At 35.1% G+C, this 144179-nt stretch overlaps 8 protein-coding genes, 1 long non-coding RNA gene, 1 other non-coding gene and 1 pseudogene across 16 annotated transcripts in view; 2 read left to right on the top strand and 9 right to left on the bottom strand.

Annotated features, from left to right (window-relative positions):
• Nucleotides 1-2586: 2586 nt before the first annotated feature.
• LOC115453089 (solute carrier family 46 member 3-like) lies at nucleotides 2587-34644 on the bottom strand. 3 transcript variants are annotated; one of them, XM_037443263.1, is made up of 9 exons: nucleotides 32802-34644; nucleotides 32397-32486; nucleotides 31845-31952; nucleotides 15602-15761; nucleotides 13796-13897; nucleotides 11621-11758; nucleotides 8954-9043; nucleotides 5991-6147; nucleotides 2587-4899 (listed from the first exon to the last, which is right to left on the bottom strand). In XM_037443263.1, exons 4-9 carry the CDS (start codon nucleotides 15618-15620, stop codon nucleotides 4848-4850), a joined length of 558 nt encoding a protein of 185 aa, XP_037299160.1. In that variant the 5' UTR covers nucleotides 15621-15761; nucleotides 31845-31952; nucleotides 32397-32486; nucleotides 32802-34644; the 3' UTR covers nucleotides 2587-4847. The 3 variants fall into 3 exon arrangements, with proteins under 3 accessions (XP_037299160.1, XP_037299162.1, XP_037299159.1); XM_037443265.1 differs by lacking the exon at nucleotides 32397-32486 and having other exon boundaries at nucleotides 33252-34644; XM_037443262.1 differs by lacking the exons at nucleotides 31845-31952; nucleotides 32397-32486; nucleotides 32802-34644 and adding an exon at nucleotides 16034-17551.
• LOC115452094 lies at nucleotides 18650-22577 on the bottom strand. The gene is made up of 2 exons (XM_030180549.2): nucleotides 21558-22577; nucleotides 18650-18737 (listed from the first exon to the last, which is right to left on the bottom strand). Exons 1-2 carry the CDS (start codon nucleotides 22327-22329, stop codon nucleotides 18724-18726), a joined length of 786 nt encoding a protein of 261 aa, XP_030036409.2. The 5' UTR covers nucleotides 22330-22577; the 3' UTR covers nucleotides 18650-18723.
• LOC115452096 lies at nucleotides 24062-25285 on the top strand (annotated as a pseudogene).
• A 243-nt stretch (nucleotides 34645-34887) lies between the features above and the next one.
• Nucleotides 34888-65548, bottom strand: LOC115453088. Of its 3 annotated transcripts, none has more exons than XM_037443261.1 (7): nucleotides 65323-65548; nucleotides 45445-45604; nucleotides 43840-43941; nucleotides 39887-40024; nucleotides 39175-39264; nucleotides 38390-38546; nucleotides 34888-36232 (listed from the first exon to the last, which is right to left on the bottom strand). In XM_037443261.1, exons 2-7 carry the CDS (start codon nucleotides 45539-45541, stop codon nucleotides 36181-36183), a joined length of 636 nt encoding a protein of 211 aa, XP_037299158.1. In that variant the 5' UTR covers nucleotides 45542-45604; nucleotides 65323-65548; the 3' UTR covers nucleotides 34888-36180. The 3 variants fall into 3 exon arrangements, with proteins under 3 accessions (XP_037299158.1, XP_037299157.1, XP_037299156.1); XM_037443260.1 differs by lacking the exon at nucleotides 65323-65548 and adding an exon at nucleotides 64502-64711; XM_037443259.1 differs by lacking the exon at nucleotides 65323-65548 and adding an exon at nucleotides 45874-47420.
• A 6019-nt stretch (nucleotides 65549-71567) lies between these two features.
• On the bottom strand, nucleotides 71568-82902 carry LOC115452097 (solute carrier family 46 member 3). Its single transcript, XM_037442973.1, has 7 exons — nucleotides 82123-82902; nucleotides 81797-81956; nucleotides 79382-79483; nucleotides 77217-77354; nucleotides 76038-76127; nucleotides 75556-75712; nucleotides 71568-71899 (listed from the first exon to the last, which is right to left on the bottom strand). The coding sequence occupies exons 1-7, from the start codon at nucleotides 82879-82881 to the stop codon at nucleotides 71845-71847; spliced, it is 1461 nt and encodes a 486-aa protein (XP_037298870.1). The 5' UTR covers nucleotides 82882-82902; the 3' UTR covers nucleotides 71568-71844.
• Trnar-ccu lies at nucleotides 78647-78719 on the bottom strand. The gene has a single exon. It is a non-coding gene; the product is annotated as a tRNA-Arg (tRNA).
• Nucleotides 82903-85187: 2285 nt separating the features above from the next.
• On the bottom strand, nucleotides 85188-101620 carry LOC115451724 (proton-coupled folate transporter-like). Of its 2 annotated transcripts, none has more exons than XM_037443646.1 (7): nucleotides 100714-101620; nucleotides 95549-95708; nucleotides 91657-91758; nucleotides 90799-90936; nucleotides 87896-87979; nucleotides 87175-87331; nucleotides 85188-86873 (listed from the first exon to the last, which is right to left on the bottom strand). In XM_037443646.1, the coding sequence occupies exons 1-7, from the start codon at nucleotides 101509-101511 to the stop codon at nucleotides 86801-86803; spliced, it is 1512 nt and encodes a 503-aa protein (XP_037299543.1). In that variant the 5' UTR covers nucleotides 101512-101620; the 3' UTR covers nucleotides 85188-86800. The 2 variants fall into 2 exon arrangements, with proteins under 2 accessions (XP_037299543.1, XP_037299542.1); XM_037443645.1 differs by lacking the exon at nucleotides 100714-101620 and adding an exon at nucleotides 96116-97053.
• A 1460-nt stretch (nucleotides 101621-103080) lies between these two features.
• LOC115450188 (proton-coupled folate transporter) lies at nucleotides 103081-129553 on the bottom strand. The gene is made up of 8 exons (XM_030178177.2): nucleotides 129416-129553; nucleotides 123002-124159; nucleotides 116703-116856; nucleotides 115888-115989; nucleotides 107941-108078; nucleotides 107003-107086; nucleotides 106144-106300; nucleotides 103081-105515 (listed from the first exon to the last, which is right to left on the bottom strand). Exons 2-8 carry the CDS (start codon nucleotides 123827-123829, stop codon nucleotides 105347-105349), a joined length of 1632 nt encoding a protein of 543 aa, XP_030034037.1. The 5' UTR covers nucleotides 123830-124159; nucleotides 129416-129553; the 3' UTR covers nucleotides 103081-105346.
• Nucleotides 110854-111574, top strand: LOC115450190. The gene is made up of 3 exons (XR_003939261.1): nucleotides 110854-110957; nucleotides 111097-111201; nucleotides 111455-111574. It is a non-coding gene; the product is annotated as an uncharacterized LOC115450190 (long non-coding RNA).
• Nucleotides 129554-131282: 1729 nt separating the features above from the next.
• On the bottom strand, nucleotides 131283-137583 carry LOC115450189 (proton-coupled folate transporter). The gene is made up of 7 exons (XM_030178178.2): nucleotides 136739-137583; nucleotides 136346-136487; nucleotides 135546-135647; nucleotides 134917-135054; nucleotides 134341-134424; nucleotides 133165-133321; nucleotides 131283-131444 (listed from the first exon to the last, which is right to left on the bottom strand). The coding sequence occupies exons 1-7, from the start codon at nucleotides 137540-137542 to the stop codon at nucleotides 131339-131341; spliced, it is 1533 nt and encodes a 510-aa protein (XP_030034038.1). The 5' UTR covers nucleotides 137543-137583; the 3' UTR covers nucleotides 131283-131338.
• Nucleotides 137584-142117: 4534 nt separating this feature from the next.
• The window catches only part of LOC115450192 (proton-coupled folate transporter), a 7357-nt gene continuing 5295 nt past the window's right edge, over nucleotides 142118-144179 (bottom strand). Inside the window, exons 6-7 of one of the 2 annotated variants that reach the window (XM_030178181.2) lie at nucleotides 144153-144179; nucleotides 142118-142310 (exon numbers count right to left, since the gene is read on the bottom strand). The exon at nucleotides 144153-144179 is cut by the window's right edge and continues 130 nt beyond it. In XM_030178181.2, coding sequence (XP_030034041.1) covers nucleotides 142127-142310; nucleotides 144153-144179 — 211 coding nt within the window. In that variant the 3' untranslated portion in view covers nucleotides 142118-142126. The remainder of the gene's footprint in view (nucleotides 142311-144152) is intronic. The other variant, XM_037443570.1, reaches the window with a different exon arrangement.

Raw genomic sequence — 144179 nt, forward strand, 5'->3', positions numbered from 1 at the left:
CCTCCGCCGCGTGAAATGATGAAATTTGGTTCCAAAATAAATACCAAATAATTCAAGGTTGGATGGTGTTTCTACTTTTTAGGGGCGGTCGTATCGCTTATCATGAGGTGAACGGCAAGCTCGAAACGTCATTCAACGTAAAAAAAAATGCGACAATCTTACATTAAATCACATGCTTTTCAAGTAAAAAAAAAATCGCAAACACTCACCCCTTTATCCCGGTAAGTAGAGCCGCGACTGGTTCACCCACAATGCGCCGTGTGTATGTCGTCCCATGATTTGATAGAGGACGAGCTTATCGCCATATTGTTCAGGAATTCCAGATTCCGGTCTGATACTGCACGGCATCGGTGGTGTAGTTATATTACCGTATTACAGCAGTGTTGAGGTCTCGGGTTCGACCCTGGGCAGTGATATTGGGATTTCTTAAAAAAACGTAAATTGAGTTTTTATGTTATTTTTACAAATTGTTCCAGCTTATTCATTAACAAAACTGCATGAACTAATACCACACATTACAGTTACCTACCCACTAATCCGACCTCTACCAAAATAAAAAACCCAAAGTGTGTAGGATAGATTTAATATGATAAAACAGTATTATTAGTTAGTGGTATTAATTCATATTTATATTAGAGATGTTTGGTTTGTCTAAGAAAGAGGATTCACTCGAATATCTAGAAAAGGATATCGAACAAGGCTTTATCAAATAAATATAAATTGGACAAGCTATGATAACTGTTAAACTACAATTCATTATAAAGAAATCAGTAAGTTATAAAGATACAAAAATAATCTAAAGTAATATTATGAAAAGGAAATATTTGATTTTTTTTTGTGTTTCCCATTTTTTTAATCATAATTAAGACTACGATATAGTTACAAACATAAATATTGTACTTACCTAGTTCATACGGACTCATCAGTTTTGTGAAAATTTGTCCGACGGCCAATAACGCTAACATCGCGACGCTTAATATATCGACGAGAGAAGCTGAAAAATATTAAATAATATCATAAAAAAACGATGCGCCTATTCAAAAAAGTTGAGCATAAAAGATGCTTGAAGTATCGAAAATACAACATTTTTTCGACAAAATTTTACGAATTTTGTAACATTAATTATATTAATAAAAATTTAAATAACAAAAAATCAACACCGTCTCCCAGATCTAAAAAAAAAACAAGTTAATGTAAATAATAAAAGCGAAATCATAAATAAAGAATATTCATATATGTATCTATTTAATAATCTGTTAGATCTCTAAAGGCATTAGCGACAGGTCTACATCTACTGAGAATGAGGTTATCAATTATCACCTGTGGTATAAGGCTCCATATTCAGGAAAGATGCGAAAAAAGTGCTTCTCCCGTGTTTAAATTTTGGGGAAAATTACTAAAAACTGTTCTCTCAAGCAAATCCCACGCATGCCTAATAGGATTTTTTTTGGATACAGACCCCGCTATCAATACCGGATGAAAACAGCGAATGGGGTACTAGATTCCTCCGGCTTAGCAGTGCCCGGCCTGGGCCCTGGAAGAAAGTGGGAAGGGATAGTTGGAAGTGTTGGGGAAGAATGAGCTACCATCTTAGGATGGGTGGAGGGGAAAGGGAAGGGAAATGTTCGCGAGACCCTCATAGGCCTCAATGGGTACTTACAACCATGGGGTATACACACTGCACTGTGTGCCTAGGGCCGCGACAAATGTCCCCCCATGTGCATGGGCGTGCATTCGGTGTGGAGAGAATTGCCTCGGGGGGAGCTCAATAGCTTTTTCTCAAAGCTCGGTGAGTGCACGAGCATTAGGGTGCATTAACATGAAATTTTAGCCGAGTTGCTTCCTATGAAGCAGGCACAATAAGGTGCACCATCGCGTTACGATATTGCTCCGCATTTAAATTGCCTCCTAACCAAACGAGGTCTGTTCTTCCAACTAGGCGAATTCCAGCTCACACCAGTATCGTTCTGCCTTAGTAAAGATGAACTTCCTGAAGATTCTGGAGTCGACTCTGGCGACCAGGAACTCGCCCACCACGCACTCACCTTGTTTTTATTTAAATTTCGAACATTTGATTAATGCTTTTCCTACATTTTTTAATTTTAGTGGCCAGTACTTTTTTAAGAGGGTTCTTAAATAGGTTGACATACTTGGCTCGTTGCCTAGACTTGGTTGTGAAGTGTATTATGAATGCGTAAGTTTGTGAAAATGTTTGGATGTTGGTAAGATGTAAAAGGGATGAAATTTGGCACACAGGTAGACCATGTCATGGATTAACTCATAGGCTACTTTTTATACCCATAATTTGCACCTATGAGAAATAAGATAATTTTTATTCCGCTTTTTTAAAATAGGTGGCATTAGCGTTGTGTAGTGTTTTAGCGAGTAAAGCTTGAAGTCGTGTGCAACATCTAGGTAATAAAATGAATTATTTTTCGCTGTTGTACAGTCAGCTACAAAAGTAGCTAAATAAATACGAAATTTTTATTCGTCGTTAAAATGTTGTCTCCATATCAACCATCGTTTTGTGTTCACTAAAATTAACAATAAAGGGACTACTTTATTTCAGATAAAGAAAAAATAACATTTCGATCAAAGTTATATATTAACAAGTTCAGCAACTATACGTTACACAGTAGTCTAGTGTTAGTCAATAGTAACTAGTTGACCGTCTCAGTGATGTAGTTGAATCGCGTGTGTGGTACGACTTCCACTCCAAGGTCTTGAGTTCGCATCCCAGTTCGGACAAAGTAATATTGGGATTTTCTTCTCAGTATCAGCCCAGATTTTTGAGTCGGTGGCCGTAATGGGGATAGGCACGCCATCTATCACACATTGGGACGGAACACACACGGTGAAAAGTGGTGACCTGGTTGCTCCTAACGTTTGGGGATAAAGGTGGGATGAGTGTTTATCTTGACATTGTCTACGCAACAACTTCAAATCTTTATATATTTCAGACTTTACTAAGAAACTACAATACCGGCGCACTATGATAGCTGTATTGACGTTTGTGCGCTCATCAAGATTCGTATAATTCACAACTACGTTAAGAAGCTAATTGCTGTACATTATTCTTAATGTGTCGTGCAGTAAAATTTAATATATAATTTTACAACTCAACCCGGCAATTTATGGCACTGGCTGATGCGTGAACCGCGCCTTGCCAAAGAGAGAAAAAAAAACTCGGCATGTTTCTCGAAATTCAAAAAGGATCGCTGGCCAGCTCAACTTCTACCTCCGGCAAACTCGCTTAGTAAAGTTTTGTACATTCATTTTTATTGCAATATTTTATTTATTGATATATTTATTAAACTGCCTCAAACGAGTGCTTGAGTACTTTGGACATATTGCCAGGAAGAAGAGCGACAACTTCGAGAAACTGATAGTCACTGGCAAAGTAGAGGGCAAAAAACACATGGACGCAACCCAATACGACGGTCCGATCAGATCCGCATCACACTTGATTTATCTATATACAGATGGCCAACAGTCCAGATCGATGGCTGACGGATGACGGAAGCTGGTGAGAGGTGGTCACGACCCTCAGAACTGAGGAGAATGACGCAAGTAGGAGAAGGATATGTATTAAGTAAAATATTTATTTTCGCTTAAGTAAAACTTTTTAATCAGCTACTCATGGCAATACTAGTTATAAATCTAAAAACATAAATGTGACTCGCATTGATTATATATTTTTTGATAATGAATTGAGATTTCACCTCGGTATGATTGTAATCTGTCAAAATGGTAATCATAGCGTGCCGGTAATAAAATTACAATTTATATGTTCTGTATCACAGCCAAAAAAAATCTATGATTATAAATATAGGCAGTTAGTAATATTGACTATTCCGAATACTTTAGACCTGCCTCCCCCTGAACATAAAGGCCTACCACCTATAGCCTTCAAAACGTCGGGAAAAAAGAATAATATCCTTTAAGAATAATAAACCTCGATAAAATCCGAAAAATAGTTCTATTTCAATGTCTAACATTCGTGTAAACATAAAAACTATTTTCTCATTAATCTAGTTATCATCGCACGTTGTTAAGGTTGCTTAGTAAAAGCATTCAAATGCTCGAATGATCGGTAAGGTGCCAAGAATCCAGAATTCATAGAACCAAAGTGGATACATCGAGATTGATTCTGAAAATTCCACTACAGACCGGAATAATGGATCTATATTGAACAAAACTACGAACAATGACAATCTTCGTATTTACACGTCATGTTGAACAGTACGAGTGTTTGTCTGTTATATAAAGTTGGGCGATAAAATTATCAGACGATGAATAAATAGTAGTTTATTATTCTACTGCAGAATACACAATACCATTGATGAACTTATTTCAATATGATGATCATTGTATAGATGGAAGCGCATACATTTGACCGTAATACAGATCGTCTTACATTGGGTGATCTCGATGTGTACATTTAAAATCGTATTTCGCTAATCGATTTTTTCTAGACACAGTGTGCAGTCACTCATCACCATGTGTACTGGAGTAGCTTTTTCAAGTCCGTAATTAATTATAAACATAGCTTATTTTAATAATGGTCATCCGATTCCCATCGATAACGATTCTTTTTCTCAGTTGATCCTCCAAAGATTAATCTTAATTGTTCTTTATCATCCTGTCCTTCCATCGATTATCATAAACATACCACACACTCACATACACACACGACTTTAATCTCCGAAGGGATACAGGTGTAACCAGTGCACCCACTTCTCGCGGTGTGTGTTCATCCAACGACATACTTTTAATCACAGCATGCTAATATTCATAAATATTTCTCTTTGCAGACTGCGCTTGATGTGTTGAGGTGCCGTATTCATTTACGGCATCGCCTTTTTCTTCAAACTTATTCTGTGCATGCGGAAGAGATACCTGAAACATTAATATTATTTATAAGTGGGTGAATTAATCTCTCCTAGCCGAATTTCGGCCACGGCGGCTAATCTCAAAGGAGATCGGCTGATCTTATTCAGCTAGGTACGCATCAGTTATTATAGTGCATAACTGTGTGCGCAATACACAGGTGCACTCTCTGTTCATCGCGCAGGGGCGGCTGCGGACGAAGACTTAGACACTTGCGTCAGAGTAAGCCCGCAAACGTCCCTAATGCGCCGAAGAGGGCCACCGCGGAAGTTTAGCTGGTAGGCCGTGCATAGGTTAGTTGTACATAGGGTTAGAGACTCGGCCCGGCGGTCGCCCGAAGGTCGTCAAAACTCAACGCCGGGCCGGACCGTAAGGCACGGTTACCCCAGCATAACCGCTCAGTCGCCCCCCACGAAGGCTGGGCGGTAGTAATAAGGGACTTTATCAGCGAACCAAAAAAAAAAAAAAATGTGCACTCCTTGTTCCTTCACTCTCATAGTCCGATGAGATGGCAACATGGCTTGATACTAACAACTGCTCCGGACAATTACTAATAGCAGCAACTTTAGTTAATAAAGTGCTAAGAGTAGGCTAGGGGCCGGGTGAATTTTACAAGATAGTATTACCCAGTAAGACATGCAATTATCGGAATATCCCGATAATCGATAAAAAATAAATATTACTTTTATTTTCCGATAAATATCGGTTTTTAATACAAAATAAAAAACTGATTTTTCTTTCGCTTTACTGCTGCTTTCGCTTAAAACGGCTGGAGTCATTTATACATATTTTTTATATAATCTTCAGATTAGCCGAGACGGTGACCATGTGACGTTTGGTGTCGATGGGATAAAAACTTTATTTTGCTTTTGGAAATATTGTATCATCGGCATTTGGTCATAAAGTAATGACAGCCATGTGAAGCCGGGGCGGGTTGTTAGTAACATTTATAACAATACATAACTATCATCTGCCGTATTCGGGTCTTGATAAAAAAATATCCTTAAACGGGAATTTAATGGAAAGGTGAAAAATTTAATGGATACGAGAGATTGGAATAGCTGGAGTAGGAAATAGGAATTACTAAGATTTTAACTTACATGAACGCTATTAGTCCTGGTACAGTCATGGCGGCTCCGAATAGATAAATTGCTCCTGGCAGTGTGTCCATGGTGGCAGTATAGATGGCAACATAAATCGGAACATACATCACTGGCGCCAGGTTTTCAAACAAAACAAATAGTGACGTCAATCTGCCTGAAAATTACAAAAAAAAAAAACAATATTAATTTGTTGTATTATAAATTATATTAATTTATTTACATTTAATATACAAAGCCATATATTGTATTAACGCCTTTGAAATTAATTTTAGTGAAGAATAAACGATTGTTTATACGACAAAAAAGTTAAAACGCGATTTAAAGATTTGAATTTAGTCAGCTATTTTCGTGGTTAACTGTACACCCAGTGGGTACCATCGAGGGTCGCGACAACTTTAGTTGGGCAATGGTATATCTTAATTACACTGGGTCTCTCTCGTCCTGATAGCACGTGCAGTAGTGAGTAGTGAGTACAGTCGAGTCTTCCAGAGTACTTACTTTGTCTAAATAGGATGAAGAGAGAAATATCTTTTTTAATACACAACGTAATACCAAGATGGGTAAGGCCACACATCACGCCTTTATCCGAGAAGGGCTAGACAGAGGCCAAACTAATATACCTACTTTCCAGCGTGCGTATTCCGTCCCATGATGTGAAAGAAGGCGAGCTAATCGCCACCTCGGGCACATATTCCAGACTCAAAACTGACACCGAGAAAACCATTGACGTATCGTAGTAAATATGTATCGATGGAGAAAACTCATTATCACTGTCAAACCTGGGTACTACAGAAGCAACCCTTGCAAAAAACTTTTTTCTGCCTACATCTCCAAGAGGTTCAATGTTTTTCCAACCAACAGATAAACAAGAAATAGAAAAATACATTTCATTTTTAAAAACGGATAGTTCGCCAGGATTCGATGGCTGCACTGTAACTCTCATTAAAGCAGTTAAAAACGAATTATTGGGTCCTTTAACTCATATTTTCAACCTGAGCTTATCTCAAGGTATATTCCCCTCGGTTTGGAAACTTGCAACTATTATTCCAATCTACAAAGGCGAAGATAAGTCCATTCCCAGTAACTATAGACCAATTTCCTTATTGAGTATACTCTCTAAATTGCTTGAAAAGGTAGTCAACAAACGACTGATATTTTACTTGGAGCAACATAAAATAATATCTGATAATCAGTTCGGATTTCGGCAAGGTTTTTCAACTGACGACGCAGTTAATCTTTTGACTAATAATATCGCAGAATCTCTCGATAAAGGGCTGTGTTGTTTAGGCGTATTCATGGACCTTGCCAAAGCCTTCGATACGGTTTCAATTCCGATTCTGCTACGAAAGTTGGAGTGTATAGGAATTAGGGGAACTGCTCTCGATTGGTTTAGTAGCTATCTCAACAAACGCTACCAGCGTGTTAAAATTGGCTCCGCTATGAGCCAAGTTCTGCCAATCTGTTATGGAGTTCCCCAAGGAAGTATTCTCGGACCTACACTCTTTTCTATATACATGAACGATATTCTTAGGCTTCAAATACCTGGAGCCAACGTTGTATGTTACGCCGATGATACCGTAGCAATTTTTAGTGGTCCTTCATGGGAAATTGTAAGAGACATCTCGGAAAGAGGTGTAAGACAGCTAAACGAATGGCTAAACATAAATCTTCTCACACTTAATGCAAATAAAACTAAGTTTGTCACATTTCACAAAACTAGAGTATCTAATCCGCACTCTCTACAAAATCTTAAAATTCATACTTGTGGAGCCAACGCCAACTCACTCCACCTCCAGCTATGTGCTTGTAATACAATTGATAGGGTTGACTGTATAAAATACCTCGGCATTCTCATAGATGAGAATGTTAGATTTAAAAAACACATCCTATCCCTCGTGGGGAGAACAAGGAAAATCATCTACATCATGAAAACTCTTCGTCGTCTTGTCAACAAGGATATACTACTGCTCGTGTACACGGCGCTATGTCAGTCAATTTTATATTATGGCATATCAGTCTGGGGCGGGTCTTATAAAACTAACATGATGGTTCTCGAGAGAGCCCAACGCGCGGTACTAAAAGTTATGTTATCTAAGCCATTCCGCTTCTCTACAGATGACCTTTATAATGAAAGCAAGGTTCTTAGAGTACGCCAACTTTATATTTGGAAGACTGCTGTGTACATGCACAAGAAAATTCTTAATTCTCCGCTCTATCCAGATTTACTCCAGAAAAGAGTTTACTCTGTCCCGGTGCCGGCGGTTCGCACTTCTTTCGCAAGGCGTTTGCCCCTTTACCAACATCCCAATATTTACAACAAAATCTGTCGCGACTGTAACATTAAAACAATGACTAGTAATAATGCTAAACTTAAAATCAAAATATGGTTGCGCGGCTTGGGATATGATGAAACAGAGAAAATCATCACAAACTCACACAAATAAACACAATATACACACAAACATATAATTCACACACACACACACACATACTCACACACTCACACACACACACACATAACTCACCAGATACTAGCTATGTCTCAGTTTAATTTTTTTCTTTTTAGGTAATTCTGTTATCATTTTTCTATTTTTTCTAATTTTTCTAATTTAATCACCCTAATGTACAATAGAATGAGAAAACAAAATGAACAAACTAGTCAGTCTCCACTCAATGATCTTCGCGATACAGGCCTTGAGCCTAGTGCAAAGATCGCTGGTAATGACTCAATAATGGTACAACTATGTTTATTTTACTTTAGATATACCACCTAAGTAATTATTGTACTTTGCTGGGAAATAAACTTTATTATTATTATTATTATTATTATTATTATTACTTTGCTCGACCCGAGGATCGAATCGGACTCCTCAGTACTGCAGTTGTGCCGTAATACAACTGTGCCACCAAGACAGTACACAATACAGTTTCAGAAATTAATACATATATTTAGTTCTTACCCAGTTCTTGCTGGCTTATTAGTTTTGTGTAAATCGATCTAATTGCCAATATTGGTAACATGGCACCGCTTAATATATCGACAAGAGGACCTGAAATGGAATTAAATAATATACAAAAACCATATCACGCAACAAAGTTAGATATGAAATATGACTCACGTGTGAGAAATATCAAATCAGTCAACAACACAATCTCGCGTGTATTATCTGCATCGAATTAAGCCGCATTAATTATATCGATAAAGATAAAAATAAACACATTAACTTTTATCCGAAATTTTTATCAATACAAGGTCCATTCAGCTTGTTCGGACGGTTTTTCGATGAGTAATATGGTTTTTTTATTTGTTTATTTTTCTGTTATACCGGCATTTTATACACCAAACTAGTTATAATAAAAGCTGCTTTATGTGATAATATAATCATCTTTCAATTTTCTCCGTGTAAGCTTAAAAATAGGATATATCTTTAAAGAAATTTAAAATGCTTAGGAAAGATCGAAGGTTCGCAGGATAAGTTTGACTTCGTTCTACTAACGCTTCTAAAGCTAATAAAAGGTCCACAAAAACAATTAGAAGTCCCGATCAGCGTTTAGAAGAGCGAAATCGACCTTTTTAGTTTGACTGCACACGGTACACCTGTTCTTGGTCGTAGCATCAGCTGGGGTATATAGGGCGCCGGGCGGGGCAAAAAGAAACAGCGTCTCCGCCTATGTAGCTTAAACTAAAAATTAACCGATCTTACCCGAATGTACATTACTTGGAAAAGTTATGGATGGAACGTATGTAGGTATTGTATATATACTTCAAAATTATGTTGTTTACTTAGTCTTTTGAAGTGTCGGCGAATTCTACAATCAGCGAATCTTTACATTTAAATCTTGACATATTCTAATCTTGACCAGTTCGACAATTGTATGGCAAACGCATCCGTTGACATTAGTAGCCAGTTGCATAAGGCATTTGTCCCACCGCCCGCGATGAACAAGCAGAGAGTAGAGTTAGAAACTAGATAGCGAACATCGAGAAGCGAGTGTAAAGCTCTGATAGTTTGGTCGCTGGGCTATAGCGAGTGAACGTGCGACGAACGATCACTCGAATTTTAATTATAGAATAGAATAGAATAACCGCTAAGTCTCTCGGCGAGAGTTCTGAAGCCAGTACCTCTCGAATACTTATTATGTTTGATGGCTCTGGCCGCTGCGACAACTAGTTGAGAGAGAGCTCTCTTCGGCAGTGTGCTATCAACTATATACAGGGTGGAATTTTTGAACCGTACCTCGATGGAAAGTACTCTAATTACTGGAAATAGCAAATTTTACTCAAAGGAAATACTTTATTTTTAAAAAGATGCAAAACTGCATTCATAGAATTTTGATAATACACTTGCCACACCCAGGAATTTCCCGAAAATCTGAAAAAATTACCACCTGTTCTTTTGTGTTATTAATGGATACGGTCAATCACAAAGTTCAACTCTCTCCAATAATGATAAGATTAAAATCAAAAAAGGCAACCCATGAAATCTAAATTTATTTTCATTGAGCGGGAAAAATCGAGTAAATTAACTAATTATTTGCTCACAATGTGCTTCATTTTTCCGATACATAAATTTATTCTTTTAAGGAATTAATTTCGAGTAGCTTGTAATAGTAAAATGTGGTGAATACTGAAAATTGTATTGCCATTAAGAACTGAGTTCTTAACTCGCTTACAGTAGCATAGGTGATCTCGCAGGCCATTTGATTGTGCCGTTTGTACAGAATGATGGTTATAAATATAGGTACTAGTGATTCCGTTGTTATGGGCCGGTGCACCATATTGCTTTAGACTTATACGGTTTCGCTCTTCCTCGGGTACAAAATTTAACTAACTTCTTAAGAGGTCTAGTATTTCGAAGATACTGTGTTTGTTAGAGAGTCTCGACCCCTACAATTGGCCCTATCCATTGATAGCATAAAATAACTGATTGTTATTTTTTCGGATTTAAGCCGGTTCGATTTCCGGGTGTGGCAAGCGTATTTTCAAAGATACCTAAATGCAGTTTCGCATCTTTTTAAAAATAAAGGAATGTTTACTTTGTGTAAAATTTTCTATTTCCAGTAATAAGAGTACTTTCCCTTCATGCGCGATTAAATAATTCCACCTGTATACCGGAACATTTTGACATTGCGTTTATAAATGAAATCACATACTTGTCTTTACTTCTGTTAACATTGAGCCGAAAATCATCCACCAATAGGGAATATTTTCATAAAAAATCCTGGTTTTTCTTTTCGGATTATTTGATATGCTTGCAGTTTAGTGCAAATATGGCATGTGCGTGAGTGTTTCTGACTGAAAGTACAACGTTGATGCTGCAATGAATTATCTAGCAGTTGTAGTGGCTCTAGGGCGTATAAAATGTTACTTTTTATTGATATTTATTTAATTCGAAACTTTCACTTTATTATTTTATATGAACGCAGTTTATGAGATTTCATTAAGTAACGCAATGTCAAAATGAATGTATATTATGTTCCTTTTAATCGCACGAGACTTACATCTATTTTACGTTTCTTGAACGAGAAAATAGTCGTCGATACTTAGGTACGGCTTAACCTAAGGCCCATGGACTAAAGAAATTCACTTCCACTAATACATCAGCAGTCGAGATAGCTTCACTCACCCAGATAGAAAATGCCTGAGTTCGGTGCGAAACAATACACAAACGCCGCTAGAATCTTGCTAGTAGTAGATGTTATTCCCAATACGCTGTCGTCCCACTTCAGATATTTGCTGAACAGCAACAAAGATATCAAGGTACCTGTAATGTTAAATATGATAATAGAAATAATAATAAAAAATATAATTAGCAAAATATTTGATTTCCATTCGTGTTTGAAAATTTATTTGTTTTTGAAGTGATTATTTATTTTTTATAGTAGGTAAAAATTTGAAGTAAAAGTAAAGTCGCCTTGACTCACTGCCTATATACGATGACTCACAGAATGATTCATATTTTATATATTGTATAGGGCAACAGCTTTAAAAATTTAATAGCGTAATATAAATCTTCATAGAGTGACGTAGGGATTAATACTTAGATAAGAGATTACTAAATAAATGTATGACGGTAGACAAAGCGCGTAATATAGAAATGGTATAAAGCATAACAATTTAAGATTTTTTTTAACATAACACTACGTTTGTTAGCTTGGTAAGGGTCGGTTTATACAAATACACCGGATTTTTGGGTGAGTGCTTTAGGCGCTCGCAATCCTTAAAGATTAAGTGGCCATGCTGAGGACAATCCACTAACGGGTTACGAACCTCGGCTCAGAACGGTCACGGGGAGAGGATGAGACATCAACGATTATGGATGCGCGTAGTCGTAGCGAACCTACACTCAAACAATTACCGTATTCGTAGGCACGGGGGCCGGAACTATGAGAAGGGTCGGGGGACGGGGAACGCGGCGTGGATGGAAGTGCGGTCTTGTGGAGTATAATTATTTCAAGAACTCGATTTTACGACAAATAGCCAGAGTTGTATCGCCCACGACAGTGGATCTGTTAGAACTGAACGTAGTCGTCTCAATATAATATAAGCATGAATATGTTTTCTGTCGTTGATTGAATGATTGGTGTGTATCTTTAACCGTTTACGCAGTGCACGCAACGGTAGCTCTCAAATGGAATACATTTTCACAGTTTTTGCAATTTTTTTTTGTTGATGTTTCGCTCCTATAACGTGATGTGTTACAGCCTATAGCCTTCCTAAATAAACGAGCTATGCAACGCTAAATGATTTTTTCAATTCAAACCAATAGCTCACTAGATTAGCGCGTTCAAAAAATCTCTTCCGTTTTATATACTAGTATCATCATTATCATCATCATCATCATCATCATCAGCCACATAAAGTCCACTGCTGAACATAGGCCTCCCCTAAAGATTTCTTCCAGACGGACCTGTCGAAAGCGGCCTGCACCCAGCGTGTTTCTGCGACTTTTATTAAGTCCTTTGTCCACCTTGCAAGTGGACGACCAACGCTGCGCTTGCTGGTACGTGGTTTCCACTCGAGAACTTTTTTGTCCCATCTGCCGTCAGTTCTGCGAAGTATGTGCCCTGTATACTGCCACTTTAGTTTGCTAATCCTCTGGGCTATGACGGTGACTTTCATTCTACTACGGATCTCTTCATTTCTGATTTGATCGCGTACAAAAATTCCGAGCATAAAGCAGTCACATTTTTACACAGGTTTTCCGGAAAAAAATTCAGATTGCAGGGTTTCTATTCTGTGTTTTAGGGTGAAACGTGACATTCCAAGTCATCGATTTATTCGTCAAATGTTAGCAATATTTAATAATTTTTTGGGATATTTAGGGGTTTAAACATTTAGTAGGTAGGTTTAGATATTTCTTGTTGTGGCGGTACAAGTAGTGTATACACCGCCGTTTCATCAACATCACCGGAACTGCAAGATGATCGACGCATTGACATAATTGTAGTTATAACGCATAACAATCACGCTAGATGGCGATAGATCATTCTGACCTGCGATAGAATTTCCGCGACGCGCAGCATATATACCACCTTCGAATAAGAACCGCCGGAGGGCCGCGGCCGGTCAGGCGCAACATCTGCCTTCCATAGAGGAACGCCGCTACAGTGGGTGTGTACACTAATTGTACTGCCACAGAAGTAAACACACGGACTGCTGAATAGATTCATACAGAATTTAGTCCATAGATAGGTAGATCACGGCTTAACTCTTATATTATACTACTGTGGATATTTTTATACGGGTAAAAGTCTTACACATGAATTTTATGTGAGCAGCAAAGCAAATTAAAACTTACCAATTACACTCATAAGGAAGCTGTAGGTCTGGAAGAAGCTGAACTGTACTTCATTCCAATTAAAACGATATCTAGTTACCATATATAAAGTTGCCATTTCCCCTAAAAAATAATGAGATTGAATAAACGACTAAGCAATAATTCAAGGAATTGGTTATTATTGGTTTAAGATTTTAAATTTATCGGAATAATCAAGTATTATGATGGAATTAGGGACGAATTCCGAGCGTGTAAAGATATCGGAGTGCAAGTTTAGATTTTGTGAAAATTTTTTCATTAGCATCTATCTAGAATCTAATAATCTAATCTAATGTCCATTGAAATGTTACATTTTTTAGGCCTTACCTTGCGTTTTTTAGAGGACGCAATTTTATTTTTTTGAAGTGTAGGGGGGGTCAGTGTAAAGCTAAAACCAAGTTTGTGGGGTCGCCACCCTTGTCCCACGGCCGCCATCTTGAAAATAGGGGTTGAAATGGTTTTTAAGATGTATCTCTTAAACTATTTATGTGACAAAAAAAAATTATAAACATTTTTTGTTGCAAATTCAATTCTCTACAACTTTGGTCCAGTAACTTTTTGTCGTAGAACTATAAATAAAAAAGTTATAAGCGAAAATGTTAAGAAATTTAATGTGAAGCAATGTCCATTGCAACGTCATCAGAACGTGTCTTTTTAAGGTTTATAATACTTTTTTTTGTACTGTCATTAATACCCAAATACCCAAGGGACCATTAGGGAACAAAAGAACATCTGCCTGCTATTATTATTATTATTTCTAACCTCTCTTATTGTAAGAATAGCTGATAATATTGTGTTGAAGTTATCGTTCAACTTATATCTTTTAGTTGTGCTATATATTTCTGTACGTGCGGATGTATTTTATTCTGTTTTTAATTGTGAAGACAATTTCGAATGATTTTAGACACGATTTTAACTTTAGTGAAAACTACTTTTTTCTTACTGTACATATTGCGTGTTATTGTTATTACGTGGACAATCGAATCGATAATGTTATTCGTCGTCGCAGCAGCAGCTCCAGTAGTTTATCGTCAGTTTCAGAAGTTCCAGAGCCAGGCTTTGATTTTGTAAACAATTGCTTCATCTGTGCCAAAGCGATTCAGGATCCAAGTAATTCGCGTACAAGCCGACAACCGCGGGTTTGTGTTGTACGTAATGAGAGTACAAAAAAAAGTATTATGAACCTTGTAAACACACGTTCTGATGACGTTGCAATGGACATTGCTTAACATTAAATTTCTTAACATTTTCGCTTATAACTTTTTTATTTATAGTTCTACGACAAAAAGTTACTTGACCAAAGTTGTAGAGAATTTAATTTGCAACAAAAAACGTTGATACATTTTTTTTGTCGGATAAATAGTTTAAGAGATACATCGTAAAAACCATTTCAACCCCTATTTTCAAGATGGCGGCCGTGGGACAAGGGTGGCGACCCCACAAACTTGGTTTTAGCTTTACACTGACCCCCCCTACACTTCAAAAAAATAAAATTGCGTCCTCTAAAAACGCAATCCCAAATGTAACTTTTCAATGGACTAAATAGAACGTATCTACGTTCTATTATTATTTTGCTCATAATAATTGACAGAAGTAATTAACATAAGTGGTTCTGATTGTAACCTTGCGTACATTATAATATAAGTAGATCCAAAAAAAACATCGATTAAAAGACGGTGACAGTACTAATTATAATATTAAAAATTTAGAAATACAGGCGTTGTTATTATAAGTTATGATAAGAAGTGGGAGGAAATATTTTTAATAGAGATAATTTAATCAACTTACCAATGAAAGGTCCGTACATGAAAGTAACTGTACCAATTAATATCAGCAGTGTTTTCCTTCTGTTATTTTCTGTCTTTTTCCAGACGATAGCCAAAGTTTCTTTTATAGTCCCTAGGTTGAAGAAAGTCCTCAAGAAGTGAATCACCCCTCTACCGTCGTGCTGGTGGGATAAACATTTGCATAATAAGCATGTGCATGTGACTAGTGTATATGCAATAATTATGGTATGAAAATTGATCTTTAGTATGTGTATATGACTATCCAGAAAAAATATGAATAACCAGTAAATGTTTGGTTAATGGTCAATAAAATTGTACATATGTCGTGTACATGATTGTAAAAACATATTATGTGTGTACTTGGTACTTATTTTCGGTCTACTGTCACAAATAACTGGCACTTGAAAAAAAAAAATATTGCAAAATGACTTACCTTTTTATGTTCTTCCGTTCTAGCTTGGTCAGATATGTAAAATATAAGATAAAATAAATTTATAAGGTGCAGAACTAGTGCCGGTATGAATATACCATAATATCCACCATAGTTTAAAACAATACCCGAAATGGATAAGGCCAATGGCATACTAGCAAACGTTGACAAGTTTACAAAACCAATTCTGTGTGTTCTATTTTCAGGTGTCGTTATATCGCATATGTAGTTCATCAGTGCTAGGAACATAACACCGGTGCCTCCGACAATACTTAGAGAAAATACATCAAAAAATATGTAAATTTCCAGACGGATTTGATAAAAAAATATCACATTAATTATGTTGTTCAACGTATGTGCTATTTCACCAGAAAGGCAAGCCAGCATTATCACTTTCCTTCTGCCTGTCGCGTCACTCCATCCACCGACAAATATTACCACAATACAAGGGAGTATCGTTTGTAGAATGCTTCTCCATGATACCTGTGATGCATATAGCTCCTGGACCATTCTCTCATAAGGTAATAAATCTTCTGCCCCATCCTGGGCTCTGAGCGCATCGCAGATCTCGTCGTCCAATCCTAAATTTACTCGGCATGCTTTTTCTAAGCCCATGGTTTGCATGGCTACTCCTTGTAGAACATTCGCAAAAATGACTAAAAATCCAGTCACTTCTACAGTTACGTGGCTCTTGACATATTTGACTCGTTGACATAATGACATATTCTTGTATTCAGTCGGAGCTGGGCTCCTATCTTTTTCTGTCATAGTAGCCTTTTCAGCTTCCATTATTGATAAAAAGTTAGTCGACCTCTATTTGAGATGATCAATCGTATTATGAGAAGCATAAGCTCATAGTGCAAAGTTTTTATAGATATTTGCTTGTGATAAAAGTAACACGTGAAGATAAAGGTCAAGATAATATTATGTTGATAGGACCTTCCGTAAAGAGCTTTGTATGAGAGTTCCATTACTCATCTCTTTTTATCATATTAATCGATCAATATATAATAATTATCTTTTTTAAATATACCAATTAATTTGTAATTCAGATAATGTCACATTAGTCTTTATTTAATTGAACGATATAACAGCCGAATGTTCCGTACACTGGAATAGGAGCCAGCGTGCATTTGGTACACAAAGTAATTTTACAATCAATCTTCTTTGTAGCAACCATTGGGACAAAACACAAACAAAATAAATAACATTTCTAATGCGCGGTATTATTGCTAGAAGCAATCTATCTCTTTCAGACAACTTTTGTAGAGAAAGAACTAGGAATCAATGGATAAACATTTTGTTCCTTAAAAAAATAATTAGTCTCTAAACAGTGTTTAGTCTGTTTCTGTGTTCACTTCCTCTAAGCCACGGAATGAATTCTAACCTGGGTTTTACTGTATTTTTAATTTTTATAATTTTTATGTGGCAGACTTTATGATTTGGCTCTGTTTTTAAAAAATATTTTCCAAATTAGATATATTTATTTATACTGCGTAAAATAACCTTTTTCACAAAAAAACTGTCCATCCGTCCGTCTGTCAAGACCCCTTTTCTCAGGAACGCGTGGAGGTATTAAGCTGAAATTAATATCAAATACTCAGGTCTACTGTCCCTTGGAGCTGTGAAAAAATCAAACTTCTAAGCTAACGCAATGAAAAGATACGGCTGTTTATGTAGCAAATTTTCGAAACTCGCAAGGGAATCAAAACCTACAGGGTACTTCCTGTGAACTCAGAATCTTGAGCAACATCTTACGAAGCAACGTCTTATAGTACAAATAAAGGAAAAATTGCGGATTGAAAACCGTAAATTTTTAGTTACATCATATAATAAAAATATTTTTAATAATTTTAAAGTTACTACCCCTTTTCTCATGAACGCGTAGAGGCATTAAATTGAAATTCATATCAAATAATCAGGTCTATAATATCTTTAAGCTGTAACTGTTACGTAGACAGAAAGGGGACGAGTGAAACGACTGCTAGCGGAATGCACACTCATTTATTGAGCGATAATACGCGGATCATTAGCCAGTGGTGGGCGCAGCCACACACACATACACAACATCTCTCCCCCAATACAAAACTATATATATTTTTTTATTCAATTACTTATAATTAAATCTTGGGATATTACGTAACAACATACGTGATAAGGGATTATGCCTCGCTATAATTGGCTCGGTAATATTATTCTGCTGGGTGTTGTCACTGCTTTCCGATAAAGCCTCTTGAGACGTCTCCTCTTCGACGCCGAGCTCATCTGGAGGAGAAGGGGTCGCTGGTTCGGCAGGCTCACGTGACTCTGTATTTGCCGCTAGTGACGGCTCCGTAGCGCCGATAACCTTTTCCAATGCCTGTGAATCGGCTTCCTTTTCGCCTCTTTCCGCATCAATGAAAAAATCGACCGATACTGGTGATAGACTTCTATAGTCGCGTTGAGGCAACCCTTTTACCTTATCATTATGATCACATTCACAATTATCCCAATTTCTGCTTGTATATAAAACTAATTGATTTTTGTGCTTCCTTATTTCTATTGACGTTTTAAAGTCCTTGACTAAATACATTACTTTGCCAATTCTTTGAACAATGGAACCTTTATTCCAATAATATTTACCGTTAATAATGTTTTTATATAGTACCTTATCCCCTATCGAAAAGGTTTGTTTATTATTACCGCCATGTGATTCAACCTGTAAACACTGTTTATGTTTCACGATATTAGAAAGGTTAGAGGGGGGTGATGCGACAGGCCTCTCTCGACTAAACAAGTCTAAACGCGATCTGAGATTTTTACCATAGACTAACTGAGCCGGTGACATTCCTGTGGTACTATGAATAGAATTTCTGTATTCAAAAAGATATTTTAATAAATTTAATTCTGTTTGCCGCACTGTAGTGTTCAATAACATACATGATTTAATCCCCTTTTTAATAATTTTGACATAACTTTCAGCCTGACCGTTGCTGGCTGGATGGTAAGAAGGTGACGTAACGTGCGAAATACCGTTACTATAACAAAAATTTTCAAAAACCTGGGAAAACGAAAACCGTGCCATTGTCGCTGACTATAGTATGTGGTACCCCGAATCTCGACATGAACTCATAAAGTTTGTCGATCACCGCAACCGATGTAGAAGCGGTTTTCATATTGTATACTTCCACCCATTTCGAGTATGCGTCGACCACCACTAAAAATACGCTTCTGTTGATTGGTCCCAAGAAATCGATATGTATCCTGTAGAACGCATGGGGCGGGTATTCCCACGGGGAAATAGGGGCACGCGGTGGGGATGGTTTTAACTGTGTACACACTTCGCAAGAGTTTATCATTTTTTCTAGGGCATCATCTATGCCCGGGAACCAAAACCGTGCTCGGGCTGCGGCTTTTGTTTTTACTATACCCAAGTGTGCAGTATGTAATTCAGAAATAACCCTCTGACGCAACTTTTCTGGTAACACTACCTTGTGGCCTCTCATAACACAACCATCTTCATAGGAAAGTTGCACACGGCAGTTAAAATAGGGTTTTATTCTTATGTCTACCACTTTTTTAGGCCATCCGTTTAATATGAATCCAATGATTTTTAGTAACACACCATCCCTCTTTGTTTCATCGCGTAAGTCACTTAGCCTCACGGGCAAACTGCCATCTACTACAAAATTAACATAAGCCGCATGATCAACAGGTGACGGCGACTCGCAAAACAGTGAGTGAACGTTGTCCGGCGCGAGCGCCGCCTGCCCCGCCCCCGACACGCTACTATGTAATTCTGCGGGCAGACTAGCACGCGACAAATAATCCGCGCAGTTATCTTTACTACGAACGTATTCTATGGTGTAATTATAAGCACTGAGGAATAAGGAATATCGTTGGAGCCTATTAGCTGATACTTCTGGAATACCTTTATATGGTCCGAAAATCGATATTAATGGCTTATGATCCGTTCGCAAAATAAATGGTTCCGACCTCGCATACAAATATTGGTGAAAACGTCGAACCCCGAATATAATAGCTGTGGCTTCCTTCTGAATTTGGGCGTAGTTTTTTTCTGCCGCGTTGAGAGTACGCGATGCAAACGAAATGGGGCGTTCAAACCCATCGCTTCCTACCTGTGACAGGACTGCACCTAAGCCTGTAGGCGACGCATCTACTGTTAGAATTAATGTTGCTTTAGGATTAAAATGTGTCAAGACTTGTTCTGAAGCTAAAATTTCTTTAATCTTATTAAAAGACTTATTATGTACCGAAGTCCAAGTCCATTTAGTTTTTTTCTTCAGTAAATCATACAATGGACTTAAAATACTAGAGGCATTGGCAACGAAATTCCTATAATAATTCACTAGTCCTAAAAACGATTGCAATTTGTTTACATTAGTGGGCACGGGTGCATTAACTATGGCCTTAACCTTTTCTGGGGACTTTTTAAGACCGTGTTTATCTATTTTATAACCAAGATAAAAAATTTCGTTCTTAAAAAATTCGCACTTTTCCTTTTGCAAAACCAATCCCGCATTTTGTAGTCTGCTTAAAACTGCTGTAAGTCTGCGTACATGTATCTCCCGACTGGGTCCCGTTATAAGGATATCATCTAATAGACACAAAACTCCCTCCATGTTGCAAAGGATTGACTCCATTGCCTTTTGAAAAATAGACGGGGCACTTGACAAACCGAAAACCATTCGTGTATATTTAAAAAGGCCACGATGTGTATTAATGCAAGTGAGGTTTTGGGATTCTTCGTCGAGTAAAAATTGGTTGTAAGCCATAGACAAATCAATTTTAGAGAATTGTTGGCCTCCGTATAATTTTGTAAAGAGTTCATGTACTGTTGGCAATGGATATTTTTCTACAATCAGTTGCTTGTTTAAACTCACAGAATAGTCTACGCATAGCCTAACGGTACCGTTACGCTTCAATACGGGCACAATAGGTGACGCATACTCGGAATGTTCAACCGGTTTTAATATTCCCAATTGAACTAAGCGATCAATCTCTTCGTTTATTTTATCTTTTAACGCGAAAGCAATAGGTCGCGCTTTGAAAAACACCGGGTTAGAGTCCGGTTTTAAATGTAATTTAATTTTATATTTGTTAAATGATCCTAATTTATTGGAAAATAGATCTGGAAACTGCGATTGTAATTTTTGCAACAAATTTTCGGTTTCGTTGATATACATACACGAAATAAATTGCAACTTGAACATTGAAATAAAATTTCTACCTAATAGTGGCGGCCCACCTTCTCGCACGACGTAAACATCAAGGTCGTGTGTCTGTCCCGAGTATGTGACGGGTAATCGTGCTACCCCAACACAATTAATTTTATTACCAGTGTACGTCAATAATTTTTTATTAGTCAGGGATAATGGCACACTTGTAAAAAATTTATTATATAAACTACTCGAGATTACAGTTACTGCGGAACCACTATCAATTTCAAATTTTAAATTTACCCCTAAGACTGTCACCGTCTCAGTCATAGGTTCGCCGTATGCGCATGATATTTTCAAAACCTTACCGTCATCACCCTCGTCAACCTCATCCGTAACTATGTAATTCACTTTATTACACATTCTTTGAAGGTGACCTTGTACGTTGCACTTTTTACACTTGTATTTTGCAAACCGGCACTTCGATGACGTATGGTTTGAACGACCGCACACCAAACACTTGTCAACGGAAATTGTTTTACTTGCAGCCTTCTGGTTGATCTTGTACAACTGTTCTGGTTGCCCCGCGAGATGCGCGGTAGCCGCGGCGACCATACGCGCGCTCCTGATCGTCTCCGCTACCTCGATGGCCTTAGCTAGGGTTAGTTCTGCCAAATCTTGAGCAAACAACTTATTCCGCTCATGTCCAGGTAACATCCCCATTACGAACCGATCACGCAGGGTTTCTTCCACGTTGCTAAACCCACAGTGAGCTGTTAGCCCGCGGAGTCGCGCAGCCCATTGTGTTGGAGTTTCATCGGCATGCTGTGATGCTGCGTAAAAGTTGCATCGTTCGCCGAACCCACAACGTTTCGGCGTGAAGTGTTTATCTAGTAGCTGTAGTATGTCTTCAAAGGGCACATCCTGCAGCTCCTTGGGTAGGGCAAGGTCCGAAGCGAGTTTGAAAGTGCCATCGGAGAGTGCGCTTAGCAGTATCGCTCGCCTTTTGGTTCCTGTCGCGTCACTGGTTTCGGTAATGTCGTTTGCTATATACCATTGCGCTATACGACCTTTATAAGACTTCCAAGACTGCATTGTATGGTCAAACGAAGATAAAACCCCAAATTGTAAACTCGACATTTTTTTTTTTTTTTTTGCGGTAGGTACGTCCTCGTCGCCAATGTTACGTAGACAGAAAGGGGACGAGTGAAACGACTGCTAGCGGAATGCACACTCATTTATTGAGCGATAATACGCGGATCATTAGCCAGTGGTGGGCGCAGCCACACACACATACACAACAGTAACTAAATAACTAAATCAAACTTCTGTGTCAACGCAATCAAAAGAAACAGCAATTTAAGCCGCATATTTTCAAACTCGCGACTACTCGTAAGGGAATCAAAACCTAAAGGGGACTTCCAGTGAACTCAGAATCTTGAAACTTGGCATGAAGCAAGGTTTTATATTAAATTTTTAAATAAATAAAATTTTTAGACTTTAAGGTTTTTGGAAATTATTTAATTTATGCTCCTCCAGCTTTCCATATTGTTATGTTATGAATTTCATTTTGCAATAAAAATACCATAACTATGACTCGATTGTCGCGATGAGTGAACTTTTACTTACCTACAGGTTTGTACGGAACCCTCAGTGCGCGAATCTGACTCGCACTTGGCCGGTTATTTTATAATCTAATGAAAAACCTTTTCCGCTACAAAACATAGTACGACATCAGCATTATTTATCACTAATTATAGTATAGTAGTAGAACTAGCGGTTCCGCCCGCGTGATAAAGTTTTTCGGGCTAAAGTTTTCCGTTATAAAAGTCACGCTATATATTTTCCTGGGAGCCTGTACTCTTCCTAGGGTCTCAAACAATCTCCATATCAAATTTTATCGAAATCCGTTGGGTAGTTTTTGAGTTTATCGCGTTCAATCAGGCAGACAGATGTGGCTGGGGTCTTTGTTTTATGTATTTAAGTGGAACAATTCGTCATTAATAATTGTTGCATATCTGTAACAGTTTACGCAGCGGACGCAACGGAAGTTCTCAAAACTAATAAATTTTCCACGTTTTTGAAACATTTTTTATTATTGCTCCGCTCATTGGTCATAGCGTGATGATAGATAGCCTATATAAATAAACATCATACATCCTCGATAAATGGGCTATCCAACACTAAAATAATTTTTCAATTGGAACTGGAAGTTCCTGAGATTAGCGCGTTCAAACAAACAAGCAAACTCTTCAGCTTTATATAATAGTATAGACATAGATTGTTGGGCTAAAAAGTTGCCTATATGTTAATTCTACTGCGCGCCAAATTGCATCAAAATTCGGTCAGCGGCTTTAGGGTATATTTATAATAAATATCAAAAACTTTGGCATTTATATAAGGTCCTTACATATGTTTTTGTTTGCATGGGAGGAATACAAAGTCATTTTTTTTTGTAAACTACTAGCGACCCGCCTCGGCTCCGCACCAGTGCAATCTTGATACTAATATGAGGCAGTGTGGAGTGGTAAAACGGCCCGCCAGCCGCCGTGCTTCTGCCTTTTAAATCACTGATATCTTCTAAGATAACCATTTTAATGAAATGCTGTTAATGGTAGTTTTGATCGACATGAAATGTAGAACGTATTGGATGTATTTTGCCGTGTGGTGTCCGGCAGAGTAGAATAGCATCAACCCATTACACTTTTGGGTGTCGTACAAGGCGACTAATGTATAAAGCAGACCATCTAAAGCTTCCATAGGCCAGAGAATGGGCAGCAGCATTTTCTGGTATGCTCCATTCACTGCGATCGCCAACCCGCTTGCCCAGCGTGGCGATTAGAGCATTACCTCCCAATGATGGTCATCATTTATGACCGTTCATGAACGGCCCCGAGTTCCCGGTCGCCTCACCAAGCTTGACTATGGTAGCGGTTACAGCAACGGTGGGGCACGGGGTGCTAAGAATCTCCAGGTTACGGACGGCTACCACACATTGACCTTGGCTACGTATAATGGACGAACTCTGAGGCTCAATGAACATCTAGCCGAACTGGAGGTAGAGTTAGAACATATACGATGGCATGTTCTGGGGTTATCTGAAGTCCGTAGAGAGGGGGAGGTCACAGTAACTTTGGAATCAGGCCATGTACTCTACTTTCAAGAAGTGACAGCCTTTCCCAGGGCGGTGTCGGATTTTTCGTCAATGAGGCCCTCACTGGCAACATTGCGGAAATATCCAGTGTGTCGTCACGGGTAGCGTACCTCGTACTCAAACTGACCGAGAGATATTCTCTTAAGGTCTTACAGGTATATGCGCCCACCACCACACACTCGGATGAAGAAGTGGAAGCTATGTACGAAGACATAGATAAATCCCTGCACAACACCTTAAGGGCCCACTTCAATGATGTCATGGGGGATTTCAACGCCAAAGTGGGAGTACGCACGGACATCGAATCGGTTATGGGGCCACATGGTATTGGAAACAGGAATCACAGGGGACAGATGCTGGTCAACTTCTTAGAACGAGAAGGGCTGTATTTGATGAATTCGTTCTTCAAAAAGAAGCCCTAGAGGAAGTGGACCTGTCAAAGCCCCGACAGCGTGACTAAAAATGAGATCGACTTTATCATGACGGATATACAGAGATGTCTCGGTGATCAACAGGTTCAACACTGGAATTGATCATCGACTGGTACGAGGCACTCAGAATATAAACTTTAAGCTGCAACGCACCCGTCTGATAAAGTCCACGCTACGGTCTTCTCTGTTCCAAACTATTGCAGGGCCCGAAATATTCCAAACGGAACTTCAAAACCGATTCGATGTGCTGGAAACCGAGTGCGACGTTGACGAGGACTTAAGTAGAGTAATGGAAGTCTTAAGGGATATGAGTAAAAGGTTTTGTCGAAATAGGCATGCGGGCAGGAAGTCTAAACTTTCAGACGAGACCCTGGAACTCATGAGAGAGAGACGCACAAATACACACAGGCCGCGGCGGCAGATCAGCGCACTCACGAAATGTATTCGCAAAGCGGTACGACGGGATCTTCGGGGTTCCAATAGTACGACAAAACGCCAATTTTATATGTAAGGACCTAATAATATTAGTCCAGATGAGAGTTTTGTTAGTGGTAGAGATGGGATGTATAATTTTGTGCGGTTAGATTTCCCGATTCTCTTCACCCCTCTCGACCTCTTTTATTCCTTTCTTCATCGATGACCGAACCCACGTCATAATTTTGTTGTTGTGGTTATACAATACCTACACCTGTTGTGATAAATTGTAACAAAGTGAGTCATTCGTTTTCAGTAGAAAACTGAAAAATGACATATTATCTCCAAAACGATAAGATTAAAGACATTACTTTCAGTTATATCAGTGAATAAGTATTTGATAATAATTTAATGCTCGAGTGATTAATATCTGACTGTTTATTATATTATATCAGATGAGAATTGGTTAAATTAATGAATTTTTCAATTAATATTATGCGATCTTTAAATGTAATTTTTTGAAATGCCAGATGAACTAAATTTAGTTGGGTTTCTAATGTATCTGACGTAATGGGTAAGCCTATGCATAGGACGGAGACCTGCAGCCGCGGCATGTGCGGCTTGCAGTCTATCTCAGAATAGAAGCGGCCACGACCGCAGGTGACAATGCGGTCGGTCTGCAGCTCGTCGCAGATTTTTATCTTTAATCTATCTCTCTTCCCTGACTTGCTGCGCCTTTAGTTTCTGATATTCAAACATCTCGCTTCAACACTACTAACAAACAAACGTTGATTTTTATATATTAGATAAAAGCAATATTTGTATTGCTCCTTAAGTATTATGATAACGACAAGTAAGTACTTAAATGTTAATTTATCAAAGTATATATATATATTTTGTGTTTGCCCCAATATGTTATTTTTACTTAGCTTGGTTTAAGTTTTCCTTATGATTCATCACAACATGTATAAAAACGTGTTTTGACGCGTTTTATCTTATACTATAAAATCCTTTAAAAATGTTTTGTTTCATTAATAAGTACGTCAGTAATTACTTATTTCATTGAAATCTTTGATAAGTTTTCTTGTCGATAAACTTTGGACTTAGATAACATCGTTGATTTTAGTAATCATTGCAATTTTTTTTACAATTTTCGGCCAAATAATATAATGTTTTAATTATATTTCTCAACGTAACAGTTTTAGGATATACGCTAAATATTAGTTTATTTAACTATTTTTCTCTGGCAAGGGTCAAAATCTCAGTCACCTGAAATTAATATTTTGAATATTTAATAAAAAATCGGTAACCGTTAATCTAAATGGGGGCGGTAATACATGACTGTAATTGGCACACTTGCTAAACCGCTCCACACAAAACATCTGTTGACATGTGTATACGCTAACGTATGCCTGTCATGCCTGTATGTGGTATGCTCTTTCAAGAGAAAAGATGTGGCCTCTTTTCCTCCGCTCAATCGTCCGAATCAACGCCCTGCGTTTGATGACGACGAGAAAGCGGAATTATTAGCCTCCACCCTGCAGTCTCAATGCTCGCTCACATCTACCCCCGTAGACCACGATCATCTTGTTGCGGTAGACACATTCGTCGAAAATAGGAACGCGATCCCTCCGCCGCCTATTCCGCGACCGATCCAAACAATCGACCCGGACGTCGACGCGCCTCCCGACCCCCTCGCGCCGGTGACGATTGAAGGAGTCGTCTTTCTGATCAAGGCACTAAATAGGCGAAAAGCCCCCGGGGCTGACGGTATCCCCACTAGGTTACTGAAAATGCTACCGGGGCATCTGGTCAAGATTCTTGCTGACATCTTCAATGCAGCATTCCAAAACTAATACTTTCCTGAGGCCTGGAAAGAGGCAGTCGTGATAGGCATACACAAGCCGGGTAAACCCGCATCAGAACCGGTCTCTTATAGGCCAATTAGCCTACTCAGCACGATAGGGAAACTTTATGAGCGGATCGTCCTCGACCGTCTCAAAATAGTAGCTCACTCCCACAATCTGCTCCCTCCGGAGCAGTTTGGTTTTCGAAATAGGCACAGTTGCGTGCATCAGATACTCCTCATCACGAAGCATGTGTACTCTAAATTTAATCTAGGATTTTATACCGGTGCTCTCTTCTTCGATGTTGAAAAAGCATTCGACAAAGTGTGGCACAACGGCTTGTTTTACAAGCTGTACACTCTCAACGTGCCCACACAGCTCGTGCACATCATACGAGAATTTTTGTCGAATCGCGGTTTCAAATATCACGTCGAGGGCACCCTTTCCTCTCGTCATACCATCTCGGCCGGAGTCCCGCAAGGCTCCGCGCTATCACCTTTTCTCTTCTCGCTATATACTAGCGATATTCCTAGATACAAAGACGCCTATCTGGCGCTCTTCGCGGACGACACGGCGATCTACGCTTCACGTAGAGAACCGGAACATGTGGTGCGCATTTTGCAGGCCGCCGCCGACCAGCTCGGCGAGTGGTTTCGCAAATGGCGCATCACAGTCAACCCATCCAAAAGTCAAGCTATCCTTTTCTATAGGAAGCTTAGATTAGAAGCTTCTATAGCGTGGCTTTTATAACGGAAAACTGTAGCCCGAAAACATTATTACGCGGGTGGAGCTGCGGTCAAAAGCTAGTTTACAATATTATTATTAGGGTAATTTATAATTTAAAAGATATAAAACAATCACATGTCTCCAAATTACGCACAATAAAATACTTTTCATTGAATTGAATTGATAAATTAACGTCTTAAAGTACTTAATCTCATATTTCTTATTACGCGCACTTTTTGTATCGATAACTTTATCAATACCAAGGCGACAGATCTATATCGATCATTTTTTTTTAAACACATTTAACGCCCTATGTTAATTGTATCTACATTAAACCAGACAGGTCGCCAGTCGGGCAGGGACAGTTCCGAGCAGCTAGCTTAGTACAACAAGATACCTCGGGTCCATCTCGTAAGCGCCGAAGAAGGCCACCACGGGTTTTGGTTAGGGTTAGGAACTACCGTCCATTGCTCGGTCGGATGATGCTATACTCTCGAGTGTCGACATTGGGCCGTAAGACCAGTGAAACTATCATAATCGTTCCACTAACTAGTGGCAGCAAAAAAAGCATTTATTGGGCTCGAAAAAAAAGTTTGCCAGTTGAACATAACTACTTGTAAAAAAATATGAGGGCATTTGGTATATTTATGCTATAAATAAAATAAATTATATAACATTTCTTACGAGTCTAACCAATCAAATCGATTCATTGTTTTAAATGTATGATGTATTGATACACAGATTTATCATCAAACATTGCAAATCACCTAACTCTACATTTTTAAGTTATACCTACTATAACGCGAATTCTTCTACGTCTTTCTAATGTTTTTATAGTTTCTATGAAACCGTAGGCACCTTAAAAATGGCGGCACTTTAAATAATGTCTGTGTAAAGAATCCGTTGAAATGATTTGGAATTTTGTTTCTTTTTATTATTTTTTTTTTATTTGTAAGTATTCTTAGTTTTTAAAGGATTATAAATTATCTGGCTGGACATTATTGGAGTTGGCTATGCATCAATTACTGTTTGCATAATTTATAACGCTTAAAAAATATTTATGGCAGCTTAAAACGCTTATACTACTCAGCCGCTCCCTCCTGTGTTCCCAAGATTATTCTAGTATCTAAATAAAAAATGAAAACTAACAATATAACCATTACGAAAAAAAAATGCAATACGATGAACACTGATACAATTTAGATCTATTCAGACAAGTAAGCTTCAAGTCTACCCGATCTGTCGACCATCGAAGGAATCGGAGATAAAGCCTATGCAGAACCCGGTGAAGAAATAAACGGTCTAAAATCACAGCTAGCTAACGCCCGATTAAAAGTACAAGATCAATTATGAAGATAATGGTTTTTAAACATACATAAGTAAAAACTGGAATATCCTTTTCCTTTATAATATTTGTCATATATAATATTTGCTCCCGGGAGCCCCTTTCTTGAAACCAATTGCGTATTCCATTGCCTCAAATTATGTAACAGTTTATCGGCTAGTGCTCGTTTATTACTTACTATATTGTCTTTTCAAGAAATACAAAAATATATAGACAAATGTTTCGTAAGATTCTTTGGCTCGTCGTCAAGAGTGTAAGTAATATAATTTCTCAGTATCAGACAATTTTGGATCTTTAGTAACCAATGTCCTAAATAATTCCATAAAAGATTTAAATTCTGCTAATTTTCCTGTAAAGGTTTGTAAACGAACCTTTCTTAAATGTGGATCAGATTGTTTTTTTATTAGGACTACGAAGCAAGAAACGCAATTTTATGTCTTTTACTATCCATGGAACTAGTTATAAGTATTCAATTAGTTTATGATTTTACTTTTATTTATCCTTATAAATTATTAAATAACAAAAAAATATAATGCCTTTAAAAACCACTAAATATCAAAATATAATTTAAAATCTATCTAAATATATATATAACTCAAAGGTGACTGACTGACTGACAGTGATCTATCAACGCACAGACCAAACCACTGGACGGATCAGGCTGAAATTTGGCATGCAGGTAGATGTTATGACGTAGGCATCCACTAAGAATGGATTTTGATTAATTCTTCCCCCAAGGGAATAAAATAGGGGATGAAAGTTTGTATGAAACTTTGTCAATTTTAAACCGATCGGGCTGAGACTTTGCATGCATAAAGCTACTATGACGTAGGCGTCACCTAAGAAAGGATTTTGATAAATTCCTCCCCTAAAGGGATAAAATAGGATGAAAGTTTGTATAAATCTTAGATTCTCGACTGAATGAACTGAAATTAAAGATTGGATCTACTATGATGAAGACGTTCGATTAAATAGGATTTTGATAAATTCAACCCCCACGGGGATAAAATTAGTTTGAACCTATCAGTTCTGGGAAAATATGTAGCAAGACTTTTATCATACAGTGGACTTTTATTCCGGAAAGCTTCACACGGGCGAAGCCGCGAGCAAAAGCTAGTACTATTATATAAAGCTTGATAGCGCAGGAGGGCTTTCATCTGAACTCATTATAACACTGATACACTGATTAACACGTTTTGTAGCGATTCGTCGCAAACGTGGTGCGTTGGCCGTTCTGTACCACCAAAAGCCAAGTAAAGATGGTCGGCCCCGCTACCGTCGACACGACGCTCCGCTAGAGTGACCGACGGTGTCACTCTTGAAGTTGACTTTCATGAGACGCGCCGTCAAGCTAAAGAGTTTATTTGAACGCACTAATCTCAGGAACTGGTAGATTTCAAATTGAAAAAATATTTTAGTGTTGGATAGCACATTTATCATGGATGGCTATAGGCTATAAATTATATCGTCACGCTATGACCAATGGGAGCGGAGCACTAATGAAATATGTTGCAAAAACTGGGTAAAATTTATTATTTTTGAGAGCTTTCATTGCGAAAGTTGTGTAAACGGTTAGTTATGCAACAATTAAGTATAACGGAATTGTTCTTCACAACAAAAATATATATTACAAAATCTGTCTGCCTGACTGAGCGCGATAAACTCACAGACTACCCTACAGATTTCGATAAAATTTGGCATGGTGTTAGTTAAAGAGCCTGGTAAGGGCATAGGCATCCCGCTCTATTTTTTCCCGGAATAGAAAGTATTCTATCCCGGGAAAAAATAGAGCGGGATTATTATCCCGGAATCTATACTATAACATAAAGCTAAAGAATTTGATTTTTTGTTTGTTTATTTGAACGCGCTCTATCACAGGAATTATAGGTTCGAATTGAAAAATTATTTCAGTGTTGGAAAGCTCATTTATCCGGAAATGCTATGGCTGTGTAACATCACGCTATGTCCAATAGAGGCATAGCATTAATAAAAAATATTGCAAAGACGGAGAAAACTGGTTCTTCTTAAGAGCTTCCATTGCGAGCGCTCAGTAAACGGTTAGAGGTGCTAGCCTTGGAAAATATATGGCGTAAATTTTATTGTAACGGAAAGCTTTATCCCGGAAAAACCTCAAGCCGGCGAAGCAGCGGGCAACAGCTAGTGACTTTTATTTAAGCTAGATAAATACATGAACAAATGTACGAGAACTAGCAATTTTATTAAGTCGCCGACTTCAAAATTGGTAAACACGTCCAATTCTCCTTTTTTTGAAGTCGGTTAAAAACCAATTCCCACGCCGCGTGTTTCTGCCTGAACGCGATAAACTCAAAAACTACCAAATGGATTTTGATGAGATTTAGTACGGAGATAGTTTGCGACCCTGGGACGGACATGGGCTGCTTCTTATGTTGGGATAACTTTCACGCGGGCGACCCCGCGAGCAGAAGCTAGTTTATCAATAAAGGTGCAACACAGGTCAAACCTGACTTGAGCCCGCTGTACTCGAGTAGAGTAAATTGGTTAGTAGAACTTTAAACTACTAACTATGCTACCGCCTATTATTTATATCAATATAAATAGTTTTCTCTAGGTGCTGGTAAGCTAGTACGCGTGTTGATTTTACTGTTTACTCTATCCATGTGCATCCGGCTTGAAGGCCGCTGATTCACATTTAATTAACAACTTTTTACATCAAATCACATGTTTTTCGAATAAAAACAAAGAACACAAACACTCACGCCTTTATCCCGGTAAGTAGAGCCGCAACTGGTTCATCCACTACGCGCCGTGTGTATGCCGTCCCGTGATGTGTTCGATCCCCGGGCCCGGCAGTGATATTGAGATTTCTTTAAAAAAAAAGTAATTTGAGTGTTTATTTTATTTATACAAATTGTTCCAACTTATTTATTAACAAAACTGCATGAACTAATACCACACATTATAGTTGCCTACCCACTAATCCGACCTCTACCAAAATTAAAAATCCAAAGTGTGTAGGGTAGATGTAATATGATAAAACAATATTTTTAGTTAGTGGTATTTATTCATTAATATTTATATAAGACTTTATGTTTGATTTGTCTAAGAAAGAGGATTCACTCGAATATCTAGAAAAGGATATCCCATAGTGCCTAATAAATAAAATATGAATTGGCCAAGCTACGATTATTGTTAAGCTACAATACATAATAAAGAAATCAGTATGTTATAAAGATGCAAAAATAATTTAAACTATTATTATGAAAAAGAAAGAATTTTTTGGTGGTTCCCATTTTCTTTTGAATCCTTACCAAGTTCATGCGGACTCATTAGTTTTGAGAAAAATTATTCGACGGCCAATAACGCTAACCTCGCGCCGCTTACTATATCTCCGAGAGAAGCTGAGAAATAATAAACAATATCATAAAAAAACGATTCGCTTATTTCAAAAAGTTTGGCATAAAGGATGCTTGAAGTATCAAAAATGCAACATTTTCTCGGGAGAAATTTACGAATTTTGTAACATTAATTATAGTAATAAAAATTAAACTAACAAAAAATCAACACAGTCTCACAGATTAAAAAAATAAAAACTAAAGCATAGTTAAAAATTATTTAAAAAGAATATTACTAGTAACTTTTTAATAATCTGTAAGATCTCTTAAGGCATTAGCGACGGCTCTACATCTACTGAGAATGAGGTTATGAATTATCACCTGTGGTATAAGGCTCCATATTCTGGAAAGGTGTGAAAAATGTTCTTCTCCCATGTTTAAAGTTTCGGAAAAATGACTGAAAACTGTTGTCCCAAGCAAATCCCACGCATGCTCAATAGGATTGCGGCGGACTGAGCACGCCTCTGTATACGGTGATATTGTACTCGCGGAACAAGTGCATCACCAGCCTTGCGGTGTATGCATCAGCATTACGGTGCATTAACATGAAATTATGGCAGAGTTGCTGCCGATGAGGGATGAACCATAGGGTGCACAATCTCGTCAGGGTATTGCTCCGCATTTGAATTGCCTCGTAAGCAAACGAGATCTGTTCTTCCAACTAGGCGAATTCCAGCTTACACCACTATGGTTCTGCCTTAGTAAAGATGAACTTCCTGAGGATTGTAGAGTTAACTCTGGCAATAAGGAACTCGCTCACCACGTACTCACCTTGAATCGGGATGAACTCCGAATTGAGACTCCACCGAAAACTGAACACGTGCCAACCAATGTGTGTTAGCTCACACGAAACGACACTCTCCATTTCCACGTCACAGAGCTAGAGGCCTTGGCGGTTTGCGAGCGTGAAGATTAACTTCATGTAACCTTCTTCTGGCATTTAAGTCACTGATAACCACTTCGTGCTGGGACTGGAGTCTTTCAACCAACTGGCGAGCTATAGCCCCAGACTGCATCTTTGCCTCGCTTTGCAGATAACGGTCTTATCTCTGGGTAGAGATCCTCTATGTTCCTCGGTGGCGTTCGACTACATCTCCCGTAGCCCTGTAGCGTGACCATGATCGTCACATTACGCTTGGTTGCGTGTTAATAACCTTCGCGATTTCACGTTGACTGCGCCCAAATTCCAACATACCCACTGCTCTAAGCATGTCTTCCCATGTTAAATGACGGCGTTACATAACGTTCAAGAGTCACAAAAACTACAAGTCAGTAGAGATATTTGTTTTTGACAAGTAAACATCTAAAACTTACAATAATCCCCACTTTTTACGTAAGAAAATCCCGTACTCTACGATGTAGTTCAGTTTTCCCTCCATATTTCGAAAAGATTTTGTTGCTTGATAATTTTTTTTTAAATTTCGAACATTTGTTTAATTTTTTTCCTACATTTTTTTGTTTAAGTGGCCAGTACTTTTTTAAGCAGGTTCATAAATAGGTCGATATACTTGGCTTATTTTCTAGACTTGGTTGGGTAGTGTATTATGAATGCTAAAATTTCTGAAAATATTTGGAGGAGGAGGTTTAATCTGCTTTTTTAAATACATAGACGTCGCGAGCAACACCTAGTGAATAAAATGAATTGTTTTCTGCTGTTGTACAGTCAGCTACAAAAGTGGGTAAACAAATTTAAAAATACAATTTGCCGTTAAAATTTTGTGTCCTTAACAACAAAAAATAAGGGATTAAGTACTTTATTTCATATAAGAACAAAAGATAACATTTCGATTAAAGTTATATATTAGCAAGTTCAGCAACTACGTTACACAGTAGTCTCGTGTTAGTCAATAGTAAGTAACAAGTTGACTGTCTCAGTGGTGTAGTCGAATCGTGTGCGTGGTACGACTTCCACTTCGAGGTCTTGAGTTCGCATCCCAGGTTAGACAAAGTAATACTGGGTTTTTCTTCTCAGTATCAGCCAAGATTTTTGAATCGGTGGCACAATCTTATTTCAGACTTCATTAAGGAACTGCAATATCGGCGCACCATGATAGCTGTATTGGCGTTTGTACGCTTATCAAGATTCGTATTAATTCGTAACTACGTTGAAGGAGCTAATTGCTGTACAATATTGTTAATGTATCGTGCAGTAAAATGTATGTAATGTATAATTTTACGACACAACTCGGCACTTGGATTTCGAAATTCGAAATTTTTAATTAAAAGAAATACTTATATATTTTATACCACCGTCTCTTATAGGATCGCTGGCCAGTACAACTTCTACCTCCGGCAAACTCGCGTAGTAAAATATAGATTTAGTGTTCCAACATTTATTTATTTAAAAATCAACAATGAAAACTAAAATAGTATTTAGTATGTACTTATAACAAAAACTTAACTTATTTACAAAAAGACAACAATTTGAATCAAATTAGCTAACAAATAAGCAAAAGAGCAAGAACATAAAAATATAGTTAGCGAAATGCAACGGTTGTGAACGTCCGTTCGATCCGAAGAAAAATGCAAGCAAAAGTGTATCACCGACGCAGTGGTCCGCGCGCTGGTCGGTTGTTTCGCGCCTTTTTTTTTCGCGCGACTGATCACGGCACTAATGTCATTGTGACGTTGCAGCCACGCCTCCCGGTTTTATTTTGCTACTTATAGTACATTCATTTTCATTGCAATATTCGGTTCATTGAAATATATAAAGTAAGCATTTTTATTTTAGCTTTAGTAAAACTTTTTAATCTACTCCTTGCAATACTTGTTATTAAGCTAAAAACAGAGATGCGCTCGGATTGATTATTATATATATTTTTGATATGTAATGAATTGAGACTTTACCTTTGCTTGTAATCTGTCAAAATGGTAATCATAGCGTCCCGGTACTAAAATTACAATTTAATCGTATTCTGTATCACCGCAAAAATAATAACATTTTGTATTATTGTAAAATATAGGTAGACTAGCTGTGCCCGCGGGTTCACTGCGTGAAAATCAGTATGTCACACAGTTGTTCCCGCGTAAACCTGACCCACAAGTCTTTACAACCTCGCGACCTCTTCAACAGTAATCGTTATATTTCTGTCAATTTACATTAAATCGTAATGTACTATTAACGTAAACCTTCCTCAAGAATTGTACTACCTTTTAGTATAAAGTGTACCAAAATCCGTTCAGTAGGTTTTGAGAAACTCGATCACTTACAGACAGACGGCTTTTGAGAACTTTGTTTTATAATATGTATAAATATTATAACTGAGTATACAGACGACCAACACCTCAGTCTTCTCGTGATCATAAAGGCTGCAGTCTTCGCAATGTTGGGAAACAATTTTTTTAGTACTAGTTTTTTTTAGTACTAGTACACATTACGTACTAGGGATAAAACGAAGACAACAACACACGTATTGCAAATTAAAAACTAGATAAATCTATTATAAAGTCAAACCCGGAAATCACAGCATCTGGTACCTGGTAATCGCACGACCTTTTATCCATTATAATTTATTATAAACACTCACACACACTCACATACACACAAGACTTTTATTCCCGAAGGGATACAGGTGCAACCAGTGCATCCACTTCTCGCGGCGTGTGTTCATCCAACGACATATTTTTTTCACAGCATGTTAATATGCATAAATATTTTTCTTTGCAGACTGCGCTTGATGAGTTTCGGTAATATATTCATTTACGGCATCATCGTTTTCTTCAAACTTACTCTGTGCATGCGGAAGAGATATCTGAAAAATAAATTTTATTAATAAGTGAATGAATGAATTTAACGGAGAGCTGATCTTATCCAGCTAAGTAACTACGTAGCAATTATTGTAGTGCGCAATACACGGGTGCACTCTCTGTTCCTTCACTCTCATAGTCCGGTGAAACGGCAATTCGACATGAGTATATTTACACTTAGTTTTTTGTCATTAATTTTGCCGCTTCTGCAGTTAATATAAGTTAAATGACAACATTATCAACTTGTTATATAATGCACATAGGTATATATCTAGGAAAATAGTTAATTTTAACTTAATTGAAATCGTATAAATAATGTGCAAACGTATTGTGCATGGGTATTAAAAATATGTTTTAATTATATTACGGTAACGTCTTAAATTGTAGTTTAATGTACAGATTCACATTATCTAGTTTTTCAAAAATCTACGCCATAGTTTTCCTACCCGGCACGTGCCAAGAAAAAGTTTTGCATGACGTCATGTTTGAACATGTCCATGATGGTATAAGCAGGTCCATGGCTTACTATTACCATACTAAGAACTACTCCTGATAATTACTAATAGCAATAACTTTGGTTAATAAAGTGCTGCTCAAGAATAGGCTAGGGACCGGGTGAATTCTAAAAGACACTCATTACCCAGTCAATATAATGCAGGCCATTTCGAGTTAATATTATTTGAATATTGAAAAAAAAACTGTTTCTTCGAATTGTATCGCGGTTTTTATATTATAGGTAATTTTCTCCCAACGTTTCGAAGACTTTGCAGCCTTCGTGGTTACGGCGCGAACTGCGGTGATGGTCATACGAAAAGTTAAATTTACAATATCTACCAACATTTTACAATTAACCTTTTAAAAATTTGGGTTTCGATTTAATTAAATGGAGTATTGGATCCCAGGCTTGTGAGCGGTAAATTTCATCATCATCCAAAACAGTTAGCTATCGTGGGCAAATCATTGTTTTAGAGCACAAGGAATCTGTTACGAGAAACACCTGACCGCTGAGCTACAACATGTCAAGGAAGCATAGTGAGATAACATGTTCCAAATTTCACGCCGCCGTCACAGAAACCGCGAGAAACCAGTCACAATTGAACGTGTTCCGGTTGTATTACCATACGTGAAAAGAGTCACCGACAAGATTGGCTACATCCTGAAGCGTGCTTCTATGAAAACTTATTTAAAGCCTAAGAATACAAGTCAATTTTAACCACCTGACAAATGCCATATACCTCTAAGAGAACCGGGCGTATAGAAAATAGATTGCAGCTGTAGCCTTTCTTATATCGGCCAAACAAAGGAATATAGGGACCCGCGTAAAAGAACATAACATTATATTGCTGACATCAAACACCGACGCTCTACGAAGTCTGCAGTTGCTGAACACTCTGAAAGAGGCTCCAATCATAATTATCAGCGACTAGATAAGCCACAAATCCTTGCCAAAGAACACCGATCCTTGCCTAGGATGATTCATGAGGCTATTGAAAATAAAAAAAAAACATACGAATTTCAATATATAGGATGGTTGGAAGCTTGCACAAAACTGGATTCCTTTTCTACATTTAATTAAAACGGAACCCAAAAGCCTGCCTGCCAGATTGCAAAACACTGTGAGCTTATTCTGCGTAGATCGGACCGTCAACAGTTAAAATAAAAAAAAAATTGTATATTTTTAAAATGTTGGTAGATATTGTAACTTTGCCTTTTCGGATGACAAGCACCTTAGTCCGCCCCGTGACCACGAATGCTGCAAAGTTTTCGAAACGTCAAGAGAAAATTATAATTTAAAACCGTGATAAAATCCGCAAACTAGGTTTATTTTAATTCCCAACACTCGCGTAAACATAAGAAATCATTACTTGAACATTCCTCAAAACAATTTTTACACATAGGTATAAAAATAAATTTGTATGCATGTTCGCTCCGAAACGCCTGGAGCAATTTTCATAACATTTTTTTAAATATACTTCAGATTAGCCGAGGCGGTGATAGTGTGATGTTTAGTGTCGATGAGATAAAACTTTATTTTAATTTTGGAAGTATTGTGTATCGAGTAATTTGGGTATAGATAAGATAATATCCTTACAAGGGAATTTAATGGATAGGTTCATAATACTAGAGATTAGAATAGCTGGACTACTAAGATTTTAACTTACAAGAATGCTAGTAGTCCTGGTAATGTCACGGCGGCTCCGAATAGATAAACAGCTCCTGGCAGCGTGTCCATGGTGGAAGTATAGATGGTAACGTAAACCGGGACAAAAATCACTGGCGCCAGGTTTTCAAACAAAACAAATAGTGACGTCATCTTGCCTAAAAATGACAAAACAGCAATGTTAATTAGTTGTATTTATTTATTTACATTTCATTTACAAAGACGTATGTTGTATAAACGTCTTTGAAGTTTATTATAATGAATAAAAAACCATTGTTCATACGATCACAAAAATTTAAAAGCGATTTGAAAATTTGAATTTGTTTAGCTATTCTCGTGGTTAACTGTACACCCAGTAGGTACCATCGAGGGTCGCGTCAACTTTATTTGGTCGATGGTATATCTTGACTGTAGACCTACAGTAGTATGTAGTGAGTGCAGTTGAGTTTTCTAGTGTACTCACTTTGTCTATCAGAAATCTATATATATAAATATGAATCCCTATTTCTCTTGGTCACGCCATCACGCGTGAACGGCTGGACCGATTTCACAATTTTTTTTTTGTTATCTTTGTTATTGTCATGAGAAGGTTCTTATGAAAGAAAAAATTGCGCGGATATTTAGAAAATTTAAGAAAACTTAACGAACATATTAATTTTATATAACTGTCAATTGTTTGAAATAACTTTCAGCGATTGACAGAATGTACGCTGTAAATTCATAGTTAAGACGGGACAACGTCTGTCGGGTCAGCTAGTATATATATTAATATATTATAGTCCTTACCCAGTTCATCCGGTGTCATTAGTTTTGTGTAAATTGATCTAATTGACAATAATGGTAACAATGCACCGCTTAATATATCAACAAGAGGACCTGAAATGAAATTGAATTATACAAATATACTATATATGTCGCTGCAACAATCTAGTAGAAAGAGTGCACTCGGCGGCAGTGTGAACAGTTACCTGTCAACTATATTATACACTGGAACAATTTGAAATTGCGTTAGTAAATGAAACCACATACCCATCTATTTACCTCCGATAACATGGTGGCAAAAATCATCCACGAATAACGAATATTTTCACCAAAAAGCCTAAATTTTATTTTCAGATTTTTTGATAATTTTGTAATTTAATGCGAATATAGCGTATGTTTGAGTATTCTGACGTGTGCGTAAGTAGTTCTGACTGAAAATATGACGCTTCATGATGCAAGGAATTATATTAGAGTAGTAATGGCTATACGGCGTATAAAATTTAACTTTTTATTGGCAAGTATGAGATTTAATTTAACAACACAATGTCAAAATGAACTCAGTAGGTATATGTTCCTTTCAATTGTACAAGATCTACATCTATATGACGTTTCATAAACGGGAAAATAGTCGATAGTACGCTTTTCCTCATCGGCGGTGAGACAGGTACCCAAGGCTCACGGACTAATGAAAATTTATTTCCACTGATACTACAGCAGTCGAGATAGCCTTACTCACCCAGGTAGAAGATGCCTGTGTTCGGTGCGAAACAAAACACAAACGCTGCTAGAATCTTGCTGGTAGTAGCTGTTATTCCCAATACGCTGTCGTGCCACTTCAGATATTTGCTGAACAGCAACAAAGATATCAAAGTACCTGTAATGTGAATTTCGATAATAGAAACAATAATAAAAAATATGATCAGCAAAATATTAGATAATAATATAATTATATCCGCGATTGATAATGTATTTGTTGTTGAGGTGATTCATTATTTTTTGTAGTGGGTGGAAATTTATAATACTGTATATGTACAGTATTATAAATGTACGTCATAAGCCTTGAAGACATTAATCTAACCACTATCTTATGACATGCTGAGTAGGAATAAGTTAACAATGTTTATATACGACATCCGCCATTTTATATCGACATAAATCTGTCAAATTTAAATGTTTACATTCCGAGAAACATCCCCCTACTTAGTCATCGTCCGAAACGCGAAACGCGGCGATAGCCTAGTTGGTTATGAAACGGACTGCCGAGACGAATGTACGCAGGTTCGAAACCCAAGGGCACACACCTGTAACTTTTCTAAATATTATTGGTGTATTCTTTGTGACTTATCGCTTGCTTTAACGGTGAAAGAAAACATCATGAGGAAACCTGCATACCTGAGATGTTCTCTATAGGAAATTCGAGGGTGTGTGAAATCTACCGATCGACCCTCGGTCAGCGTGGTGGTCTAAGGCCTAATCCCTCTCAGTAGTAGAGGATGCCCGTGCCTGACAGTGAGACAGTATATATTATAGGGCTAATAAAAGATGATTAAAAGTAAGATTGCTTTGACTCACTGCCAATACACAATGACCCACAGAATGATAATTTTTTTATATATTGTATAGGGCAACAGTTTAAAAAAAATGCGTAATATAATCAAGATAATATAATCAGACTGATGTCAGGATAAATACTTCGATAAGAGATTACTAAACAAATGTTATGACGGTAGATAAAGCGCGTAGTATAGGTTATGGTATAAAGGACAATCATTCAAGCATTAATATATTTTCTGTTGCATAATCATTTAAGTTAGGGTTATTAATCACAATAAGGCTATAATAAATGATATAATTGGTTTTTTATTGAGTTGGCATTTGTATTTCTTTGGAGTTATTAATTCGACGGAGTAGTTTGTCAATAGTAAATGCACAAGTATCGTCAGTTAACCCTTAGTACTGGACCTATCGATAAAAAAACAGATCTTATTGATAGAACTGAACAGTTATACGATATTTTGTTAGTATTCTATAACGATATTTCACTATTAAAAAGAAATCTGTGCAGCGTTACATTAATCTCTCCAAATATCTTGTTTAAGTCTATGTATACGCTATATATTTTGCTGAGATAGAAAGTAGCCTTTGTCTTTCTCAGGGTCTCAAACAATCTCCATACCAAATTTCATAGAAATCCGTTTGGGTTGTTTTTGAATTTATCGCGTTCAGACAGCCAGTTAGATGCGGAGGGGGACTTTCTTATCTATATATATAAAAATCAATTGCTGTTCGTTAGTCTCGCTAAAACTCGAGAACGGCTGAACCGATTTGGCTAATTTTGGTTTTGAATTATTTGTGGAAGTCCAGGGATGGATTAAACGATGACGAAGATAAATAATAATGCTATTTACAACCTTAGCTCTCATGATTCCCTTAGGCAAATGTTTAAGGAGGTGAATATACTGACTTTGCCGGCCGAATATATTTTTCAGAATATAATGTACGTACGTAAAAACCTTAGTACTTTTATTAAAAACAGTGACTTGCATAGTCTAAATACCAGAAATAAAAATAAATTGGTTGTCCCTAATCATAGGCTCTGCAAAACCAATAAATCTTTCTTAGTTAATAGCATTAAGTTCTATAATAAACTTCCCTTCGAAATTACCAATTTGACCGAACAAAAATTCAAGTGTTATGTTAAGCGTGAATTAATGTGTAAAGGATACTATACTGTATCTGATTACCTTAATGATAAGACGGTTTGGAAAGTTTGTCCTGCACACAATGACCCACCATGTTAGCACACATTAGTAATTAATTAACTGCCTAAAATGTCTTTGTTACATGTCTCACATGCTTTTTTTTTTATAATAATGACATTTCTTTAGTTCTAATTTGACATAATCATATCATATCTTAATGAAATGTAATTTTTGAAAGACGACCACCCGATCATGTTGTGTTTGCCTGCTCAATATCACTATTTTTTTTCTTTTCTCATGATTGAAAACTATGATTGTAAATGTAGGCGAATGCACGCTGTACGCCGTTATTTAAGTATGAATCTATGTTCTCTTTTATTTGCTATCGCTAATTTTATTTTATGCCGCTCCAGGTTTAGTCGATTGGATTTCATCTTATCCCATGTTAACGGTGATGTGCGTGCATTAGCTTATATAACTATTGTGACTATGTACAAGAAAGACTTGGAAAAAATACAAAAGAAGTACTGAACAATTGATGACAAAAAAAAAAGCCCGGAGTTTCTTTCTGCCTTTCTTCTTCGGGTAGTCATCACTTAGGTAGCTAGTGAAAGGCTGGTAGGTTAGCTAGGTTAGGGCTCATGTCCTCGCCGGTGAGGATCGCGACGCGTTACCCTTCTATTTCCCCCTACTTGCCAGCCCGAGCTGGTTACTTCGGTTTGTACCTAGTCTTTTGTATAAACATAAACTTTATCCCTAATTTAAAATCTCTATAGTTATATAAGTAATTTTAATAGTTGTTTAGAAATAATAATTATTCTTATTCTTTGATTTGACGTATCATAAGTGCAACTTTGTTCGCCTACGTGATAAATAAAGTATTTTATTTATTTTTATTTATTTATAATAAATAACGGAAAATACTAAAAATGACAATTTAAGTTTTCAATACAAAATGTTCCTAGCCATGAAACATTTGATGTCTTTTGTCTGGCTATCACATATATGTAGGTGCGTTAAGAAATTTGTCTGTTTCATAGTTGTAATATGAGGTCCGATTTCTTTGGTTTATTTTGTTCAAATACAAAACATTTCAGAAATAAATAAAGTGTAAAAGTGTCAGTGGGTTCTTAAAAATAGAAAATAAATAAATAAATTTCAAGACTATTATTAAAATCTATCATCAATTTGTCAGTGCGTGAGAACTTTATTTATCGTTATTGTCGCAAAATGCCACGGAGAAGATGACTTAGATAGTCGAAGTTAATCAAATGTACGACGAGTTACTTCACGTGCAAACCGTACTCTCGACTAGCGAGAGACAGATAATGATAACATACGTATTGTATGGCAAAATTGTGTTTCACAATAAATAACAATAATAAATGTATGTAGGTGATACGAAGTTCACCGGGTCATCTAGTAAAATATATATTTTAGATCTTTTAATAGGAACAATTCCGTCATACATCATTGTTGCGTAACTTGAACCGTTTACGTAGTGTACGCAACGGAAGCTTGCAAAAGGAATATTTTTCCCCGTTTTAGCAACATTTTTGTTGATGTTTCATTCCTATTGGTCAAAGCGTGATATTATATGGCCTATAGCCTTCCTCAATAAATGTGCCATGTAACAATAAAATATTATTTCAATTCAAACTAGCAGGTTCTGAGATTAGCGTGTTCAAACAAACAAACTCTTTAGCTTTATATACATAATAGTACAGAAGTATAGATTGATATATAGAACATTGAACCTTTTCATACTAAAACAAATGTGTAACTTTTAGGGATATTTAGAGGTTTAAATGTTTAGATATTTGTTAGAAGTAAACACACGGATCGCTGAATAGATTCGTATGGAATTTAGTTCATAGATATGCCGAGCGTGACCCAACATATTATATTATGCTAATGTAGACATTATTATACGGGGTAGTCTTTTATACTGGTGCATCCGCAAGCAGTAAAGCAAATTTAAACTTACCTGTTACACTTATGAGGAAGTTGTATGTCTGGAAGAAGCTGAACTGTACTTCATCCCAGTTAAAGCGATATCTGGTCGCCATATATAAAGTTGCCATTTCCCCTAAAAACACATTGAGATTGAATACACGATTAAGCAATAATTGAAGGAATTTATCTGAGATATTAACTTTATCAAAATAATCAAGTATTATAATGGTATTGGGGATGAATTCCGAGCGTGTAAAGATATCGGCATGCAAGTTTGGATTTTGTGAATATTTTTAATCAGCAACGAAATATGTTCTTTATTATTTTTGCTTACAATTATTGACTGAAACAATGAACATAAGTGATTCTAATTATAACGTAACCTTGCTCATTTTCTTTATAAAGCGTACATTATAATATAATTCGATCTAAAAAGGTTTTGATTAAAAATATACATCTAGACTGTCTTCTTTGAAGGAAAACAAAAGTGAACTGTTCACTTCTACATCCAATTCCCGCGGTCAGTGCGCCTCGTGCTGTTTCTGAGTTCACACCTGTTGCTACCCAAATTAACACTGTTTAAAATGTCGGTTTGTGTGTTTAAAGTATGCAGAAACGACAAACGTCGACCTAAATTTTAGATTTAGACTCTAAAACAAAGAATAGTGTCACCTCCTATCACCAGCAACTTACATTATTTATAGTCACTTTTTGCAAAATAAGCTCGTTGACATTTCTTTTGGGTTATCCGTTTTTGAAATCGGCATTTCCCAAAAAAAGGGAAAAATCCTTCGAAAGTAAATGTATTTACTACACGGTAAATAATATAATATTTTCCGATGTTAAATACTAGGAATCCAATAATATTTTTAATCAAATATTATTGAATTTGTGGACATCATAAGAATTAAGTATACAAATATTATAAATTTTACTAAGGCAAAAGAAATAAATAAAAAAATAAATTGGATAAATTTCTTTTTAAAATAATTTTTTGGTGTAAAAGTTTAACGACATTATACACTAAATTCGATTTTTTCAAATGCATGACGGCGTCGCGTCGCGTCGTAGTATCGTCATTGACGCAAAACGGGCAGTCCCAGTGGTTAAGATAAATTGAATTTAGGACTTGTGTATATAAATTTAATAAAATCTTTGTTATTAGAGTTATTACAAAATTATAACCGAAAAAATATTTTGTTTCGATTCGATTATTTTATGTTTTTAATATTTTCTTGGAATTTTAATGGGATCCTTGCAACAAATGGAATCATTATGCACGCCCACAAGGCTAAGTAGTATTATGCAGGGACAGCGTATGATGCACATTGGCGTATATTCATGACGCAGCTCTCATGCACACTAAGCTTATAATAGTTGGTCTATTTTGTTTAAATGTCATGGAAGCGCGCGACTCCGTCTAGAGATTAATTCATAAAAACAAAAAGCATTGATTTAATAACGGTGACAGTACTAATTATAATATTGAAAATGAAGAAATGCAGGCGTCGTTATTATAATCACACATAAATAAAATGTCAGTTATTTCATTGTGGTATCATTTCTTCGTATAGCTAAGCGAAACTGGATAGGAAGTGGGACGATACATTTGTAATAGATAATTTAATTGACTTACCAATGAAAGGTCCGTAGATGAAAGTAATAGTACCAATTAATATCAGCAGTGTTTTCCTTCTGTTGTTTTCTGTCTTTTTCCAGACAATTGCAAGCATTTGTTTTATAGTTCCAAGGTTGAAGAAAGTCCTCAAGAAGTGAATCGCCCCTTTACCGTCGTGCTGGTGGGACAAACATATGCATGATAAGCATGTGCATATGACTAGCGTATATTTAATAACTAAGTATGACATGAAAATTGAACTTCTTTTGTATGTATGTATGTATAATTATTACAAAAAAAAAAAATGAATAATAACCGGTAAATGTACATCTTATGTCGTGTACTTACATGATTATTACATATTATGTGTGTGTACTTGTTACTTATTTTCGGTCTACTGTCACAATTGACTGGCACTTGAAAGGAAAATATTGCAAAATGACTTACCTTTTTATGTTCTTCGGTTCTGGCAGTGTCAAATATGTATAATATAAGATAAAACAAATTTATAAGGTGCAGAACTAGTGCCGGTACGAATATAGCATAATATCCCCCATAGCTTAAAATAATACCCGATACGGATAAGCCCAGCGGCATACTGGCAAACGTTGCTAAGTTCACAAAACCCATTCTGTGTGTTCTATTTTCCGGTGTCGTGATATCGCACATGTAGTTTAATATTGCCAGGAACATCACACCGCTTCCTCCGAAAATATTAACAGATAATACATTAAAAAATAGGTAAATTTCCAGACGGATTTGATCAAAAAATATCACATTAATGAGGTTGTTTAACGTCAGTCCTATTTCACCAGAAAGGCAGGCCAGCATTATCACTTTCCTTCTGCCGGTCGCGTCACTCCATCCACCGACAAATACGGCTATTATACAGGAGAGTACGGTTTGCATTGCACTTGTCCATATCATTTGTGACGCAAATAGCTCCTGGATCATTCTTTCGTAAGGTAATAAATCTTCTGTCCCATTCTGGGCTCTGAGTGCATCGCAGATCTCGTCGTCCAATCCTAAATTTACTCGGCATGCTTTTTCTAAGCCCAGGACTTGCTGGGCCACTCCTTGTAGAATGTTCGCAAAAATGACTAAAAACCCAGTTACTTCTACAGTTACGTGGCTCTTGACATATTTGACTCGTTGACAAAATGACATATCCTTGTATTCCATTGGAGCTGGACTTGTATCCAATTCTGCTGTAGTAGCTTTTTCAGCTTCCATTTTTGATTAAAAAATTAATGAACCTTTATTTTAGGTGATCAATCGTATTGTGAGCAGCATATGCTCATAGTGCAGTTTTTATAGATTTACTTGTGATTAAAGTAACCCGTGAAGATAAAGATAGAGATAATATTATGTTGATAGGACCTACCGGAAAGAGCTTTGTATGACGGTACATTACTCGTCTCTTTTTTGTATCATGTTTATGTGTAAATATGTTGTAATTATCTTTTCAAACTATGCGAATTCATTTGTCATTCAGATAATTTAATTGAGCGATATACCACAATACAAACAGCCGAATGTTCCGTACACTGGAATAGGAGCCAGCGTGCATTTGGTACACAAAGTAATTTTATAATCTACCCTCTTTGTAGCAACCATTGGTATTATCACAAACAAAATAAATAAATAACATTACTAACGGGCGGTATTGTTTCTAGAAGCGAGCTATCTCTTCCGGACAACTTTGGCAGGTATTAGTAATCAGGTGATTAAACATTTAACTCCTTAAAGTCATCGGTCGTATCAGTCTATAAACAGTGTCTATAAACCAAAGTAGCTATCTAGTTCTCTGTTTCTCTGTTTATTTTCTCTAAGCTACGGAATGGATCCCGATATGATTTTCACTTAATTGTAATCCTTTTTATGTGGAAGACTTTATGATTTGGCTACTTCATTGTTGTTAAAAAAGTATTTTAAAATTTTTTACTTTTTAAAGTAACCTTTATCACACAAAAAAACTATTGCTTAATTGGTATAAACATTTTTTTTCATTTTGATATTACATGCAAAAAAGGTCACGTGGTCAGTAGATCATGTAACATTTTGAGTTGTGACGTCACATTACAAAAATAAAAGGAAACGAAGCTCATTTCATTCTCAAATATGCCATTAATACTTTTTTAGAAAAATATTTAAATCTTCTTTGAAGTTGAATATAATTTTTTTTTTTTTTGTAGTAATCATGTGACACAACAATTTAATATGTATACGACAAATAATACATTAGCGTTAAATTTTTAAACATCATACATATAATAATATTGCTGGCTTAACCCATGCGAAGTCATTATGAATTACTTACTTGAAGACATATTATCAGTAACATATTGTAAAGTAAAGTAAAACACACGACGTCAGCATTAAGTACTTATCATAAGAGAATTTTTTGGGCTAAAAACTCCTAATGTGTGAATCTAGGACGTAGTCTACGTTTTCGCGGAGAAAGTCCCTTATTACTACCGCCCAGTCTTCGAGGGGGGCGACTGAGCGGTTATGTTGGAGTAACCGTTGCCTTACGACCCGACAATTGAAGCGGCCCGGGACCCTCGGGCGGCGGTCGGGCCGAGTCCCTAACCAATGAACCTAACCTAAGTCCCTACGCAACGGCCGACCAACTAAAACTCCGCGTTGACCCTTTTCGGCGCATAAGAGACGACTGCGGGCTTCCCCGAGACAGCAGGTTCGAGTCTTCGTCCGCGGCCGCCCCTGCGCGGTGCCGCCTTGCAGCCCGTCTCTTAAATGTGGGGGGGGGGGGGGGCGCTCCTAATGTGCAAGAAATGCACAGAAATGCACTAGGGCGGACAGCCCTGCTGCCCGCCGACGACCCCCTTCGTGGCCCCTATTAGTCGCCTCTTACGACAGTCAGGGGTTTACCGTGGTGGTTTCTCCAAACGCTCCCATTACACAGGGCGGAGGACATAGTCTACCTGAGTGCCAAATTTATTACAAATCCCATCAGTCGTTTCTGCGTTTACTTCTAACAAACATCCGAACATATTTACGAACTAATAATATTAGTAAGTTATAAGTATTACGTAACGGAACCCCACGCCACTCCATGTAGCGCGCCGTAATGTTTTTGTACCCCCCCTCTCTCTAATATAGTTAGGTGACACTAAAGTGACCATTTTTATCTAATAGGCACAATTATGTTACGCAAAGTACCGGAAAGTCGCTAAAATACCTTTGTTATTGTTTTAATCAAATATAATCATGTTTAAGGCAATAAGCTGATAAACAGCTAAACTCTATACTATTATATAAAGCCTAAGAGTTTGTTTGTTTGAACATGCTTTAACTACTGATTCGAACTGAAAAAATCTTCTAGCGTTGGATAGCCCATTTATCAAGAAAGGCTACAGGCTAAATAGGCTATGACCAATAGAAGTAGATTAGTAATGAAAAATGTTGCAAAAACGCGGAACATTTATTACTTTTGAAAGCTTTCATTGCGTGCGCTGAGTAAACGGTTGAATTTACGCAACAAATATGTAAACGAAATTGTTATTCTTGAAAAGTTTTGGAAAACACACAATAAATAAAGTCGCCACATCTGTTTGCCTGTCTGAATAGGATAAACTCAAAACTACCCAACGGCTTCACATGAAATTTGGTATGAAGATAGTCTGAGAACCTAAAAATAAAATAGGCTACTTACTATCAGGAAAGTATATAACGTAACATTTGTAACGTAAAAATGTATCCTAGAAAAACTATTTCAAGCGGGCGGAGCCGCTGGTACAGGCTAGTTTATATATATTTCGATAGAAGTTTTAAAAAATAATTTAAATTTAAAGACATTCGTTTATGAGGTGTTCGTTATTCAATTTTACTTAAAAAATATCCTTAAGGTGATAGCTCAAGGTCCATTTTCATACATTTTGTTTCACCTTTAATCTGGGTAACTAAACAAGTATTGACAAGTAAAGAATTTAAATTCACGTCTAGTTAGTGATTAGTTCTCGCAGTTGAAAGAAAAACGTAAAAATAATTAATAATCATGGATATTTCGGCCTTTAAAATTTCGTCATATTAAATTCACTAACTAGACGTGAATTTAAATTCTTTACTTGTCAATACTTGTTTAGTTACCCAGATTAAAGGTGAAACAAAATGTATGAAAATGGACCTTGAGGTATCGCCTTAAAAAGAACGCTTTCGAAATATAAATGTTGCTACATTGAAAGTCAGACCAAAAAAAAAACTTCAAATGTTTATTACTAGAGAGAAATAAACATTTTTTTAGAGAAAAATAATCTTAATGTCAATAAAATAAAAATGATCAATGCAATTATTTTTTGATGTTGTTAGTTTGGTTGGGCTCTCCAAGATGCCCATGGTTTCACTCTGACACATGACTTGGCACACAACTGGTTGCGGATGTGTTCACCAAGTCATACGGGTCAGGTCACTTCCGATCACTGCCTGGTTGGGACGTCAATACCGTTCGTTTCACCTCCACGGTGGAGTCTTTTTCGTCTAAAAATATTTAAATATACCCAGAGTCAGCTAAACTTTTTCTATAAACAATTTTTTGTAAAAAATAATACCATACATCGATACGCATCGTATGGCAAAAGTATGTATATATCGACATATGGCATCGTAATGGGAAACCTTATCATGGGATGTCGATGTTCTAGTCGCGGCGCTATCAAGCATAAAGGCGTGAAATTCAATTTGTCTTTCTATATTCATAAGATAAGGTATTATAATTAATTAACTATATGTTACTCGTCGCATTTCATGGCAGATATTTTTAAAGAAATAAAAGTATCAACTTGCATCAAAATTCGGTCAGCGGATTTAAGGTATATAATTGTTAACGCGCCTCTTCGCAATCTGTGACTTTCTAGTAATATGTAACTTCATTGTACGATGATTGTATTAATATTTTTTTATCACCAACCGCATAATAACGATAAGACTTTACCTTCCGCGATCGGTGTGCGCGCTAGTCATAAGCAAAAATTTATTGTGTTTTTCAGCCATTAAAGTAGATTCTTATAATTTATAATTCAAGGTCTTATTTATTTCTTCTTTGTAAAGATCTCCATTTCGTTCATCCGAGACGAAATAATAACAAATATCAAGAACTTTGGCATTTAAAATATTAGTTTCGATGAAAGTTTTGTTAGTGGTAGAGACGGGATGTAAAATTTTGTGCGGTTAGATTTCCCAATTCTCCCCGCCCCTCTCGTTCTCTTTTTTCCTTTGCTCATCAATGACCGAAACCACGTCATATATGTTGTTATGGTTAGGCGTGATGTGACATATTGTAACAAAGTGAGTAATACACTTTCAGCTGAAAGCTGCAAAATGACATATTATCTCTAAAAATGATAAGATTAAAGACATTATTTTTAGCAATATCGGTGAATAAGTATTTGATAATATTTTAACATTCGAGTCATTTATATCTGATTAGTTTTATTAAATACTAGATGTACACACAATGACGCCTGCATCAATTTAAGGGTACAAGTTCTAAAGAAGGCGCAAACCGCAGTCGCAGACCGTAGGTTGCAAGCAACACTACTTATTTCTATGCATTTATTATTAATTGATTCCGAGCAAAGCGACATTGAAGCGTGCAGCCATTAGACAAGCGATGCGGCCGCGGCGTGCGGCTGCGGCCGACCGCAGCACCAGTAGTGACGCGAACTGCAAGGCGCTTACACTACTTATATAATTCCTAATAAAATAGGTGTAGCGAAACAGTAATCTTACTTCGCTACACTTATTTCTGGGCAGTGGCGTGCCTATGTGCCTATATAAAATTATACCACATGTGTATACACATACATATGTGGTATAATTTTAGCCATATTCTATACATGAGTGTGAGTGAGAAGGAAATATTGATGCAAAAAGCCTCGTAAAACCCAACGAGAGTGAGAGTCACGAATATATTTTGTGTGCGTGTTTGGTATTATGAACGAAATGTGTGTATAGTGTATACTGATACGGTGTGGGTGTGGTAGTGTGTGTTAAGGTGTTGTAGTGTGTTTGTAGATGCACTCGAGGGGAACCGGTGCAGTACAGCGGTACATAGCGCGGTATTGTTTTATATTAGAAAATTGTTTTGTAAAATTATGATTATTGTTCCATATTCGGTATTTGTGTACTAAGGTAAATAATTTTAAGGCAAGCCAGGCTTTTGGGCTTCTATGAAAGGACCGCCACTGTTTCTGGGTTACGATAATTTATGTCGAATGATATCACAAATACATAAGAAATAATACACAAACCCTTCATAGTTTTTGTTTATCTTGAAAGGGTCATCAGATTAGAATTGGTTAAAATAAAGATTTTATTTTAAATGTCACACGAACTAAATTTAGTTGGGTTGCTAGTGTATCGGACGTAATGGGAAAACCTATGCATAGGTGATAGGATGGAGACCCGCAGCCGCGGCACATGCCGCTTGCAGTCTATCTCAGAATAAAAGTGACCGCGACCGCAGGTGACAATGCGGTCGGTCTGCAGCTCGTCTCAGACTTGTATCTTTAATCGATCTCTCTTCCCTGGCTTGACTTTAGTTTCTGATATTCAAACATCTTGTTTCAACACTACTAACAAACAAACGTTGATTTTTATATATTAGATAAAAGCAATATTTATATTGCTCCTTGAGTATTATGATAATGATAGGTAAGTACTTAAATGTTAATTTATCAAAGTATATTTATTTTGTTTTTCTCCGAATATGTTATTTTCAGTTAGCTTGGCTTAAGTTTTTCTTATGATTCAGCAAAATATGTATAAAAAAGTGTTTTGACACGCTTTAGCTTATTTATGCTACAAGATCCTTAAAAATGTTTTGCATCATTATAAGCATGTCAAAAATTACTTAGTTCATTGAAATTCTGGATAATTTTTCGTGTCGATAAACATTGGATTTAGATTACATCGTCAATTTTATTAATCATTGCAAAATTTGTAGCATTTTCGGCAAATAATATAATGTTTTAATTATATTTTTCATCGTAACACTTAGAACATACGTGAAATCTTAGTTTATATACATTTATTTCCCTAGCAAGGGTCAAGTTCTAAGAAAGTCATATTTTGAAAATTACAAAAATCTATGACGGTTAATCTAAATGAAGGCGGTAATACGTGACTGTAATTGGTACACTTGCTAAACCGCATCTTGCACGAACAATATGCTGACATATGTATACGCTAACGTATTCCTGGTAAGCAAGCAGACAGCAAAACATTTAACTGGTATAGAATATGAGGGAGGGGACGCGCAGGGTAGTATAACTGCCTCTCTGCACGCATTTGCGGAGTCAACTTGCTAATACAGGTATGCAAGTTCAACTTGCAAATGTAACTATAATGTACCAGTTACTTAGCAATGCCTTAATTTCTCAATTTAACCTAAGAATATAGACATTCTTGTTTTAGATTTTTTTGAAAATTCTGCAAAAATGCGCTAAGGGCTGCGCAGTGGAGAGATTAAATAACAATCGATTTTAATTGAAATACTAGGGCACCCGTGCTGCTCTGCGGCATTGTGCTGATAATATAATTAAAGAAATATATCTAATGCTTTTAAATGACGCGTAACTGTAAACCAAGTTGAATAAAAAGAAAAAAAGAATTGAAAAGCAAGTTGAAGGTTCACACCTGGCGACGCTTCAACTCAACCAATTTAAATACTCAAATGAAAGAGTTTCTTCCAGTGACTGTTCTTAGATTAAAAGGAAACGCATACCTCAATCAGAAAATTATTGTAAAGACTAATTAATATTGTTCGTGTTGCGTGTTCACTCTGGATCTTATATTTTTTCTGCAAAAGCTTTGCATTGTAGTCCTCCGTATAAAAAAAAATAAAAATAAAATGCTTTATTCATCACGTAGGCGAACATAGTTGCACTTATGATAACTCAAGGTACATGAGAATATTTAATTATTACTTAATTAAATTAGCTTATATAAACGAAGACAATTTATATTGAAAATAAAATAAATGAAAAATATACTTAGTAAACAAAGAAGCCAGCTCGGGCTGGCAGGGAAGAAGAAATAAAATGATGTGTGTATGTATTTTTAAATAAGCAAAAAACGCGTCGCGATCTTCACCGGTGAGGACAATAAAAGCCCTAACCTAGCTAACCTACCAGCCTTTCACTAACTACCTAAGCGATGACTACCCGAAGAAGAAAGGCAGAAAGAAACTCCGGGCTTTATTTTTTGTCATCAATTGTCCATTCTTTTATAATATTGTTATTAAATATTTTTTTTTGAATAAGCCTTTTCTATACAAAGTCTGATTAATTATATAAGCTAATACACGCACATCACCGTAAAAATGCGGAGAAAATCCACATAAAAGTATTTAACAATAACTAAAAATTAACGAAAAAAGAAACAATAATATTAAAAAATTATAAAAACTATGAAACAGTGTACAGCATGCATACGCCTACATTTATAAACATAATATTTTCATTTTATATTTTGACATAGATCTCGGTCAATATAATTTAGATTATATATTTAAAGACTGGTGCAACAAAATGATCGGTCGGTCGTCTATCGTATCGTATAAGTATATTATGATTGTCGGTCTCTTGATTACAGGAAAATGTTATGGGTTATTAAGAGTTGATTTCTGGTTGTGAGTTCCTTGCACAGTCCTTAGTGTACCCGATGTCACCATCTACTGGTGTATTAAAATTTATGTTGAGTGCTTTATTTAAGGATATTTCGTTTGTATTTTTTCGCATAATATTTATTTTTTCTTTTTCGTTAGTCGTATTAATCTGTTACTCGTTTTCACATAATAATGTTAATGGGGTCAGTTTGGTGAGTAATCTGTTTTTTTATGTGCTATTTTCTTGTAACAGATTTTCTACTTTTAATTAGGCTTTGCTACTAATGATTTTAGTCTTTTTATTTCTTCAACGAAGCCTTATACAGGGTGTCCCAGAAAATAGTGTCAAGCGGAGGTCCAGAGATAGAGCACCCTTGGGGTATCTGAGTCACCCCCATGTATGTTCCGCGATTTTTCATAGTTTTCGAGTTATGAATATTTTTCTGAATTTTGGATTTGAACGATTAAATGTTTTCTTCATAAAAAGTTGAAAACTTATTCGAGATTTTTTTGTTGCAACAAAATTTTCATTAGTTGTACTTTTTTTGCTAAAAACTATCAACTTCGTAACTTTTATGAAAATTATGATTTTGTTGGTGTAAAGTGAAAAACTTACGTTCTATGAATTATGACTTAAATTTTCTTCTTTAAATTTAAAATCTAAACAGGTGACTTCGTGGTTTTAAGGTAGGTCAAAAACTTCTTCAGACCCTTAACTTACATATTCATTAAAAACATAGTCCTTCATGGGGGCTATTTTGGCTAAAATCAGCTTTAAAACACAGCGAGGTAGAAAATTCTTAAAATTTTCCATCAGATTACAAGTATTTTTTGTGACGTCTCTTCATTCCTAAAGTTAATTAGTTCGTTAACTAACCTAATATGACTGCAAGCAAGCTATGAGTTAAGCATTTGACATATTTATGTTTAAGTTCAATTAATTTTGGATGATTCGTTCACGTGGTTTAAGGGTTGTAAAAGTGGCTGCAACTCTTTTATCTGCAATTACAATGGGCCGAGGGGATTAGAGACCGAGTTATTGCTATCTCTCTACATACATGGGGGTGATTCGGATACCCCAAGAGGTGCTCTATCTCTGGACCTCCGCTTGACATTATTTTCTGGGACACCCTGTATATCGACTTTATTCCCAATAACTTCTATAGTCGATAGATCGGGTATACTTGTAGCAATATACGACTGAGTAGATACGATTAATGTATCAAAGTGTACATCGCATTGCTTTTTGTTATAATGACTATATAATATTATTTGTTTCGATATTTGAATTATATATTCCATATTTTATTTAGATACTAGACTAATCTTGGGAACGGGGAGGGTGCGCGTGAGTAGTATAAGCGTTTTAAGCTTGCAGTATGTTTTTAGCCTTATAAATTTACGGCCCCGAGGTATCTTATGCACTAAGCTGCTCGAAACCGTCCCTACCCAATTGGCGACTTGCCTGGCTTCATGCAGATACAATTAACATATTGTAGCGTCATTTGTATTTTAAAAAAGCACTGATCGATATAGGTCTGTTGCTTTCGTATTAAAGAGGTTGCGCATAGAATAGATAATTAAGATTAAGTATTTTAAGACGGTTATTATCTGGCCAACAGTTTCCTTAAAAGTATTTTATTGCGCCTAATTTGGAGATATATGATTGTTTTACAAAGCAATCTTTTAAATTGTAATATGATTGTAATATCTTTTGATGTAAAGGACGATTTTAATCTATATTAAAAATGCTCAAGCTAGCTTTCATATATTTATCTGGATTAGTATTATAACTGAATTGGAGAAAATACTCTCGCAAAAACTAGTTCTTCTAAATTATCTGTACATATTATAAAACCAAGTTCCATTTTTCTTCAGTCTGTATGTAATCAATTTTATCATAATCTACTGAAAGGATTTTTATGAAATTTGGTATACGGATAGTTTAAGACCCTGAGAAGGTTAGGATTATCTTCGGAAGGCACGTGTTGCTTATGAACGTCTGGAATTTCATCGTGAATGCGATTCGCAATAAAAGTTTTCCAATGCGAAGGGTGAAAGCAAAGCCACGCTAGTACAACTATAGAATCACGCCAGGTGAAAATACCAGTAAATGTAGACCGAGATGAAAAAACATCCATGGCAAACTTCAGTAGGTTGGCAAGTAGAACTGCGGCGAAAAGCTCCAACCTAGGAAGGGAAAAGGATTTAGTATGGGCGACTCGCGCTTATGAACAAAAAACCAGCCAAGTGCGAGTCGGACTCGCGCACCGAGGGTTCCGTACAAACCTGTATAAGTAAGGTATATAAGTAAAAGTTCACCCATCACGACAATCGTGTCATGTTTCAATTTCTTCTATCCTATAACGTAATATATGTCATATTTCAATTCAATTATGGTATTTTTATTGCAAAATGAAATCCGTAACATTACAATGTGGAAAGCTGGAGGATAAATTAAAGACAAAGGTCTCAAAAAATGAGGTTTTCGGAATTTTTTCTTTATATGTGATATACAACACTGCTTCATGCCAATTTTCAAGATTCTAGGTCGACTGGAAGTACCCTTAAGGTTTTGATTCCCTTGCGAACAGTTGCGAGTTTGAAAATATGTGGCTTAAATTGATGGCTTACGTTGACATAGCAGTTTGATTTTGTTACAGCTTAAAGGTATTATAGACCTGAATATTTGACATGAATTTCAATTTAATACCTCTACGCGTTCACGAGGAAAGGGGTAGTGACTTGAAAATTAATCAATTATAATATGATTTACCTAAAAATTTACGGTTTTCCCAATTTTTTCTTTATCTGTACTATAAGACGTTGCTTCGTACCAAATTTCAAGATTCTGAGTTCACGGGAAGTTCCTTTTAGATTTTGATTCCCTTGCGAATTTCGAAAATTTGCGGCATAAACGGTCGTAGCTTTTGATTGCGTTGGTTTAGAAGTTTCATTTGTTCACAACTCCAAGGGACAGTAGACATGAGTATTTGATATAAATTTCAGCTTAATACCTCCACGCGTTCCTGAGAAAAAGGGTCTTGACAGACGGACGGACGGACGAACGGTCAGCGAAGTCTCACTTATGAGTAGGAAGGTCGAGACCGGATAATACGTACACATTTTTATTTACTGAATCCAAATGATGATGAAATTCGACAGGTGACAAAGATTTTAAATTAATATATAATATCTATTTCCAACACGTTAAAACTAATTCTCGCCACTCTTTTAATTCACCTGAAAACGATGGTAAGTTAATTTTAGGTAATTTAACGTCTGCTGCTGACGAACAATTCGCCTTCTTATGGCAGGGTTTATGATTAGATTCCGGAAATTATTTTCCATGAATTGGCAAAATTTCGAATTGAATATTATCGAACTCATTATGTACCTAATCCTCATGTTCGGAATCATCGTCATCGAAAACAGATAAAATGTTTAAATTTTTCGTGTCGATAAACATTGGATTTAGATTACATCGTCAATTTTATTAATCATTGCAAAATTTGTAGCATTTTCGGCAAATAATATAATGTTTTAATTATATTTTTCATCGTAACACTTAGAACATACGTGAAATCTTAGTTTATATACATTTATTTCCCCTAGCAAGGGTCAAGTTCTAAGAAAGTCATATTTTGAAAATTACAAAAATCTATGACGGTTAATCTAAATGAAGGCGGTAATACGTGACTGTAATTGGTACACTTGCTAAACCGCATCTTGCACGAACAATATGCTGACATATGTATACGCTAACGTATTCCTGGTAAGCAAGCAGACAGCAAAACATTTAACTGGTATAGAATATGAGGGAGGGGACGCGCAGGGTAGTATAACTGCCTCTCTGCACGCATTTGCGGAGTCAACTTGCTAATACAGGTATGCAAGTTCAACTTGCAAATGTAACTATAATGTACCAGTTACTTAGCAATGCCTTAATTTCTCAATTTAACCTAAGAATATAGACATTCTTGTTTTAGATTTTTTTTTTGAAAATTCTGCAAAAATGCGCTAAGGGCTGCGCAGTGGAGAGATTAAATAACAATCGATTTTAATTGAAATACTAGGGCACCCGTGCTGCTCTGCGGCATTGTGCTGATAATATAATTAAAGAAATATATCTAATGCTTTTAAATGACGCGTAACTGTAAACCAAGTTGAATAAAAGAAAAAAGAATTGAAAAGCAAGTTGAAGGTTCACACCTGGCGACGCTTCAACTCAACCAATTTAAATACTCAAATGAAAGAGTTTCTTCCAGTGACTGTTCTTAGATTAAAAGGAAACGCATACCTCAATCAGAAAATTATTGTAAAGACTAATTAATATTGTTCGTGTTGCGTGTTCACTCTGGATCTTATATTTTTTCTGCAAAAGCTTTGCATTGTAGTCCTCCGTATAAAAAAAATAAAAATAAAATGCTTTATTCATCACGTAGGCGAACATAGTTGCACTTATGATAACTCAAGGTACATGAGAATATTTAATTATTACTTAATTAAATTAGCTTATATAAACGAAGACAATTTATATTGAAAATAAAATAAATGAAAAATATACTTAGTAAACAAAGAAGCCAGCTCGGGCTGGCAGGGAAGAAGAAATAAAATGATGTGTGTATGTATTTTTAAATAAGCAAAAAACGCGTCGCGATCTTCACCGGTGAGGACAATAAAAGCCCTAACCTAGCTAACCTACCAGCCTTTCACTAACTACCTAAGCGATGACTACCCGAAGAAGAAAGGCAGAAAGAAACTCCGGGCTTTATTTTTGTCATCAATTGTCCATTCTTTTATAATATTGTTATTAAATATTTTTTTGAATAAGCCTTTTCTATACAAAGTCTGATTAATTATATAAGCTAATACACGCACATCACCGTAAAAATGCGGAGAAAATCCACATAAAAGTATTTAACAATAACTAAAAATTAACGAAAAAAGAAACAATAATATTAAAAAATTATAAAAACTATGAAACAGTGTACAGCATGCATACGCCTACATTTATAAACATAATATTTTCATTTTATATTTTGACATAGATCTCGGTCAATATAATTTAGATTATATATTTAAAGACTGGTGCAACAAAATGATCGGTCGGTCGTCTATCGTATCGTATAAGTATATTATGATTGTCGGTCTCTTGATTACAGGAAAATGTTATGGGTTATTAAGAGTTGATTTCTGGTTGTGAGTTCCTTGCACAGTCCTTAGTGTACCCGATGTCACCATCTACTGGTGTATTAAAATTTATGTTGAGTGCTTTATTTAAGGATATTTCGTTTGTATTTTTCGCATAATATTTATTTTTTTCTTTTTCGTTAGTCGTATTAATCTGTTACTCGTTTTCACATAATAATGTTAATGGGGTCAGTTTGGTGAGTAATCTGTTTTTTATGTGCTATTTTCTTGTAACAGATTTTCTACTTTTAATTAGGCTTTGCTACTAATGATTTTAGTCTTTTTATTTCTTCAACGAAGCCTTATACAGGGTGTCCCAGAAAATAGTGTCAAGCGGAGGTCCAGAGATAGAGCACCCTTGGGGTATCTGAGTCACCCCCATGTATGTTCCGCGATTTTTCATAGTTTTCGAGTTATGAATATTTTTCTGAATTTTGGATTTGAACGATTAAATGTTTTCTTCATAAAAAGTTGAAAACTTATTCGAGATTTTTTGTTGCAACAAAATTTTCATTAGTTGTACTTTTTTTGCTAAAAACTATCAACTTCGTAACTTTTATGAAAATTATGATTTTGTTGGTGTAAAGTGAAAAACTTACGTTCTATGAATTATGACTTAAATTTTCTTCTTTAAATTTAAAATCTAAACAGGTGACTTCGTGGTTTTAAGGTAGGTCAAAAACTTCTTCAGACCCTTAACTTACATATTCATTAAAAACATAGTCCTTCATGGGGGCTATTTTGGCTAAAATCAGCTTTAAAACACAGCGAGGTAGAAAATTCTTAAAATTTTCCATCAGATTACAAGTATTTTTTGTGACGTCTCTTCATTCCTAAAGTTAATTAGTTCGTTAACTAACCTAATATGACTGCAAGCAAGCTATGAGTTAAGCATTTGACATATTTATGTTTAAGTTCAATTAATTTTGGATGATTCGTTCACGTGGTTTAAGGGTTGTAAAAGTGGCTGCAACTCTTTTATCTGCAATTACAATGGGCCGAGGGGATTAGAGACCGAGTTATTGCTATCTCTCTACATACATGGGGGTGATTCGGATACCCCAAGAGGTGCTCTATCTCTGGACCTCCGCTTGACATTATTTTCTGGGACACCCTGTATATCGACTTTATTCCCAATAACTTCTATAGTCGATAGATCGGGTATACTTGTAGCAATATACGACTGAGTAGATACGATTAATGTATCAAAGTGTACATCGCATTGCTTTTGTTATAATGACTATATAATATTATTTGTTTCGATATTTGAATTATATATTCCATATTTTATTTAGATACTAGACTAATCTTGGGAACGGGGAGGGTGCGCGTGAGTAGTATAAGCGTTTTAAGCTTGCAGTATGTTTTTTTAGCCTTATAAATTTACGGCCCCGAGGTATCTTATGCACTAAGCTGCTCGAAACCGTCCCTACCCAATTGGCGACTTGCCTGGCTTCATGCAGATACAATTAACATATTGTAGCGTCATTTGTATTTTAAAAAAGCACTGATCGATATAGGTCTGTTGCTTTCGTATTAAAGAGGTTGCGCATAGAATAGATAATTAAGATTAAGTATTTTAAGACGGTTATTATCTGGCCAACAGTTTCCTTAAAAGTATTTTATTGCGCCTAATTTGGAGATATATGATTGTTTTACAAAGCAATCTTTTAAATTGTAATATGATTGTAATATCTTTTGATGTAAAGGACGATTTTAATCTATATTAAAAAAGCTCAAGCTAGCTTTCATATATTTATCTGGATTAGTATTATAACTGAATTGGAGAAAATACTCTCGCAAAAACTAGTTCTTCTAAATTATCTGTACATATTATAAAACCAAGTTCCATTTTTCTTCAGTCTGTATGTAATCAATTTTATCATAATCTACTGAAAGGATTTTTATGAAATTTGGTATACGGATAGTTTAAGACCCTGAGAAGGTTAGGATTATCTTCGGAAGGCACGTGTTGCTTATGAACGTCTGGAATTTCATCGTGAATGCGATTCGCAAAAAAAGTTTTCCAATGCGAAGGGTGAAAGCAAAGCCACGCTAGTACAACTATAGAATCACGCCAGGTGAAAATACCAGTAAATGTAGACCGAGATGAAAAAACATCCATGGCAAACTTCAGTAGGTTGGCAAGTAGAACTGCGGCGAAAAGCTCCAACCTAGGAAGGGAAAAGGATTTAGTATGGGCGACTCGCGCTTATGAACAAAAAACCAGCCAAGTGCGAGTCGGACTCGCGCACCGAGGGTTCCGTACAAACCTGTATAAGTAAGGTATATAAGTAAAAGTTCACCCATCACGACAATCGTGTCATGTTTCAATTTCTTCTATCCTATAACGTAATATATGTCATATTTCAATTCAATTATGGTATTTTTATTGCAAAATGAAATCCGTAACATTACAATGTGGAAAGCTGGAGGATAAATTAAAGACAAAGGTCTCAAAAATGAGGTTTTCGGAATTTTTTCTTTATATGTGATATACAACACTGCTTCATGCCAATTTTCAAGATTCTAGGTCGACTGGAAGTACCCTTAAGGTTTTGATTCCCTTGCGAACAGTTGCGAGTTTGAAAATATGTGGCTTAAATTGATGGCTTACGTTGACATAGCAGTTTGATTTTGTTACAGCTTAAAGGTATTATAGACCTGAATATTTGACATGAATTTCAATTTAATACCTCTACGCGTTCACGAGGAAAGGGGTAGTGACTTGAAAATTAATCAATTATAATATGATTTACCTAAAAATTTACGGTTTTCCCAATTTTTTCTTTATCTGTACTATAAGACGTTGCTTCGTACCAAATTTCAAGATTCTGAGTTCACGGGAAGTTCCTTTTAGATTTTGATTCCCTTGCGAATTTCGAAAATTTGCGGCATAAACGGTCGTAGCTTTTGATTGCGTTGGTTTAGAAGTTTCATTTGTTCACAACTCCAAGGGACAGTAGACATGAGTATTTGATATAAATTTCAGCTTAATACCTCCACGCGTTCCTGAGAAAAAGGGTCTTGACAGACGGACGGACGGACGAACGGTCAGCGAAGTCTCACTTATGAGTAGGAAGGTCGAGACCGGATAATACGTACACATTTTTATTTACTGAATCCAAATGATGATGAAATTCGACAGGTGACAAAGATTTTAAATTAATATATAATATCTATTTCCAACACGTTAAAACTAATTCTCGCCACTCTTTTAATTCACCTGAAAACGATGGTAAGTTAATTTTAGGTAATTTAACGTCTGCTGCTGACGAACAATTCGCCTTCTTATGGCAGGGTTTATGATTAGATTCCGGAAATTATTTTCCATGAATTGGCAAAATTTCGAATTGAATATTATCGAACTCATTATGTACCTAATCCTCATGTTCGGAATCATCGTCATCGAAAACAGATAAAATGTTCAAATGAGCGCTTATAAATTAACAATTAAATAATGCGGAAAATTGAATACTAAACAAATCTAAACATTACCTCATCATCTTTTGCTTATTTAGCAACTTCTAGAAGTTTCATTAAACGATTTAAAGGCAAAGTGCGCCTGCGAAGCATTGGCAACTCCTGAATACTCAGGCGATCTAAACTGGCAAATTTAGTTATGCGTACTTTAGGCTTACAAACGCGTACCTCACGAAACAACATAAACGATTACCGAATCGACTCAACGAAATGTTCAACTTAAAAACTTTATACTCATAACCTACCCCGCCACGGATGGAAGCGTTATACGCGATAAATAGGCGTAAATAATGCCGGATAGTAAAACACACGAGTTTGAACAGGGGGCACAGGGAATGAGCGAGCGAATTAACGTAATGAACATGTAATGGTACACAATGAAAAGAAAACTAAATTAAGTAGGTATATTATAATATATAATAATAATAAAGTTGTCACAACTAACTTGTTTCTCATAGGAAATAGTATTTACTATACGAATTAGTTGCAAAGAAAGTTTATAGCACTAACGTATTTATGTATGACTGCCTCGGTGGCGTAGTTGTATTGCATGTCCGGTACAATAGCGCTCTGAGGTCCTGGGTTCGAATCCCGGGTCGGACAAAGTGATATTTGGGTTTTTCTGCTCAGTATCAGCCCGGAGTCTGGAATTTGTGCCCGATATGGCGATAGGCTCGCCCCCTATCACATCATGGGACGGAACATACTTGGCGAAAAGTGGGTGCCCTAGTTGCGCCTCTGCATACCCCTTCGGGGATAAAATGCGTGATGTTATGTATGTATGTTATGTATTTATGTACAACAGTAGGAGTGACTAAATGGCTTACGTATGTAAACACGACAGTACCGAAAGTATATTAATGTACTTATGCCGCTTATTTTGATTTAGGTAGGTACCTTAAGTGTATGTTTAAATAAATAGACGTTGCTAGAATTAATAGGGATGAATGACAACTTCTTGTATTAAAACCGATATTGACTTGAATCTACGTACAAGCCAGTATATGTGTGCTAATAATTACAATGGAGAGGTGAAAATGCGAGAGGTTCGAAACGCGACGAAACAGTTCAACGAATTTACAATAGAATACATGTAACGAAGTTAACGAGGCGAGAAAATCATAATTAATGCCGACTTATAATTATAACACATCAGATTATAGCACGAGAACGCTTATGAGTCTTATGTATTTACTATTTAAAACATAAGCCGCAAATATACTTCGGCGCAACATCAACTGCAAAATAGCCGATATTATATGAAATACCATTTAATTGTTCGCATCGGGAGAAATATTATACACCGATTACCTGTTACAACGAAATAGCTACTTATACCAATTCTAATAATTATTAGTATAATTAACTACGTGTATCGGTTTCGATTTACAACAATTTGCTACTACGAAGTATGCACGTCGTTATACCTAAAGTTTAACAACGTAAAAATCATTTGTTACCTAAATGGCATGGAAATGAATATTATTTATTTCCCTGCAATTCATAAATTACTTGGAAATATAAGGAATTTTCAGGTTTTATGCAAACAATCATATAAGTACTTACCTAATGGATGTTCACTGGAAAGTGAAAACGTGTAATGGCGGGTTATCGTAATGTTTCGACTATCGAGATAACTCAAACTAATGATTGAAATAGCGGACCAATAATGTTTGCTTTTCCCGGGTTTCGGCACCATAATATGAATCGTGATGATATATAGGGATATAAACGAATATTCGCGTTCCGATGGAAATGCCTGTTAGTACTCACATATGCCACTGCCACACGACGTCAGGACACCCGGATTCGTATACCGTTGCATTTATCAGGACACCACACAAAGATAGTATACACAATATGAGGATTTTGGGTCCTGGAACATCTAAACTTTCACAGTTATTGTATCAATTATTAAGCGCAACGCGAAACGTACCACCATCGATGCACCGGACTAATGTTACTCCACCATCCGCTGGATGGCGCGGGCGCGTGGCCTCCCATTGGCCAGCGGTATTGGTCGATTTAATGCCGTAAATGTGTGAATTTGAATGTTTTTCGCTCTTACACTCGTAAGTACCACCATCACGCGAATTATTGTATAGAAATATTTATAATATTGTTATAAACTACGGTTACGAAACCGTATTTTTATCTAAAGACCATGTTAAACCAATGTGACCTCTGACAGGAAGTTCTTGTGGTGTTGAATGACAAACAGGCTATACTTATAACATAACAACTAATATAATAAAAAAGTATAAACACTACGATTACTGTGTCGACGCGCATAATTTGTTTAGAACTCTTGTCACATACTGGAGCTAGTTAATTGAAGAGTTGATAAGGTTACAATTCACTGTTCATCGGAATTATGAAAAGAAATGATTGCATTCATAATAATATCATATTTCTGTGAATTAGAATATTTCTTGGACAACACCGATTAAATGGTTACTTATTTTTAACCAAAAGTATACCAAAAACATGTTTTGCTCGAAAAAAAAAATGTGCAGCACCAACAGTACAACTCAATACCTATTCGTATAGCAGCATCTGATATGTTAATTAGTTTTGGACTCAGATGTAAATACCTTATAAGTTTCTTCAAGTCAGGTGTACTTTTCGCGCCATTCGCCAGCTATAAGTTGTTATTTTGCACTATAACCTCACAAATTTACATTATTCATGGCGATCAAAATTTTTCCACACTTTAAACCATCAGAAATAATAATTTCACTCATCTTTTTTGTATTTAAATGTTTTAAAAACTCACAAATCACTTCGCTATTATATGAAAACACTTTTTTTTTGGTTTGATTTACTTCTTAAGGAGTAGGCAAAGGTTCTTAGCCATACAGCCTAGATAAAAACAGTTAAAAATTTATAATCGGCTCAAACTCAGAACAAGAACAAGCATAGAAGGAACCTAAATTACCCTCATATACTTGTCCTTTTTTTCAAATAGGCTAAAACCGTTGAACAGAACGAGACAAATATCATGTTGCTAAGGTCGGCTTGCGTACACTTTAAAATTATCAAATGGTTACCTTTGGTCCTCTTTATGATGCCGAATTAAAAAGCAAATAAAATGTCAAATGTTCCAACTTGCCAACCTCAAAACAATGTCACAAACGCGCCCACACAATTTAGTTACGTTATACTTCAGCGCGTGCTTTTCAAAAGTGGCTGCATGTTTTGTAATATTTTTATTGTTAATTCTAATAAATACACAGTGCTGTTTAAGTATAATATAGCCCCTACGAACAAGCAATGGCCTGCGTTATTATGGAGTGTAAATCTCATTCTTGTCGTAAAGAAAATGAAACTGAAATCATCAGCTTCCATCGGTGAGTAAACAAAAAACCTAATATATTTGCTTAAACCCTGTACATAAGTGCAAAAGTATTATTAATTAATCTTTATTATGCTGTAGTCATATTATAATCTGCTGTTGGCCATTCGATACAGTAATTATTAAGTATTTTTCATTTTTATCAATTTACGTAGTCGTGTTCAATAGTGTTGTTCTGCATATTCTGTCGATAACATAGATGTTAGTATATTGTAGTTGACTATTTTGCATCAATTGCGTTTTACTTTCAATATACGGTGGTGAAGTGGTAAAAGCCACTTGGAAACCGTGCGCGAAGGCTGGGGGTTGAGGAAACTATCTGATTTTCATAGTGTGTTTCATTGCAGATTCCCCACAGATGATGCTATGAGGCAAAAATGGATCGTTGCCATAGCTCGTCCCAATTGGCATTGGAAAAAACAGCACCGTGTTTGCTCTATGCATTTCGACAAAGTTTTATTAACTTTGAAATAAGTTATCAAACATATTTGACATGAATGATACCGCTGTGTTTTAATTTTATTGTCCCATTTTAGTAGCTTCTGTCAAATCACACCTCTTGGGTATCTTTTAATCCCTAAGAAAGTCAGAAAAGAACAGAAGGCGTACTGGCTTTCTCCTAAACGAAATTCCGGCCGATTTCTTGTTTGTTACTTACAGCGGTTTCCATTCCTTCCGAAATTTCTAAGATTTTCTTAATTTAATAATCTAAATGCTAAACCATTTTTGTGTGAATGACGTTTCGGAAGGCATGGAAACTGCGGTAAATAGCAAATGAAAATTAGATAAAATTTAGCTCGAAGAGACCCGGTAGTTCTATAGTTTATTGTATTTATTGTAGTTCTACAGCTTCTTAACGAGTGATTTTATATACCCAGACCTCATTTGGTACTTGAATACCAAATTAGGGTTTTGATTAGAGATGCCACGAATAGTTGATTGGCCGAATACCGAATACCGAATATTCGGCAACGCTGTCGGCCGAAGCGCCGAATATTCGGCCACCGAATATTCGGCACATCCTTACAAGTGGTGGTTAGCAAACGAAAACAATACCCAAACCTTTCGAAATTTGCTAAAGTGTATCTTTCTTCTCCTGGAAGTAGCGTGCATAGTGAGAGGTTATTTTCTGAGGCTGGTATCATTTACGATGAAAAGCGTAGTCGTTTGCTACCAATAAATGCTGAAAAGCTTGTTTTTATCCATCACAACTTACCACTGATCAATTTTAATTACTAAAGAGTTGTTATTTGGAAATAAATAGATAATTTTGAGTAATATAATGTGTCTTTTTTTTCATTGATTTGCTATTCGGTATTCGGCCGAATAATACGTATTATTCGGCCGGATACCGAATAGCTTAAAAGTGGCCGAATAGTGCCGAATACCGAATAGCTGCCGAATATTCGTGGCATCTCTAGTTTTGATATCTTTTTTTTAACCTTTATCTAAAATAGCATTTTGCAACGGTTTATAGTTGACTGACCGAAAAGTGTTTATTTTAGCAGGTCTGTGAATTTACCATAGCCGATAGACAAAGCATCTATCGATATCGATAAGATGTCAGAAGAGATCGCAACACAATTAAATTTCTTGCTGTCAAAGACAGAGTACACTCAAATGTCATAATGTTACTTCTATGCTTGTCATTGTTCTGAGGGCTCAAACAAAACTTTTTTTTTAATTTATTTATAGCCATGGATATATGTCCTTTAGCCGGAATTTTAATAATCAATCAAAACAAAAATGAGTGTTGCCTGTTACGTATCAAAATTATACCATAAAATTACTCCTGAAAATATTATAATAAACACTTTTTGATAAATAAAAATATAGGGTAATACATTAAAATAAGTATAGTTATGGTAATAATAAAATCATGAGATATTCATGATAAATTAAAAACTTATTCGTTTAAATTAGGAAATTTTTGCAGAATAAATTAGGTATATTATAAGTAAAATTAAAGACGTGGCGTATGCCTGCCAAGAAGTATCTTTATTAATGAATTAATAGAAGCAGAACCTATTGTTCCTAAATCAGTATCGGAATTATTGAAGAAGAGAATATTTAACGACCATTGTTCTAGTATGTGCGATCTACGATCGAAGAATTGAAATTTTTAGTTTGAAACTAGAAACCTTGTAACTTGAATAATAGAAATTGTATTATATGGAAGACGGGCTCAATGGACTTCTTTCCAGAGCTGTAATAAATAAATGAAAAAAAAAAAATTAATTATAAGTATATGAAGCCAAAAGCCTGGGTTGTTTTCTTAAGGTGGTAGCGCAAGGTCCATTTTCATACATTTTGTTTCGGCTTTAATCTGGGTAACTAAACAAGTATTGGCAAGTAAAGAATTTAAATTCACGTCTAGTTAGTGATTAGTTCTCGCAGTTGAAAGAAAAATTTCGTCATATTAAATTTTAAAGGCCGAAATATCCATGATTATTAATTATTTTTACGTTTTTCTTTCAACTGCGAGAACTAATCACTAACTAGACGTGAATTTAAATTCTTTACTTGCCAATACTTGTTTAGTTACCCAGATTAAAGCCGAAACAAAATGTATGAAAATGGACCTTGAGCTACCACCTTAAGTTATTTTGTAGTACTGATTGCTATACAAACCTACTATGGCTATACATATATGATAGGATTTTACTGGTATTATATCTATAAGTGTGAAAGAGAAAAAAATATTAAGGCAAAAAGCCTCATAAACCCCAACGAGAGATAGAATGATGAATATATTTTGTGCGTTTGTTTGGTATTATAAACGAAATGCGTGCATACTGATACTGTGTGGGTGTAGTGGTGTGTGTAGGGTCTGGTTGTGTGTTTCTTCTTTTCTAGGTCAATGTTCTAGGTGCGCTCAAAGCGACCGGTGCAGCGACTAGGGTTGCCAAAAATTCTTCGATGAAATATAATATTTTTTTTAAAACAAGGTATAAAAAATATATTATTTTATGGTAAAAGCAAAAAAATAATACGAATACATATTTGTTACTGATTTATTTCTATAAAAGTTCGGATACACGCAGTCCCATCACTCAAAATTGCGTGTAAAGGAGAGTTCATATATTTTTAAAATGAAGGATTAGTTTATCAGATTGAGGTGTTGAAAATATACAGGAGAACGTGGTTGGTTATGGCGCTCCTTTTTGTTTTTGAGGTCTAGTGTAAAAACTAAAAGGAATACAAATCTAAATAATATATTACCAGTTTCCATATTTATTTACCTTTATAATATGATCTACTGTGGAATAAAAAATAAATCGACGGAATATTAAAAAATATATGTATTCTAAAAATTGCAAATATACTTAACAGTTAAGATCATGTGAGGGTTTTATGGCACCGTGGGGCCAAATTAAATGTTTTGAACTCAACAACAAAAATCGCAGATATAACATTCGCCTTCAGGACCTGTATAGTTGGTATGACCCCATGAGTTACAGCCCTGACAACCATATAAACTGTATTTGAGACCTCAAGTACTAGCGAAGGATGGACATATTCATCACATTCAGACGAGACGGTTTCTAGGACTTGTTCACTATCGGAGCCACTGCTGGATATAACGTCTCTTTGGTACCGATTAGAACTGCTGGCGTCATCCTCTCTATCATCTCGGCTACTTAGATGCCGGGTCCACGTCCATCTTCACTTCCATATCTACGATTTTATATTTCTTTTTTCCATTGACTTGTGGTATTTTTTTGACTGCACAATTGTCAGTTCAGTCTCATCCACGTTAAAAATTCTGTCCGGTGGGTAATTTGCTTTTTTCATTTGAGCCCCCAATAAATCAATTTTTTTTTAGCTGTTACTCGGTTAAAGCGTTGGCATGTGCATACGATGTCCCCATCGGTCTGCGTATAGAAACTACCTCTCTATGTCGCTTCAAAAAATGATCCAAATAAGCTTTCCCTTGATTTTTTTTTGTTTTCTTCGTGGAGGGCGACTGGGCGGTTATGTTGGGTCATCGTGCCATACGACCCGGCGTTGAGCCGCCCGGATTTGATGATGACCTTCACGTGACCGCCGAGCCGAGCCCCTAACCTATATACAACGCACGGCATACCAACTAAAACTCCGCGGTGGCCCTCTTCGGCGCATTAGGGATGGCTATAGGCTTCCTCTGACGAAAGTATCTAAGTCGTCGTCCGCAGCCACCTCTGCATGTCGCTGCCTGGTACGGCCCGTCTCTTCTAGGGGGTGGGGATGGGGGCTCAGAAGCCCCCGCGCAACCGAAGAACAGCGTCAACGGCAGCATGAGGTCAACCTCCCAAGCTACTGTCCATCCCGGGGGTCACCACAATATACGGAATGTACACAACGTACACTAAGAGCGAACGGCCCCCTACCGCCCGCCGACGACCCCACGAAGGCCTCTATTAGTCGTCTTTTATGACAGGCAGGGGATACCGTGGTGGTGATTATTCTAAAGTTGTCATATTAATGTTCCCTTTTAAAAAAAGTTTCACTAAATAGCGTGATTTTAAATAAGAAATATCAAAGAGGGACATAATACCGGAGGGGACCACATTACCACCTTCTCATTTTGCGTACTATGTATTTCTTCATCAGTAAATAATACGCAGACCCAAAATTAAGTATAATACTATATATTATAATACAGTTGGGAACGCTAGCAGCGACCCTAACGCGGACATTTTTATGTCTTAAAGATATTTTTTCCTAATATTTTGACTATAAAATTATGGTTATTGTTACATATTTGGTTTTGTGTACTTAGATAAATAATTTTAGGGCAAGCCAGGTTTTTGGGCTTCTATGAAAGGACCGCCACTGGATCTCTTTATATTAGGTTTTTTTTTTTTATGAGGACTATATTGGCCACATATTCTAGACTCCGTGCGGGGATGATACTGATACTGCCTCTATGGTGTAGTTGTATTACGGTGTTACTGCAGTGTTGAGGTCACGGGTCTTATCTCCGGGTCGGCAGTGATTATGGGTTTTCTTGAAATAAAGTATTTTTTTTTGTTATTTATACCAATTGCACCAATTTATTCATTAACAAAACTGCATGAACTGTCATAGTACATATTATTATAGTTAACCGCCTCTGACATCTTCCGAAATTAAAAATCCAAAGTGTTTAGAGTAGATATATTATATTTCTAGTATTAAGCTAGATTTGAATACATCAAAGAGGTATATATTGATGTTATATAGAGAGCATTTTTAACAGAAACCAATAAGATTTTCACTTTAAAATAGAAACTCCTCTACATTAAAACCTTAGGTACCTTTTTATAGCATAACATGTTTACATATTTTTCTAAAGTTTTTAGCTGTTTTTAGGACTTTTGTTGATTTATTCGTTGACAAATTAATATATTCTGCAATACTCTAAGAATTACCTCTATTCTTCATGCGTATGGAAATACAATAAATTAACTTAATCCCAATTCAATTTATTGTTATTTATTAAAGCTATATATACAATATTTTATAGCTATTGACAATAATTCAGATTATTTTTTTGAAACAGAATTTACAATTTTAGTAGAGTATATTATTGTATAGGTAAGTTTAATCTAAAATTCGAGATATAACGTAAAAATAAAATTATTTCAATTTCAGGTAGATTAAAACATAAAAAATACATAAGTAAAAATTTCTTGTTTAATATTCACTTTAAATGTTTAGTTACATTTAAGATAAATAGAATAAAGTTAAATATATTTTTTTAGACCATAAGTTTGTTTCAAATGTTTTGGAGATTCGATTAGTTCGGAATCGCCTTCTTTCTTGAGTCAATTCGGTGCACGATGAAAAGATATCTGAAAAAATAATTTTGATCGTATGAGTATTTGCAATGAGTTAAAGCATTAATCGGGATAATCTAGATCAGTCTTCCGCAGACATTTTTGTGTTTAACAGTACAAATAAAAAATAGTTGAATGTGGGTAAAACGTGGTTAAATATCATATTAGTTTACTGGGCACCATCGAATTATTACCCAAAGTTTCTCCGCAAACAAGACGTTTTGGGGTAGGACAAGATTCCTCTCTCCGCAATATGTAAAACCGTAACTTATGTAGCTTTCGTTTTATTTTCGATGAACAATTTTGGGTTTCTTTTTCATTGTTTCTTTTCTATTCACATTACTTTCACTTGAAAAACTTACACTACGTTTAATGAATTTATCGATTATTATAATATTTATTTTACGCTTAGTATAATAGCATAACAATAAGCGACAAAACAAAAGCGAGCACGAGCAGCGCAGTAGTACTCGTATGAAGAACTATGAGCCAGAGAGCATAGCGGGTAGCGGGGGCGGGGAGTCTCCTCAAGGAGTCTCCTTTTCCGCTTCACGCGACCCGCCGCCCGCGCTAAACGAAACCACAGAATAAGATGAACGAAACAAAACGCCTCGCTCGTGCGCTCGCGTGATTTTACATTATAGATAGGATGTCCCAGAAAATAGTGTCAAGCCGAGGTTCAGAGATAGAGCACTCCTTGGGGTATTCGAATCACCCCCATGTACTTACTATGTGCCGCGATTTTTCATAGTTTTCGAGGTATGAATATTTGAAAATTTTCGATTTAAACAATTATATTTTTTTTTTTTTTTTAAAATTGCAGAATTCATACGAGATTTTTTTGTTGCAACAAAATTTTCGTGAGTTGTACTTTATTGCTATAAACGATCAGCTTCGTAACTTTAATGAAAATAATGAAAAAAAAAATGGTGTAAAGTGAAAAACTTACTTTCTATGACTTATGACTTAAATTTTCTAATTCCGATATGTAGCAATCTCATCCAAAGAAATAAGGGTAAGTTTTGAATAATATAAACGCTGTCAAACAACTTGATACAGTAGGCGGGGCTTGAGCGACACGCGGGAGTCAAGTTACCTGTCCCCTTAGAATGTCCCACAAAAACGCGACTCGTAAGTTGATGTCGTTTAATTTCGATGTTCGTGATTGATCGAGAAACCAATCAGTCAGTCAAGTGTTGGACGCTCAATCAATCCTAATAACACGACACGGAGCCTAGTCGTGTTTTTTATCACATTCTACGCAAATAGAACTTCTACTACACATAGATCTATTAATCGTTCAGTCGATACGCCGTTGCCCCGCGTGCGTTCCCCGGTCGATATCTACAAGCGTTGAGAAAGTTGTTTGATATCTTTAATGATTACCACATTCCTTACATTTAGGGATGGGTGTTTACAGCAAGGTATATGACTGACCGCAACAGGAAGTTATACCTCTCACAATTGACTTACAAAGTGCTATAACACCATGCAGCGAAGAAACTGCAGTGTTGGCTTACGGCTTTGTCTCTCGAGTTGACTAGATTGTCTACAGAATTCTACCAGATACCTACTACATAGTCGATATGCGATACTAATCAAATATTCCTTAAGACAATGAGATATAATAATAAATTACTAGAATCTGTCGCAAATGTGTTTCGATAGAATAGTACACTTACATGGAAACTTCTAGTTATTTAATATAAAGTATAATAATATCAGCCATGTATTATAATGTATACTGTCCCGCTGCGGGGCACGGGCCTCCTCTACTATTGAGAGGAATTAGGCCTTAGTCCATCACGCTGACCTAGTGCGGATTGGCAGTCTTCACATACCCTCAAAATTCTTGTAAAAAACTTCTTTGGTTATGGGCAAGCCAAAGCAGCACAAAAAAAAGATCGCGTCTTCGGTTCATATAAAATGTGCGTTAGAAAATAAAATAGGTATCGAATATAACTTTGCCTGTCTCGAAGAGTGGTAGTCGTGCCGCGCGCGCAATACAACGTCACCGAGATAACTTATAATATATTAGGCACTTTAATCTAAAGATGGTTTTGACCCATCGTGACGTCTGAAAGAAATTTCATGTGGTGTAATAACAAATAAACTGTATAAATTATCAATTAATCTCATAAAAAGTAGAAACACTACTATTGCTCTGGTGTCGATGCGCACGATTTGTTTAAAAATTTCATCACATACTGTACCTACTCAATTGACGAGATAATCTAGTTAAAATTCGCTGTTTACCAAAATTATAAAATAAAATGCATTCAAAATAAAACTGAATGTGATTTAGAATATATTCTGTTAATAGCACCGATAAAATTATAGGTATAATTATTTTCAACCAGATGTATTCCAAACAGTTGCCTCGTTCGAGAAAATGTGCAACAACAACAAATACAATTTAATGATTATTCGTATGGGAGCATCCAAAACGAAAATTAGTTTTGGTGTTGTAAATACCTTATAGTTTCTTGAAGTCAGGCGTACATTTCGCGCCACTCGCCAGCTAGTATGAAGTTGTTGTTGTCCACCATAACCTCACAAATTTACCTATTCTTGCCGATAAAAACTTTTCGCACACTTTAAACCATCACAAAAAATCATTTTACTAATTTACTTTGTATTTAAATGTTTAAAATAACAAAAAAAATCTTAATAAACAAATACTTAAAAATGTACCATCGGCTCAATGAAAACAAATAACTGATGTTGCCAGTTCCGAAAAAAAAATATTCTATAAAATTACTGCTCAAAATGTGATAAAACTTTTTGATACATAAAATTATAGTGGAAATACATTACAATAATTATAATAATGCAATTATAATTAAAGTAATACTAAAATCATCAGAAAATCATAATAATTTTAAAGATTAATAATTTAAATAAGGAATATTACGCAGAACAAATGCTACTATAATAAAAGTAAGTTTAACTTGGCAACCTCGAATTTTATACAATATCTATGCAGGCAAAAGCCTGGGTTATTTTTCAGTACTGATTGATATAGAAACCTACTACAGCTATACATATGTGGTAGAATTTTAGCCATATTCTATCCATGAGTGTGAGAGAGAGAGAAATATTGATGCCAAAAGCCTCGTAAAACCCAACGAGAGTGAGAGTGATGAATATATTTTGTGTGCGTGTTTGGTATTATGAACAAAATCCGTGTATACTGATGCGGTGTCGGTGTGGTAGTGTGTGTTAGATGATGTAGTGTGTTTGTAGGTGCGCTCGAGGCGAACCGATGCAGTGCAGCGAGACAGTGCGGAAATGTTTTATATTGTTTTATAAAATTATGATTATTGTTCCATATTCGGTTTTGTGTACTTAGGTAAATAATTTTAAGGCAAGCCAGGCTTTTGGGCTTCTATGAAAGTACCGCCACTGCTTCTCAGTTTCATACGTGTATACCAATGCATACTGGTGAAGGAAAACATAGTGAGGAAACCTCTGCAGGTTTCCCATTGTTACCGTAAAGGCAAGCGGTAATTCACAAACCATACACACATCATTTTACAAAGTCAGTAGTGCGTGCCTTTGAGTTTTGTACCTGCAGACATTCGTCTCGGCAGTCCGTTCCATTCCCAACTAGCCCGTTATTTATTAAAATATCAACATACTCGGATGAATTATTAAAGAGTTTAACTCACATGAATATCAGTAGGCCGGGTATAGTCATGGCGGCTCCGAAGAGATAAATGGCTCCTGGCAATGTATCCATGGTGGCAGTATAAATTTTTGTGTAAATCGGAACATACATTAACGGTGTCAAGTTTTCTATCAAAACTAATAATGATGTCGCCTTGCCTGCAATTATAAAATAATATTTAGTTAGTTGTAATAAATATTATATTAGATTTTATGTTTGATATGAAATGATTTGAAATGAAAAGAAATAGGATTCAGTCGAATATCTAGAAAATGATATCGAATAATGTTTCATCAAATAATGTACTTGGGCAAGCTATGACATCATAAAACATTATAAAGAAATTAGTAAATAATACAGATACAAAAATAATTTAAAGTAATATTATTAAGAGGAAAGACTTGTTTCTGATTAGTGGTTACCATTTTCTTTGAATCATAATTAAGACTACGATATAGTAACAAACATAAATATTGTCCTTACCAAGTTCATACGGGCTCATTAGTTTTGTGAAAATTGATCTCACGCTCAATAAAGCTAACATCGCGCCGCTTAATATATCGACGAGAGAAGCTAAAAAATATTGAATAATGTAATAAAAAAACGATACATCTCAAAAAAGTTTGTTATAAAGGATGCTTGAAGTATCAAAACATTAAAAATTCTCGGGTGTATTATTAACTTTAATTATACTAACAAAATTAAACTAAAGGAATCAATGTCAATTAAATTTTTAAGCAATAGAGGTAACCATTATAACAACTACAATTAATTTAATTTTGGCGTGTTCGACAATCTTATTGAAAGCATCGTCCATTGACAATAAGAGCGAGGTCACATGATGCGGTGACGGTGCGCTGCGGCACCGTAGCGAACCGACTAAATATTACAAGTCACTATATTAAAGTTACGAAAGTTGAAATTTTCCTAAAGGGAATCGGACACAACTTATAAGTACTTATAATAAGTATAAATGCGGTCTGGAAATCGTTCTAATGATCATTAGATTTGTACATAAATTATGTAAGGGAAGCTGGCAGGAATTAGGTTATAAGTATGAGCCCTTCGCCACTGCCCTACTATGGTATACGGCGTGTTGGACTACTGCAGCGAGTGCCATCGGTTCGCAAGCGTATGATGTAAGTATCAGAATTTCGACCTGAGAGACGAGGCGGTGAGCGTTGGCATGGCACCGCGCCGGTCAACGTGCCACCATGACACCCCAGTATTGTTAACTTATCGCATGAGAATAATATTTCTTTCTTAGGTTTATACACGACGCAGTAAAAGCAGCAATAAAACTCTATTCTTACGCTCCATAATCATTCACAGACTGAAGTGACCCTACACACAGTGATTAACGTTGCAGCGCGACGCACCGGTTTGAGATCCTTCCCCGAGCAAATGTCCTTGAATATTTATGCCGAATTACTTAAATTTGCAAATATTTACGAATAATACCTACAATTAATAAATTTTAGATTTTTTTGAAAAAGTTTCACGAATAAATTGAACCTTAATCCTTATTAAATTGTTTATCTAATAGTATACATTACGGTACAGCGCCGAGCCGCACAGTTAACGTACCATATGGCCTCGCTCTCTTATTTAACGAAAAATTAATCTCACCCACACAACATCAACAGCAGTGATAGGCCTTACCTGTATAGAAAATGGCTGAGGTCGGTGCGAAGCAATACACAAACGAAGATAAAATCTTGCTGGTAGTAGCAATTATTCCCAATATAGTGTCGTCCCATTTTAAATATTTGCTGAACAGCAACAAAGATATCATGGAACCTATAATGATATTGAATGTGATAAATTTTTTTTTATCCATGTCATTTAGATTCGATAGATTTTTTATGGATAATTATATAATTTTCTTATATTAAGGAATGCGTCTACACGTTTCTACCATAAGGAAAAATAATTTATACTGGTGGTAATTCTCTCATATGTGAGAGACCGCCTGGGTAGGTACCACGGCAATGTCTATTTCTGTCGAAGCATTGCGTAGTCACTGTTGTGTTCCGGTTTGAAGAACATTGTAGCCAGTGTAACTACTGGACCAAGATATTGGATGATATAAGTACTTCAAGATGTTGGATGGGGTTTCTACAGTTTATGGGCGGTAGTATCGCCTACCATCAGGCGAACGGCAAGCTTTGCTCGTTATTCAGTGCAATAAAAAATAAAAAGAATTAGCACCCACTATTTTATTTTTAGATAAATCTTTAAATCGTGAATTACCTTCATAGTCACCGATGCTTCTAGTTAAGATGTATAAGAGAGATTTAAAAAATTAGGTAACATTGTGTTGATTCAGACCACAGACAATGATTCACTGAATGATTTATTGTCAAAGGAAGTTACAGTTAAAATACTTGTTACGGGATAATTAAGGTACTCGGCTCCTTTTGTGCGAGGTGGAAAGGATAAAACACAGTAGGAGACAACTAAATAAATGAAGTTGTCGTACACAAAGGTAGAATATGACAGGGGAAAAAGGCTAAGGATTCAATTAACATAACAATGTTTTCAAACATGTTAATAATGTTACCGTTCATATTGCATTGACTCGAGTACCTTTGTCAAACATAATATTAACCCGGCAAGAGTGTGGCGGGGTATGTTATACCCCACATGCTAATTATTGGCGTATACTTTTTGTGCGTGACCTTCAAACTTATAGTCACGTTGAGTAGCTGGAGTTCAAGATTGCGGGAGATAATCGTGGCGTGATCGTAGTGTCGCGGCACGTCCTTATTATACCAAAAAATAAATAATAAATATACTTAATACTTTTCAGAAGCAAGTTTTATAGCAAATTTTGTTTAGGGGTAGGTCATACCCTGCCACATTCTGCTGTTACATTTTCTCACCACACTCGCCGGGTTAAACTGTTTTTAATATCATTCGTCTAAATAATAAAAACAGGGATTTTTTTAAATGCATATTGTTATGACGACATTGATGTGATTGCATGGGAATCCCAATTTAAAAACAAGACATTGTAGATGAGCATCATTATTTGAAGTTTAAGCGTTCTTACATTGGATTTTGATGGTGAATCAGACAAAAAATACATTTACCCCTGGTGGGACTCGAACCCACAATCCCCGGCTTAGGAGGCCGATGCCTTATCCATTAGGCCACAGGGGCTTATAGACTTTCACTAAAACTGAGCAAATCTTTATTCCGTAAATATTATAATCAGTCTTACTTATAAAAATATCGCAAGCCTATGCTAAGTTAAAACACAAATTTACTCGATCAACTGTAAGTCAAAACCCGCCATCTTGACTCTTAATAAGGTTTAAACTAGGAAACCGGTGAGGTTTTTGACAGCTATTTAAGCAATTCTCCACCTCTTAACGCTAAAAAAAGTTTATGAGTAAGACTGTATAATGGTATTTGATAAGTGGCTGCCCATAGGTGATAATTTTCAGGGCCTGTTTTGAAACTTCTCAGTAAATGCTTCATATACATATGTATGAACCAACCAAATACAAAAGCCACACTTTAATGTATGCTCCCAAATAAATGCTAATAAAGTAAGTACTATCTACATTAGCTGTTTAATACGATAACTGACAAATAAAATGTACTTGAAACTTGTGAAACAGTCCTCATTTTCCAAAACATAATTATAAATAGGATTGAAAAAAGCAACTGTGATCGTTAGTTACTATTAAAAACAGCGGATAGTCAGTTCAAAGTAACAATTTATCGGTCAAATGCATAAAATGAAATAAAAGAGGGCAATTCATGTAACTTTATGAAGGTTATTAAGCAAACGATAAATTATAGAAATTATATCTTACCTATTAAACTTACGAGGAAGTGGTAGGTCTGGTAGAAACTGAACTGTACATCATTCCAGTTGAAACGATATCTCGTCAACATATATACAGTTGCAGTTTCTCCTGAAATATAATGTTGATGTAGAATTTGGTATTCTTTTTAAATTTTCATTTTAGGTTATTTTTTTGAGTTTCTGACGAGTATTAAACCAAACAATTTCAAACTTTGGTATTTTTATAAGGTTTCCATTTTATAATGATTTCTTATGTTTACGCGAATGTTAGACATTGAAATTAAACTAATTTTCGGATTCTATCGCGGTAATTAGTGTTTTATTTTCTCCCGACGTTTCGAAGACTTTGCAGCCTTCATGGTCACGGGGGGACTGAGGTGTTGTTCATCCGCAAAGTCAAAGTTACAATATCTACCTACATTTTACAATTATACAACTTTTTTAAAATTTTAAAATTTTAGCTGTTGGTGGTCCGATCTACGCAGAATGAGCTCACAGTGTCTTGAAGTCTGGCAGCCGGTCTTTTGGGTTCCGATTTAATTAAATGTAGAACTGGATCCCAGGCTTGTGCAAGCTTCCAACCATCTTCCCTATTGAAATTAGGATGTTTTTTAATTTCAATAGCCTCGCGAATCATCCTATGCAGGAATCGGTGTTCTTTAGCGAGGATTTGTGGCTTGTCTAGTCGCAGATAATGATTGGCGCCTCCCTCAGAGTGTTCAGCGACTGCAGACTTCGTCGAGCGTCGGTGTTTCACGTCAGCTATATGTTCTTTTACGCGGGTCCCTATATTTCTTTTTGTTTGCCCGATATAAGAGAGGCCACAGTTGCAATCTATTTTGTATACTCCCGGTTCTTGTAAAGGTATGTGACACTTGACAGGTGGTAAAAATTGACTAATCTTCTTAGGCGGCTTAAAATAAGTTTTTATGGAAGCACGCTTCAGGATGTAGCCAATCTTGTCGGTGACTCCTCTTACATATGGTAATACAACCGGAACACGTTCAACTGTGGCTGGTTTCACTCGGTTTCTGTGACGGCGGCGTGGAATTTGGAGCTTGTTGTCTCGCAGTACTTGCTTGACATGTTGTAGCTCAGCAGCCAGGTGTTTCTCGTCACAGATTCCTTGTGCTCTCTGAAACAAAGATTTGCCCACGGTAGCTAACTGTTTTGGGTGGTGATGAGATTCACCGTTCAGATATTTATCAGTATGGGTCTGTTTCCGATACACAGTATGACTTAAGGTAATCCTAATCAGACCTTAAGTAGTACTGCGAGACAACAAGCTCCAAATTCCACGCCGCCGTCACAGAAACCGAGTGAAACCAGCCACAGTTGAACGTGTTCCGGTTGTATTACCATATGTAAGAGGAGTCACCGACAAGATTGGCTACATCCTGAAGCGTGCTTCCATAAAAACTTATTTTAAGCCGCCTAAGAAGATTAGTCAATTTTTTACCACCTGTCAAGTGTCACATACCTTTACAAGAACCGGGAGTATACAAAATAGATTGCAACTGTGGCCTCTCTTATATCGGGCAAACAAAAAGAAATATAGGGACCCGCGTAAAAGAACATATAGCTGACGTGAAACACCGACGCTCGACGAAGTCTGCAGTCGCTGAACACTCTGAGGGAGGCGCCAATCATTATCTGCGACTAGACAAGCCACAAATCCTCGCTAAAGAACACCGATTCCTGCCTAGGATGATTCGCGAGGCTATTGAAATTAAAAACATCCTAATTTCAATAGGGAAGATGGTTGGAAGCTTGCACAAGCCTGGGATCCAGTTCTACATTTAATTAAATCGGAACCCAAAAGACCGGCTGCCAGACTTCAAGACACTGTGAGCTCATTCTGCGTAGATCGGACCACCAACAGCTAAAATTTTAAAATTTTAAAAAGTTGTATAATTGTAAAATGTAGGTAGATATTGTAACTTTGACTTTGCGGATGAACAACACCTCAGTCCCCCCCGTGACCATGAAGGCTGCAAAGTCTTCGAAACGTCGGGAGAAAATAAAACACTAATTACCGCGATAGAATCCGAAAATTAGTTTAATTTCAAGGTTTCCATTTTTTTTTATATGAGCATGGCGAAGTGACGGATCATAATGGCGGATATAGCATATATCCTACCACTATTTAGGTGGCAGAAAACAATATAATACAAAAATATGTGAATGATACACATTGTATTGGTAAGTTTGACATATTTTTATGAGTCTTTTATTTATCAAACGAAACGTTTTCGTCCAAAAATATTTTTACGATAAATTAAACATGTTCACTATAATATCATACTTGAGAGTTCGGTTAACATTAAGGTCATATGCGGTGATAAAATTGAGCCAAATTATAGCAAAAAAATTTGGTAAAAACCTTTACGAATTTTTATTCGTTACAATTAATTTGACTCACCAAAGAAAGGTCCGTACAGGACATTGACAGAAAGAAGTATTATAATAATTTTTATTCTTCTGTTGTTTTCTGTCTTTTTCCAGATTATAGTTAAAGTCTCCCTTATAATCGCTAGGTTGAAGAAAGTCCTTAGGAAATGCATCACCCCTTTCCCGTCGTGCTGGTGGGACAAACGAAAAATAAAATGTATTCTATGTTTTATATCCGAGTTTGAAATTGTACGTGCATATAGCGTGTTAGTTACGTGTTTGGAATTAGCTCTTTAGTTTCCTTATAAAACAATAATTTGCGCTACTTCTAATATAATAAGTATTCAAATGACTTACCATTTTTTGATCCGTTGTCCTGGCACGATCAGATATTAAAAATATCATATAAATAAAGTTTATAATATGCAGAATTAGTGACGATATGAATATAGTGTAATATCCAAAACGATTTAAAACAATACCCGACAAGGATAAGCCCAATGGCATTCCGGCAAATGTGCACAAGCTGACAAAACCGATTCTATACGTTCTGTTTTCTTCTGTCGTTATATCACATATGTAGTTCATCAGTGCCAAGAACATCACACTGGCGCCTCCGACAATACTAACAGTGAACACGTCGAAAAATATGTAAAGTTCCAGACGGATTTGATAGAAAAATATCACGTTAATGATGTTGTTTAACGAATGTGCTATTTCACCACAAAGACAAGTCAGCATTATCACTTTCCTTCTGCCGGTCGCGTCACTCCACCCTCCAACAAAAATGATTATTACACACGGAAATACGGTTTGTAGAACGCTCCTCCATGCCACTTGACTCGAATATAGCTCCTGCACCATTCTCTCGTAAACAGAAAAATCTTCTGTCTGATTTTGTGTTCTGAGTGCTTCGCAGATCTCGTCGCCCAATTCTAAATTCACTCGGCATGCTTTTTGTAAACCTAAGGATTGCGTAGCGACACTTTGTAGGACACTCGAGAATATTATTAAAAATGCACAAGGTTCTATTGTTACATGGCTTATAACATGCTTGATACGTTGAGAAAATGACATCTTCTTTTTTTCAGTCGTCGTACTTTCGTCAATTTCCATGGTTAAAAAAAATACAGTCTCTATTGGAGATGATCAATTGTATTGTTAAGAGGAATTGTTGTTTTATATAGATCTTCTAGAGATAAAAACTATACGTAGAGATAAATGTGATATAACATGTGGATTGATAGTGGGTGAAGAACATTGCATAGGTTTCCTTATGAGTCATGTCTGTATTATCATTTATCTTATGTTATATCATAATGTACCAATTCATTTATGTGTCAGACATACAGGTTATGTGTTTCAACGCGTTGTTAACCTTAATACTTCAGTTAAGGAATATTAGAATTGAACCAACTGAGTTTGGTTATTGCTGCTATTCTTTTTGTCCCTCTATAAGTCTTTTCTTGGGATGTTATTTATTTTTAAACCGACTTCAAAGAATTTATTTGTTAAAAATAGTTTTATGACTGTTTAGCGATAATTTTGTACCTCATTGTCCTATTTAAATAATTATTTTTGAGTGTCATTTTTATTGGGCTTGGTATAATTTCAGCATACAAGCATATTAAACATATTGGTGTTTGACCTTGAACTAAGAAGATGCAACGGGAAAATCATCAAAATGAACCGGCATTGGCACCGATTTCAAAAAAATATTTAATGTGCATATAAATATAAGAACATGAATTGGAAATATTATTCAGTTTGTGTGTAAAATTTAATAAATTTTTGGATATAGAGGTTTTGGATTCATACATGTCTTCTCACAGTTTGAAATAGGTTTCCTGTACAACTGAGAGGACATATGGATGTCGACCTACTTCGAATTGAAAGATTTCACATACCCACCAAATCTTATAGAAACTTCTCTAGTATAAAGATTTCCTCAGGGTGTTTGCTTTCACCGTTAAGGCGTGCGGTAATTGACAATTAACATTCGTAACTTCGAAAAGTCAGAGGTATGTGCCTTGGGTTTAGTAACTATGGCCCTTTGTGTCGGCAGACTGTTCTATTTCCAACTAGGCTATTGCGTTTGTTGGAAAATGTATTGTTGATGACTAATTTGAATTTATCGTTGAATGACACACTTGTAATCTTGTTAGATTACTGGGGTTTCTCCAAAATTATGTATTATACAACATGTAAATAAAGTTACTGCCCATATTAGTGAATAAGTGTCTGATATCAAAACAATTATTTATTTATTTTTTTTAGGCGCACGGCAAAGTGACCCCATAGCAACTCATGGTAAGTGGAGTGGGGACTAATGGAATGTTGACTGTTGAGAGATGATTACCCCTCGGTAGTCGATACAATTATGTCAGCCTGTTGGAACCGGATATATACAGGCTGATCCCGGAATGCGACAAACTTACTTTGACGACTATGGCTGGTTTTACCTTGTATACGGTGGTCATTATCTGAGCGGATATAAAATATATACCTTCTATATTTTACTTAAGTATTGATATCATCACACCCATTGGCACTCGCCGATAAAACCGGCTACTCGAATATAACAATTGTGATACTCAAATGTCATATTTTATCAAAATATAGATATAGATTTCGTTGTTTCTTGAAAGTTGTGGGTTTTTTGATAATTATGAATCACTATTGTGTCGCCGCGTGTTATCCTTTGATTTTTTTTACCTTAAATATTCAAGAACATTTTTGCGTGATACGCTATTTAGATCACTTTAGAAGTTTGTTTATTGATGATATTTATTAATGAGCAATTACATTAATTTTAATTACAATAGTTTTAGTCGAAAACCTTCAGAGCAAAATACATTTGACCAACAAATTTTGCTAGTTTTAATTTATTTTTCTAAGAGCAAAGGTCAAAATTACAAAATCACTACACATTCTAGTCCTTAAAAGGAGTGCCTGATAAACAAAACAAAACCCACACCACGTCTTTACCTCCTAACAGGTAGGTAGAGGTGTAACTAGGAAACTCATTTTTCGCCAAGTGTGTTTCGTCGCATAATGTGATGGATATGTATGATAGAGGTCGTGCCTGTTTTCATATCGGGCTCAAATCCCAGACTTCGGGCTGATACTGAGGAGAAAAAACCCAATATCACTTTGTCCGAGTCGGGATTTGAATCTGGGAGCAGCGGTCGTATCGCGCTCGCAACACTACCCACTGAGACAGTTAGTGTCGAATAGCAAAGTTAATACAGTGGCCAACTTAAACTATCAATAATTCTAGTTTCTGAATTTTTCGTAAAAAAAATCGTCTTAGATTTGTGACATGGGCGGTGAGTAGATAAAAAACAATATTGATATAAAAATATAAACGGAAATGATTCATTGCTATCGGAAAATCATAATTCAGCGAAATAAAAGATATGTAACATTATGTACTTATTCCTTTATTACTATAAAAATAAAAATAATTTAACACTCAGTAAAAGTGTTCTATTAAACTAAAATAACAATTTAACTAACATAAATTCTAGAACATTTTAACACTTATAACAATCAGGTACCAAGAGAGTAACATTTGGCAATAACTTCGCCGTGCGTGGATACTTACAAAGGGACTCGATCGTTTAACATTCAGTAGCTCTAATATAATAATTTTATATGACATCAGTCGCATAGATAACAAAATAAATTACAACATAGTACCTTAACCTGCTTTGGCCGCAGAATACTTTATATTCGCAATAAACATTCGTGCAACTGAAAGGTAAAATTGTATTTAACAGTAAAGTAAAAAAAATAACAATCATAATACATTTATATACACTGTAAATTATTCGCTTCTCCGTCACTCACGTTAATCTTATGAATTAGCGAGATTTAAATTTTTACAATTAGTTGTAGGAGACGAACATACATAATATTATCTTCATCTTGTTGCCGTTAATTTAACTTTACAATTTTTTGCAATCTTATTGGTTGGAGCTTCCGCAAGCAGTTTTTACAGTGTAAACAATCACGGCAAGATGACTTCTGCATTTTTTTTACTTATAATAATGGTCGTCCTAATCCTTTAAGAATACATACACTTACATGCAAAAGAACATAGAAATAGACAGGCAGGAGAGGGGTCAGGGCCTGCCCTGTTCCTCTCCAGGTACGTCTATAGGCCTGATTGTACAACTACTCACATCTTAACCTGTTCCCGTCAACGCCACTAACCGCCAATGTCAATAAACAATACCAGTCAATTTTTCGATCCATCGCGAAAATTAACCAATCAAAATAAGGTTTTTTCAATATGCGAATGTGCTAGTAAGTAATTAAAGTCGTGTGTTGTTTTTGCGGTAAAAAAATTATTGACACAAAACGCACTAAAGATGGGACTAGAGCTGGGAAAGGAAATTAATATAAAAGGCAACTCAATCAGGATCGATGCACAGTACTTTATGAAGTCTGCTGCGGCGTTTCAGGGGTATGATGCTGACGGCTTAGTGTATCTGCTTGCGGCGACTACTCAAACTAACCTTCACTCTTACATTTATTATGTGCACATTAACATTTATTGGAAAACAAGCATCAAATACTGATACTTTTTAATAAAATATGCGAGCGACATTATCTAATCCGGCGCTCTAACGAGTGAATTTAGCGCTCCGTGCTTGGCCCGTGCGCGGAAGCAGGCGGAACCATTTCCCAGCGCAACGATCTTGATCTCGCTCGCTGCAAAGGTATTTGCGGGAATGGGATGCGCAAAGGAATTGCAAGCGTCATGTCACTAAAATTTGAAACAAAAGTAACTAATTTGACTAATGCGGTCTGAAATGCGAAGTTAGGTTTATTAAATAAATAATTTATGGCGCAACTTATATGCTTACAAATGATTTATTTTGATTGGTTTGTTTTGGGTATCAGATAGAAGATTAAAACTGAGATCGTTTATTGAAATCAGCCGTACATACTTCTGCGTCGATATGAAGAGCCTCTATTGATTCCCACCAGGTTGGATAATTGTCTGAACTAGCCTAAATACTAAAATTTAATTTGGTGTTTCTATTGTATCGTCGGTGTTCGCCCTTCGTACGCTTTTTCTGTGCTCCGTCAACAACCATCTAGAAAAAACACAAATTAGTTAACCAAGATGGTACTCTAATAAATAATTATATGAATTCATTCATCTGATAGTAATTATTCATAAAAGTAATACTGACCTATCTTATAGTTGAATAAATACATTGAAAAGCAAATTAGTGGTTGGTACTTCAAGTCGACTTGTAAATGATATTTATGCGTCATATTACCATACACAATCTTAGCTTCTAAAACTTTGATTTGAGTCCTAAAGCGTTTTCATCTTTAAGATCAGCGACTAATTGCTGTATAAACAAATAACTATAATACAAAACAACTCACATGAACACACAAAAGGCAGGTACTGTCATACCAGCTCCCATCAGGAAGACGGCTCCGGGCAACACCTCCATTGTAGCCGTGTAAACCTTCGTATACAACGGCACGTACACTAGCGGCATCAAATTCTCCGTCAACCCTATCAATGAGTTGACTTTGCCTAAAACAATGAATTTTTAGATAATGACTTATATAGATATAACATTATAGTAATGGCGTTGGTAGCATAGTTGTATAACAGACAACCGCAGTGCCGTGGTCTCGGGTGCGATCCTCGGGTCGACCGTGCCCGATATGGCGATAGGCTCGGCCCCTATCACATCATGGAAAGTAGGAGCACTAGTAGCGCCCCTGCCTACTCCTTAAGAGCCTCGGGGATAATAGGCGTCAGTGTGTTTATTATGGCAATGATGAGTCTTTTAAAGATTGTTAATATTGTTTTCTAATGCAAAAATACGGTTTCATATTGTTGATAACATAATTCCATACAATTATACGTCAACCTTTACACTTTAGTAAAAGGGCATGTAACTTTCTATTTCAAAGATTTTTCAGAACCGTGGTAGTGATTTCCAGATATTACTGGTTTCAAAGTAATTTCTCCAATTTATATTTAACAAGTGGAAATGGCTACAGTCTAGTAACTTATTTTGTCTATGTTTTGGATTTACGGCTAGTAGATGAGATCTATAAAACATATTAACGTAGAATAAATCGTACTTACCTAATTCATTTGGTTCCACCAATTTAGAGAATATTGATCTAATAGCCAGCAGGGATGTGCCGTTTAAAATTTCAACCAAAGGTGCTGTAAATAATAAAAAGCATTTAATTACAATTTATATATAACTAGCTGACTCGACAGACGTTGTCCCGTCTTAACTATCAATTTGCAGCACGCATTCTGTAAATCGCTGACAGTTATTTCAAACAATTAACAGTTATATAAAATTAATATTTTCGTTAAGTTTTCTTAAATTTTCTAATTTCCCTCCTCCTTCTCCTTCTCCTTCTCCTTCTCCTTCTCCTTCTCCTTCTCCTTCTCCTTCTCCTTCTCCTTCTCCTTCTCCTTCTCCTTCTCCTTCTCCTTCTCCTTCTCCTTCTCCTTCTCCTTCTCCTTCTCCTCCTACTCCTCCTTCTCCCTCTCCCTCTCCTTCTCCTTCTCCTTATCCCCTCCTTCTCCTTCTCCTTCTCCTTCTCCTTCTCCTTCTCCTTCTCCTTCTCCTTCTCCTTCTCCTTCTCCTTCTCCTTCTCCTTCTCCTTCTCCTTCTCCTTCTCCTTCTCCTTCTCCTTCTCCCTCTCCTTCTCCTTCTCCTTCTCCTTCTCCTTCTCCTTCTCCCTCTCCTTCTCCTTCTCCTTCTCCTTCTCCTTCTCCTCCTACTCCTCCTTCTCCTCCTACTCCTCCTTCTCCCTCTCCCTCTCCTTCTCCTTCTCCTTATCCCCCTCCTTCTCCTTCTCCTTCTCCTTCTCCTTCTCCTTCTCCTTCTCCTTCTCCTTCTCCTTCTCCTTCTCCTTCTCCTTCTCCTTCTCCTTCTCCTTCTCCTTCTCCTTCTCCTTCTCCTTCTCCTTCTCCTTCTCCTTCTCCTTCTCCTTCTCCTTCTCCTTCTCCTTCTCCTTCTCCTTCTCCTTCTCCTTCTCCTTCTCCTTCTCCTTCTCCTTCTCCTTCTCCTTCTCCTTCTCCTTCTCCTTCTCCTTCTCCTTCTCCTTCTCCTTCTCCTTCTCCTTCTCCTTCTCCTTCTCCTCCTACTCCTCCTCCTTCTCCTTCTCCTTCTCCTTCTCCTTCTCCTTCTCCTTCTCCTTCTCCTTCTCCTTCTCCTTCTCCTTCTCCTTCTCCTTCTCCTTCTCCTTCTCCTTCTCCTTCTCCTTCTCCTTCTCCTTCTCCTTCTCCTTCTCCTTCTCCTTCTCCTTCTCCTTCTCCTTCTCCTTCTCCTTCTCCTTCTCCTTCTCCTTCTCCTTCTCCTTCTCCTTCTCCTTCTCCTTCTCCTTCTCCTTCTCCTTCTCCTTCTCCTTCTCCTTCTCCTTCTCCTTCTCCTTCTCCTTCTCCTTCTCCTTCCCTCTTCCAACAAAAAAAATTAGTGAATTCAGTCGAGCCGTTCACGCGTGATAGCGCGATCAAGGGAAATAGGGATTCATTTTTTTATATTACTAGATAACCCGGTGAACTTCGTATCACCTACATACATTTATTATTATTATTCATCGTGGAACGCAATTTTGCCATACCAATACGTAAGTTATCATTATCTGTCTCTCGCTAGTCAACAGGGCCCTTATTCTGTATGATATAAATGCGTAACGCGGCCGTGTCATGTTATCTTCGAGAAATGTGCGTGGAATGGTATTCTGTAAGCCAAATTTCTATAGTCCTTAACATGATGCGTTGTGTTACGTGCTTGTTACGCACTGTTAAAATAACGTGCGGGATAGAGAATAAGGCCCCAGTACGGCTTGCACGTGAGGTAGCTCGTCGCACATTTGATTGATTTCGACGATCTAAGTCATCTCCGTGGCATTTTGCGACAATAACAATAAATAAAGTTCTCGCGCACTGAACAATTGATGATAGATTTTAATTATAGTCTTGAAATTTCTTTATTTATTTTCTATTTTTGAGAACCAACTAACACTTTTACACTTTATTTATTTCTGAAATGTTTTGTATTTGAACAATATAAACCAAAGAAATCGGACCTCATATTACAACTATGAAACAGACTTATTTCTGAATACACCTATATATATGTTACAGTTCTTTTATTTCTAAAAAGAGAAAAAGACATGAAATGTTTGACAGGTAGGAACATTTTGTATTGAAAACTTATATTGTCGTTTTTAGTATTTTCCGTTATTTATTATTTATGTTCGTCACCGTTTAATCCATCCCTGGACTTCCACAAATAATTCAAAACCAAAATTACCCAAATCGGTTCAGCCGTTCTCGAGTTTTAGCGAGACTAACGAACAGCAATTGATTTTTATATATATAGATTATTTCAATTATATATACTTATTTTATTTATATATACTTATTTTATTTATATATACTTATTTCATGTAGTGAGGCCACTTTGCCGTGCCCTCGATAGAAAAAAAAAAACTTTTATTATACATGTGAAAGATTCGATGTTTGTTACTCAATCACGCCAAAACGGCTTAACGGATCTGAATGAAATTTGCCACAGGGATATATATTAGGGTCAAGAATAGCATATAGGCTAATTTTCATCCCGGTAAAATATATAGTAGGATTTATATGCCGCAAAAACTTTTCACGCGGGTTGGTCCCCGAGTAAAAGCTGTTGTAAATATTTTCATTAATAATAACGAATTAATTTAATCATTTCATGATTTAAATTCGTATTAATTTGATCGTTGATATCAGCGTACATGTAGGTACTTCTGATTAGATCCACGTCTCAGTTTAGATCTATTTCGTTATGAGAGGGTAATGACGTAAGAACGAATAGTATAGTATATAAGTATAGTATAGTTTTAACGTACTACATTGCAAAAATATACTATACTAACATTTAGATTTATTCAGCGTTTATTTATTCCACCAACTCATGTTTTGTACAAACTCGCAGATATCCGCATTATTAAAGTTTTTTTTATTCAAATACTCACCAGCAAAGAATACTTTCTCGTTCGGCGCAAAACAATACACAAAGGAGGCGGCAAATTTGCTGACTGTAGATATAATACCCAGTATAGAGTCGTGCCATTTCAGATATTTGCTGAACACCAGAATGGAGAAAATCGTACCTGGAAAAATGAGGATAACAATTCAAAATGTGTTATTTAAGGGATAGCGGTTTGAATGCTTTCTTAATGGTGGTGAAAGTTGGCCACAAAAGTAGCTGAATAAATTCAAAACTTTAAATCGCCTATAACGCCGATACTTTCAGTGTAACTGAAACATATTAATCCTTCTATGAATAAAATAAAATGTTGGTTAGGACACAAAAGTGAATAGGTAATTTAAATTTTTAAAGCTCACTATATCCCACTGTATACTTTTTCAGAGTATCATTCTAAAGGCAGTCTATTAGGTAATCACGGTCTATCTGACAGCCAAGACTGATCGCCTCGTAGTTGTAATGATCTAAAGTAATTCAAAGTTTTGCATCTACTAATAAAATATAAAAAAATTGAGACCCGAGCGCCACATATACAGTCACATAGGTAGCTGAACCTTTTTTTGTATGTGCACGGCAATTTGACGCCACTGTACCTGGTGGTGTGTAAGTGGAGTGGAATCCAATAGAAAGTCGACTGACGAAAGATAATTACCCCTCGGCAGTCGACACAATTATGCCTGTTGGAACCGGATATAAACAGGCTGATCCCGGAACGCGAAACACTTACGTGGGCATTATAGTGGGTTTGACACTTGAGTACGGTGGTCGCTATCCGGGCGGATATAAAATATATCCTGTCATAAAGTACTGCACTTGGAATTTATTTAATATTAAATATATTTACCAACTGTGTGCGTGATAAAGTTATACGTTTGGAATATGCTGAAATCCACTTCATCCCAGTTGAAACGGTAGCGCGTTGACATGTACAAGACAGCGACTTCACCTGAAAAATATACGATACGATACAATAATACAATAGGATACGATACGTTAATATTAAAAACAGAATAAAGTTAATGTTATTAATATTATAAATGCAAAATCTTTTGGAAATATTTGGATGTTTATTAGATGTAAACACAGAAATAACGAAACGGATTTGAAATTTGGCACACGGGTAGACCACGTCCTGGATTAACTCATAGGCTACTTTTTATACCGGTAATTTGCACCCGTGAGTAATAAGATAATTTTTATCGGCTTTTTTAAATACATAGCATTGGTGTTGTGTAGTGTTTTAGCGGGTAAGGGTTGAATTCGCGAGCAACATCTATTTAATAAAATGAATTGTTTTCTGCTATTGTACAGTGAGTTACAAAAGTAGGTATACAAATTTAAAAATTTCAATTCGCCCTTAAAATCTTGTGTCCATATCAACCATCGTTTTGTGTTCACTAAAATGAACAATAAAGGGACTACTTTATTTCAGATATAGAATAAAATAACATTTCGTTTGAAGTTATATATTATTCAGCAACTATACGTTACACAGTAGTCTAGTGTTACTCAATAGTAAGTAGCAAGTGTACTGTTGATTGGGTTGCGTGGTACGACTTTCACTCTGAGGTCTTGAGTTTGAATCCCGGATCACAAAAAGTATTATTGGGTTTTCTTCGTAGTATCAGTCCAGTATTTTGAATTGCTGGCCGAAGTGGCGATAGGCTCGCCCCTTATCACACAATGGGATGGAACGCACCCGGTGAAAAGTGTATACATTACATGCATGCATATTGTTGCATCCCTGCCTACCATTTCGGGATAAAGTCGTGATGTGTGATCTAAAATTGTTCACGCAATACCTTAAAATCTTTTATAGTGCTAAAACTCATTGCAGCTCACAATATTATTTCAGATGTTAGGCTTCTAACTGCGACACTAAAATGGTTGTATTGACATTTGTCCGCTCATGAAGTTTTCGTATTTATTTATACCTACATTCAAGAAGAGAAGAGCTTATTGCTGCACATTGTTATCAATATGACTTGCAGTAAAACATAGAGAATCGGTACGGCCATCTTAGCATGCTGGTACTTTAATCACAGTTTAATCGTGTGCTGTATGAAGGTAATGTAGAGTCGCTTAGAAACCATAATCAAAGTATTAACTTGTGTCCACACCTGGTATATTGATAAAGATCTGAGTTTTATCAGTATCTAGAAAAATTAAGCATTAGTATACAATTTCCTTTTTCGCCAAATATATTAATTAAATATATTATTTCACGTTCCTTGGCCCAGTAGAACATGGAAAACTGGAGATTTGTATATAATTTCTTTTAAAAAGCGATTTATCGGAGATTCGGTCTTTAAAGCCAGTTCGGACTAGCATTTTAGTTGAGTATCGAGTAATTCCGTACTCGGGACATTGAACACCGAAATTTTAGCCGAGTAACTTGTCTATTGGACTACAATACTAGCGTAGTCTCACGAGGCTCTAGTAAGGTTGGCGCTAGGCAGACAACCGTTTGCAATAACTTTTAATAGTGTATTGCGCAGACGCCGCATTCAAGTGAGATAAGGGAATGTGGAAGTGTGGATTATCGTTTACTAAATATTCCGATAGTTTTAGATTAGACTATGAATATAAAAATTAAGCGAAGTTGTAATAAAGATAAGATAATTATACAATTACATATCTTGATGCAATATAATTCACTGATGAATACAATATAAACCGATTATTACACAATGTTTTGCTATTCAAAAGGCAAGGCGAAAACACAACTGCTTCACGGACTTTATCGCAGTTTTTTAAATTATAATTTACTTCCGACGTTTCAAAGACGTTGCAGCCTTCAAAGTCACGGGGGTGCTAAGGTGTTCGTTGTCCGAAGAGTCCAAGTTACAATATCTACCTACATTCTACAATTATATAATTTTTTAAATTTTTTAGCTGTTGATGGACCGATTTTCGTAGAATGAGCTCATGATCTCAGTCTTAGAGTAAGTAAGATCTCAGTGTTCTGCTAGATTCCAAGATGACCCTAACCCGTTGTTTGTATTCAAATACATTCAGATTGATTCTGGAAATCCCACTATAAACCGGAATACTGGATCTATGTTCAACAAAAATACGAACAATGATAATCTTCATAATCACACGTCATGTTGAACAATACGAGTGTTTGTCTGTTATATAAAGCTGGGCGATAAAATTATCAGACGATGAATAAATAGTAGTTTATTATTTTACTGCGGAATACACAATACTATTGATGTACTTATTTCAATATGATGTATAGATAAACCGCAAATATTTAACTGTACTACAGATTGTATTACACCGAGTGATCTCAATGTGTGTGTATTTAAAATCGTATTTCGCCAATCAATATTTTTTCTAGACACCTAGAGTGCAGTCACTCATCATCAAGTGCACTGGAGTAGCTTTTCCAAGTCCGTGATAAAATATACACATAGCTTATTTTATCTATGGTTATTCAATTTCCATCGACAACGACTTTTTCGCAGTTTATCCTCCAAAGATTAATCTTAACTGTAATTTATCAAATCATAATATATTTCGAGTCCACAATAGAATTTTGACAAATAGAGTATTTGTGTACTTTTCGGGTTTTTCCTAGCACAATTTGATCAAGATTGGATTCCCCGAGAGAGTGGACGTCAGGCGGTTTATTGTAAAAACCAAGCCAAATTCTGCAACATGCGTGAAAAAGTATATTGCGTGGATCCCACATTGGGGAATACGGGAATTGGAATGCGGAAGGCGAAAACTTTTGTGGTACTAAAAATATAAATCTGAAAATCATTACGTTTAATTTCTTGTGGAATTGGTACGCTAATATAAAATTTTAAATTTGCGATTCTTTTGTAAACTCACTAGCACATGACCGTCTTAGGCGTCAGATCTATATTTTATCCCGGCTTTTTAACTTATAAACTCTTTTCTTTATGCTTAGTACGTACTAAGTACTAGGGATAAGACGAAAAAAGCAAGAAAAATATTGCAAATTAAAACTATTATAAAATCACACTCGGAAACCACAGCACCCCTAAAGATAAAAGAGCACAAGAAATTTGATTCGGAATCTGACAAATGAATCAACAAGTCCATTTCTGAGTCCATTGCAGACAATCGGGAACGAATGAATGACCGAACGAATGTAGTACAAGTGAGGAATGGAATTTTATCATTCTAATCACATAGCGTGATCGGAACATGTTTAATTTGATGAATTGTCTTCATCAAATTTAACATGTTCCGATCTGGTAATCGCACGACCTTCCATCGATTATAATATATCATAAACCATACAATTTTAATCGTGTATGTAGCACGATATTGAGATAAGAAAATACTTTATATTCTTTATCAAAGTCGGAATCATAAAATGGATTTATTTAATTTAGGGCATCTTAAACATAGACGTGCTTAGGAGTGGTTGTTGCGAGGCTAATCCCGAAGACTACGATGCCTTTTATTCCTGAAGAGATAGGTGCAGGTGCAACCAGTGGACCTGCCTCTCGCGGCGTGTATTGTGTACAATGTTATTGAGCCATTCGCCGCATCGGGCACAAATTTCAGACTCCAGGTTAAAATCCAGCAGAAACACCCAATATCACTTTGCCCGACTCAGGATTCGGACCTGAGACTTCAGAAGAGTTGCCGTATCGTGCATACCATACAACAACAAGGACCAAATGTAGAAAAAAAATCACCATGTATTAAGGAATATCAAAATAAGTCAGTAGTATGGTATTTTTGGAACTTACCATAAATGGGTCCGAAAAGGACTGCAACTACTGCCAATAGTATGCACAACCGTATTCTTCTGTTGTTAGGAGCTTTCTTGAATACTACCCGCAGGGTGTCTTTAACATTGGTGAGATCAAAAAAGGTCCGAAAGAAATGCCTTACGCCTCGCCGGTCGTGCTGAAAAATGTAATTATTAGTATTATATTAGGTGGAAACATGTTTATTTCCTTTATATAAGTTTATAGCCAAACATATTTTAACTAAGGAAAACAGAGAATTAAGATGACATAAACACCGCTGTATTTTAATGTAAAATTCTAAACGGTTCGTATATTAATGATGTTCTTCGAAAAAACATTAATGTTGGTGGAAAGGTGTTCAATGGTTGTCAATGCTTCAATGTAAATTGAATAAAAGGAGACTATTCCGATTACCTGTTGCATAAAATAACGCTGAACTTAGAAGGATAAATAAAACGTACCCTTTTATGTAACGCTGTTGTGTATAAGAGTAATAGATGTTGCGTGTTATGTGTTAATCGTATCATAAAATTAAAAATGTTTGAAATGACAAAGAACATTCACCTTTTTCTGCTCTTTATTTCTCTTCGGATCCTTGAGTGCGAAAACAGTGTATAGAAAATTTATCAAATGGAAGCTCGCTGCAATACTATAACAGCCGTAATATCCTAGATTTTTAATCAAAATCCCGCTTAACCCCATTCCCACGGGGAAACCTACAGTCATGCTAAAATTTATCAACCCCAATCTATACGTTCTCGTTTTTTCTGTAGTAATAGCACTTATGTATGAAAACACGGATAAGAAACAGACACACCAACCCCCCGTAAAGGCTTCAAGTATAGCTTCCGATAAAACTAAATATTCCAACCTCAGCTGCTTAAAAAAGTAAACATGGATCATGTTGTTGAGATTAATCAACAATTGTCCAAAAACTGGAAACATAATGAAAAATTTTCTATGTCCGGTGATGTCGGACCATGAGCCTATGTAAAGAGCCATGAGGCAGGGCACAGTTGCCGACAGGTAAGTCCGCCACGCCATGGCGGAGGCAAGAAGTTTTTGTGTTTCTCTTTCATAGTCATTTTGACTGCTAGTTTGTTGTGCCTTCAGCGCATCACAAATTTCGTCTGTAAAGTTAAGGTTCACACGACATGCTTTCTCCAAGTTCAGATTCTGTGTAGTCAACATTGTTATCATGGCTGATGAGATAAACAGAAATATGCATGGTTCTACCGTTATATTCTTCAAAACATAAACACAGTTTTCACAAAAAGATTTCTTCTGTTCAGGTTCTGTTTTTTCATCATTTTCTTTCAAAGGATGTTCTTCGGTAAATTCTTCTGGATTTTTATTTTCTTTATCAATATTAATTGAAGCCATTATCTTTATTTATAAATAATATTGAACCTTATCACATTAAAATTATCGTTCTTATATATTGCACCTCTGTTTGAAACAAACGCTTGTTCTTAACTGATGTAACTTTATTCTGAAGGCATTACGAAGTAATAAACGATAATATTAATCTTTAGCGCGTATTATTAAAGTCGACTAGAGTGATTGGCAAATAAAATAAAATAAAATAAAATATTTATAAATAGATAACGCAGGAAAACGTTTAGTTACATTTGTGGCAAGTCGAAATAAAATATAATTAGTTCGGTAATTATATGCTAATGATCATGATGTTTTTTTATTAGAAACATATAAAAAATATCATCTCAGTGGAGTTGGGTATATTATAATGATGACGGGTGCACGGGACTTTTTTTGATTGTGTGGCATCCAGATTTTTTTTTTTTACCATAGCAGCGTTTCTTTGAAATTGGCTGACAATGACTTTGGTCACATTTCTCAGCATGTACTTGTAGCTAACAAAAAACGGTTATACACAGCGTTGTAACGAAGTTTTAACTTTAAAATAAAATCCCGTCGATCGCGCGGAAATTAGTGTTTACTTCAGACAAATTTTGAGGTATTTGCATCGGAGGTATTATTATTTATGACACACGAGTGACAGATATCGGTTTACTCCAGTTAAGCGATTTTTGCTCTCACACAAGATTGGAATTAATAATCCTGATAGAGCCTATTCGTTAATGAAATGGCAATTATAATCAGTAGATTTAAAAAACCTTTGACATTTGAAAAATATATTGTTCTTAATTTGGAATTTATTTTAGAGTGTAAGTTTTTGATGTAATTTAACTATGTCCATGGACAAGCGAATTTAGAAATAGTCCGAACAAATCTTAATACTTACCGGATAACATTTCTTTAAAAGTATAAAGGTAACTATGTGCATTAATTTTTCCGATTTTGAAGGAGTATAAAATATACCTTAGACTTTATTAAAATATCACAATTGTATCGATAATGAGAGATAATTAATCATTTTTCTAATAAATAAAACTAAGGTTCAGATCGCCCCAATATCCCCATTAGAAATATTTTATTTTTTTATCTACTTTGTTTAATTATCATGTTTAGAAAGAAATACTTATCATGATGACACCGCTCTTCGAATTACATTTATTTAAAATAAATATGTAATATAATTATCTATAAGTATTTAGCGTTTTTAACATTTGTTTGATAATTAACTCAAAACTAAAATAGTATTTAGTACTTATAACAAAAACTTAACTTATTCATTAAAAGACAACAATTTTAATCAAATTAATTAACAAATTAGCAAAAGCGCAAGAACATAAAAATATAGCTAGCGAAATGTAACAATTGTGAACGTCCGTCCGATCCTAAGCAAAAGTGTTCAGCCGACGCAGTGGTCCGCTGGCCAGGCGGTTCAGTTTCGCGCCTTTTTTTTTTTTTTTTTTCGCACGATTGATCACGTCACCTTGCTCATTCTATAATATTGTTTCTGCGAGATTCTCCGGTTATAAGATATTATCCTTTGGTGGTACGGACTGGCTCTTTAGCACGAAAACAGATGTTTATACCAATAGGGAGAACAACAATTCTATGTCAACGCAATCAAAAGAATCAGCAATTTAAGCCGTGTATTTTCAAACTCGCAACTACTCGCAAGGGAATCAAAACCTTAAGGGGACTTCCAGTCGACCTAGAATCTTGAAACATGGCATGAAGCAAGGTTTTATAGCACATATAAAGGAAAAATTCCGAAAACCTTAAATTTTTAGACCTATGGCTTTAATTTATGCTCCTCTAGCTTTTCATATTGTAATATTATGAATTTCATTTTGCAATAGAAATACCATAACTATGATTCGATTGTCGCGATGAGTGAACTTTTACTTATCTACGGGTTCGTACAGAACCCTCGGTGCGCGAGTCCGACTCACACTTGGCCGGTTTTTTAGTAACAACCGTATAAGAATCCGTTCATTAGATTTTGTGAAAATCACATACACAGAGACAGCTTTTGGTGACTTTGTTCTATAATATGTATAAGTTAATGGAAAAGCCATGACGAATTTAAATTTTTATAAATCATGCAAATAAGTTATGCACACAACGCGTAGTAAGTAATAAATACTATGTTGATGATACGCAAGTTTTATCTTCATTAATAAATACTAAATGAGAATTATTTAATGATTGATAATGGTCACGGGGTTCTACTACTGCGAGGCTTTAGTCCTTAGGCCATCACTTCACACACTTCACATATTTTCAAAATTGTTATAGAGAACTTCTCAGTTATGCAGGTTTCCTCACGATGATTTCCTTGATCGTTAAAGCAAGCTATACTTAATTCATAAAAAATGCACATATACCTTAACAAGAGCCAGTCACTTATTACCTTTACTATATTATCTATTATATTTACTGTTAGTGTATTTAATTTATTTTAAAGACGTCTCGTTGCCAAGACAACAAAGAACTTATCATTTGCTGAAGGAATATAACATTATTTCCTGTGGGCATTAGATCTATTTTACCTCTTATTTTTTATGCGCACGTATGTTATCGAACACAATATTGCTTCTTTATATTGGCTGTTCAATAAATGCCCTTATACATCAAATCGCAATGTTTACGAATACGCATTTGTAAACATTGCCATTTGTTGTATCAAGGGAATTATTGAATGAACGCAACATGTGATTGTTTTTGTTAAAAATGTATGCAGTTCCCCGAAAATTTATGTTTTGTGTTGGCGACATTTAAAATTATATTAAAATAAATCTTTAGTATAAAGTACTCTATTATCTGACTTTGGCCATCAGTACAGGCCTACTGCGTCCCTTAACCAATTTCAATTTATTGCACTCCACAATAATTTTATTAAAATAAAGGTTTTAAAAATGAAGAAAAGTACCATGTATCATGCAAGGCACGCAAATGCAATTCGTTCAAACACGATATTTTTATACTTTCTGGATTTATTGGAGTATTTTAACTATTTTGCTTGCAGTATCAGGTCAAAATTATCATTTAATAACATTGCAATACATAATCCGACAAATAATTAAAATTAATGAAATATTCAACTACTAGATACTAACTTATATTTTAGGTGTAGGAAGAAACTTCTTGAAGAAAGCATGTAATTTTATACCTAACATACTTAGGTTGCAATTTCGTCTATGTGAATATATTTTCCTGGAATAAACGTGCTAATATGCGATTTCTCGCTAAAATAATAAGCTTATAATATGTTGATATAGATATAGGTCTATTTGCTTGGCCCATTTTGTTAAAATCCATTGGGTAAATGCGCAGTCCATTTTCTATAATTAGGAGCTTGGACCTAAATGCGGGAGGCGTCAAAAAGATCTAAACATATTTTTACATGCATAAATTATAATTCTTAATCATCGTCTGAAGTTATCAAAAAAAGCTTGACGTAATTTGTCATTTGTTTACAAGGGTTTGTAACTTTATTGGGTTGTCATTTGTTTACAAGGGTTTGTAACTTTATTGGGTTGTCATTTGTGTACAAGGGTTTGTAACTTTATTGGGTTGATACAAAAATATTTACGTATCTTATTTATTAAGCTAAAGGTTATATAAATTATCCTGCGTTGACTTCGCACGAATTATCTGATCATAAATTTTCGCTATCGGCGCTCATACACAAATAATTGTATATTTTAAAGGTCACGTTGAGTGTTGTGTGTTATCATGTTTATAATGTATGTCATAAGTGAAAGTGATGCATTAAAAATACTTACTATTTTCTTATCTTCAGTTATATTCAAATCTTGTATTTTGAAAGTGAGGTATATTAAATTCACCGTGTGTAGCGTAAGAGATACTCCATACACTGCATAGTATCCAAAGAATTTAAGTATTATTCCCGACAGGCTGAATCCTATGGGAACACCGACGAAGATGAAAAAGTTGACCAGGCCGAGACGATGTGTTCGGTTTTCTGCAGTGGTGATGTCACTAATGTAACTGAACAGCCCGAGGTACATGACGCCCCAACTGCCAGTAACGGCAGGGAAGAAAGCGTCAAAGAAGATCATGACTTCCAGCGGGATGGTAAAGAAAATCACGTTAATGATATTGCTCAGGCACTGCAATATTTCCCCAGCGATCGGCATTACCATCAGGATCTTCCGGCGCCCAGTCTTGTCGCTCCAACCGCCAATGAACGGTAATATTATGCAGGGAATTATCGAGTGAATCATACTCCTGAAAGCAAGCCTCACAGCGATATATTCCTGGATCATCTTCTCGTAATGGCTAACATTATTCGAATTCTGAGCTCTAATCGCATCACATATTTCGTCACTCAAGTTCAAACTAACTCGGCAAGCTTTCTCTAAGCTGAGAGTCTGCGTTGCTACGCTCGCGAGCACACTTGAAAGTAACACTAAAAATGCAACAGGTTCTATAGTTACATTTTCCCTTAATCCATTAAAACGTTCACATAATGTTTGTTTATTTTGAAATGTTGCGATTCCATTTGAGCTCGAGTTAAGAGGTACATTCTCCTCTTCATTTAAATGCACCTTTTCAGACATCGGTTTTTTATATTTAAATTGTAATTATTAACGATCGCTATTAATTTATACGATTTTTAATATGAAACCGGTTAATTCGCGTCCCACGTTTGGTGTGTTGGGATTTATTGATGATTTCGTATATTTATCGTAAGATAATGAACTGAGCGATAAAGTGAGATAATTGGTATGTTATATCGAACTCCATGTATTTTGTGAGTAATTAGCTAATAAAATAATTCGTTTCGGGTGGGTAGGTCGCGATGCCCTACATAGTTACGTTACATATTATTGATAATATAAAAGCACTATTATGCGCCGCTGACGTTGCTCGCGAATTAGTGCAGCACGTATCCAATCGGTAGTAATTCAAGAGCTGAAATACTCCGATAATACAGTAATTTATGTATTTTATCTATCTATTCATATGTCTTATTATAATTTCATAGGAATTGTGTCAAAATCAGTGATGAAAGTAGATATATTAAAATATATCTTTATTTCAAAACCATCAGTATTATTATATTTATTTCCTTCGTTATTCATAGTCCATTTCAAACCAAGGCGCGTTAAAGAGCTGATTTTTTAGGAACACACAAACTCTTATCTCAACAATATGAATATTAAGTACTTTTTAGGTTAAGAGATATTTTGAAGATTTTGTATTTTAGGTTGCGATCGTATTAGGCAAATTGTTGGCGGTAAATTAAAATTTTAGACACTAGGATTTAATTACTCGCGTAAAGCAGGATAGATTTTCACACCCGAATATTCGTGGATTATATTAAACTCATGAACATGAAGTATTCGCGAGAAATTACGTTGCTGCGAAAAATATTTTTATACACATAGCTATGTCTTTTATTCGCGAAAGGGTAGGCAGAGGCGCAACTGGTGCATCCACTTTTCGCCGTGCATATTCCGTCCCATTATATGATAGGGGTTGAGCCTATCGCCATGTCGGACACAAGTTCCAGATTGTGGGCTCATTCCGGGTTGAAAAATCCAAAATGTCTATCTGACCCAGAGATCGAACCTGAGAACTGAACACTGCAGTCGTTTCTTTTTTTTATAGCTTTGAATGACGAGACGAGCTTGTCATTCAAACATGGGATGTTTAGTCTTATTATCTCCAGTAGTTACAATGTTCTTTTTGGCTTAAATGTTTTTAAACCGGAACACAACAGTGCCTAAATACTGCTGCTTGGCGGCAGAAATAGGCATTGCGATGGTACCTACCCAGGCGGACTCTCATATGTGAAAGACCTACCACCAGTTAATATTCTATTTGGGCTAACACAAGCCAAAAGTTTATAAATGAGGGGATATAACTTATATTTCGATATTTTCATATAAATGATTTTCCAACAAAAAACAGATTTATTTAAATCGTTATTGTAAGTTATTACAAATATTTAATACGATCTTTACAGATACTTAATAGGATCATTACAAATATTTGATAGGATCTTTACAAATATATAAAGTGGTGAATTTACAGAGTATTATAATTAATTTAATTAGGGTGCTAGACTTAATGATGAAGTTAATGAATTTGATACACATTTTTTTTAAACAAACTCGAAAGCGTTTTTAGAAGGTATATATTCAACGTATTTTATATGTGCGACACAGAATGCAAAATTAATTAGCATGTTTAAAGCTTATTTTGCCAAAATTATTTATTTATTTATTTAGGATTGCAAACTGAGTTTACAATGATAATTTACAAATATATCACACATGCATTACAAACAATAAATTATTGCAACTCTGATTATATGCAACCACAACATGAGCTACAACAATTAGACAAAAGTTACGCATAAAATAAATTATGTTTATCAAGGGATCAGTTATTGTTCTTTTACATGGTTGTTTTTTCATGGCATTTACTTATGTCAATAACTTTTATTTAATGATTGTTTGGGCCTGTTTCACAACTTTCAAGTACATTTTATTTGACAGTTATCGCATTAAACAGCTAGATAGTACTAATTTAACTACAATTTATTTGCAAGCATAGGTTAGAGTATGACTGTTGAATTTGGTCGGCTTATACATGTGACGAGAAGCACTCAGAAGATGAGTAACAGGTTCTTAATCAATTTTTATCGTTAAATGTTTCCTATCCGTCGCAAAACTGTATTTTTTATATATTTTGTAAAGAGAATCTGTCAATGTTATTCGTCGGATAAGTTATCTAGCGATTGAAATATCAGCACATACCTACATGTATACTTTTGTAGTGATCTATATATACATTAAAGATAAAAATACGTATCACAATCCGTTTAGTTATTGAATTTTAATTGCTGATTCTAATTGAATCTAAATTGTAAGAAAATATTATAAAACATAAGAAAATTTAAGAGAACATGATTTTGATAATAACGTAACGAAAGTATTTACATTTAAATTCTCACATATTAAATTCTCAACGAGTTGTCCCATGAGTCAATATCTTAATATGCGGAGGTTAAAGAATTTAATTGCTTAGTGTTGCCTACGTGAAAAGCCTTATAACCGATATAAAAATCTCTCAATCACAGTAGTGATCCGTAGTAGATTCTATACGACGCCAGCGCCATCTACTTAAAAAAAAATAGATTAAATTTTTAGGTATTTCCCACGGGAGTAAATTACCTGGATGAAAACTGAAAAGCCTATATGTTAATCGAGGTTTTGGTTTGTCCTTGTGCCAAATTTCATATAAATCCATTCAGCTTGTTTGCTTCTAATAATCATCCAAACTTTTTCACAAACATTCACAATTAGGAAGTAAGATAAGATAAAAAATGCCCAATTTTTTAATTAGAAACAAAATCATTACAGCAATCGCGGTTTTTCAGGCAGTGTGTACTAAAAAAAACCTGTATCAAATTTTTGCTTTAAGTAAATTGCTTCGGATGCAAACTAATATAATATATAGATTTCTTATTATAGCTCAATACAATTTTAAAACAAATTTTATAGTTACATGATATATTTATATATCTTTAAAACAAAAATTTGTACAAAATGTTATTTGTAGCCACTTCAAAATTCACGGGCCTCGTGTCCTACAAATGTCACTAGTCTTCGCCAACTTTCAAAAACAGACCGCATCGCGTAAAAAATATCTTTATTCGACTGAGAGTCATACACTGGTAAATACTCTTTTTAAGATGTTGACTTATGGAAGTATCTCTATGGATAGGCTTCAGCCTTATAATTGAGAACGTTGCAGACATGTCTTTGGTCTTATAATTCAAGAATATTACAGATATGAAACCGCCCTTTATATTGTTATAAAGAAGTATAAAAGAAAAGACAGACTAGGCTGTATGGCTGAGAGCCTTTGCCTTCTTCTTAAGGAGTAAACCAAACCAAAAAACAAAAATCTCTATGGATAGCGAAGGGTCAAATTTTCCCAAACGGAACCCGACACAACATAATTTAGGTACTAATATGCATTACTGCGGTCTGCAAATCGTAATGTTAAATAGATTTAAAAAAAAAATACGAAAGGGAAGCCGGTAGGAATCGGGTTATATGGACCCTTCGCCACTATTTTCTAATATTAATGATACACCATTGCACGTGCCTAAAACATTTATTATTGGCATGTTTATAAATCACGGGTGACGTCCACAGGTATTCGAGACGAATTTAATATTATTCCTATCTCTGATTAATATAATAACAATTTAATTTTAAACAGGCCATACATGTACCATTGAGCATTGAAAAGAAATAGTTAAGAAGATTAATAGAATTTTGCTTAGAATTCCATCGCAATACAACTTGATCCATATCCAAGAATGAAAGAACGTAACATGAATGGCCTAATCTACTTATAAATAAACTTTAATAATTAACATCTAGTAACTTCATGTTTGATCACTTCTGACGTGGTACTCGTGCATAATATAGGCGGTTCTGTATTCTTCATTTCTGTTTCCTTAGCATCCTTTTTCTCTTCTGCTTCTAACGCTTTCTTTCGTATGCTCTTTACCTCCTTTCTGTGTTGAATAAAGAAGATTCTGGAAATAAATAGCAAGAATATAAAACTGAAACATTTTCAATTATTGTTTGAAATCATTGGCACTTTACCGATGTGTGAGTAGAGGAAAGAGTATTTATCATTGAAAAGAGGCTTACTGAAGATTTGATAATTTCTATAACTGTACGAAACTCCACAGTACCGGTAAACCTAATGAAGGTTGCTACCTACATGAGGTTTCGATGTAACTTAATATTACCAATTTTATTGACCCTAAGCACAACACTGAGGTTTCCCAAATCTTAATGAATGGATTTTACGAACTTAATAGCAAACTTGTTACTTTACATTGACTCTATGTAGGCCATTCTTATTGATCCCACATACGATACTGTCGATAATTGGTTATCAAGCGGCTCTGTCATTTAAAGAAACAGCAGCTCAACAGTTAATATATAATTAGCTGGTGGTAGTATATTTGTATCTGCTCAGGTAGCACCCTCGAAGAGTTCCGGAGTCAGCTTGTATATAATTCCAGTTTCAAACAGAATTACATAATTGTGTCCACTGGTAAAGCATAATCATATCTTGTCAGCCAATCCTATCAGGACTCTAACATCAGGTGTAGTGGGGTCATTTTGCCGTGGCCGTAAAAAATAAATACTTACATAAGTATGACTGACGCTGGTATGGTGAGTGCTGCACTGGTGAGGAATACGGCTCCAGACAGCGTGTGCAGGGTCTTCATGTATAACCAAGAGTAGAACGGGTGGAACACCAGCGCCGCCAACGTTTCCGTTAAGGAAAACATTGAGTTAACTTTAGCTGGAAACAAAAATTACGTTAGCTATGCCAATAGTGTGCAGACAGCCTTTTTCAAAAATAGTTTTTTTTTTGTATATAAAATAAAGATATAAACACATACTTTAAAAATAGAATAATATATACATATAATTAAATTGTAATAGGCCGATGCCTGCACATTATAGATACTGAAGAAAAGCTAATGTTTTTTGTTTTTTAAGTAGAATTTTCGTGTATATATTTTTACAATGTACACGTGTCACGCAAAAACTACTGATTGGAATTTAATGCAGTTTTAACCGATGTATTGCTAGAGGTCTAACTTAAGATATAGTCTCCATTTTATCTCGCGAAAATAAACGGGACCTTTATCCCGGAAAAACTATTTAATTTTCATAATTACAATTTCAAAAATAAACCTTGTCTTACCAATATATACTTTATAAATAATTCTTTTAAATTATGCTGCATTGTATGCTGCATTCTTATCGTCCGCAACAGCTGGACTATGTAGTTTTTGGTAGAAGTGATCATCGAACTTCGTTGATTAAATATCAACTCGAAATTATTACCACAGTATTATGTATAAGGAAATAAATTTAATACTTTTTACAAGTACTTTTAAAAGTACCTATAATGCTGGGGCAAATTTTACACAGACATATGGACGGATCTTTAAAAAAAAATATAAATGTTGTTCACTGACTCAAATTTCAAACTTACCGGTCTCCTGACTTTCCACCACTTTTGATACTATCGATCGCAATGACGTGAAAGTACATGCGTTCAGGAGCTCAACGAGGGGCACTGCAAATGGATACATAACATGGATAAGTACTATTTTTACTGATCGAATATAATTTCTTCAGTGATAGTAACAAAGTTACTTTTCTTTTGACTATGACGTAGTTTGTGGCAACTTTTATGGCTTTCAGCGAATTGTTTTAGCAATTCTTATGGCAGAAGTAAAATTTTTGCTGATAGTTTTACTTTAAAGATCATGAAAAAAATGACTGCGAAGTAAAAATCTTAAATGAATGTGGGGCATAAATAAGTTCATGGTTTTTAAACCAGTGAGTACTCTTTGGATTTTTTAGTTAACTTTTCCAGCCCAGCAGCACTTTTGCAAGTTTTTTTAAGTATTTTTTTTATAATGAAAGGCGAGGCGAGAGTTGTTGAATATTTTTCGCTACACCATTTCTACGTATAAATATTAGCTACGCTATACAGAACTTTAGATTATAAAGTCCTGGGTTGTACTACGCTCAACGTCTATTAACTATGTCTATAAAAGTCAATTTTTTAAGTTACATGCACTTTTTTATACATATAAGATTCTATTTATAACATAAGATTTTGCCTGTGGTAGGTCCTGTCCTGAATGTATTTTATATCCCCCGGAGAGCGACCACCGCACACAAAGTGTTAAAACCCGTCATAGCGGCCCACGTATGTGTGTCGCATTCCGGGATCAGCCTGTATATATTTAGTTCAAACAGGCCGGCATAATGTGTCGACTGTTAAAGGGTAATCATCTCTCGTCAGTCACCATTATATTGTACCCTTCTTCACTTACCATCAGGTGCTGTGGGGTTACTGTTTCGTGCCCGTTAAAAAGAAAAAAATGTATGTCTCTTGTATATAGACCTTTAAACTCTCACCTAAATACATTTCGATATCAGTCTTGATGAAGGCGGTCCACATCGAGCCAACAAACTTGCTGGTGACAGAAATAAGGCACAGGAGCGAATCGTCTATCTGCATTTTCTTGCTCAGTATCGTTATCGCGAACATTGCACCTGGAATTCAAATGTTATAGATTATTATAATAATACTAATATGTAAACACAAGACTGGTCCAGTATTGAAATCTGATGCGCTGCTTGACAATGGCCTATATTACACAAGGCATTCTGTTTTCGAATTTCTAAAAATTTCACATACCATTAAAATTCTCATAGATTATTGTAGTAAGTGTAGGTACATTGAAATTGTAAACCTGGACGAGCCTAGAGTGGAATCGAACTCATATCTTCAGACATGTTATGACTTTTCTAGTTACGTGTGTATTAATTACTAGTTCAGTCGCTCTAATAGCGAGGTAAAATATCGTGAACAAATCTATGCTTGGATTCCAAAGTAAGGTGTGAAGTCTACCAATGCCAATTAGGCCAACGTTGTGGAAGAAAGGTTTCTCGATAGCGTGGAAGCCCGTGCCTAATAACGTGACAATTTAATGCAGAGTGCTATTGCTTTGGTGTATTTTTATTACATTAAATTGAACACTGATAGTATAACACGTTTACAAGTTTTAACATTATTGCATCTTTTAATTCATTTGCAAAATATGTTTGAGCTTATAAAGCAACATTCATTGATTATTTAATGCTTGCTTTTTTATTACATTGCAATTGAGCTGCTTAGAGAACTATTGTGCAAGTTTTATGACTAGAATCACGCTTTACGCTGTGCGTTGTCAGTCAGATTTTATTTGAAATATATCCATCACTGTCGCTCCCGTTGGTTTTCACCTAACATAGCGCCTCATTATGCTTTCTCTTTCACACTTATGGATAAAGTGCTAATACTTCTATAGCCATAGTAAGTTCCTATAGCAGCCCCGGATCTATGGGGGGGCAAGCCGGGGCCCATGCCCCGGGCGGCGAATTCAGAGGGCAGCAAATCTAAACTTTGACTACTGAGACATCCAGAACATTACACACATAAATGATTTTCCGCGGGGCGCGAAATGATGATGATGATGACAAAGTTAAAAATATTGGTGGTTTCGGGCGGCATTATCCAGATTTTGCCCCGCCTCCAAATATTTCAAGATCCGGGACTGTTCTATAGCAATTAGTATTGAAAAGTTACAATATAAACGTATTATGGTCTGCTGCCAAGGGAACAGTCGGTATAGTGGCAATGACTGATTGTCAAACAATTGTCGCCAACCTCAATCAGGCTATCACTGATTGCACGCAACGGATATCTTATAATCACTGTTTCATTGTTTACACACTTATATGATTTACAGACGTTAGTTACGAAACCACTTTGAATCTATTTGGATTGGCTGCATATTATCATGTAAATAATTCTTAAGTACCTATTGCAGGTGTTATTCAATTTGCTTGTTGCCAAGCAGCATAAATAAAATCGCTATAAACAATTTTGTGGGTAAAAATAAATTAAATTAAACACGCTTATTCCGGACGAGCACAAAAAACAGCTTAATGATCACATTTGACTACTTTTTTCTGATAATTTAATTGTCAACTACATCAACACAACCGTGTATTTAATGGCAATTATTCCGCTTCAAGGATTGCATAAAATCATTTTTAATTCTCACCTAAGATAAAGAAACTTGTATGCCAAATGTGTTTTTTAGGTTATTAGTTTGAGCTCTGTCAGTCTGTTTTGAAAGTTAAATATAGTATAATAATAAATTCTGATTTTATTTTATTTATACGTGTACGCCAAGTGACCCACTGCAGCTGATAGTAAGTGGAGTGGGGTGCAATAGAACGTCGACTGATGAGAGATGATTACCCCTCTGCAGTCGATACAACTATGCCGTCTTGTTGGAATCGGATATACACAAGCTGATCCCGAAACGCGACACACTTACTTGGGCCACTATGGCGTATACACCTAGTGAATGGTGGTCGCTATCCAGGCGGATATAAATTATCATGGTAAAAGGGGCAAACAAGTAAGTACTATTGTACTAAATGTAGTAACGATACCGAATATTTATTGCTAACCTAATTTTGTAATTAAACTCGCGTCAGAGTTTTTTCCAGAATACATCGCACGTTTAATAAAACAACGAAATAACTCAAAATTTGTGTTTTTCGAGATTTTATCATAAAGCGGTCTAACTCAGCGAGGAGAATAGGTACAATCTCACAGACATTTCAATACGATGAAAATTACGGAGATAGAAGATAGTCTATCTCTTTTTTATTTACTCGCGTGAACACGTCGGTCCCGGTAAAGCGGTCGTTTCCAGTATTGCGCCGACGTCGCTGAAGACAAGATCTAACGTGTTTTTTTTTAAAGCGAAGTAATTCGCAATAATTCAGTGTCTGACTAACAGGTTAGTATTTTATTTCTGTAATATTAATAAAAAAATGCATTCATTTAGACTTATTTCACTTTATTACAAAATGAAATAAAATTTTAAAATTAACTTTACTACTTAATTCTCTTTTAAGTAAAATAATTGGTGTCAATTTACTTAACATTTAGACTTAGTGCAGTTTTATATTAACAATTTAAACAAAACTTGATGGGATTAAGTATTGTTTCGTTATTGTATTATAATTTACCACTAACTTATGAGTATTTGTATTTGTTTCTGTTTATTACATAATTTAAAATAAACTTTTTTTTATATATAGTGTTATTTTACTTTTCAGTTGAATTATTAATAAAAAATTAAGCATTAATTTGTTAAAATAACGGAATTTATTTTAATTTAGGTATTCTTATGCCCACAATCACGGCGGATATTACATTTAGACCCGCTTAAAAGCATCCTATCTTTTACTCTAAAATGTCATCAAGGGCAAGGAAAATATTAGGTCTCATAGCTGTAAAAAACACTTCACCATTAAATGAATCCGTAACAGGGGAACTAAATATTGGTGATGAGGATTATGACGATGAGGTAAATGTGTTTGTAAATACAAATAATATTATTGTTATACTTAAATGTTTGTTAACATTAGTGTTTTATGCTTTTTAAATTATTTTATTGTAATTTACTATTTCAGCATCTGATAATATTGTTATTATTATGATTTTAGTTACAAAATGAAAATAAAAATCCTGTTGTTGATTATATGGGTAAACAAATAATGGAAGAATCGGTTAAGTGCATTGAAAACACTAATAATATTGAGACTGCAGAAGTAAGTAGAAAGCACGCTTATCCTAAGTTATCTTATTATTTAACACGTCTTTTGTATTGTTATTATTGAGAGATGGATGCAATGACTATCTTATTATACGATAATAATACAATACTTATATTGACATATTTTATCAAAAAAAAAAACAAATGAATCTTAATGAAAACTAAACCTATATACCTTTAATTAGTTCCTTAATTTTCATAACAAGCTCCCAAATATTATGAATACATACGTTTAATAATAATTACAGAAAATCCAGTTTTCCAACAAACAGCCCAATGTGTCTTTAGTACCCTATTACGAAAGTGATATGACATTGAGTGAAGATGAACAAGACAATACTACTCAACTTTCTACTACGGAGGCGACACCAAAAAAAAATGAAGGGTATTCCCTTCAACATTCATCAAGTGCATCCAGCACATCCTCATCTAGTTCTTCATCTAGTTCGACCTCGGATAGCTCACAATCGACACAAGAAGCAAATACTCAGCCGTTTACTATGAACATAACTATTGATGAAACAGATGATGATGAAATTATTGAAAACACCCCCCCACAGGAACAATATTTCGAGAATGTAATAAGCAATGTACGTTATTATATTATATAATATAATAGATATCATTATTATTTTATAAAAATATCATTAAATTTTCAGGAATCAAGAATTCACCTTACCAGGAAAATGGTCAGACCTAAAAATTATGAAGTATCACCGTTGTATACTGATGAAAGTGAGATCGACCTCAGCGACACAGACCCTACTTTTGTAAACATTGACCCTATAAAGAAAAGAAACTATTTTTTTAACCGCTCGTCCTGTTCTTCTAGTAGTTCGTCAAATTTAGAGAGTAATAAATGTTTTTCCCAAACAAAAGGTCGCAAACGTACCCAAAAAACCTATAAATGGAAGCAGAATAAAATTAAACGCATGCGTAATAAAGGTAAATCGTATGTGTCTGTATCGAAAACTAAAAGAAGTGTCCCAGCTCGATGTCTTAAAGAACCTTGCAACGAAAAATGTAGGTTAAAGTGCACAGCAAATATTAATATTGACAGTAGATACGAAATTTTCCAAAAGTTTTGGGATTTGGCAGACTTGGCAAAGCAAAGGGCTTATATAGGATCGTGTATGGTGGATGTTGAGCCTAAATATAAATATACTAATGCTGAGCGACCTAGGCACAGTAACAAAGCATTTTATTTTATGGTTAATAATAGCAAAATTAGAGTATGTAAAACTTTTTTTAAAGCAACTCTAGATATCTCTGACCGTATGATATTCACCGTACAAACTAAAATAAATGAAAAAGGTTATGCATTTGAGGAATTGAGAGGAAAACACCAAAACCACAAAAAAATTGACCCTATCTTACGAGAAGCAATAATAAAGCATATTAATTCAATTCCCAAAATGGAATCACATTACATACGAGCCTCTTCTTCTAAGCAATATATAGAGGGCGGCAAAACTATTAAAGATTTATTTAATGATTTTAAAACAACACTTCAGAATAATGAAAACGCAGGAACATATAACACGTATTATAACATTTTTACAACAGAATTTAATCTTGAATTTTATCAACCAAAGAAGGATCAATGTGACCTTTGCAATTCTTACTCTAATTCCAATATTGACCAAAGAAAAAAACTTGAACTTAAATATCAAACTCACATAGAGGAAAAAGAATGTAGTAGAATTGAATTACTAAATGATCGCATAAAAGTGAACAAAAATATTAGAGTAGCTGTATATGATTTAGAGGCGGTGTTGCAGTGTCCTAGAGGGAATACTTCTTCATTTTATTATAAGTCCAAACTGAATTGCTACAATTTAACCATATCCGAATTAACACCAAAGACATCTAAAGTGGCCTATGAAAATGTAGATTGCTATTTTTGGTCCGAATGTGACGCAAAACGCGGTGCTATTGAAATTGGATCATGTATATGGAAATACCTTAAATGTTTAAGCGAAGAAGGGGATGACGAGAAGGAGGTAATTTTTTATTCAGACAACTGCTGCGGGCAAAACAAAAATAAATATATAACTTCTTTATATCTATATGCAGTAAAAAATCTAAATTTTAAAAGCATTACTCATAAATTTCTTGTGAGAGGCCATACGCAAAACGAGGCCGATAGTGTACATAGCTTAATAGAAAAAGAAATAAAAAAAAACTTAAAATCTGGTCCAATCTACACCCCAGACCAATATGTCACTTTAATTAAGAACGCTAAAAAGTCTAAACCTCCTCTCAAGGTGCACGAACTGAATTTCGAATCATTCTATGATTTAAAATCATTACAAGAAGAATGGGGATATAATTTTACTACTAATAGCGATGGACAAAAAGTGAATTGGAATGAAATAAAAATTTTAAAGATTACGAAAGAAAATGTGACTACATTTTTGTATAAAACATCATATAAAGAGGAGCATTACAAAGAAGTAGATACAAGAAATAAAAGAAAAAAAGTTAAACCTATAGAAGAAATATCACTACAAGGAGTATATACAAAAAGACAAGAATTAAGTGCAAACAAAAAAAAAGATTTGAGAGATCTTATATCAAAGGCACTGATTCCTTCTTTTTATGCTAGTTTTTATAATACTATAATATAATTTTTATTTTCCTTTATTTTTAGTCTTCATGACACAAGTTACACTACTTTTTTTATTTAATTTGAAAGTGCAATGTTGATAATAATTAAACCATACATATTGATAATAATAATTAAGAGAACGCTTAAATATCAGTATTAATTATAATTTAAAGATGTTTAATTTTATAAGCTTAAAGACAGTCTTTTATTTCTTGTTACATTGTTTTTACTTTAAAGATAATAAAGTATATAAATAAAAGTACTTTTTATATGTTTTAGGTTTTTTTTTATCAAAACTAAAACATTTCTATTTTTTTTTACTGTTCATATTAAATTGTTTGTCTAAAACTGAAAGAAAACCTAATATTAAATGTATGGCCAAGAATTTATAAATATAAAACGGCAACAGTTAGATATATATCGTATACACTTTAATTATTCGTGTAAGTGTTTGATCAAAAAGTGAAATAATTACGAACGTTTTAAAAAAAATATATTTTTAATTACTTACAATTATAATAGAGAATATCTTACACTGTGGTATAACAGCTTATAAATTACACTTCTCGAGACTATCTTTAGATTAGACCTAATCATCTTGGTTTTTTTTTCATTGAATATTGAAGTGGTGTGTCCGAAGATGCAAAACTTTAAACGCGATTTCCCACAAAACTGAAATTTTGAGTTATTTCGTTGTTTTATTAAACGTGCGACATCTTTCATTAGAGCGGATTATTATAGGATTTATTTATTGGCCTATTTGTTAGTGTGTGTGTTTTTTTTATTTTTATTTTGTTATTTTTTTTTTCTTCTCTTTGTTTTGTTTATAAATTGATTGTGTCATGGTGTTGTGCGAATAAATGTTTTTGTATTTGTATTTAATTATTTAAAAAAAACATTTAAGATATCGATTTAAATGTTTTTACATATTTTCAATCTTTTGGCTGAATTCACTATGAATTATTAATAATGATAATATCAGCCCAGTATTATATACCTACTGTTCCACTGTTGGGCTCGAGCCTTCTCTACTACTGAGGAGGATTAGGCCTTAGTCCAGCACGCTAGCCTAGTGCCGATTGGTAGACTTCACACGCTTGAAATCCCTATAGAGAACTTCTCAGGTATGCTGGTTGTCTAACGATGTTTCCTTCGCCGTTAAATCAAGCGATAATGAACATAGAATATAGTCATAATTTTTATAAAACTCAGAGCTGTGTGCCTTGTGTGTGTATGAAATAATGAATAACTGAAATATTATCTTCACGAATTGTATTTATGCTCAACATTCATTAACTGAGTTAAAAGGTTAACCCATTTTCTCCACAACCCTTTAATTTGGTTAGCCCTTTTATAGGTTAACTCTTAGGATGCCTTAAAATTAGCCTCGCGGCTGCAGCGCTGCAAGGTAAAGCCATATAATACATGCGACCACAGCTCTGCGACCGCGCTGTAGTAAATTGCAAATTGAAGGCGCTCTCAGGTCTTTTAATTTAGCGTTTGTGTTGTGGCAATAATTAAGATGCATCCACACTGCAGTTACTATTTGTGGAGCAACATTTCCAAGTGTTACTGAGCAACATCTGATACCAAACTATTTACTGTTGATATATGTTACCGGTTTGGTGTATGTTGAGTAATGTTGCATATCTTTTACTTTTTTTTTATTATTTCTATTATTGGCGGCAAGGACGCGATGAATAACATTTGACAAATAGAAACAAGAAGCCACAAACGTTACAGATATTTACCTTGTGTTACCTCGTTGCAATGTGTTACTCTACAAAAGGTAACTACGGTGTGAATGTATATGGCTATACAAATCAGTGCGTCTGCAACGTTTAGGAGGCGCTGCAGTCGCACGACACTACGCGGCCAATTTTGAGGCGCCTTTACAAGTACCGTTCAGGGTAAATTTTCTGATTAATCCAAATAGATAATAGAAGAGTAAAATTTTTTACTCAAAACTCGACCATATGTACTTATATTAGGATTTTTAACTAAAAGGCTCGACCCCTAAAATTATTAACGCCACCGGAATGAGACGTTAGAGAGAAGAATGATACCAACCGAATAAATGTAGAATGATGGAGTAACTAAAGTACACGCTGAACTTCACCATGTCCCAGTTGAGTCGGTTCCTCAGGAACAGATAAAACACCGTGTGCTCCGCTGCAATGTTAAAATATCCACATTACATATTATAGCCAAGCCGTAGACAAGCTTTATACTCATTTTTATATTTATTTTCAATTCAATTCAATTTTTAGATTGTGGCTCCATCGTTGGCAGACGATGATTTTGCCAATCTCAAGGTTGAAAGTAGGAAAAGTTACGGTAAATTTTTATGGGTCTAATATTATCTATGACTGTTGAGCGGTAAATAAAGCAATGGCAATACAAAATAATCGAAAACACTATACATAAATTCACTATAAGAATATTATGAATGTATAAAAATATTAAAATTTCAAATATAAGAAAATAAGTGGTAGCATCGGTGTGTAGATATGTCTACAGGCAAAGTGATAGATGCTATAGACATTTATTTTATCCAATAATTGGTCTTGAATGGGTTAGTATCACTGTGTCAGAAAAACAAAATTAGGTGACAACTTCCTGGTGTGGTTCATATGCGGAAACCCAAACAATTCTCCATCTTATAGTCTCTAATTATTTTCTTTGAGAACCCCAGCACATTGTTTTTACTGATACTGTAGATTATTTGGGCCGAGTTAATCTCTTGTAATGCAGAGAAATGGATGCTCATGAGCAAAAAGCCTCCACTAACAGTTTAATGTTTGAATGGAGAAGTGTTGAATTTTTCTAGATCAAAGAAAATGTCAAACAAAACACCGTTTGAAATTACAAAGAAAGAAACTTACACGAGGTGGGTCCGTATAAAATAAATACGCAGAATAATGTTAATATAACTTTCATCCTTTTGTTATTGGGTCGTTTTCTGTACGCCACCAAGACTGTCTCGGTCACGTGCGACACGTTAAAGAATGACACCTTGGTAGTTTGGTCTCGTTGAATCTGAAAATTGAATTCTAATTATGACTCTAATAAGTGATAGAGTTCTTAATGTGATATCTATTGGGCAGGTTTTTTAGTCTGATACTAGATTTTAGTTAATGTAAACTATTTAAAAGTAATTGTTACAAATATCAACTACTCGTATATTCAGGGTGTCAGGTAGGTATAATATTATGCCCTAAGATCTTACTAATATAATAATTGTGGAAGCTCGTATATTTGTTATAAGTTAACGCATAAATTAATTAAATTTCAACGACATTTCGCACACGCATAGATAAAAAAAAATAATTACACAATATTATTTTTCGTCTAGAAAAGTGCATATTATAACTTTCATTATACGCAGCCGTATTTATAAGCAAAAGCTAAATATTATCTTTTTAATACTAGTGTCAACAACATTTCAAAAGGTGTTTGACTCTACCGGCGCGTAAAAACACACATAAACACGTTTTATACATGTATAAAAAGGTAAAAAAAATGTATCATATATATATTATGTATTATTAATCAAATTGATACGACAGTGACATGACCTTTGAATTTCACAAATGCTTAGAATATTTTTTTTTTGTTGAAGATTTAACGTGGTCGAGTGAAAATACGCTCACAGATGTCATACTTTATATATTACAATATGAATGTTCTTAAAAACAACGTGGTTTTTGTTTCCTTTTCGTTGCAACTTAATATCAGGACGAGCGTGCTACTCATTTAATAGTAAGCGATACGACCGTCCATAATCAGTAGCAATCCAATACAGGACTTTGGATTATAAACTACTGCATGGCCATGCACTGTGCTCACCTAAGCTCATTTTGCTTGTGGTAGGATATATTTTATATCCGCTTGGATGGTGACCACCGTACACAAGGTGGTAAACGCGCCATATTGGCCCCTGTAAGTGTGTCGCGTTCCATGACCACCCTGTATATATCCGGTTCCAACAGGCAGGCATAATTGTGTCGACTACCGAGTGCTAATTATTTCTTGTCAGTGGACATTTGATTGGACCCCACTTCACTTACCATCAGGTGCAATGGACCACATTGGCGTGCACGTGTAATGCAAATATGAGACGTAAGATATTAGTTTTACAATAGCTTAATCAGAATACCACAGTGCATGAATAGTACTGCTTATCGGTAGATAGAATAGACATTACGTTGTATACTGTGTGACTGAGTACCTACGCAGGCGGCCTCTCACATATGTCCTACAACGTGTAAATTCTTAGTCCTTAAGCGCTGTAGTTCACAAAAATCTAACATTCTTTAAATAAAATGCTATACTTTACAGGGTCTCAAACTATCTACATACCATATATCAGTAGTGGTTCAGACGTGAAAGCGTAACAGATACCACAGAGTCCCTTTCGCATTCATAATTATGCATGACTATTGCAAATACACGATGTTAACGTACGCCTGATTCAAAACATAATATCTTAACTTCTATATTCCTCAATACACTTCTTACTTTTTTGCCGCAAGTAGCGTGAAAGTATAATCTACACTAATATTGTTAATCTGACACTTATGCTATTATCTTTTGAGTACACAATAAAAAGCTAATATTTACAAACAACTTGGTCATGATTTCGAGATCGGCTAATCCTTTGCGTGAGTTTTCAAACGCGATCTATTTATTCTGTGTATGTATAGAGACAATCTCCTACGCATCTTGAGGCATTCATTTTTTCTTGCCCACCTCTTTACGATTTAGACTTGATTATAGTTTATTCCTATTTGTGTGCACCCGATAATTATCCAGCCGTCAGTTATGAATATTTTGCATGAATGTGTCGACCAGGGATATTTTGCAAAATTTACAGGACCGACTCGATATTATAGTTTTAATATTTTCCTTAAATTATCTTTATATTCCAAGGCCACACACCTCTGACTTTTCTAAAATTATGGGTGTTAATATGTGCGAATTATCGCTTGCTTTACCAGTGAGGGGAAACATAGGGAGGAACCCTGTATACTTCGAAGTTTTCTATAGGGATTTCAAGAGTGTGAAGTATACTAATCTGCACTAGGCCAGCGTGGTGGACTAATGTCTAAACACTAATCCCTCTCAGTAGTAGAGGACCGTGCCTAGCAGTGGGAAAGTATATAATACAGGGCTAGTATTATTATAATATTATATTCTGATATAATATTATAATCTCATCTTTCATCTATCATTTTATGTACTGATACGTAATATGTCCCAAAATAACTGTCGTCGTTTGATTTCACAAGACTTACGAATATTATAAATGCTAAAGGTTGTGACAATGTTTGGATGTTTGTATGCTTGTTTAAACTAAACGCATTTATACAAATTATCTGACCCTAGTTGTGTTTGCGAGGTGATGTGCACACGGGTTAAGTTAACGATCGCTAAGTCCTGTCTATTTGAAATTAACCATTAGTTGAATATAATGTTTTACAATTGTTTCGGTATATTCGCATCGAGAGGCCTGTACGGTCATAAACTTACGTCTCGTTTCCAATGAGCGTCGATGCTGGGTCGTAAGACCGGTAAAACTAACATACTGCTCCACTCACACCCCGATGATGGTAGAGATAACTCGTTTTTTCTTGCGAGAAAAAAATTATGGCCGCATTTGCGATCATTCGATCATCACCATCATTCATTACTTTAGAAGTAGCTAAAACGTGAGGACACGCCACGTGATATTTAAATATAACCCTTTTTTCTTGCTCTCATTTAAATATCAATTAAGGTTGATGGCTTTAATTTTGTTGATAAAAAATGGTCAACGCGTGCCAACCTAACGCACCAGGGGCTCCGTATTAAATCTATTTTTACTTTATTATTATATGTTAAGACATCCACCATAATAACACGTAAGTATCAGTAAATATTTACGCCCTCAACTTAGTACGCATCAGAGTAACTGGTAAAGAAAAGGCAGAAAGAATCGGCAGCATAGTCAATATGGTTCTACTAGCAGTCTTGCCAACGGAACCCTAAAAAGTTACCAGACGTGTTAGGTTTGCTATAGCAGTGGTTCTCAAACTTTTTAAATGACGGAACCCTTTTGGGAAGCAAAATACTTGATGGAACCCTACAATAAAACAATTGTTTTTATAAGTGTATTTTTTATTAATCAGCATAATAAAAGTACAATGTAACAGTTACTAATTATTATTGAGAGAGGTTTTTTGATTTTTTTTTCTAAATTCTTGCGGAACCCCGACAGAGGTATCACGGAACCCTAGGGTTCCGCGGAACACACTTAGAGTATAGCTGTGCTATAGAAATGGAAAATCAATCATTACTTGAAAAAACTTAATACTAATGCTTATGTAGCTGACATATTAATGGTATTACATGAAAGTGTCACTATATCGTAAATATTAAATATCGCTTGAGATTTATATAATTTATGTGTTAGGATTTTTGGAAAAAACCCTTTCTGACTAAATTGTTTCTATTTGCACTAACTAAAAACATTATTTTAAGTTATGTCATGACTTCATTTATAATTGTTTGCGTTTTTATTTTTAACCCAAAATATTCTCAACAAATTAATAAAATAAATGTATAGGTATTAGAATTGTGGCTTGAGATCTATTTGCGAAGCAAAGAAACCAGAAGAATGGACAAAAAATCGTGACGCACGGATCTCAAATAAACACGTGTAGGAATACATAAACATCTTGAGGGATTTCCTGTAGATTTGAACATCTATTAGCAAGTAACTAGTTAGCGTTAATGTTGTAATTATATTAACAATGTTTTATGTACTATGATTTAGTTTATGTTTCCATTTATAGTGTATCCTGTTATTTGCTGGTGGTAGAATATATTTTATACCCACCCGGATAGCGACCACCGTACACAAGGTGTGAAAACCCGCGATATTGGCCCACGTAAGTGTGTCGCGTTCCGGGATCAGTCCGTGTATATTCGGTTCCAACAGACCGACATAATTGTGTCGACTGCCGAGGGGTAACCATCTCTCGTCAGTCAACATTCTATTGGACCTCACTCCACTTACTATCAGGTGCAGTGAGGTTACTAAGCTGTGTCTGATTATAAATATAAAATTCTGCTGTTTATGTTATTCTTGAGGTTATTATATTGGAAATAAACAATTTAGTTCTATCGTTGTCACTAAACACGTCATATAATTAATTAGTTAATATAATGGTTAATGTGGCATTGAATAATTTCCTTTTTTCTTACGGCCATTGTTTTTACTAATTGATTACTTCGTTTTATCCGCTGCTAGTACTTATTTATGTAGATTGTAGACCAAAAACTAAGGAAAGTTAATTTTACCTTAGTTCACACATTTTAGATATATTTTCTGTATTATGTGGAATTTTCTCAGCGAAACTAATTTAGTTTTTAGTCTGTAATATGTGTTAATCTTCTTTATAACACACACATGCTCATGCAACTGGTGTCCGTCCGGTGGATTGGGGGCGTTTGGAAAATTCCACCACGATATTCCCTACTTCTCGTAAGAGGCGACGAATAGGGGCCATCGGTATGTATTCCGTCCCAAGATGTGATAGGTAGCGAGTCTGTCACCATATATCGCCCAACTACGCCACGAAAGCAGCCTTCTTCCTAACATTTTATAAGTATTATCCACATCTGATAGTTAGAAATACGTTTAAGAGTACTTTATCACATACATTTTTAAGGGGTTTTGTTGGTTTGTTTGTTTTTAAGGGGTATGTTTTCTGCTCATGCGAACTATTTACGATTAAACTTGAGTTAGAAGTGAAAGCAATTTATGTTGTCTTTTTTTCTAATATGTACCAGAACCATATCACGCGGTGTTGAAATATCAAACCAGTTTCGCTTCTATACGTCAACAAAAAACTGTAGTTTGAACTTTTTTGACAATGATACAACAGTGTGGAACCGTGTTATGGCTTATGTATGTTTTTCTATCGACCACAACTAAGTATATATTCATTGTTCTGTATGTTTATATATTGACTTGTGTCGCGGCTTCGTCTCTGTGATAAAGTTTTCCGGGATAAAAGTCCCGCTACATATTTTCTTGGAATAGAAAGTAGCCATGTTCTTCCCAGGGACTTAAACTACGTCCATACCAAATTTTATCGAAATCCGTTGGGTAGTTTTGGAGTATATCGCGTTCAGACAATAAGATAGAAGCGGCAAGGAACTTTGCTTAAAAATAAATTTTTAGAACTCTTTAAGAGGAATAATCCCATACATGATAGTTGCGTATCTTTAACTATTTACGTAGCGCAGGCAATGAAAGCTCTCAAAAGAAATACATTTTCTCCATTTTTGTCTTATTTTTCATTGATGATCCGCTCCGGATATGTTTTATATTCGCCCGGATAGCAACCACTGTACACAAGATGTTAAAACCCGTTATGGTTGCCCACGTACATAAGTGTGTCTTGTTCCAGAATCAGCCTGTTTATATCCGGTTCCAAGGCCGCCATAACTGTGTCGACTGCCGCGAGGTAATCATCTCTCGTCAGTCGACGTTCTCTTGGACCCCACTCCACAGGTGCAGTGGAGTCAAATTGCCGCCCCCGTATAAAAATAAATAATTGTAAAATCTTATGAAACATGTATTGCAATGATTATCGTATATATTATAATATTATTAATCCAGTCGTGATACTATCATATCGTTAGTACAATTGTCATGGAATTTCATTATTTTTCGAACAAAAGCTGCTAGATATATTTATGTCCGTATCTTCACCTATTTAACGTATATCTATCGATACATAAAATGTTATCATATCTCAGATAAAACGAAATTTATGACTTCTGAACGCTTATAAACTAATTATTATAAATCTATTCGATATGAATTATTCATTTAAATTTAATTAAAATATTTCAGGTGTTTTCAATTTGACTTAAACAAATATTGTTTTGAAAATATACGAATAAACTAAATATTATATAAACGAATTGTTATGCAGCAGTAAAGTTTTATTTATAACTCTTGTTTGTAATTGCAAAAAAATTAATTACACGCTCCTCATAAAAAAGACAATGGTGAAGTAATTAGCGCTATTATGCGGTACAATGACAGTGACGTAGAAGTAATTCAACGTTCATGCGTTTTATATTGTCGATTACTTTGAGAAAATGTAATAGTAAATATGGTACATACCGCTGGCAATCCTTTGGCCTGACGCCAATCATCTGGTTCCTTTAAACCGAGGCTTCCATATAGTAAAACGAGGAGGAACATGCCAAAGGTCAACGAAAATATTCCATAATATCCCATCTTCAGCACCAATATTCCACCCAAGCCAATTCCCACAGGAAGACCAGCAGTGAAACAGAAATTAACAACACCGACTCTGAATGTTCTAGATTCTTCTGATGTGATATCTGATATATAACTGAAAACACCTAGAAACATTGTAACCCAGCCTCCTGTGACGGCTGGAAAGAACGTCTCTAGAAACACAGTAATCTCCACTGGTATCTCATAGAAAAAGTACACATTAATCAGGTTGTTTATAGATGTTAGAATCTCTCCATAAATAGGTAACAATATACACAGTTTTCTCTTTCCAGTTCTGTCACTCCATGCACCGAGGAACATTATTATTATACAAGGTAACGCTGTTTGAATCACTCCCTTCCAAATGTCGATCGACGATATTAGCTCCTGCACTTGTTTCTCGTATTCAGAAAAGTTGTTGTTAGATTTTTTTATTAAGGAATCACAGATATCGGCTTCAATTTGCAAATTCACTCTGCAAGCTTTATCTAGATTCAAATTGGACATCGCAAATCTTGATATGACACTCGGGATGATCAGGCCAGCTAGCAACGGTTCCACTGTTATGTTGTTTCGCATGTAGTGTAGTTTCTCTCCAAAACTCTTTTTGTTGTATTGCGGCACATCTTTAATTGGCGGTTTCTCTTTATTCAGCGGCTTCTCTTCAATGACATCCGCTTTTTGCTTTTGATCACCCATTTTGGACATTTGGAAGTACCGGTATTTTTTTAATTTTATACCATTGTACGAAAGCGTTTAAGCACGACTGTCTATCACTGTTGCAACGTCTGATTTCACATGATGTGTGCTTCCGAGGGACACAATAATTGTATTTATTGTTTGACTTACCGATATGTTTGTTTGATATCAATTACGAGTTGATAAGGATAATGGCGTACAATTCTAATTGATAAACGGCTTTTGTTTTGTTCCAACAAGATTAGCACAACTTATATTACTATGTTTTGTAGGCTATTGGTAAACTCCATTCTAGTCGGTGTAATGTTCATTGGCTCGCGGTCGCTCGATTAATGGCATCTGTAACAAAATCCGATGTTTAATATGAAGACCCGGCGCCAAGCGACCGTTAGGTTAGCTTTGATGTATTTTTTTTCTTATTTGGTAATTAATTGCTTTTTCCTGATTTATATATATTAATGTTTTAACAATAAACCAGTTACAGAATTTTTATGTAAGCATGTCATGCCAACATGCAAATTTTTGCGTTTTTATTATTATGGAAAAAACCGCTATTATGACAGATAAATAAACATAAATTAGAGAAATATTTTTAACATACATTAATTAAATCATTATCTGTAAAATATTTTCATTAAAATTATGCGATATCATTAATCGTTCTTTTATTGAAAGAAACACGTAACACAATCAAAATATCTTCGTATGATTATAAACGACGTTTGTGTGCTAATTCCCGCCATATTAAAACGCGGCCATGTTTAAAAAGAGCGGGCAAACAAACGATAATGTTTAAAAAACGTTGTCTTGGATTTCAATACATGATTTTCTAAACTTAAAATTGGCGTTCTGTACCGCTATTGCCATAAAAAATAATCAAGATTTTCTCAGAGTAACAGCCTATGTATACATTGGCTATCATAGTACTTCAGGTATTATGTAAACTTTGTTAATAAGCCTTGATTTATAAATGCAAACAAACAATATCTTCCCACTTGGTAATTAAAACACAATAGTGTTTAATCCGTGATTTTTTAAAAAGCGGTAAGTTATCCGTGATAACTTCTGGCATACATGGAAAATGCGTAGATAATTGTTTCCGGAACAATTAGTACTACAAATTTGGTGGAAACACCAATTATACGGGCAGTCGTATCGCCTACCATCAGGCGAGCGGCAAGCTCGTCTCGTCATTCAAATCAATATAAAAAATATGACTTACTCGGTTATAGATCAAACCATGAGTAGTAGTCGAGGTCCGTGCCCCTCTATGCGAGAGTTCCCTGTGACCATGAAGGCTGCAAAGTCTTCGAAACGTCGAAAGAAAATTATAATATAAATTACCGTAATAAAAACTGAAATAAATGATGTCAATGTCTAACATTCACGTACATAGAAATCGTAATGAGACAGTATATAATATATGGTTGGTATTATATTATAAAGTTGGTTCCTTCAACTATCTTGTCTTATCCTGTTATATGGCTTGTCATCGTGAATGTGAATACTTGCCCTATTTTACCTTTTATCAACAAAGGAATTCTCGTACCACAGTGTAATCTATCTAAATTGTGTGTCGATAAATGTACTAATAAGTATTAAATTTATAGTGTTTATTTAATTTTATCGGTCTCGTGTCCTACTGTTGTTTTATTCAACTACATAATTGAAGCAGTTAGGGTGATTCATTATATCTAATGGCGTGCTATCTAGCTTTTATGAAAATAAGTTGGTATTGTATATTAAAATTGAAGTATTTATAAAAGAGTCTAATTTTAAGGTCTCCCCTCAAGCAAACGGCCTTGCACATTCGTTCCATAAATTTGCGAATATGGAATGATTTACGATTGATTTAAATAAAAAAAAAACAATTTTAGTATATTTGAAAATTCGAAACTATCAAAATTGGCCTTAATAGTATTGGTTGAAAAATTAAAGTTGAAATTTTTCTCTTTAGCTCTCATGAAAAAATTAAGTATTCATAGCATCTTATGATAAATACTTACTTTATTCCTATAGTCATAAACGATAAAATAATATAACAAAAGGCCAGATAATCACTGACAGTAGGGGTGTCTGCACCTTGGATCTGATTTTGCTAGAGTGCTAGATATCACATTGAACCAGCTGGCAGGCTGACTTAAACTCTCTTAGTAGAGAAGGCTCGTGCGCAACAGTAGGTCAGGAGTCAGATTAATACTACTCCTGTGATTAGTAATACCAAAAAGATACCTAGGGGCAGAGACATTCGTGTTTATAATCGTAGATTTTGCTCTAGCCAATCTTCTGGGATATTCTCTTTCGTTTTCCTAAATAATATGGGTATAAATAATTACCAAATATTTCGGGATTTCTTATCTTTGACACTATTACTGTGGAATAGTTTGCGGCTAAACTGGTATTTTTTATGATGTATCATTTAATCTAAAATTTATATTTTCAGATGACGTGAATTACCTGTCTACGGTCACTATAGATAATCTTCTTCTTCTTCTTTTGTATTATGGCCACCACCGTTTACTTATCGGTGACTTTGCCAATGTCGAGTAATAATAGCAGATATAAAACAAAAAGAGACTATAACATCAGATCGCCATTTTTTTTTCTCTATAAAAAATCGAATCTATTAAAAAAATTTGCTTATATGTGCAGATATTCGATTCGAAATTTGAATTTGAATTTCTTTTTTTTTTTAACTCAGCGACACTTACAATGAACAAAATATCCAGTGGCCAGTATTCGAAAATAATATTCAGATTTGCACAAATAGTCGCACAAATAACACTAAAATCAAATCGAGCACATTCTAATTCACACTTGACGTGACACTACGAATACTAAATATACTAATCGTGCCGTTATGTTTCGCTTTCCAATAGTTCTATAATAACTTCTTTAATTATATTAGTGTCATTAACATTATTCTCTCTCCAAAGTTATTTATTCTTATTAAAAATATTAATGAATTTGTAATTACCAATCTATTACTTATTAGTAACTAGAAGTAAATTAATATTGTATAAACACATTAACGCATTGTTTTCAGAGTCTAATGATGGGACTTAATCTGGTATTTAATCACTTTTTTTTAACACGAATAGTTCTTCAAATTATCAAACGTCGATATGAATGTTAGCATGAAAGTCGTCTTAACTTCCTCATGATGTTTCCCTATGACGTATACTCAGTATGTCAATATTTGCACTTCGAAGAATCAGTTATTGTTTAAATATCTAAACAAACCTGTGTAATGATGGATATTTAGTATTTGCCAGATGTTTTCAAACATATTTTCTCATTATGTTTATATTAGGTGCTACCAGATGTTTTCAAACATATTTTCTCATTATGTTTATATTAGGTGCAGTAATAAGGATAGGTATGATTAATTATTGTCATTGAGCTGTTCACAGTAGTTATTGCATATAACTATACCTATATAGTTTGACTCTGGATTAACGTGATTTAAAAACAGGTTGGTATAAGTACATTATTTTTTGTAAGCATTAATGGTGGAATTGATGAGTGTCACACCGCACTCTACATTAAAATTTGAACTGCTCTGCAAAATATAACAAATATTATAATACTTAATCTTAACACAAAATAAAATTTCAAAACGCAATGTATGCACATTATAATAGATATTGAAGAAAAACGAATGTAAGATAAAACAACTGTTTTTACAATTATTATTTGTTTGTACAGGTATTACGCAAAAACTACTACATAGAATTGAATGCAGTTCCCACCGATGTTTTCTTCTTTTTTCTTTCTAATATTTTATCATATTATTATGTATTATACCTTCCAGTATTGTTTAATCTTTATATTACCTAAAGGTTGACTGATAGAGAATGCCTTCGGTATTAAGTCTCCCTTTACACATGAATGTATAAAAATGTTTAATTAAATAAAGAAATATATGCATGTATGTAGTAGGGATGTTATGGAGCTCCGTAACCGTAACCGAAACTATCGGATATCCGAAATAAAAATATATCCGTAACCGTAACCGTATCCGTTATAAAAGTTTCGGATAAGTTACGGATAATACGTTCCGACACATTTTTTGTTTCACCGCTCACACGCTACGTGAAATTTGTATAGTTTGTTATTTTTAATCATAACATAAACTCATTCATAAATAGTATTTTTTTTTATTGAGTAATTTTTTTTTTTTTTTTTTGGTCATGTTAAAAGTAATTTTTGCAAAATATAAACAGTGTGATAAAAACTTTTCACGGAGAGGAGGTGTCACTACTTCTAAAACACAGAGGTGTTTCCGAACACCCATGTCCCCCAATTAGTTCATCGATAATTAATAATCGACGATGACGATGAACAATAGTTAGTATTCGTCACCCTACTGTATTACATAATATATATAATATATTTTTTTTTTATTTTACTTTAATCAAATATCCGTAACCGAAACTATCCGAAACTACCGGATAATCCGAAATAATTATTATCCTTAACCGTATCCGAAACCGATATAATTTTATTCCTATATCCAAATCCGTATCCATATCCGAAATTTCATATCCATAACATCCCTGGTATGTAGTGAACAATAGGTACTTATATTTCGGTTCTAAGAGTACAAATAACACATGTAAAAGCGAAGATACTAAAAGAGTAAACAAGCAAAATTAATTTATAAGGATTTCATAAATCTTGAACGGCGTGGCGCGGTACGGCCTTTCCTGTCCTCTAATTATCAATAATCGCGAAAATAACTGGTTAAACGATGACTGATCGTTTCAGTAAATTATGGATAGATGCGACGCCGTCACGGCATGCTAGCCGGCATAATTTGTCGGGCAAACGTAAATGAAAATTGTTCAAAATATAGTGACAAAGGCTGCAATTATTATGATTGATGCCATTCGCACGTGCATTCACATATATGTGATCGTGATGTGACAGAATGTTAACTCTTTTTTTTATTTCTATTTGCAGCGAAATTGACTGAACCGAAGTTAGTCGAAAATATTATGGCCAAATTGATTGACTGAAGTAAATGATACTACCAGAAAGTACATTTAATTTCTGCCGCAAGGTGTTACTAAATTATTTAGAAAACATTTAAAACAGTTTTAAATTAAATGATCCAAATTTAACATTTTGGAACCTCATTTAGTATTAGAGCTGAGCAAGCTGAGTTCGTTTAAAAATTTAAAATATGTATTGAATAATCTAAATAATAATTTGAGGAACAAAATACCTGTACATAATACCGAGTTGTAACATCCTCTATGTTCTTATAATAGCACGCATTCGAAATCATTCAATTGAGATCGCCCATTTTTCTGTTGAGCTTAAGTAGCAAAATTGTTTCGAGCTTGGGCAATCAAATGTAGACAAAATAACTCATTAAAAATATATACGAATGTATGAAAATTAATAAAATAATTTAAATAAAACTATTTTACGGATTTAATCGCGGTTTTTATATTATAATTTTCTCCCATTATAAATCCACAAAATAGTTTTTTTTAAGATACGCGTAAAAATAAAAAAAATCATCAATAAAATAAAATAACGATTTTCCGAGTGATATAATCCAAAAACCTTAAATTTTATACTTACCTAAGCATTTAAAATAAATACGAATTTCAACTTAAGGAATCATAAATAACTATGCACTGAGAGATGGCGTAAGATAAACTATTTTGTCGCTAACATTATCCAGATATAGTTCCATACGACTGTTATAAGGTATGGACCACAATGGACTGTACGTTTCATTCACGGTAACTCGATGGCCAATTACCTACTTTACAAGATGGTATTCATGACATCCAGTGAGTCTCCAATTGTTCCATCTTAAGGGCTTTCTTAGTAAATAAAACGTGGGACTAGAATCTGCGCGGAATATACATTAAATATATATAAATAATCAATGAAATGTTGATTGTAAGTACGAACTGATTGTTTGTTGATATTTTTGTGTATTTATTTTCATCTACTTTCAAATTTGGCTTGTACCTATTACATTTTGACTGTCACAGTTTTTGTATAGTTAAATTAAGCTAACGATGTTTGCCGTCGACTGGATTGCAACATATAATTTTAAACCGGAATAAATCTTATTTAAACTTTCTTGTATAGTTCAAGGCTGATGAATATTAAATAGTAACATGGAGTTTTCAACACAGGTGCAAGGTTTTTATAGTTTGTTTTGTGTCCTATGTGTTTATAGCAATATCAATATTATAAAAAAAACATATAAAATTATCAGGCATGGTAGAAATTATCATGTAATCATTCGAAACGAATCCCCTCTTTCAAAAAGACGCTACGTTAATTCTTTAAAACTCGGTAATTTTATACTTTTGTCGGTTTGATTTAACGTTATACGACCTAATTAAGATCTTATACTATTTTATATTAAAGTTCATTTTTTACTAATGATACAACACAGCACAAGATTTTCAGCTTTATATGGCGTCGGATTTATATTATGTCAAATACGTCATGTTGGGTGTAAAAATTAAAAGTAAGATTGACTAATGTAGAGCTAAAAGATTATGGCAAGGACTGTCTTAATAATGTGCAAAAAAAGTAGCTTAATATAATTTTGCAAGTTTTAAAGTCAAGTAAATCATTGTATTTATTTTTCTTAATTACTTTATGAAGTTAAGATTAGATCAATAAACAATTAGCTACAATAATATTGCATTGTATTTTATCATTGAGGTTAACGAGATAAAAGTTGGCAACACCTGGCTTGTAGAACTTGACCTTAATTAAAGTTGAGTATACTGGACTTGTTGATTCCTTATACAAGTGTTGTTAGACCGTGTCCTTTAAATATTGTGATAGATATATGTGCCAATAATCTATGTAGATGTTCTGAATTAGTTTTATTAATGTATTAATTTTATTTTCTATAAGGTGGACGGACGACCTGGCTAAGGTCGCAGGAAGTCGCTGGATGCAGGCCGCTTCCAACAGGTCGACGTGGAGATTCTTGGGGGAGGCCTATGTTCAGCAGTAGACTTCCTGTGGCTGAGATGATGATTAATTTTATATTGCAGAATTTAAAGAATTCTTAATAAATTATAAAATTGTGATATATTACAGACCACAATTTGGTTAAAATTAATCTTTTGAATACGTGTTGCTATTATACCTACCAAGCTGGTCTTTTGTATATGAGATACATACCGCCTATTATCGATAAAATTCAATGAAATTAAGGTTTTCTATAAATAAGGGCACTTTCAAATTAGCAGCGCTGATTAGTAAGTACATAGAAATTGCCACAAAACGGAGCAAAAGTATCGGACGGAGTAAACGGACCTAAGCGCTACAATTTGCCGCTAAGTGCCGCGCGACTAATTTGCAGGAGCCCTAAGAGTTATGTAACTGACAGTGTGTATAACTATCTTACGTATTGATAATATTATGTGTTTATATATTGTGGTCATGAATTATAAATAAAAAACATTACTAAAATATTTATAAAAGTAAAATAGTTTATTTGTATATAATAACAGGTTTCATTTTTTATTGTTGTTTATCATCTTGGCTATCACATGCGGCTTCTATTTTAGCTGTTTGTACTTCAATTTGTTTCTGTTTCATCTCGCGTCGGTGTTGCACGAATAACCATCTGAAATAAAATATTTTATATAAATGTAATTGAGGAATGGAAAAGAAGACCTCACTTGACACGAAGATGGTTTGGTGAATATTTATACTGACTTGACATTAATGTTATTAAGATTGTGCAATAGATACATGTGATTAGCAGTTTTGTTATACGTTTTATATAAGTTTGGAATAAATTATAAAAACATAAATAAGTTGTTTTAATTCTATAATAAATATAAATAATATCAGCCCTATATTATATTATACTATCACATTTATGCTGGGCACGGGCTTTCTCAACTAATGAGAGGGATTAGGTCTAAGTCCACCACGCTAGTCTAGTTCGGATTGGTAGACTTAATGTACCCTTAAAATTCCTGTAGAGAGCTCTCAGGTATGCAGGTTTCCTCACGATGTTTTCCTTCACCGTTAGAGCAAGCGATAATTCACAAAGAATACACACATCATTTCAGAAAAGTCAAAGGTGTGTGTCCTTAGGTTTTGAACCTGCGGACATTCGACAGTCCGTTCCACAACCAACTAGACTATCGCCGTTTTTTTTTATTCTATAAAATATGATTAAGATGAAAAAAATGCGGCTAGAAAACGTAAACAAATTTTATATTTTAATATATGCATGTTGCATAGTATTTCGCAAGACAAGTTCGCTGCTAGACGTGGCGACCTTTAAGGCTATTTATAGTTACCCTTTGCCCTGGAATAATCTATTTTAATTATACAATGTCGTTGAACTTTTTTATTTTTATAAATTTCGATTCTTTTTAAGTGCTGGAAGAAAGAATAACACATTTATCGTAGCTACTCCGGATATTAATGGCGTAATAAAATGCACACTATATTTTGATATCGAAAACACACTTAAAAGGAAGACTATTGTGATTATAATACTATTTAATATAGGAAATAAAATTTTATCATTTAATTTTATATTTAATAATTCAGAATTTTGCAATATTCTTCCTTTTACTCGGCAACTGCATGAGATGTATATGGATTTAACTTGCTATTTACGTATGTATGTTGAATAGATTGTTTATCAATTGGACAACTGTAACTGAATTTAAAAAAACCAACGTGTAATAAATAAGCCTTTACTACTGAAATGTGGCACATTGGAACACATTTTACTTAACGTTGGGTGAATGCAATTACAAATGCAAAATATTGCAACAGCGCCATCTTGTTGATAATGGCGTAAATTTAATAGGAACGTTTGAATTTGAATCTAATATCATATAGAGTATATAATATACTGACACTGACTGCCTTAGGGGTTTATAATGCGATAAAATTAAATTGCGAACGAATGTTATTTCTCAAAGCAAATCATTCGGATTAACAATTTGTAGAAATCGAATTCGTCGTTTTATAATTCGATCGGACAGTCCGTGCGACCGTCATATCGTGTATGGTCATTTAAAATATTGACTTTTTAATTGATTTTAAGTATTTAATTTTTTAAATTCTTTTAGAACTTATGAACACGATTTTATTTTACAGCTTGCTTTAACAATAACTTTTAAATCAACCCTTCCATTATCATTATACTATATTAGACTATAATGTTCCAATGTCAGATAAAGCCCTTATAAATATTATATTCTCACTTCATATTGCCCCATTACTGGGAAAGGGCCTTCCCTTACAGTTCTAATTGCTTCGTTGCGATATTTACCTCCAGACTGGTTTGAATACATCTAGGTCATAATATTACTCACATCAAAATACTTATCGCTGGAAGGGTCATGAAGGCGCTAAATAGGAACACAGCGCCTGTGAATATTGGTATAGTCTTCGCATACATGGCCGAGTATGTTGGGTCGAACATCAGAGCTGCGAGCGTCTCTACCAAACTGAAGAGAGAGTTCATTTTGCCTGGAAAAAACATTTGTGGATTATTATTGTGTTTTTCTTGTAAGTGATTGTCGTTCAGCAGGCGGTAGGAGAGGAATATAGTATATATGGTAACAAAGATGACATTAAGTCTCTTAATAAACAGTTATCATTGCTTGATATTCATGTATCACCATTGAATTATATTCTATAGACACGAACGTCCATATAAACTATTAGTTCAAAATCTGGAGTTAGGACTAAAGTTCGCTGCAGCGCTATTATATCAATCGTCGTCTAACCAAACTTTAAATATGCAGTACTAAAGCGCTTTAAATAGAGCATAAGGAAAATGACAACCAATACCGGATGGCAGTACACTTCAGTTGAACACAGTGAGTGTTTGGAACGCCAGATCTAGTACATATATATCGATGTCTATCACAAATTGTATCAATATTAATTCAAGTGAATTAACTAATTCCAATTGTGATTTTATGTGTCGGATTATAATTTATTAAGTAACGAATTATATAACAATGGTGTTGGTCAACTCCCTCGGTGGAGTAGTCGTATTACGATACGGTCCCGGATTCAATACCGGGTCGGGAAAAGTGATATTAGGTTTTTCTACTTAGTTTTAGTCCAGATTCATTTGTGCCCGATATGGCGATAATCTCGCCCCTATTATTCCATGGAATAAACACACGGTGGAAAGTGGATGCACTAGTTGAGCCCCTGCCTACTCCTTCAGACATAAAATGTACGAGTGTGTGTAATAAGGGCCACATTTGATGCATTTTCGTGTAGGTTACGGTAAATTTAAGACTAAATATTTTCATTCTATACAAAAAATATATAATACTATACATATTTATGTCTTAGTTTTGGTAAAATTTTATTTCTACCTCCAATAAGAATGTGTTATTTCTTACTTTTTACGCACAGCAAACGTGACCACTACTCACTCGTATTCTTTACAAGTACTAAACTACTTTATTTCACTAGAAGAACTCGTAAAATTGTCAAATAGAGTACAAGAGAAACGCATCAAGGCTCACCTAGCTCCTCGCTGGGCACCAGTTTAGATGCCAACGACCTTAGTGACGTGAATGTGGTGGCGTTCAGGATCTCCACAATCGGAACTGTAAATGAAGACATTATGCTTATATTTAGTATTGTTTTATTAGCATAACGGTAGAGGTAAAACGTGGGTTTGGAAAATGAAGGATATTGTTTACATAGCTTGGATATTCGAAAGAGAATATTAATTTATGATTGTTATTAGTTTATTTTGAATTTCAGTTTAGATTAATTCAAATCAATTCATCAATCAATGAACAAATTTCTTCTACACTGTGATATCAGTTACGTTTTAGGAGATAAAGATCAGCGCTATCAATTTAAAAAAAATATATATATTATTTTTTTAATTATTTATCATGCAAATTTTCGAAATAATAAGTAGTCTTAGGATTCAAATATTTCCGTCCTAACACTACTACTACTGGTTTTGTATTTTTACAGGCAGAAACATTTCAGCATTGACACTCATACTGATCGATTATGATGTGTTAATACCATATTTTTTATTAATACCAAAAAAATAAATATAGATGAATAAAGTTCATTCTTACCCATAAACATGTGGAAGTCTGTCTGCACGAAGGTAATGAGGATGGATCCAGCCAGTTTGCTGGTCACTGAGATGAGGCAAAGAACCGAGTCGTGGAAACCCCATCGCTTGCTAAACACGCTTATTGAGAATAATGCCCCTGGAAAACAAAGGAATAATGGGTTTTATAGACTGTTTTCATGCCATGGCAAAATGACTTCACTGGACAAGAGATCAGTTGATACGGCCTTTGTATTTAGTAAATATGAGCGGCAGTAGCATAAAAATAATTAAAAAATATTACTATAAAATACTTAGTGAACGTTTTAGCTTAATCAGAAAACAGTTTCTTTGAACTGCGGGATTATTATCTACCCACCATTATTAAAAAACAAAGTTTTTTAACATGTTTAAAAATAAGTTATATTGATTGCGTCACTCTCGAAATCGGATTGAAGATTGAAACTTAGAACGTTTATTAAAAACGGCTGTTAATGTTGACTAAATTAGAATTCTAAATTTGATTTCAAATCCATTTCCCGGTATCTTAGTTTGCTTCTAGCAAACATCTACACATCTCCACAAACTTTAGCATTTATAACACTAGTAATAAATATGATAATGCCTTAAATAAATATTATGTAGACTTACCTAACGAGTGCGTAACAATGCTATAAGTCGAGTACAAACTGTACTTAAGCGCGTCCCATTTCAATCTGTATCTGACGTACATGTATGTAATAATTCTTTCACCTGTAAAAATATGTATATTAGTTCACGCCTTTATTCTTAAAGGGTACAAAGCTAGCTAGTCCATCCAGATTCCGTTAAACTTACACATCCCTTGATGTAATCGGGGTTGATAACTATATCTTATCTTTTTTATTTCAAAAATCATTGGAGACGAACTTTTTAATGTTCGAACATAAATTTCAGTTCCTTGTAAATACTTATGTATATTTTCCGAAATGTATTTATATAAGTGAATATATGTGTGAGATTTTTGTCACTTGAACTTGAATCGGACTGCTTGTAGGCCATAGGTACCACTAATTAATAAAATAATAAATCTACGACTTAAAAATCTTCAACACGTTATTATGTGGCATAATTCGCTAAGTAGGTAAAGGCATAATTGCTAAGCAAATACCAAGTTGATAAGGCACTATTTGTTCTAGTTGGTATATTAGATAGTATTAATATACTACGTAGCGGTGGAGAAGTGTGAAATATTCCGGAAGGGAATCTGACACAAAATTTAGTTACTAATTATATTTCGATATTAGCCCGCTATGCTTTAAATATTAATTTCTCAATCATATAATTTATTTGAATAGTTTCCGTACATATATTACAAAACGGAAGCCGGTAGGAATTCGATTGTATGGACTCTTCGCCACTACTATGTAGTTTAATGATAAATTAATAATGAATTTTGTAGTAAAAATCACCGTGATTTGGTCCATAGATAATAGCAACAACAGACAGAGTTAAAATAATTTTTGCTCTAAAGTTGCTATTTCTCTTCTTGAACGCCACTGCTGCTGTTTCCTTAACCAGTGACACGAGATCCATGCATGTTAATGGTTTAACCTGAAGTGAGATAGATATAATTTTTATTCTGTAATAACTTCCACGTGAGCGAAGCTTCGAGCAAAAGCTAGTGTAACGTACAATAAAGGAAATGTTTAATTTTCCATTAAAATTATTCTTATCTCATTCCTTTGGGTTGGAATTAAAGTAAAATACACAAAGAACTGTTGTTTTTGTTTAGCACCAGTATTATTCAGTTCAGTACCCTCAATGACTTTGTTTACAAAATAAATAATAAAATTTCCTCTTACTTTTTCGCTGTTTCCGGAATTAGGTTTTGTGTTGCTTTCTAAACAGAGCAGACCGTATAGGAATGTTATTAAATAAATACTTCCAGACAATACGAAAATTCCATAATATCCCCACCACTTAAGCAAGATGCCGCTTAGAGCTGTGCCTATGGGAATTCCGGCTGTCATACATAAGTTTACTAAACCGACTCTGAACGTTCTGGATTCTTCATCGGTTATGTCACTTATGTAGCTGAATACTCCTAGATACACCATGACCCAACCTCCGGTTATGGCTGGAAAGAAAGCTTCAAGGAACATGGTCACTTCCACAGAGATTTGGTTGAAGAAATACGTGCTAAGTATATTGCATAAACATACCACGAATTCCCCGAAAATTGGAAGAACAATGCAAATTTTCCTATTACCAGTCCTGTCACTCCAAGCTCCCATGAATATCACTAATAGTGTGGGAATAGATGTTTGTATTATGCTTTTCCACGATTCAATAGATGATATCACTTTTTGGACTTCACCTTCGTAAAAAGTAAGGTTGCCTTTTCTATCAATCAATGAATCACAAATTGCGTCGCCGTAACCCAATTTTACACGACATGTTTTATCTAAATTTAGGTTTTGAATCGCTAGCCTGGCTAGCATAGCTGGAATTATAAGTCCAGCTACAATCGGTTCTACGGTTATATTTGATTTAATGTAGCCTAATTTTTCGATAAATCCTCTGTTATTGAAATCATTGTTTTTGTTTGGTTCCTTTTTGAGTGGTTGTTCTTCGGGGTTATTGTCTTTTTGTTCTGCACCAGACATCGTGTACGTTCTCGTTGAATGTTCAGAATCTACTGTTGTTGCTTTATTATCATACATAAAAGTTCATTCGTCTCTCATTCAAACAGTTTCTTTGATGTGTATCGTATATACGGCTGGATCAAAAGTATTATCAAAAATAACCATTTTTAAATTTAACTTTGTAAATGGTGCTTTGATTTTATTGTTTTTTGTAATAAGGATTTTAATTAATTTTAACTCTAATTCTAGTTAATTCTAATTTATTTATTTAAATATATTTGACATCGTAATGTAAATGTGTTTGGAATGCGAATGGCACTTTTTTCTAATTATAGTAAATTAGGAGTAGATCTGAAAGTCTTTAGTTCGTTTGAACTCTGATTGTACATAGTTAGGACAATGATCGAGGATCATAATTTAAATTACAATGGAGTTTTCCTGTAAAAGCTTAGTAGTAAAAAAATCGTGTTGTTTTACTGAAAACACACAAGATCACGATGTAAATCCTGAGCCTTTTTAGAGATAAATAAAAAAAAAAACTACGGACTTTTTCAAAATCATTCATATTAAGATTAGTTCTACTAAATAATTCACGGATGAAAACATTATAATATAAATGTAAGAATAGAAGTAAATTTTTATGTTTTAGGCAATTGATTTATAATATCATTCTCTTTTTTGTTACGATTTTCGTCAAAGTAATTAGTTTGATGGATGCGGGCTGCTCAAGATCGGGAGAGTTGGTTTTCATTTGGGGAGGCCTACGTAAAGTAGTAGACGGTGATAGGCTGATTGAAATTGTAGTAGTTCCTCTTAAGTCTCCATAATATAACACATTATTGTATGTACATTCATATAATTTTATTATTGAAGGAATGCTTTTGATATCCACCCTGTATATACGACACTTATCAACTCTGTTTTATACTAATTAATATTTGCACAATGTGTTTAGTTTACTACTGCATCGGCCCTGATGTCTAGATAACAATATAAATATCAGTCAATTCCTACCATATTTATTTAATGATTACGCCATCTTGCGCAACAGTCGTATTGAGAGCTAATTGTTCCATGTTTTACTTTATAAGCTTCTTTACTTTGAATGAGTATTTAAATGCAGTGTTTAATCGACTGCGAACAATAAGTATTCCAGTGGTCGAGGTAATAGCAGCTATGAGCTATTGTTTTTTCTAATGCTCGAATCGAACATTTTGTACGTAATAACGGTCGCAGGCGAAGTAAAATGTACACACTTAGAAATTTCAGTAGGACTATTATATTTCATTATAAAATATAACCCAATAAATGTAGCATTTTGATCACTTTTATAACATTTTACCATATTTTATTTATTATCAAACACATTCAACTATAGGTTAAAAAGTAAATGATTAAAATTTGCGAACAACCTACTTACAAGCAACAGTAGGAGATTAAAATCTGATTTTATAATAAAACAATAAATAATATCATGATACCGGTATGTATTCAGCGTGTTTGAATACCTTATCTCGGTTAATGATTTTCCTCATTTGTTCATATTATACTTGGTCCACAAAATTGCAGTTTTATTAATTACATTATAGTCTTATTACCCCATCTCACTCTAAAGTACTATACTAGCTTTTCTACACATTGTAGGAAGTACAGCTTAGTAACAGAGGTTACTAGGAAAGGTATGGTTGCCTGAATGACACCAATCTCCTCTAAGGGTTTCCAATTTGGACAAATTATATTTTTAAAAGTTCAGGTTAAATTTTGGATCACATGGGAATCAAACCCAGGATCTCTCTGCTTGTATTACATACGGCTAGACTACGGCGGCGCTGTTACCTTTTTGCATCTTCATGTATGATTTAATAAATAACCTTAAAACAATGATGTTCTACCATCATTACCTGGTCTCTCTTTAATCGGCACTTATGTAATCTAAAGAGCTATATTATATAGGTAAAAAAAAACATTCGATTAAAATAGGTTCATGTTTATTTATCGCGAATGTATTAATAATAAGATAATATGTTCATAAAATCACAAGTCACGGTTTACGCATGACCAATGAATTAAAATTGAGATAATAAGAAAGACATTGCTCAGTACATAAGTATTTGTAATGATAAAAATATTATAATGATTTTCTTTTGTATTTATAACGAAACATATTATATAGGATTTAGTAAAAGGATGGTAAATTAATAATGAATCTTGGGGTATTACGCAGTAGGGTCATTTTGCCGTGAACGTATAATAATCAGAAGATGATCATAGACAGACAGCAGTAAATCTGCCAAGTTAGTAAAGCAGAGGCGACGCACCGGCCGAATACGTTACATTACACGAACCAAATCGGACCGTAGTCGATAAGTTGTCACTTTCAGTATTGGATAAATTATTCTTAAGTATTAAATAGCTGGTGGTAGGATATATTTTATATTCGCCCAGATAGCGATCACTGTACAAAAGGTGTTAAAACCCGTCATAGTGGCCCATGTAAATGTGTCGCGTTCCGAGATCAGCCTGTGTATATCCGGTTCCACCAGGCCGGCAGAATTATATCGACTGGCGAGGGGTAATCATATCTGGTCAGTCGACATTCTATTGGACCCTATTCCACTTACTATCAGGTGCAGTGGGTCACTTTGTCGTGTTCGTATAAAAATATAACTACCGAATTAAAATAGGACAAATAGGAGGTTTTAAGTTTTGTAGTAATTATATTTTACAAAGATATTTTGCTACAGTCGATCGCCTCGAAGTTAATTCCAGGTAATGTAATATAATTTTAGTAGTGTTAAGTTTGCTGGAAAACCTAATCAATAATAATCATAACTTATATTGAAATTGTTTTGAGGGTCGAATCCGACTTCCGATTTACAGTTATATGCGCCTTTAGATAATATATTTTCCCCATGATTGTACCTTCGAACAACTATACCATGGTCTTAAGATTGGTCCCCGCAGAGTTATGAAATGTACAGGCTGAACGTGACCACGTCATTTATATGAGCAGTGATATAAAAAGAAATCTGATGAAGTAGAATAAAAGTGGTTTGTTTGTTTCCTGTTATAAACATCGATATACGAAATACCCAAATATTTATCCATCCTTGTCTATAAGCAGACGATAAACTCTTTGGTATCAAATATTAGAACAAGTCAGAATTAATAACATAGACTTGTTTTGTTACGACCTTCTATAGACATTATATTTCTTTTCTTTTTATTTTTATAAAAAATAATCTAATATATGACAAGAGGCGCTATATTTAGATATCAATATATCTATTACATTTTTAGACTGTTGTAATGAACTATAATTAAATAACATACCTTATGACTGTTTCGATAAGACTCAATATTTGTTTAAATCTACGATCGTGAAGAATAGGAGAAATTGCTCCGGTAATCTATATAATTGCGGGAAGCGGAAACACGATTTCCTAGAATCTCCGGAGAGATCACGTGCAAGAGAATTTTATTGGGTATCACTGAATTAATACTGTGATATTGAAAGTTTCATTACGATATTATGTAGAGTACGGAGAACGACTTGAAGGTATAATATTTTACTATGTTTTTGGATTTGTTTGCATCAATTCAAAATTTTAGGATTTAAACAAACATCGCTAATATGTAGCTAAGGTCAGGGGGCCCCATTCCGTCTACGGAGGTATATTCGTCTTTTTGCAATAACAGGCGTTCTAATCGAAGGACAACTTTGATGACCATATAGGCGAATAGGGGATTTCTTGTTACTCTTACCTATACGACTATCGAAGCTGTCCTTCGAATATATAAGAATAATATAAGCCCTGTGTTATATTCTGTCCCACTACTGGGCACGGGCCTCCTCTACTACTAAGAGGGATTAGGCCTTAGTCCGCCACGCTGGCCTAGTGTGGATTGGTAGACTTCACACACCCTCAAAATTCCTATAGAGAATTTCTCAGGTGTGCAGGTTTCCTCACGATGTTTTACTTTCACTGTCCTTCGAATAGAACGCTCGTAATTGCAAAAAGTCAAATTCGCCTCTATAGACGAAATATGGCCCACTGACCATAATTCTGTTATGTTTCTATGTGGTATGTTCCTTGTATAAGATACCCAACATCAATATTTTGTGGTAAACAGCAGTGTGGTATACTTATTTGTTTCAAAGTAAGTATTATGATTATTATGATTCGACATTTAATTTCTTTTTGTGACAAGTGTAATGCTGCGCTAAGCATTGCTTTACAATTATAAGTTCAAATTAAACCAAATTGTTCAGTAGTTAACAATTATTTAGGGCAATAGTGAAGCTAATCATGAAGTGGGCGAATTTGCCTCCTTTAGTTATTCTGTTGTACAATCACGCGTAAAAGATATATTCAATTAGCTTTACTAGAAATTATGAAAATATTTATGTTGAATAATTCTTATGAAATTGACCGTGATTCAGAAATAAAACGTATTAGAATACAATCAGAAACGTGTTTTCTTAATCTTTCATCGGCCTTCATTTTTGATAGTAATAAAGATAATTTCACTTCAAATATTAGAAACGAAGGGCGTGGGTGTGTTTGTGTGCGTGTATTAAAAATTAAACTGCTGTATTTATAACTAAGATTTATTAAATAAAATCTTCTCGTCTGCTAAGTCAATGCTGCTGATCAAAGATACTTCTTTCGAGGGTTTAGCTTCTTCTTCTTCTTTCTTGTTCTTATTGTTAGACATTTCTAAATTTTCATCTATTGCTTCAATGTTGGGTCTTCGCGCATTCTTCTTATGCTGGATGAAGAACCACCTTAATAAAAAGAAGGTAATTAATATTATATATGATTCCTTCCATACCGAATTTTGGCTACGGTGGCTAATTTCAATTTATAATATTCAAGTATTTAACATGATGAATTTAACAATTGAGAAATTAATAATTTGCAATTTGAGGTCCCAGTGGATAAACAGAAAAGTATAAATTTGCTCTTTATTGACTTTACAGTATTTTGAGCCTTATATCTACAATTTTGTAAACTCTAGCCACCTGCTGGTATATTAAAACAATATTTAAAAGCAACATTTATATTACGTGGATAAAATTAGGATAAAAAGGCACTAACCGATAAAACGCATAAGACTTTTATCTTTTGTACATACAGACGGTATAACAAGATATCTTGTGCAGGTCACAGGATTTGTGATATATGGGACGTTTGCTGATTAAACAAGATACACTTTACAATGTTAATTATAATTATTTACTCTATTCTTGTTTTATTTCTAGACCATTTAAAGTTGATGCAGAAATGTGAATGAAATCATACATCAGGTACTTATCAACCTAAGCCGGATAGATTTTTTGTATAATCATAATGTGGTATTTAATAATAGAAATATTAACGAATGGCTAATTCAAGGTTAATTCACGTCATCGAGATTATCTTTTACATTTCGCGTTAGTGTGCTCATATAAATATATGTTTAAAGACTGCCACTAGAGCAGAAGAGCGCCGAATTGAATCGCATTTATTTCGTCTGCATAAGGTATGTTCCTTAGGGACGGACTTGCATAGAACCTATATAGTAGGAAATTGATGCGATTTGTTTTTTTTTTTCATTGCTTTGAATAACGAAACGAGCTTGCCGTTCGCCTGATGGTAAGCGATACGACCGCCTATAAACAGTAGAAACACCATCCAACACCTTGAGTCATAAAGTATTGTTTGGTATTCCACTACCCTCGCCGTCTCGAGACATGAGATGTTGTCTTATTATGTCCAGTAGTTACACTGGTTACAATATCCTTTAAACCGGAACACAACAGTGACTACAATCTGCTGCTTGACGGCAGAAATAGACATTGCAGTGGTACGTACCCAGGCGGACTTTCACATATGAGAGACCAGTGAATCTACGTCTAGTCAACGCTAGCCACAAAAACCTGTCTCTATTAAGCTATTGTCTCTTTCAGTAACATGTCAGCGTTGAAGGCTTGTTGATAGCGGCACTGAATTAGTGCGCGAGTAATATTAACGTACTCCCTCTCAGTAGTAGAAGAGGCCCGTGCCCAGCAGTGGGACAATATATAATACAGGGATGATGATGATGATGAATGTTAACGTATGCCTCTAACTTTATAATCCATATAATAATGTGTAATGTTGTATTAAAACTCCGCATAAAGTTAAACAGATTAATTCATAACTAGATCAAGAAAATAATGAAATATATTACATTTATATTCTAATCGTTTATCCTCAACTTTTATGTTCTAATTTAGAAATTTTTGGCTTTGAGTAGTATATAATATTTCGTTTCCTTTTCAGTGATACGCAGTTGAGTTTCAGATTTTGTTATGTAGCGTAATAGGAGACCTTTTAGTACTTTGCTGGTGGTAAGATATATTTAATATCCGCTCGGATAGTGATCACCGTACACAAGGTGGTAAACCCGCCATAGTGGCCCATGTATGTGTGTCCTTTTCCGGGATCAGTCTGTGTATATCCAGTTCCAACAGGGTGGCATAATTGTGTCAACTGCCGAGGTGTAAAGATTTTTCGTCAAGCGACATTCTATTTCACTCCACTCCACTTACCATAAGGTGCAGTGGAGTGACTGAAAGTGACCCACTTTGACGTAAAAAACTTACCCAAATATCATCAGTGTTGGTATTGTA

The sequence above is a fragment of the Manduca sexta genome, chromosome 26 (genome assembly GCF_014839805.1).
Source record: "Manduca sexta isolate Smith_Timp_Sample1 chromosome 26, JHU_Msex_v1.0, whole genome shotgun sequence".
In the NCBI taxonomy this organism is placed as follows: domain Eukaryota; kingdom Metazoa; phylum Arthropoda; class Insecta; order Lepidoptera; family Sphingidae; genus Manduca; species Manduca sexta.

Excerpts from the sequence above, each read along its gene's own strand:
- LOC115453089 (XM_037443262.1), bottom strand. The coding sequence starts at position 16,819 with ATGGAAGCTGAAAAGGCTACTATGACAGAAAAAGATAGGAGCCCAGCT. Across the intron at positions 9,044-11,620 it reads CTCAGGCATTTTCTATCTGG|GTCCTCTTGTCGATATATTA; the intron begins GTGAGTGAAGCT and ends ATTCCATTTCAG. Across the intron at positions 4,900-5,990 it reads CCAGGACTAATAGCGTTCAT|GTATCTCTTCCGCATGCACA; the intron begins GTAAGTTAAAAT and ends TTAATGTTTCAG.
- LOC115452097 (XM_037442973.1), bottom strand. The coding sequence starts at position 82,881 with ATGGAAATTGACGAAAGTACGACGACTGAAAAAAAGAAGATGTCATTT. Across the intron at positions 81,957-82,122 it reads GGACAACGGATCAAAAAATG|CACGACGGGAAAGGGGTGAT; the intron begins GTAAGTCATTTG and ends TTGTCCCACCAG. Across the intron at positions 77,355-79,381 it reads CTTCCTCGTAAGTTTAATAG|GTTCCATGATATCTTTGTTG; the intron begins GTAAGATATAAT and ends ATATCATTATAG.
- LOC115452094 (XM_030180549.2), bottom strand. The coding sequence starts at position 22,329 with ATGTCGAGTTTACAATTTGGGGTTTTATCTTCGTTTGACCATACAATG.
- LOC115451724 (XM_037443645.1), bottom strand. The coding sequence starts at position 96,934 with ATGGCTTCAATTAATATTGATAAAGAAAATAAAAATCCAGAAGAATTT. Across the intron at positions 87,332-87,895 it reads GGTGGAACCAAATGAATTAG|GCAAAGTCAACTCATTGATA; the intron begins GTAAGTACGATT and ends TCATTGTTTTAG. Across the intron at positions 86,874-87,174 it reads CCTGCCTTTTGTGTGTTCAT|ATGGTTGTTGACGGAGCACA; the intron begins GTGAGTTGTTTT and ends TGTTTTTTCTAG.
- LOC115453088 (XM_037443259.1), bottom strand. The coding sequence starts at position 46,659 with ATGGAAGCTGAAAAAGCTACTACAGCAGAATTGGATACAAGTCCAGCT. Across the intron at positions 45,605-45,873 it reads GAACCGAAGAACATAAAAAG|CACGACGGTAAAGGGGCGAT; the intron begins GTAAGTCATTTT and ends TTGTCCCACCAG. Across the intron at positions 43,942-45,444 it reads CATCTACGGACCTTTCATTG|GGGAAATGGCAACTTTATAT; the intron begins GTAAGTCAATTA and ends ATGTGTTTTTAG.
- LOC115450189 (XM_030178178.2), bottom strand. The coding sequence starts at position 137,542 with ATGTCTGGTGCAGAACAAAAAGACAATAACCCCGAAGAACAACCACTC. Across the intron at positions 135,055-135,545 it reads CATTGTTACGCACTCGTTAG|GGGCATTATTCTCAATAAGC; the intron begins GTAAGTCTACAT and ends TTTGTTTTCCAG. Across the intron at positions 133,322-134,340 it reads GGTGCCCAGCGAGGAGCTAG|GCAAAATGAACTCTCTCTTC; the intron begins GTGAGCCTTGAT and ends TGTTTTTTCCAG.
- LOC115450188 (XM_030178177.2), bottom strand. The coding sequence starts at position 123,829 with ATGTCCAAAATGGGTGATCAAAAGCAAAAAGCGGATGTCATTGAAGAG. Across the intron at positions 115,990-116,702 it reads TTTATACGGACCCACCTCGT|CGGAGCACACGGTGTTTTAT; the intron begins GTAAGTTTCTTT and ends TTAACATTGCAG. Across the intron at positions 105,516-106,143 it reads CCAGCGTCAGTCATACTTAT|AATCTTCTTTATTCAACACA; the intron begins GTAAGTATTTAT and ends ATTTATTTCCAG.